Source organism: Arachis hypogaea, chromosome 14 (assembly GCF_003086295.3).
Source record: "Arachis hypogaea cultivar Tifrunner chromosome 14, arahy.Tifrunner.gnm2.J5K5, whole genome shotgun sequence".
Taxonomy (NCBI): domain Eukaryota; kingdom Viridiplantae; phylum Streptophyta; class Magnoliopsida; order Fabales; family Fabaceae; genus Arachis; species Arachis hypogaea.
Genome location: NC_092049.1, coordinates 4890933 through 5034251, shown reverse-complemented (window position 1 = coordinate 5034251; position 143319 = coordinate 4890933). Strand labels below are relative to the sequence as shown.

The 143319-nt window shown below is 32.6% G+C and overlaps 16 protein-coding genes, 2 non-coding genes and 1 pseudogene across 25 annotated transcripts in view; 10 read left to right on the top strand and 9 right to left on the bottom strand.

Annotated features, from left to right (window-relative positions):
• Window positions 1–1365: 1365 nt before the first annotated feature.
• Window positions 1366–2738, bottom strand: LOC112742127 (uncharacterized). The gene is made up of 2 exons (XM_025791374.1): window positions 1787–2738; window positions 1366–1676 (listed from the first exon to the last, which is right to left on the bottom strand). Exons 1-2 carry the CDS (start codon window positions 2736–2738, stop codon window positions 1366–1368), a joined length of 1263 nt encoding a protein of 420 aa, XP_025647159.1.
• Window positions 2739–7477: 4739 nt separating this feature from the next.
• Window positions 7478–11801, top strand: LOC112741121 (uncharacterized). 2 transcript variants are annotated; one of them, XM_025789967.3, is made up of 8 exons: window positions 7478–7966; window positions 8319–8567; window positions 9032–9438; window positions 9900–10085; window positions 10312–10504; window positions 10678–10754; window positions 10926–11076; window positions 11215–11801. In XM_025789967.3, exons 1-8 carry the CDS (start codon window positions 7700–7702, stop codon window positions 11509–11511), a joined length of 1827 nt encoding a protein of 608 aa, XP_025645752.1. In that variant the 5' UTR covers window positions 7478–7699; the 3' UTR covers window positions 11512–11801. The 2 variants fall into 2 exon arrangements, with proteins under 2 accessions (XP_025645752.1, XP_025645753.1); XM_025789968.3 differs by having other exon boundaries at window positions 7537–7966; window positions 8322–8567.
• A 35-nt stretch (window positions 11802–11836) lies between these two features.
• On the bottom strand, window positions 11837–13229 carry LOC112741122 (probable galacturonosyltransferase-like 4). The gene has a single exon (XM_025789969.3). The coding sequence runs from the start codon at window positions 13115–13117 to the stop codon at window positions 12047–12049; it is 1071 nt and encodes a 356-aa protein (XP_025645754.1). The 5' UTR covers window positions 13118–13229; the 3' UTR covers window positions 11837–12046.
• Window positions 13230–44170: 30941 nt separating this feature from the next.
• Window positions 44171–45670, top strand: LOC112741120 (S-adenosylmethionine decarboxylase proenzyme 4-like). Its single transcript, XM_025789966.3, has one exon. It carries the CDS (start codon window positions 44332–44334, stop codon window positions 45367–45369), a length of 1038 nt encoding a protein of 345 aa, XP_025645751.1. The 5' UTR covers window positions 44171–44331; the 3' UTR covers window positions 45370–45670.
• Window positions 45671–48408: 2738 nt separating this feature from the next.
• Window positions 48409–48491, top strand: TRNAL-UAA (transfer RNA leucine (anticodon UAA)). The gene has a single exon. It is a non-coding gene; the product is annotated as a tRNA-Leu (tRNA).
• A 6220-nt stretch (window positions 48492–54711) lies between these two features.
• LOC112741119 (uncharacterized) lies at window positions 54712–56463 on the bottom strand. The gene is made up of 3 exons (XM_025789963.3): window positions 56068–56463; window positions 55236–55342; window positions 54712–55118 (listed from the first exon to the last, which is right to left on the bottom strand). Exons 1-2 carry the CDS (start codon window positions 56461–56463, stop codon window positions 55250–55252), a joined length of 489 nt encoding a protein of 162 aa, XP_025645748.1. The 3' UTR covers window positions 54712–55118; window positions 55236–55249.
• Window positions 56464–58566: 2103 nt separating this feature from the next.
• LOC112741117 (probable protein phosphatase 2C 35) lies at window positions 58567–62527 on the top strand. 7 transcript variants are annotated; one of them, XR_011871610.1, is made up of 6 exons: window positions 58567–60238; window positions 60534–60665; window positions 61091–61288; window positions 61393–61450; window positions 61705–61917; window positions 62261–62527. XR_011871610.1 is itself a non-coding variant. In XM_025789960.3 (5 exons), exons 1-4 carry the CDS (start codon window positions 59321–59323, stop codon window positions 61401–61403), a joined length of 1263 nt encoding a protein of 420 aa, XP_025645745.1. In that variant the 5' UTR covers window positions 58567–59320; the 3' UTR covers window positions 61404–61450; window positions 61705–61966. The 7 variants fall into 7 exon arrangements, 3 of the variants coding, with proteins under 3 accessions (XP_025645745.1, XP_025645744.1, XP_072071504.1); XR_011871609.1 differs by lacking the exon at window positions 62261–62527 and having other exon boundaries at window positions 61705–61966; XR_011871608.1 differs by lacking the exon at window positions 62261–62527 and having other exon boundaries at window positions 61681–61966.
• A 308-nt stretch (window positions 62528–62835) lies between these two features.
• Window positions 62836–72782, bottom strand: LOC112741118 (SAC3 family protein B). The gene is made up of 16 exons (XM_072215513.1): window positions 72401–72782; window positions 71106–71342; window positions 70305–70436; window positions 69772–69993; window positions 68997–69218; window positions 68646–68899; window positions 67871–67971; window positions 67560–67775; window positions 67031–67258; window positions 66858–66949; window positions 66687–66780; window positions 66305–66397; window positions 65941–66186; window positions 65439–65905; window positions 65204–65318; window positions 62836–64767 (listed from the first exon to the last, which is right to left on the bottom strand). Exons 1-16 carry the CDS (start codon window positions 72550–72552, stop codon window positions 63058–63060), a joined length of 4581 nt encoding a protein of 1526 aa, XP_072071614.1. The 5' UTR covers window positions 72553–72782; the 3' UTR covers window positions 62836–63057.
• Window positions 72783–74976: 2194 nt separating this feature from the next.
• On the bottom strand, window positions 74977–76344 carry LOC140178430 (uncharacterized mitochondrial protein AtMg00810-like). Its single transcript, XM_072215512.1, has 2 exons — window positions 76023–76344; window positions 74977–75839 (listed from the first exon to the last, which is right to left on the bottom strand). The coding sequence occupies exons 1-2, from the start codon at window positions 76342–76344 to the stop codon at window positions 74977–74979; spliced, it is 1185 nt and encodes a 394-aa protein (XP_072071613.1).
• Window positions 76345–86024: 9680 nt separating this feature from the next.
• Window positions 86025–87015, top strand: LOC112741115 (peptide methionine sulfoxide reductase B5). Its single transcript, XM_025789957.3, has 3 exons — window positions 86025–86347; window positions 86552–86708; window positions 86795–87015. Exons 1-3 carry the CDS (start codon window positions 86247–86249, stop codon window positions 86951–86953), a joined length of 417 nt encoding a protein of 138 aa, XP_025645742.1. The 5' UTR covers window positions 86025–86246; the 3' UTR covers window positions 86954–87015.
• A 1195-nt stretch (window positions 87016–88210) lies between these two features.
• Window positions 88211–89470, bottom strand: LOC112741116 (uncharacterized). The gene is made up of 4 exons (XM_025789958.3): window positions 89023–89470; window positions 88782–88934; window positions 88628–88673; window positions 88211–88444 (listed from the first exon to the last, which is right to left on the bottom strand). The coding sequence occupies exons 1-4, from the start codon at window positions 89044–89046 to the stop codon at window positions 88389–88391; spliced, it is 279 nt and encodes a 92-aa protein (XP_025645743.1). The 5' UTR covers window positions 89047–89470; the 3' UTR covers window positions 88211–88388.
• Window positions 89011–89113, bottom strand: LOC112745318 (U6 spliceosomal RNA). The gene has a single exon (XR_003173253.1). It is a non-coding gene; the product is annotated as a U6 spliceosomal RNA (small nuclear RNA).
• A 1433-nt stretch (window positions 89471–90903) lies between the features above and the next one.
• Window positions 90904–94806, top strand: LOC112741114 (putative E3 ubiquitin-protein ligase RF298; annotated as a pseudogene).
• Window positions 94807–96550: 1744 nt separating this feature from the next.
• Window positions 96551–98831, top strand: LOC112741113 (uncharacterized). The gene is made up of 4 exons (XM_025789955.3): window positions 96551–97548; window positions 97638–97845; window positions 97944–98073; window positions 98150–98831. The coding sequence occupies exons 1-4, from the start codon at window positions 96785–96787 to the stop codon at window positions 98437–98439; spliced, it is 1392 nt and encodes a 463-aa protein (XP_025645740.1). The 5' UTR covers window positions 96551–96784; the 3' UTR covers window positions 98440–98831.
• Window positions 98832–100824: 1993 nt separating this feature from the next.
• LOC112741112 (protein DMP2) lies at window positions 100825–101807 on the bottom strand. The gene has a single exon (XM_025789954.3). It carries the CDS (start codon window positions 101633–101635, stop codon window positions 101069–101071), a length of 567 nt encoding a protein of 188 aa, XP_025645739.1. The 5' UTR covers window positions 101636–101807; the 3' UTR covers window positions 100825–101068.
• An 8646-nt stretch (window positions 101808–110453) lies between these two features.
• Window positions 110454–112341, bottom strand: LOC112741111 (uncharacterized). The gene has a single exon (XM_025789953.3). It carries the CDS (start codon window positions 111707–111709, stop codon window positions 111101–111103), a length of 609 nt encoding a protein of 202 aa, XP_025645738.1. The 5' UTR covers window positions 111710–112341; the 3' UTR covers window positions 110454–111100.
• Window positions 112342–123301: 10960 nt separating this feature from the next.
• Window positions 123302–125526, top strand: LOC112742126 (uncharacterized). Its single transcript, XM_025791373.1, has 4 exons — window positions 123302–124712; window positions 124811–125015; window positions 125100–125266; window positions 125378–125526. The coding sequence occupies exons 1-4, from the start codon at window positions 123302–123304 to the stop codon at window positions 125524–125526; spliced, it is 1932 nt and encodes a 643-aa protein (XP_025647158.1).
• Window positions 125527–137110: 11584 nt separating this feature from the next.
• Window positions 137111–139304, top strand: LOC112741110 (uncharacterized protein At4g15545). Its single transcript, XM_025789952.3, has 7 exons — window positions 137111–137844; window positions 137922–137990; window positions 138062–138118; window positions 138489–138561; window positions 138633–138876; window positions 138951–139029; window positions 139114–139304. Exons 1-7 carry the CDS (start codon window positions 137572–137574, stop codon window positions 139204–139206), a joined length of 888 nt encoding a protein of 295 aa, XP_025645737.1. The 5' UTR covers window positions 137111–137571; the 3' UTR covers window positions 139207–139304.
• Window positions 139305–139498: 194 nt separating this feature from the next.
• The window catches only part of LOC112741109 (receptor-like cytosolic serine/threonine-protein kinase RBK2), a 3832-nt gene continuing 11 nt past the window's right edge, over window positions 139499–143319 (top strand). The window contains exons 1-8 of the mRNA XM_025789951.2: window positions 139499–140506; window positions 141050–141174; window positions 141294–141674; window positions 141741–141992; window positions 142067–142221; window positions 142314–142393; window positions 142483–142618; window positions 142764–143319. The exon at window positions 142764–143319 is cut by the window's right edge and continues 11 nt beyond it. Coding sequence (XP_025645736.1) covers window positions 140463–140506; window positions 141050–141174; window positions 141294–141674; window positions 141741–141992; window positions 142067–142221; window positions 142314–142393; window positions 142483–142618; window positions 142764–143111 — 1521 coding nt within the window. The 5' untranslated portion in view covers window positions 139499–140462 and the 3' untranslated portion in view covers window positions 143112–143319. The remainder of the gene's footprint in view (window positions 140507–141049; window positions 141175–141293; window positions 141675–141740; window positions 141993–142066; window positions 142222–142313; window positions 142394–142482; window positions 142619–142763) is intronic.

Below are 143319 nucleotides of genomic sequence, written 5' to 3'. Positions count from 1 at the left end.
AAATCTGTCAACCCACTTCCAGGAGCCATATCTCAACTTCCTTAAGATAAAGGAACGGTTATCCACCTTAAAAGGTGGAACTACTCCAACGGTGATTATTGGTTCACCACTATAAATATACTAACACCCCTCAAGTATCTCCAAGTTCCAATACTCTCTAAACCTGCTTACCCCCTTTGCTAACTTAGGCATCAGAGTATCTTTGTAGGTACCACCCTCCATTCCTTCCCACACACAAGTCGGGCGGCGACTCCCAGATACAATTCAAGTCGGAATCCACCGCCTCTAGACATTAAACCAACCTTGCAAGTCCAATCTATTAAATACATGTTACCCACATAACAGATAGTTATTCTGATAATTTCTTTCACAAATACATATTTTGGTAATTAATAATTTTTTTGCGTTTATTAAAAAAAGTATTTATAGTATTTATGTTTAAAATTTGTTAACGAATTCAGACGGCTAACAAATGTATGGGGAAATATTATATTTATAACAAATTTATGTTTGAATATACCGCTCAATTTTTTTTATGTTAAACATATCAAAATTAATTAAAAATTAACTATTAAATTAATATTTAAAAAATTTTGACCCTGACAAAAATATTTCTAAAAGACTTGAAAACAAAAATTTTTTTAAAAAATATTTTAAAATTTGACAAAAATGATTGAAAATAACAAAATGTGTTCACTCAATGCATTACCTGAAATCAAGGTTGCGAGAACCGGATCGGTCATCGAATCGGTCAAGTGACTGGTTCAATGGTTCAATAGTTCAACCGTAGTTCAACCGGTTTAATTAAATATAGAGTAAAATTATAAAAAATTCAATACATAATTTTGAAAAGTTAAATTCAATAATTTTTAAACTAATAAGATTCAAAATTTAACAATTTCACAAAATGAACAATACATAATTTATCATTAAAAGGTCATAAACAACTTCAAATGACAATATTCAAAACGCACATAAATGACAAATGACAAAGACAATGTTTTGCAACCAAAAGAAACAATATTCAACAAACAATACTTCAATTAAACAAAGACACTAATCATCAGAAGTCATAATCATCATTAAGTGTTCCGATATCTCCATCATAAACAGGTAATCCAAAGCCAGCATCTTCAGAAATACCACCAAAAGAAGTATTTGAGGATTCAATTACAACATCAGGCATATCCACTTCAACTTCCATGTCTCCACCATCTAATAAAATAGAAAGAAAACTCAATAAGAAATCAATGTTAATGACATGTATCTTTATGGATGGAAACAAAGTTTGCTATGTCACTCACCATTAGGATACGAAGTCATAGCATTATCAGTGTATATTAAACTTGCAATGCCTTCTACATCTCAATTAGTAAATTCAGGATCATCCTCATATGTCATTACCCAAAAATCTACTGTGTCAATGCTTTGAATGTCAATTGGATCATAATTCCTCTTCTTTCGATGCAACCTAGATTGAAGGCGTAGGTTATAGGTGACATAAACAATGTGACTTAGCCTTTGTTGCTCTAACCGGTTCCTCCTCTTTGAATGGATTTGTTTAAAAAGGCTCCAGTTCCTCTCACATCCAGATGAAGAAGAGGTTTGATGAAGAAGACGGACTGCCATTTTTTGCAAATTAGGAGCACTCCCACTGTGTAGCCTCCACCATTCACCTACGTAGATATAAAAATCAAATACTTTTTAATGTTTATCAATTATCACCCAACATATTAAACTTTGAAACTAAACTGAACTTGGATATGAAATAAGTCAAATAACTTACTAGGTTCGAGTCTTGATGCCGCTCTCTTAGCACTTTCCTTCCCAAAACTTTCTTTACAATCTCGATACAGTTGTATCTCTTGCATTGCAGCAACTGAGTCATCACAAAGTGTTTCAACATCAAGCAAATCAAGTAAAGATCTCAAAACATTTGCCTTCTCAACAAAATCCTCACTATAGAAAATGCCCGGATTTAAAAAGTACGCTGCCGCATGGAGATCACGCTTCAAATGCTTATCCCACCTCATTTTCAAGATACTCGTATATGGCGTATAAGCAGCTTTCTGATTTCTGAACATGGTCTTGATAGCATTTTTTGCTCTTTGCATGCCTTCATACGCGATTCCCAAAGAGGGTTTTTCATCAGCATCAACAAGCCTCAACAACTTAATAAGAGGACTAACAATTTTCACAGTGGTAAGACAATCTTGCCAAAACTTACTGTCCAAGACAATTGAGCTAACAATCTTTCCATTAGCACTTTTGGATAACTTATGAGAAGTAAAATATTTGTCTACCATCAATGACTGCAAATATTCCTTGTGATCATATATACTTTTCAAAGTAATGAAAACAGTGGCAAAACGTGTGACTCTTGGTCGAACAATTTCTGTCCAACTTTTTCTTTTTCTAAGCCAAGACAATAAGATCATATGATTGTAGACAAACACAGTTACTTTTGAAGCACGAGAAGCAAGGTCAGCTATATGAGGAATACTTGCAATATCTTTCAAAATAAGATTGACACAATGGGCAGCACAAGGATACCAAAATATATTTGGGTATTTTTCATGAATAAGTTTTCCAGCAGATACATAATTAGCAGCATTATCAGTGACCACATGCACAATGTTACTAGGCCCAACCCACTCAATAACATCAGCAAACAAATTAAACAATGCATTGGCAGTTTTTATCACATCAGAAGCATCAACAGTCTTAACAAATGACATACCAGCAGGACAATAAACTAGAAAGTTAATTAAAGTTTGTTGCCTTTGATCAGTCCACCCAATCTGCCATCAGTGTACAACCGGTGCTTTTTCATGAGCTCCTATACTTTTCAACCAGCAACTGACACTCTCTCTTAAGATCAACCAGCAAATGAACTCTCATTTCATCATATGACGTTCCCTTAAAACCAGGTCCAATTGCAGTAACACCATCCAATGCAGGTTGAAAGTAAGGTGATTGAATTGCATTGAAAGGAATACGTGCATCAACAATCCATTTGGCAAGTCCCAACTTAGCCTTGTGCACAATTTCTTTACTAGCCAAAACACTTTTCAAAGTCGGTTGAGATCCTGGAGTAGTTCTTTCTTTAAAGTAACTTCCAATTTGTGTAGCTACTACAACTCTTCTCTTTCCTTTGTCTCCCGTTGTTGTAGGAACAGCAGCTTGTATAGGGTTAGGCGATTCAGTCTCTTGTGCAGGTGCTTCCCCACCATAAGCCTCCTCCTCAAATTTTCTTTTCTCCATCTTATTTTTTTGTTTTCCATCATAATCCTTTTGAATTGAAGTTCAACTTCTTCAGTTACTTTGCTACATACTTTGATTTGTCCAGAAATTTTCGCAAGATGATATTTCATCCTATATATCCCCCTCCATTATAAGTATTCAAACAAAAGATACACGTATATTGTGCCTTATGATTTTTATCATATTTCATAGTGAAATATTCTCAAGCCGGGTCAGATTTTCCTCGAGAGGAAGCTGTGTGAGATTCTTGTCCACTATTATGTTGTTGTTGATCATTTTGTGACTGTTCCATCTAAATTCAGAATGCCACCAATCCAGAATCCAGACCAATATATCAATTCATAGTTCATAGTTCATACAATTCATATGATATTCAACAGAGCAGAATTGAAGAAATAAAAAAATTGAACATTGCCGAATTGAAAAGATAAAAAAAATTGAAGAACAGAGCAGAGCAGAATTCTCAAATTCAACATACATCAAATTTATTCTCAAATTCAACATACAATAAATTTATTCACATTTGATTAATCATATAAAAAAACAAAATTAAAAAATTAAAAAAATTAAAAAAAGAAGAACAGAAGAACTGAAGTATGAAGAACACAGGGCCAAAACAAAAAATGAAAACAATGCTAGAAACCCAGAACTTACCCGCGACGGTGAGTAACCCGCGACGTTGAGTGACCGCGACGGTGAGTGGCCAGCGACGGTGAGTGGCCCGCGACGGTGAGTGGCCCGCGACATTGAGTGGCCCGCGACGGTGAGTGGCCCGCGACGTTGAGTGACCCGCGACGGTGAGTGACCCTAGCTCCGGCGTCGGTTTCGATTCAGGTCAGTTGTCCTTCGACGGGGAGTGGGAGTGTTCTTGGATTAGCAGAGTAGGGATTAAGGTATGGTAAAGTGGCTGGCTGAATTCATCAATTCAACACGCGTTTTTCACCTTAAAAAAAAAAAAAGCAAAACGGCGCCATTTCATTATCAGGAGAGAAAATCGGTACCTGCAAGAACCGGCCCGGTTCGCCCGATTCACCAGTTAACTACCGATTCAGCCGATTTTTAAATCGGTTTTTTGCAGGACGGTTCTGTTGGTGGACCGGATCGACTAGGTGACCGGTTTTCGGTTAATCCGGTTGAACTGACCAATCCGGTCCATTTTTCAGAACATTGCCTAAAGTTGTTATTTTTTAAATTAAATTAACAACCTGAAAAATTATTTTTTTCCAATTTAACTTCTTGAGATGAACCCTAATTTAATTGATGTGATGCGAACTCAATACTGCCTTCAATGGCTTCTCCACAATGGGACCCTCTAAACCATCTGGATTCTCCTTCTTTAATTGAAAAAGGAAGGTGGTACTAGTTCTTATGTCATTACATTGAATAATTCATATGCATATACTCATCAGTGCCGTGCTACCATATATAGGTGCAACCACCATGTTAGGGTGATGACTACATTTTCAGCTCTCATGAGTCATGCATTTATCTAAACATGAACACTTAGGTTAGGGCTAATAGACAATCGTCAAAATGAAGAAGACGAATGTAATTAAGAATAGTCCAAAATTAGCTACTTATTCAATTAGTAGTAGATTCCTTAGGCATACCACCAATATGTAAAAATCACTGAACTTGTTTAATCATCTTTGACCATCCATGCATGTTTTAATTTATAGTCTATAGATTCAGGATCTTTTTCATTATTTAAGGCTTAATTTGGTAAAAACTATGATGCATGAATACCGTACAGACACAGGACACAGGACACGATACGAGATGAGTTATATATTATCGATACATAAGTTTTAAAATTTTTTAAGATACGGAACACGCATATATATAAAATATAAAATATTTTTTAGATAAATCGTAATGATATTTTAATATTTTATTGATATTAAAATATAAATTAATTTTTTAATTATTTTTAATGTTTTATTTTAATTATATAAAGTATTTAAAATATTTTTTTATTTTAATAAATAATAATATATATTATTTCTAAATTTATTTTAAGAATATATGCTAAGAATAAGGCTGGACAGATTGACACGTGATGATATTTAGGTGTATCAAAGCGTGTTCGGAGAAGAACTTTTTATTTTTTATTAAGATACGGTTGGACACCGCGTGTCAGACGAGTGTCGTGTTCGAAATGTGTCCGATACGCGAACACGGCAACTCACCGAAGTGTCCATATTTTACAGGGTAAAATTTTTACTTTTTAAAAGTAACTAATTTTTAAAAGTTGCAGCATCTATATTTAGTAAATTAAATTAAAAATGACTTTTAATAAGCATAAGCAACAACAAATGTATTTGATAAAATAATTTTTAAAATTTAAAAATACTATAATAGACATTAATATAAGAATTAAATTTAAATATTAATTAATATACAAAATTATATTAGACTTTTTAATTTTGATAAGCATAAGTCAATTTTAAAAGATCCCTCTTAAATATTTTCAAAAATATCATTAACTTTTAAAAACTAAAAACACAATCCTATAAATTTTTTAATTTACTAAATACAAAATAAAGTATTTATATTTTTAGAAAATACAAACACCTCTTTAAACAATTTTACTAAACTAAACCTAGGCTCCGTTTAGTAACAAAGACACAGAGTAATGGACAGAGACATAAAGACATAACAATACATAGATATAGATATATACAAATTTTTTATTGTGTTTGGTAAAAATATACACAACAATACACTAATTTACATTCATATCAACATACCAAATTTACCCTCTGCAGTAACACCATTATCACCACCACTATCGATATCTACAATCACCACCATCATCTATAACCATCATTAATACCAATATCAGATTCATCACCATCATTTACATATAATTAACAAAAAAATTGTGATAAATTTTTTAGCAATAATCATTTATTTATCTCAAAAAATGAGAGAGAGGGGCAAGACAGTAATTACAGTGACAATGAACCAAAATTTAAAAAAAAAATAAAGAGATTGAGAGATTGTGCTGACGACAATAGAAGAACAGAAGAAGACAATAGCGACTGCGAGTAACTGGAAGGCGAATAGGCAAAGCGCTGCGAGTGTTCCTATGTTGGGAGGGGTGGGCGCGCACGGCGTTGCGAGATGCTGGGTCGCGAGAGGTGGACGATGACAGCGCTGCAACGACGCCGCGACTTGCTATCTCGTTACAGCCAGACGGCGACGCCACTGTGATTTTGCTGTTATGTGAGAACTGCATGGCGACGGCGCTGCAACTGTTATAATGGTAGGCGACAGATCTAGATGAGTGACAAAGAGTGGAGGCAGTGGCGGTGGCAGAGGGAGGAGTGATGGAGGAAAAAGGGTAATGACAGAAGAAGATGAAGGAGGGACACAACAATAGAAGAAGGATGAGGATGGAGGAAGAAGAAGGGAAGAGGAAGAAGGTATCTGGATGTTAGAAGGTTTTTGGCTTTCTGAAATTAGAAACTCTGAATGAAGAAGATAATGGAAAAAAAGGGGTTAGGGTCAAATTACATAATTGATATTTCAAAAAAAAGAAAGGAATAGAAATGTAAAATTTTGTGTTTAATCAATTATATCTCAATATCTCTATTCAAGTGAAAGACACTAAAAACATGTATTTTATATACACTTGTGTGTCACCGTATCCATTAAAAATTTGTGTTTTAGCAAACAAACGATAAACATATACCATCATGTCTATATTTTTAGTGTACATAAACACCAACCAAACGCTACTAAGTAGTAAGTACTACAATGACAGTGTCCACCACAGAAAACAATAAATAATCATTGAACATTATTAACAGCTGAAACTTTCACCTTATGAATAGAATCTGAAATTCAATATGCATTCAAGTTATGTAAGAGAAAAACCATTTAATATTTGGCAAATTCTTTGGTGTATTTTAATTTAGTGCCGAATTTACTAAAATTATTTTTTAAAATAAATATTAAATATTAAAAATTATTTATTTTTATATTTGTAAATTAAATATTAATTTTTAATTATTTTTGGTAAACTAAACAACAAAAAATATAATAGAACGAAAATTTAAGATTTAATGAGTTCAAAGTCAAATTACCATTTTAATGTAACAAAAAATTTATCAAATATAGTTCACCATCAACTTAAATTACTATTGATGGTAATAATGGTACTATAATTACATAAACGGAAATGTTGATTTCACATCACATGATATGATGGCATAAATATAGAATACCGAAATTGAAAAAATAAAAATAAAAAAAGAAATAAAATAACTAAAAGAAGACACTAACGATACGCAACTGGTTCTTCAGCTGCACTTGTTCTTCTTCTTCAACCTCTTCACCCACCATTTGGCGGTGATCTCACTTTCCACAACCCCACTTCACAAGTTCCAATTTTGCGACCAACCCAGAATCTGAATTCGAGTTTTGTACGATGAGGGGCCACGATTGGATCAACACGTGTCTCCCCGACGAGCTGGTGGTCGAGATCTTCCGGCGACTCGACTCTAAGCGGAGCAGAGACGCTTGCTCCCTCGTCTGCCGCCGGTGGCTCCGCCTCGAGCGCCTCACCCGAGCCACCATCCGGATCGGCGCCACTGGCTCGCCGGACCTGTTCGTGCACCTTCTCTCCTCCCGCTTCTCCAACGTCACCAATGTCCACATCGACGAGCGACTCTCCATCTCCCTCCCCGTTCACCTCGTGAGTGTTCAAAACCCCAAACTGAAGTTTATCTTTCTAAAGTCTATCGAACGGAATTGATGCGAAAGCTTTGATTTTGGGGGGTAAAAGAACTGAATTTGTATTAAATCATTAAACTACATTAGTCCCTTGAAATAAAACTTGCTGCATAGTTCGTAACAATTACAAATATTTAGTCTCTTTTAAGGCTATGTGTGGTAAGTGTCAACAGAAAATACAAACTACAAAGGATGTGTTTGGTAAGGATTATGTTGAAGACTAACTTATTTGAGTTGGTGATGAAATTAGAAGTTTAAGCTCTATTTTGATGTTTTGGGATTTGGATATGAGCTTGTCTGTGTTTGGTTTTCAGCAGGGGAGAAGAAGGGGGGTGGAGAATTCTTCGGCTTCTTCCCTGAAGCTGAATTATCTGAATGTCAATAATGGGTCCGAGGAGGGTGATCTTGATTCCCTTTGTTTGTCTGATGTTGGCTTGGCTGCTCTTGGGGATGGCTTTCCGAAGCTTGAGAAGTTGAGCTTAATCTGGTGTTCTAATGTAACTAGTGATGGATTAGCATCACTAGCTCAGAAATGCAGTTCTTTGAAGGCCTTGGATTTGCAGGTATTGAACCATTTATTCAATGTAAACCTTGCTCGATACGCATGGTGGCTATATTTATAGTGCAGTCTCAATCAAATTGCAGTGTAAGTCCATGTATTATGAAGAAATCGGTGATGTCCATGATTTACCCATTCGCTGTATTTCATTTCCTTGAGGATAGCCTGTTTTGCCGTTTAGAATTGGCACAGCTGACTTTTATGTGTGCCCATACATATAACATACTAGAAATGAAAACTAAGCTTTGAGGGCCCAAAGGGCTCTCAATCAGTCGTTTATGTCTTCGATTGAACTGCCAGCTGAACATAATATGTTCCATGGACATTAGAACTTAGGGCAACAACACTTATTTTCTCTATCAATACATTCTTTGGCTTGCCACTCTATCTATCTACATCTTCAGTTCTACAACTTAAATGACATAACAATGTATATTTTTAGTTATAATTACTGGAAATTTCCTTTAGGGTTGTTATGTTGGAGATCAAGGACTTTCTGCTGTTGGGCAGTGTTGCAAGCAGCTTGAGGATTTGAATCTTCGTTTCTGTGAAGGCTTGACTGATAAGGGTTTGATTGAATTAGCCTTAGGTGTGGGAAAATCACTAAAATCTCTTGGTGTGGCTGCTTGTGCCAAAATAACTGACTTCTCAATGGAAGCTGTTGGATCACACTGCATATCCCTTGAGACTTTGTCGTTGGATTCCGAGTTCATCCACAATCAGGGGGTGCTTGCTGTGGCTGAAGGATGTCCACAATTGAAAGTTCTAAAGCTGCAATGTATTAATGTTACTGACGATGCCTTGGAAGCTGTAGGTGCTAGTTGTTTGTCTCTGGAGTTGTTGGCCCTATATAGTTTTCAGAGATTTACCGATAAGTGAGCCTGCCCTCTTACAATTGCTTTTTCTATATTTTACTTCATTTGACGACTATGGTTGAATTATCACAAATTCACAATGCTCAATCCTCTTTCTTAGAACATACTATGAGATGCATTATTATTACTACAAATTCTTTTATTTTGTAATGACTTGATCAACATTTTTAGGGTTAATTAATTTAAATGGGGCTGTTCGTCAATTTTTTCCCTATTGACATTTAACATATTATATATGACGTTGATACTGTTTTGATACTGTTGAAGCAGCACATTTAGTGAGATAAGGCTTGGCTATATTGTTTATTTAGTTCCATTTGCATGACCCTTAAGGGCTGCATACATTGGCACAACCTTTCCTCATGTCTCCAATTGTTAAATTTGGATTCTGCCAAGAATTCTATCATTTTTTTCCTGCTTTAGTCAGTAATCTCCTTTCTTTGAATAATGGTTAATTTCAGGGGTTTGTGTGCCATCGGTAATGGATGCAAGAAGTTAAGGAATCTGACACTAAGTGACTGTTATTTCCTAAGTGACAAGGGTTTGGAATCAATTGCTACCGGATGCAAGGAACTTACACATCTTGAAATCAATGGATGCCACAACATTGGAACTTTGGGGATAGAATCTGTTGGAAGATCTTGCCAGTATGTTTCTATCTAAGCTAAATTTTGTAAGGTGCATGGACTGGCATGTATGTGTATGTAAAATAAGAAATGAAATAACCATTCAATAAAGAAGCAACATAAGGAAGCAGGAGACACATGTTTAGCATCTTAATCTTTACATTTGGTCAAGTTTTTTGTTTCATGATGTGTTTGTTTCTCCATATATTTTTCGTCTGTGGTGCTAATCTCGGCTTTCTATTGGCAGACGTCTTACTGAGTTGTCATTACTTTACTGTCAAAGAATTGGCGATGTTGGTCTTCTTCAGGTTGGACAAGGATGCAAGTTCCTGCAAGCTCTTCACCTGGTAGATTGCTCAAACCTTGGGGATGCTGCTATGCGTGGTATAGCTATTGGCTGCAGCAATTTGAAGAAACTTCATATCCGTCGCTGTTATGAGGTACCTCATCTGCATGCCTGTTTGGTTTACCATGTCAAAAGGAGATCTCTGCTAGAAATTATTATACATACGAAGTAAAGTAGTAAATCTACTTTCAAGTGGTCTAATTTGAAGCAGGCTTGTGCATTTCTCTCTTTCTCCTTATTGTTTGTGCTTTCTTTACCCTTTATTAGATTGGGACCAAGGGGATTGTTGCTGTTGGTGAGCACTGTAAGTCACTAACCGATCTTAGCATTCGATTCTGTGACAGGTAAAACCTTATTCACGCCCCCACCTCTCCATTTAAATCATGCGTTACATGCGTTATACATCTTTTCATCTGTAGTTTCTTTTCAAATTGATTAGCATTCTGAAGAATATTTTTATTCGGTATTGTTCGTCACGGATGATGCATAACTTAAACGCTTCATTAAATTACCAGGGTTGGGGATGAGGCCCTTATTGCTATAGCAGACGGATGTTCCCTTCATTATCTGAATGTCAGTGGTTGCCACCAAATTGGAGATGCCGGAGTGATAGCCATTGCAAGGGGTTGCCCTCAACTCTGTTATTTAGACGTCAGCGTACTGCAGGTTCATATTCGGATCTCTCCTTTTAATGACGAAACAGTTTGCAGACTTGAATTGTATATATGAATGAGTTCAAGATTTCATGCATTTAAGGATATCTTTTAAGTGCTGAACTGGTCATCTTTCTTACAATTATTGCAGAATTTAGGTGATTTAGCAATGGCGGAGTTGGGAGAAAACTGTCCATTGCTGAAAGAAATAGTGCTGTCGCACTGCCGTCAAATAACAGATGTCGGTCTTGCCCATCTCGTAAAGAGGTGCACCATGCTGGAGTCATGCCACATGGTTTATTGCTCCGGCATAACCTCGGCTGGAGTAGCCACCGTGGTTTCTAGCTGCCCCAACATAAAAAAGGTACTGGTTGAGAAGTGGAAGGTTAGCCAGCGGACCAAGCGGCGAGCCGGCTCCATCATTTCCTACTTGTGTGTAGACCTTTAAGACCAGCTCTCCTCGCCTTGCCTCGCCTTCCGTATATACCCGTACCCCAAGCTGTGCAAACTTATTTTCGGTTGGTCTGTGAATGTAGATATAGGTGCTGCATTTGAAAATTTGAGCAATAGTATAGTGTGCATGGTTGTATATGTTTCAAGTTTAATTAAGCTGAACTTTTGTTTTCTTAGAAGATGGATTTTTATTCTTTCTGGGAACAAATTCTCAATAACTTGACTTATATAGATGCATATAGTTTAAGATATACTATGAATAAAATTCCAAGTTTGATAATATTATATCATCTTGTGCGGTTTAAATTAGATCAGATCAATCAATTTAAATTATACGTAATTCATTTGATTTGTTGAAAATATAGAATTTAGTCTAATTTGCTGTGATTGAAACACATACATGCATGATGCATCATAGCACCCCTATCCTCTTCTAGAGAAAAAAGAAAAACACAAAACTCTTGAGTATTGTCTCTGGCTTGCTCTCTAAGACTAAGGAATGAAAGATGAAGATTGAAAGAAATGAAATGTCATTCGTCAAAGAAGTGTTTGGTAGATGAATACAAGTCATAAGGAGCCCAAAGGTGGTCAATGGAGCATGGCTTCCTAGAATCCAACCTCAACCATGGCTTCCCCTTGCCACTCCAATGCAGCAAGCTAATGCGACCAGGGTGCAAGGTCCTGCATTTTCCTTCAAAGTTGTCACCACCTAACCCATGTTGGTTCCACCTATGATCCACCCCTTTGATGTTCCCTGCCAATACCAACAAAAATGGTGGAAGAGAACCCAAATGGTATATCTTCTTTTGCTGCTTTTGCACCCTCATCCACCCTTCTACCTTCTCTGTGTATCCCTCTCTCCTCCATTTTTCTATGTCCATCACCATCACCCCTGTGTTGAAGTAACATGCCTTCTTCCCTTCAAATGTTTTCGACAACTCCGGATCCTTCCAGAACTCCTCCGTAAAATACGTAGTAAAGTTTGCGTGGCAGTATTCCGGTGCTGCCACCACTTTTTCTTCCATGTCTATGTCCCAAAGCTTGGCTATGTCGTCCACTACAATGAGGTCTGAATCTAGATATATCACGCGCCCAATGTCGTCTGGAAGCGCGTCCGCGAGGTATATACGCGCGTAATTCAACGGTTGGTCCAAGGCTTGTCGAACGGACTTTGATATCTTGTCACTGACTCTCTCCGAATCGAAGAGGTAGATCTTGAAATGGAGGTAAGGGAAGGTGGATTTGATGGCCATCGAAAGTTCTTCAGTGTCGTGCGCTGCAAGGAAGTGGAAATGGACATTCTCCGGGCAGCTAGAGTGCTGTAATATGGAGAATATGGCGGCCATGGTGCCACGTACATAGTTAACATCCAGAGTCATAGATACGTTAATAAGATCGTTTTTATTTGATCCACACTCCTTATCATTCCGAAAGACAGGAGCCTCTCGGAATGGAAGGAGCTTACATGAAGGGAGACGAATAATGCTGCCCAAACGAATAGCTTCTGTTGCGTAAAAGTAATTATTATAGTTAAGAGAAAGAAAAAAGAGGGACAGGATACCTCGGAGTGCATGGGAAGACGTGAAACTCCGAAAGGCCATCCTGTCCTATATTTTTCAGATTTGAATGTGGGTGCTAATGATGTTTTTTGTTTTTTGTTTTTTCTTTCCCCTTTGGTTGAGTTAAGAAAATCTAGTTCTGTTTAGAGAGCTAGAGAGAATATAGGAAAAAGAATGGTGAAGAGAATACAAAGGGAGGTGGTGAAATTGAAGAACATGAGGTTGTGGTGTTAGTAATGGATTTTGGTGTGTTCCCAAATTTTTAAGGAAGAGAGAAACTGTCGGAACTTTTATTAGTTGCTTGTTATGACACAAATTTGGTTACATACATTTTTTAGATTGATAAACTACTTAACTAAATTTCCTTCTATAGCCATGTTTTTTACTTTTTACTTTGTGTGTTTTTAATTACATAACTATATATATTTTTCACAAAAACCGACTTCGCTAACTAAAAATAAATATATAAAGAATTAGTAGCTTAAATTTCGTTTGTAAGTTTGTTAATTATAGGATTCAATAATGAGATGCTTGATTTAATACTTAAATAAGTCATTGATATATAACACAGGTTGAATTTTTTTCGGCATTCATCAGCAAGTTCAACTGAAATTATCAATTAAAGAGGTTTAATTATATATATATATATATATATATAAACCAACTTAGGTTAATTTAATAATTAGCTTACTAGTTTGTTTAAGGAAGTGTCGGAAGTTCCAATCCTATCTTGTGCATGCAATAAATCTTTGACTAGCAACAAACCTTTATGTTTGGTTGGAAAAAAAGAAATAGAGAGAAAGTAAATAGAAAGGAAAAAAAGAAAAGAAAAGAAATTGAGTGAATTTTTATTTCCCTTATGTGTTTAGATGGAAGGGAAATAAGAAGGAAAAAAAATGTTATAAAAAGACAATTTTACTTTTATATTATAAAATATATTAAAAAAAGTGAAGGAATAATATTGGAAGTAGAGAGAGAATTAGTTTTCTCTCTATTTTGCTTTTCAATATTGGAGAGAAAAAAAAATTGGTGATCCCACCAATTATTTTCTGGCCAGTTTTTTGGTGCTTATGAGTTTTTGCCTAAATTTTGTCTAACTTACTTTTTGTAGTAAGTTTTAACTTTTTTAAAAGTATTTATTCTTATATCTTTTAAATTAAATAATAACTTTTAACCCTTTTTAGTAAATAGGCACCACTTTTTAGGCACCATAGCATTCACCTTATTTTTCATCCCTTTTTCTTCCTCTCTAATTTCTCTCTTCAACCAAGTAATGGAAAATAATCATTTTCCTTCTCATTTTCTTTTCTCCCTTTTCTTTCCTTCCATTTTTCCTTCAAACAAACATAGCATTAAATGGAGTTCAAATCTGCAACATATTGATTCTTAACCCGTCGAATTGAAAGATACAGTAAAAAATGAAAAAAAAAATATATTATTATTATTATTATTATTATTATTATTATACGAATTATCTTAGAAGTTAAAAAATCTCAAGTATAGCAAGTAATATTTTATATATGTAAGTGAATAATATTGTTTTATAACAGTTGTAAGAATATATACCATTATTACTAATAATCAATATTCTAATTTAAAAACTAGTTCAATTGGTCCAACCTTTTTCTTGTTCACCTCGTTGTAAGAATGCAACACAACGACAATAATATAAGATATCGATTGTATGTAGCAAACAAGGTGTTATTGGCATGAAATATACTGACACAAGTAGTTAAGTAACGTAGAACACCGTTAAATTAGAAAGGAGAAAAATTGTTAGAAATAAAACTGTAAATTTCTTTAATATATATTTTTTTTGGAACAAATTCAGGAGAAACTAGATGAATTATATTGCCAAAAAAAAACTGCATCATAGATTTACTGTTTATGAGATAATATATTTTGAATTTTAACATTGCATGTGTGTTGCACATGATTCTTTTTTTAATTATTCGAAAATTGACAGGTAACTATATTACAATGCTTTATATGAAAAAGATGCATGAAATGATGAAATCCCTTAAAGCCCAACTATATATTATTAGGTTGTTGTTTTGTTCAAGAGGTAGCCAAGTTCAAATCCAAAAACAATAAAGAGGTAGCCAAGGTGTTTTACTCGAGAAATGGATAACTTAAAGCCCAACTATTATGGCCCTAAAGAAAAAAAGGCATGCACTATATCGGACAAACTATAAAAAAACTAAAAAAAACTAGTTGGATTAGTCTAGTGGTTAGCTCATTAGTTCATTTACACAAGTGTTAGGAGTTCGAATCCCGTCTTATGTATGCAGCAACCCATTAGCCAACAATAAACTCTTAAATAGAGTTCAAATCCGTAATAAATTAGACATTGACCAGTCAGACTAGAGAATATTGTAAAAAAACAAAAAGAATAAACAAATAAAAAAAAATTGCAAACCATGAAAATATATCATACATAATATATCACATTGTCACTTTAATTGCACAAGAAATTAATACATATTTTTACAATGAACTTATCAAACAAGCTTGCAAAGAATATCCTACTTAATATTTGTGGATAATTTATTTTTATTCTGTAAATTAAAGCTATAAAGAGACAAGTACAAAATGTAATTATGGTTCTGAAAAAATTTTGCAAAGTATATGGGATGAAGATTAATATGAAAAAGTCTAAAGCGTTTTGCTCCAAAACGGTCTCTACAACAAAAAAAGAGATATTTACTCACGTGTCCTCCATAAGATTTGTCCAACACTTAGGCAAGTATCTTAGGATTACCCTTAGTCATTCTAGAATGACCCGTTCAATTTTTAATTGTGTCCTGGATAAGATTCAAGATAAGTTAGAAAGCTGAAAAGGAAATTTGTTCAACCGAACAAGTAGACTTTGCTTGGTTAATTCCGTTGTAACCGCTATTTCCACGTACCATATACAGGTTTCTATTTTTTTCTAAAGGGGTCATCAGTAAACTAGAATTTATGATGAGAAATTTTCCTTTAATAGGATAAGCTAATGGAAAATGATTGAATCTTGTTAGTTGAAAAGTGCTAGTTACTCCAAAAAAATATGAAAATTTGGGGATTAAAGATCTTTATTGTGCAAATATTGCTCTTCTTAAAAAGCTACTTTGGACATTTTTTCATCATTCAACTAAGTATTGGGTCCAATTGTTGGATGTCAAATACCGATCATCCCAAGATGACTGTTTTGGTTGTCATAGGAACAAGGACTCTCACATTTAGAAGAATTTTTGCAAGATTTGAAAAGTGTTGAAGGATGTGTTTGTTTGGTGTATTGGGGTTTTGAACTAAACTTTTTTTTATTTTCTAGTTGGAGGAGAGAAGGATAGTTATCTAATGAGATGGATTATGTTCACTTTTCTGATTCGAACCTCCAGATACAAGATATCTGATCAGTTAGTAGGTGGTATTTGGAGACTCTTTATTTTCCTCTATCTCAAAATCTGAAAGGTAACATTCTTTCTTATAATCCAGATGTGCAAACGGATCTGGAATTGGGTTAGTATTGGTATGGGGTTACATCCAAAATCTATGACTCACGCAGTGGTTACTTGTAGTTGTATAAGCAGCTTTTTAGTTGAGATGAGTGGAGAAATTGGCTTTGGCTTTAGCGCCAACTTGTTTCGAAAAAACCCAGACTGGGTCTTAGGGAGATTCTTCCTACTACAAGTATTTGTTTCAGAAGAGTATTTTTGAATTACAACGTATGTTTCTCCCCCTCTATTCTAAGTGATTTTTGGAACCCTCCTTCATCTATAGGTACTTTTAAGATTAATTGTGATGTTAGTTATTCTGGTTCTGATGATAGTATTGGTTTTACTTGTGTTATCAGATATTCTAATGGGTGTTGGTAAAGAGGGTGTTTGGGAATGATTGAGAATAATTGTATTTTTCAAGAAAAATTATTTGCTATTTGGAGAGGTTATCTCTTAATTTGGGATGTGGATCAACGAGATATTATTTAATTTATGAGACGGATTGTATGGAGGCGTTTAATCTTGTTACTAATCATCAAGATGGTTTTGGGTTTATTGATCTGTTGGTGCTCAAAATAAAGAATATCATGCATTAAAATTGACAAGTTGACTTTCGTTTGATTATGAGAGATGCAAATACGGTGGGACACTATAACAAAAATGGCGATAAGATTACAACTCAATCAAGTAGAGCTTCTCTCTCCTTTGAATAAGTTTAAAGGTTGTCTTAAGCGAGACCACTTCTATTTAGCAGCTCCTTATTTTTATTTTTTTTCTTATTTTTTATTTAACTTATTTAAGTAAAAAAAATTGCATCTAATATTACCTCCGACCCTCAAAATTCATAGGCATAAATTCTTTGGTCGTGTTTGTTTACAGAAACATAAAATCGTATTTGACATAGATATAAACAGAAATATTATATTTAGAGATACTAAATTAGTATTTTTTATGTCTATCTTGATAGAAAAGACACATAAATATTAACAAAAAATGTAACTTATTTTTTATTATTTTTGTTAATTTTTTATAATTATATTTTTTATTATTATATTTTTTTTCTTAAATTTTTTTAATAAAAAAAATGAGAATTTATTCTAATTTATTATTAAATAGAATATAAGAACATTAATTTTTATGTTTCTGTCATTTGTGTCATGTTCTATGTGTCTTATCTTTTCATGTTCTCATAAACAAATATAGCCTTTTTATTCCATATATGTGCGATCCTATCCTCTTAATGTGATGCATAAATGCATAATTGTATAAATACAAGTCACATGAGAAACTAGCAAATGATTATTAACTTCAGCTGCTACATTCTGATATGTTGAAACTCAAAATGTATTCAATAATGTTAAATGTAAAGGCTAAACTTTTCTATTTTTATTTTTATTTTTATTTTTAAAAAATGTTAGCTTAGAAAGGAGAGCCTTCTAATCCGGGCTAATGATGGGCAAGAATGTCATTTGAATAGGTTAAATTAGCTGAATAATTTTTATTATCCATATATACCTTCAAATTAAAGGTTTAATTATTCTGTTGGTCCCTATAGTTTTACAAAATTTTTAATTAGGTTTCTATATTTTTTTTTTTTAATTGAGTCCTTGTACAATTTTTTTTAATTGGATCCCTACATTTTTTTTTCCTTTTATTTAGGTCCCTGTAGCAAATTTTTTTTTAATTGGGTCCCTATAAAATTAAGTCAATTATTACTAAGAAGGATTTAATTGAAAAAAAATTTGGTGCAGGGACCTAATTGAAAATTTTACGAAACTATAGGGACCAACAGAGTAATTAAATCCAAATTAAATTAAAACCATTGTTAAAATATAATCCTAAGTGTGTGTGTGTGTGTTTGTGTGAGCCCAGCAAGACACAAGTATAATTTTACTTCACGTTCTGCATATGTAACCTACTCATAACATAACATATCAACATTATGATTATTATTTATTATATATAACATCTCCTAATCTCATCATTAGTACCAATCCTTACAGACATAGCTCTAAACAATTATTATTATTATGTATTGACATTACTAGAAGATTCTTGTCCCCCCACAGATTTACTATTCATCAATTATTCATTAGCCCATTTCATTATTAATTATATTTTATATAGCATAATAATAAAGATTAATTCCTTAACCCTACCTTAAGTTTGAGACACACAGAATCTTAGCATGGAAAAAGGTTCACCAATTAAATTAATTAAGCTCATGGCTTCTAATCTTGCCTTGCATGCATGCATGTTGAGACTTGAGACCGAGGGTTTTAATTAAATGATTAGGAGTTCAATAAATTAAAGGTTTAATTATTCTGTTGATTCTTATCATTTTATTAAAATTTTAATTAGATTTTTATATTTTTTTAATTAGATTCTTAAATTATTTTTAATTTTGTAATTAACTTTTTCTTAGTATAAAAAATATTAGAATTAATTAAATATTTCTTTACAAACTGAAGGTATTCATAATTAAAAAAACTAATTAGATCTTTAAGTGTATGTATTTTGAAAGAAATATTCTATTAATAGCATAGGGATTCAACTAAAAAAAAGAACTTAATTAAAAATTTAATGAAACTATAGCATCAATAAAATAATTAAATCTAAATCAAACAACAAACCAAAATGGAAAAATAAAAAAGAAAGAAATTAAATTAGGGGTCAAGTTATGATTTCAATTTAGGGTGTCTAATTGATATAATGCGCATGCCTAACTATTTAAATTAGCTCCCTTTTTTGAAAACCCAATAGCATAGCTACTTTATTATTATATGAAAATCTTTAGATCTCATCCTAAGTATTCCACTCTTAATAACCATTAATTATTAGATTTTGATCCTCTAAAGTTTGAATTTCACTTTAGAGAGTAAAGTGTGATCTTCTACTTTTGAATAGTTTCTTTTTTATATTTATTCTTGATCCCACCTATGAAATCAATAGTAAAAAATCACACTTTATTCTTTAAAGTAAAATTTAAACTTTAGAGAATATCTTACATTATTTTATCACCCGCATAATTAACATAGTAAACAACTAAAAAACTATATAATAATAGGGATTAAGAGTTCCAAGACATAGATAATGCTACACTTTTAAGATACATGCCCATGAGAAAAGCCTAATGACACTTTATTAGTTTCAATTGCCCTTTGGGAAAAGTAAGAAAATAGATATGGCCTTTTGATTATTATTAATTAGCAATGATCCTAATTTAACTTTTTCAATGTCCGAGAGATTTGCCTTTCTGTAAGCTACAAATTGATGGAGTTGTGGAAAAATAACTTGTGGAGGCATAGTGAGTGTATAGAAGAAATTTTCAAGAATGGTAATAATATTTGCAATTTGCATATAAAAATTTACAAAAATGGTGCACCAAAATCAGTCATTAATATATTTGTGTATAAATATATATATAGTTTAATTTATTTTTAATGTATATTTATATTTTAACATATATTTTATACTGATAGCTAACTTTGATAACTAATTTTAATATACACGTAGCATATATAGTCCAAAAATTTATTAGGTATTATAGATAAAAAGAAATCATTCAACACATTTTTTACTTTTAACTTTTTTTAATTAATGTTCTTAAAAGACTGATGATTAACAAAGTCTTAAAATTAACTTAAGGGTAAAAACAAGTAAATAACAAAAATATTAAAACAAATATATCATAGAAATCTAAAAGTAATAAAATAAGAATTTAATTTTAACGTAATTATAATATAAACACATTTATTCATTTATTCAATCAAATACACGCATTAATGTTTTAAGAACTTTTTAAATAGCGAGTTTAAAAATTAGTTACTTTTGTTAATATCTCAATATATAATTGAATGCATGTAAATTAAATTATAAAGTATTATATTGTACAAAGATTTGGTATTTAAATTCATTTTTCAAGTTTATTTCAATTATCACTAAGAAAGAAATAAGAGAAAAAAAATGTATAAATTAAGGTGAAAACTCAGGTGAATGCGACTTCATGTGAAGTTGATATCTGAGAGCCGTTAAATAAAAATTTAGTCAAATCAGTCAAATTATCTAACGACTCTCAGGTATAAACTTTACGTGAAGTCGACTGCACCTGAGTTCCACCATAAATTAATTATATAATAAGGTTTATGAAGAGAAGGGATATAGTTTGGGAGAGAGGGAACATGATGGTCTTCATGGTGACATGCCTCACTCACAAATTCACATTATCAATTGCTTCATCTACTACCTCTTCAAGTTTCAGAAACACAAAGCATAAAATATTTCTAAAAGACTAACATTATTTTAGTTTATTTACAATAATATATTGATATAAATATTTAACTTGTGAAACTTAATTTTTTGCTGTCTATTTAGTTTTCAATTTATCACTATGCCCTAAAAAGACTATATATTGCTTTTTTCTTATAATTATTTGCATAAAATATAAATAAAATTGCTCCGAAAAATCTTTGTAAGAATCTTAAAGATAGGTTCTACCATTATTTAAAAGCTAAGAGCCTAAGAGGCCCTAACTGAATTATATTGTTTAGATTGGGGTTGTCTGGTGTTACATTTTGCTTTTGCAGGACTATTATTATTATATATATAATATATTGTTCCATTTTTGCTTCCTAGACAGTAGGGGCGGCAAAATGAGTTGAATCCGTCGGACCGGACTAGATTTTAGAATCCGTCAAATTAAAAAAATCCGCCAAACTTGCACCGCTAAATTTGTGAATTTTGGCGGGGCGGGACGGGCCGGGCCACCGGGCCAATGATTTTTTTATTTTTTTATTAAATAAAAGAGTGATTACTATTACAAAATTAATAATTATATAATTTTTAAACATTTTTTTCATTTTTATTCTTCTTTTAGTTATTAACTTAGTTTTTTTATTTTATTTTACAATTTCGTATATATACTTAAATTATGTGACTTATTTTTTAAAATAAAGATGGTTCTATTGATAAATATTATTTTAAATAATTTTATTGAAGTTAAAAATTTAAAAAAAAGATAGAAAAAAATTATATTATAATTTGACTATTTTTTATTTGTATTTAATTTTTTTATTATTATTTTTAATTAATTTTAATGAATTTTATTTTTAAAAAAAAAAAAGAGTCAAGCGAGCTAAAGCGGGACGGACTAGCATTTTGAACCCACTTTAGTTGACGGGACGGACCAGCCTGTCCCATTTATAGTACGGGCCTATGCAAGACGAGACAGAGTGGCCCGGCTCGCTTTGCCACCTCTACTAGATAATATAATTTTATTTCATTTGTATATATTAAAGAAAAACAGTACAATATTTTATGATGATAACAACACAATAAGTGCACCCGAAATTGAATACGAAAATATTTAATAATAAAAAAATATTAATAAAAAAAGTCAAATTTTATTTTATTTAGTATTTATTGATTATCGTAATAATTAATAAATACTAAACAAAATAAATTTTAGCTGGTTTTTTTTTTTACTATATTGCCGAATTGAATATGCACATACCCATCATAAAATTTCATTCCTAGCACATGTATGTGGAGTAAGAAAACATTGAAATTAAAGTAAATCATAATAATTATGTGCTAACCAATTTTAAGTCCAATGGAAATTAAATGGTTCCTAAGCTATGACACCATGTTTATGTCAGCACTTGCTCAGCAAACCACTAGAGCTGATGGTTAAACAGGTTAATGATTAATATAGAGTTAATAAGGTTTATTTTTAGGGTTCTTAATTTGCTAGGTAGGGGAAGCACATTGTAATTATGTACACCTTGAATGTTTTTAGTTTTACTTTAATTGTAAAATGTAAAATGACATGAAAATGCACTTAGTAGTTGTAGTAGAAATTGGTGGTCCTACAATTTACTGTGACACATTACTTGAGTTGATCATTTTTCAAATTCTTTAATTATACATTGTTGGACAAATGATTCCATCCAACTAAGTTATAAACAACGAACCCAAAGCTTTATATTCAATTCATCAATGGCGTTAATTGGATTGAATCCAAGCTAAAATATAAATCTAAAAGAGCTTGTCATGAAATTTCTTCTGTCTATATATTGCTGTACGATTAATGGAACAATACTAAAATGTCAATAGCTCCTACATGAAACTAAACCTGGATTTTTAAAAAATAAATAAATAAAAAATAATTAGATCTCTAATTTTTTAATTTGAAGACACATAAGTCCTTGACTAATTGAAAATATAAAAACGTTTCTGACCTCTTAAAATACAAAAATTTTAAGTCTTTTCGTCTAAAATATATAAGGACAAATCAGTCTCGCGAAAAGACTTAAATAATGTCTCATATATTAGAAAATAAAAAATATTTTTATATTTTTAATTAATTGAAGACTTATTTATCTTTAAAATAAAAAGACAAAGACTTATTTATGTTTACGCTAAATAATAATAATAATAATAATAATAATAATAATAATAATAATAATAATAATAAAAAGGTGCAAGAGTCACTGTGAATTTGGAAGGCAGGGGAGGAGTTGATATTGTATAATGAATTAATGATATAAGCCAAACCATTTTTTTTGTATTGATTTATATTAAATTGAATAAAGCTATGCACATGAAATTTAGTAAAGGAATATATAGTGGATTTTTTTTAAATAAATAATTTAAATATTTTATTTACTAATATAGATAATTTATAGGATATTTATTAATTTTTATTTTACTTATATATTTTATTTACAATATAAATAAATTAATATTGTTTATATCTCATTTATACTGTAAATAAGATATATGGAATTTGAAAAAATACATATATCTCGTTTATACTATAAACGAGATATGTGTATTTGTAAGTATAAAAATATAATTTTTAAAAATAATAAAAAATATTAATAATTTAATTTGGATCAATTTAAAAAATAAAAATTGATATATTTTATTATTATTTAAATTAATTTTAATTAATTTATATTTTATTTATATTTTAAATTTTAAATTAATAAATTTATTTGTTTGTACTGAACTCTTAGAAATAGAACGTTTCAAATAATAAAAAAGATGAACCTTTTTTAAATAATAAAAAAGATGGGTGGTTTCAAAATAATAGGAGAGATGAATGATTTTAACTCACTGATTAATAGACATCAACATAATTTGAAACTGTTTATCTAAAAATTAATACATTATTTGTCTAGAAGAGAAAGTTTAAGGGGTCAGCACTTTTATTAAAATTTGGCCAGCACTTAGCCAACAAAAAAAAATGAGTAATTCTCTACCATTAAATGTAATCTCACACCATTAAAAATATTATTAATGACTAATTGATGACTACAAATCACAAAATCTGCTGACCCACTAGCACTCCTCTATCTAAAAATTAACCTATTTAAATTAATAATAAAAAAGAATAAAAAACATTAAAAAAAAGTAAGTATGAGCTACCGGATCGCCATCTCGGTCAAACACTATTTCAAAATATGAGAAGGCTAACATGGAATAAAGCCTATGACTCTTTTTTACGTATATACGCACCGAAAATTCATTTATTCCCAAAATACGCATATGTTGAAAACGTTCTCAAAATGCGCAGGGCCATTTCTTGCATGGCGGCCACGAAATGAATTTCAACATCATTTCAAGCAAGGTGCCCACGAAATGGGAGCACCATGTCAGGTACAGCAGGCACGAAATGGAGATCCCATTTCAGGCTTGGCAGCAGCGAAATGGGCAGACGGAATCAGGGACGGCAGACACGAATTGGGGGCACGGTAGAGGTGAGTTGGGGAGCATTTCAGGTTGGGCTCCCACGATATGAACACCCCATATGGATTGTACCGCACACGAAATGAGTGAAATCAGTGTGTACCACACATAAATTGGAACAATGACTAGGCTATAAAAACCCTTCTCTTGAAGAACTGATGCCACAAATCCAATTCTCATTTCTTCTACCCTCCTTTCATCTCCGTGAATTCCATTTCCATAGAAGTTGGTTTCACCAATTTTTGGTGTGGTGATGGCATCTGAACACATTTATGTGGTCATATATCCCAACGGAGAAATTTCGCATATAGCTGAAGGGGTGACATTTATGTGTGACGACCCACTTTGGATAATGATTCTCCCACAATCATCTCTGCAACAACTAAAAAATCTGATTCTGATGAACACTGGGTTGGTTGGGATTTTGGAAAAAAGGAGATCAGTACCCTGATTTACAGGATGTCAGTTGCGGTAGCTAGTTCGTTTGTATATCAGAAAATGTATATTAAATCTGACCAGCACGTGTCGATGATGTTTTCGTATCATCGCAGCATTAGAGGTATCTATTCTATGGAACTTTGTGTGAAGCTCCAAGATGTGGGGGGTAGCTCATCTAGTTCGAACAACATGGAGAAAATACGAAATTTCGGTGCTGGTGAAGCCATTCCGTTTTCGGAGATTGGTAGGGCTCGCAGTCCTTCTTTTAACCAAGGTTTTGAAAACGGGTTCGAACCGGCCGGTCGAACCGCGAATCGATGGAGATAGCGGTTCGAACAGATACCAAAACCGGAGATTTGAAAAATCATCATTAGACCGTCGAACCGGCCAGTCAAACCAAACCGCGACCCGACTGGTTTTCTGAATTTTTTCAAAACGTTGCCATTTGGATTGAGAAACTCCCTAACCATTACCCAACGTCCCACTCCCAACCCTAACTCTCCAAAATGGCCCACTCCCAACCCTGACTCTCCAAAACGGCAAACACGCGCAGCACTCCCATCAGGCCATCACCCTTCCTCTCATCGTCATTGAGCTCCTCCTTCACTTCCGTCTCGCCACCGGCAAGCAACCGCCGCCGTCGCAACTTGGAGCTTTGAAGCCTCTGTCGCAACGTCGTTCTCCTCTATCGCTTCGAAATCACCGTCGCCGGCCTAGCCTCTTATCTCTGTCGCACAGCCACTGTCCCGCCGTCGCCAGTTCTATTCCACTGCGTCAGCCCTTCGGTCATGCCCTGTTCCTTTCTTGCTGTTGTTACTGGGTTGAATAATTGCAGAATAATTGTTGTTAGTTAATCTATGGACTTGTTACTGAATTGAATAATTATTGAATAATTTTCACTGTTGAGACTTGAGATTACTGAGTTGGAGTGAGTTGATGTGGGTTAGTGTGATATTGTAATTGGATTGTATTGTTATTGGATTGCTAGTGATTTTTAAGTATGGATGAGAGTATCAACTAAGAAACACCTAAGGCTATTGGATTGTTGTGATATTGTATTGTTATTGTATTTTTTTTGGTTAATTTTTGAAAAAATATGGTTAATCTTTGTTAAAATTATGCTGAAATTTTGCTAAAATTGTGATTGGCTGAAAATCTTGTTAATCTTTATTAAAATTATGCTGAAAATTTTGTTAAAAGTTTGTCAGAATTTCTATTTGTTCATTATGAGTAGAAGGAGGGGTTGGGGTTTAGAATAGTTCTTCTGCAAGGAGAAAGGGATCATTATCTTTTTTTATTAATAACTTCAAATACACGTTCAGGTAGTTGGCTTATTGGGAGAGAAGAGAGCCATGAGAATGGATGCTTTGTTCAGGTAGTTGGCTTTAGGATCTGCACTTTTTGACTCTGCTGTTTCCATTTCTTCTGTCTCACAATAAGTATGCTTTGTTCCATCGAGCATCGGATGCTACATTTTAAATTTTTAATATCATTGTCTAATAATAATTGATACTTCTACTTTATTTCATACTTATGTCAAATAGCTGGATAGTAGAATTCATTGATTTGGGAGGTGAAATGAGGAGAGATATTTGGCATGGTTTGATAGGTGAAATTATAGCGTTACACAAGTTCACACATGAATATAGACCTTGATTATGACCAATCTTTTGTTATAGAAGAAATAAATTTGTCATCTTTATTTTTAATGAAAAAATAGATGAATTGAATTAACTAGATAAGTAGATGATTGAATATTTATTATTGGTTTGGTTAATTTAATAATTTTTTTGTGATTATCTTAAATTTCATATAATATTATAAATTTTTTATGTATATAAATTTTGACCTTTGATATGTTTTTTTATATTTGACTCATGTATTGTATTTAAATGTGATTATGAAATTTTAATTGGAATTATACTTTTAATTTCTATATATTTAAGATTTAGATCAGAATATATTTACATTTTTGTATATTTATTTAAAATTTGATATGTTATTTTATTATAATTCGGTTATTTCGATTGAACCGGTTGAACCTCTAAACTGATGAACCAGTAGTTCAAGCGGTTTGATGACTGGTTCGGTTTTCAAAATCTTGCTTTTAACACTTTTGTGGCGCCCACCCAGAATGCAGAAAATCCTCACCGACGTCCCTCTCCTACTGTCCATGTTGCATATCTGGAAGGAATAGTCGACGGGTTGGTTGACTCGTCTGAGGAAGACGAGATTGAGGATGATAACGGAGAGGAAGCAGAAGTTATTCCAGAAACCCAACCGCTTGAGGGCGATAGGGTTATCCCAACTCGGGCCGAACTGATAAATGTGATGGGGGTAGGAGGTCTTTCTAGTAGCACCCCCGACCACTATCTGCACCTTAGTCTTGGTCCAATGAACTCGACTACCGCGGAGGACATACCGAGCAACTATTCTTTGACCGGTGAAATAGAGCTAGAGCTTGGTTTGAAATTCCTGAATAAAGAAGCATCTATGCTTGCTGTTAAGAACTACAACATCCATAGAAGTGCAGAATTCAAAGTGGTAGAGTCAGATCATACTCGATTCTTCTTAGATACGGTTCAAGCATCTGCCTCCTAATCTCCATACTTGAATCTGCTTCATCTGAAGTAAAAATGTCGACTAGTGTCCCATGCGGAGTCAACACGCGTGCCGGCTGAAATAGAAAAGCATAAAAAAACAATTATTAAATTTGCAACAATTGTTATTATCATCAACAAATTTTTATTCATTAGTAAAAAAAAACGCACCTTCGCATATAAATGCGCAGAAATATGAAATTCATCCAACCTATTAAGATTTTCTTCCACATTAATTCCACTACCACTCATTTTTATGAATTAAAAAAAATAAATCTCCACCACAAAAAAAACTTTTTTTCCCACCATAAACACAACAACACACTAAACCCCACTACTTCTCTCCTATTTTCTACCCTTCGAATTGGTCCCCTCCCCTTCACCCCCTTTTATATTGCTTCAGCCACAACACTACAATAAATTGCCTCCCAAACTACCCACTGCATGCTAGTATGAGAACTGTCGCTAGTGGGAGTTGCTGCCTTCACTGCCGCGTCAACATTTCGTGCCTGCCATAAGCGAAATGGCCCATTTCGTGTGTGCCTCCACTGAGGTAGCCATTTCGTGTGCGCCATTCCCGAGCTTCCCCATTTCGTGTGTGTCATAGCTGAGGTCTCCCATTTCGTGGCTGATGCACAAGAAATGGCCTATGTCAGATGGCATACCTCATTTCGTGCTCACCATTCTTGAGATGGTTCCTCTACCCATTTCGTGGCTGACCTTTGCGAAATGACTATGCGTATTTGAGGAGGAGTTTCAAATCGTGCGTATAATGGAAATTAAAGATTTTTTCTTGCGCATTTCAGTAAAAAAGCCGACGAGGAGTGTACTAATTTAAAATTTTATATGTTTTTAATTTTTGTGAGCATTAATTTAAATATTTTGGCTTTTAGAAAAATAATGTATTGATTTTAAATTGGCAGTTTTAAATTAAGTGATACGCTTAGTCATTCACTAGTTAGTGAGTTAATATCGCTTATCTCTCCTATTATTTTGAAACCAGGCACTGGATTCGATGGTTCCAGAACATTTAAACTATTAAATGATGCTATAACAAAACATATTTTTTAAGTTTTTTTATAACTGTTAAATAGTCCTTATTTAATTTTAATTACAAATTAATCCCTTATATATTATTTAATTATAAAATCTATTTTTTATTTTATAAATAATTATTTTATCATTCATTTATTATAATAAAAAATAAAAATAATAACGAATTAGATCTTCGATTAATCGTAATAAATTTTTGGTAATTCTAATCGATTAAAATTTTATCTTTGATCCATTACATTAGTATAGGGTTGTGAAATTGTGTTTCTTATAAAATCAATCGATTGGATTAATAAAATAATCGATTGAATTTCAGATTTTTCATAATTCAATCAATTGGAATTCAGGTTTCCACACAACAATCGATTGGATGTTGGATGATAGTATAGTTTTCTAAAAAATCAATCGATTGTAACTTTTACACAATCGATTGAACGATGATTAGAATGTGGGTTTTGTCTAATTCAATCGATTGTTCATGTTACCCAATCGATTGAAGGCTTCAAAGCAATATGAGGTCTCACAATTCAATCGATTGATTGTGTTATCCAATCGATTAAATTGTGAACTACGTTATATGTTACGCCGTTCTCAATTTTCCTACTTGTGTTTATAAATTATTATTTTATTATGCATCTATCTTATCTTTAAAATTCTATCTTCAATTTTTAAATTTTTATTTTGATTTAGATACTCTTTTATAAATTGGTGAATGCAGAATTTTTACCCTCAACCTTAGCTCTTTGTGCATTTTTAGTTCGGGTCATTTTGGGGATATTGGTTCGGTGGATTTTGTAGGGATTTGGATGAGGATTAATAATATGTATGTAATTTTGAGTGAATGTGGATGAAATTGGAGAAGAAGAAGAGTGAAGTTTTAGAGAGAGAAAAGAGGTTATGCAGAAATGGAGTTGTAAAATTTAAAAAAGGGAGGGAGACTGAACACGGATGGTTATCAGGCTTAATATATAGCACATATCAAAATTTAATTGATTGTATTATCATACCAATCGATTGAATTAGAAAATACCATTGGTCGCGTACAAACTTCAATCAATTGTATTATTATACCAATTAATTAAACTTTCTACCATTTTTTATAAATATATATAAATTGTAGAACTCTTCTCATCGTTTGTGAAGACGAAAATGTGTGTATAAAATGTGGAATTCTTTTTTCGGTTTATGAATAACGAAGATTTATATATGAACCGTGAAACTCCTTCCACGATTTATGAGAAATTAGGCAAATACATAATCTGCGAGATTGAATGACGAATTGCATTGTTGGGTATTAGAGCAGTTAGAAACTTGGAATTAAGAGGATTTGAGAGAAAATCCGACAGCAGTGATACTTTGGCATAGGGATGTCAATGGGACGGGGAGCAAGGGCCTCCCTGCTCCCCGTCCCCGCCCCCAGAATTAATCCCCGTTTTTCGCATTTTCCGCGGGCCCCATTCCCCATCTCCTTATGTTTAACATTCATATGGAAATTATAATAAAAAATATCAAAAAAACCAAAAAACAAACTACAAAATATTATTACAAACACACAAACAGATCTTATCCAAGATTATAAGTCCATAAATATAACATAGCAACTTATAGTCTATAAAATAAAATCTTGAACAATAGGATTAGGATTTTTCAATGAGTAAAATTACTAAAAACATCCCTATATTAGAAATAAAGTAAGGGTTATTAAGTAAGTTCAAAAATTCGGGGAATTATCGGGGATGGGTCGGGGATCCCCGCTCAGGTCCCGCGCCTGTCTCGGGAGAATTTCGCTCCCCATCACCATCCCCACAGGAAAAATTCCCCACCATTGGGGCCCTATTCGGAGCGGTCCCCGTGGGGATCCCCACCTCCTGGGAATTTTTGACACCCCTACTCTGGCATGGTGGAATCATAAAAAATCAAAATCGTTTATACCGATTGAACAGCGTTGCTTACGTGACTGGAAGTATCAACGAAAATGTTAGTTCTTTATATGTTTGTTTTTTTAGGTGTTAGTTATTTTTTGTTCCGTTTATATTCTATGTGACTTTGATGTGTGGTTAGGGTATATTTATACATAATTTAAAGATGTTGATGAGCTATATGTTAAAATTTGATTGGTAACATGTTATTTTTTTGTTAACTTATTTATTAGTCTTTTTTCTATAAAATTTTTTAATTTATAAAAAATTAAATAGGCATTAGCTAATTTATATGTTAAAATTTTATTAGTACTGAATTAATTTTTCGTTAATTTATGTGTTACAATATTATTTGTGCTTTGTTTAATTTATAAATAATTTATAGTGTAATGATTTGTATGTTAAAATTTGATTAGCATCGAATTAATTTTTTCATTAATTAATGCATTAGAATTTTATCTGTCAATTATTTAATTTATAAATAATTTAGAGTTTGGTGATTTATCTATTAAAATTTGATTAGAACCGAATTAATTTTTTTTGTTAACGTATATATTAGACTTTTATCTATGACTTTTTTAATTTATAAATAATTTATATGATAGAGATTTGTATGTTAAAATTTGATTAGTTTCGAATTAATTTTTGATGGTACTACTGTGTTAGACTTTTATCTGTCAGTTATTTAATTTATAAATAATAAATAATTTACTAATTTATCTGTTAACATTTGATTAGAACCATATTATTTTGTTTTACATGATGCAGCCGACTAAGTGTATTTATAGTGTTAAGAGACAACAGAATATGTCTCTACATAATCGGATCAGGCCTTATTTGAAAACTGCGGGCTTGTATCACTTGGTTAGACTGAACAGTCATTAGTTTTGAGTGGATGAGCCTCTGCTGAGCGCACTCATTGAAAGGTGGTTCCATGAGATGCACTCCTTCCACATGCCGTTCAGAGAATGCACCATCACGTTGTAAGACGTGGCATATCAGATGGGGTTGCCCGTTGATGGGGAGGCCGTTAGTGGGTGCCTCACTAACTTTGATCAGTCCATTCCCGATAGAAAACCAGCGTCGGAGTGGTTTTAGAAATTATTCAGCAAGCTACCGCCACCAAACAGATGACAGTCTACTTCACATGGTTTCATGAGAGGTTTCAGGTGCTCTCAACCGATGTGAGTGAAGAGACAGTTTGTATATATGCACGTGCTTACATTATGATATTAATGTCTACTCAACTTTTCGGTGACAAGAATGGAAACCGAGTTCATCTTCGGTGGTTACCGTTTACGGCGAGGTTTGACGAGTTGGGAAAATATAACTGGGGGTTCAGCTGCACTGGCCTGGTTGTATAGATGCATGTGTCAGGTGGCCAACAGAAATGTCATTAGCTTGGCCTGACCACTTCAGCTACTACAGTCTTAAATTTTCTGACAGTTCTCCATGCTGAGTCCGAGTGGTTTTGACACATTTGAATTTTCGCAGGCCTCCAAGTATCAATTACAGTTTTGTGCGTGATACATGTTTATTTTAATGTACTCTTCTTTTTTATGCAATGCTTACAACGAAGATTGTAGGTGGGTGACATATCTACCGACTTCCGATGCCAGGGAGCAAAAAAGAGGGGTATCGACACGTCTTTCTTTGGACAGATTGCGTGATCGATACATAAGTTGTTTAGTTGTTACTTAGCTTTTTGTTGGATTTGTAGTTGACATCATGCATCTTTTTATGGTGTTATCTAAGTTTAGCTTGTCCTCTACACCAGTTTTCAATTGTTATATTTAAATAAATATTTATTCTAATTATTTTATTTAAATAAATTATCCTTTAATTTTTTATAATTTATATTTATTTTTCACATAAAATCGTCGCCTTATTTAATATTTTGCATTGGCACACAAATAAATGAATAAAATTAAATATACAAAGTGATATGCATGATACTATTTGACTGATGAAAATCACATTAAAATCTAATATACACTCAAATATATAAATAGTATTGAAACAATATAGGAAAATTATATATATATGAGTAAAATAAATGATCAATAAATATTATTATTTTTTATTAATATTAGTTAATAATAATTTATATTTATATTTATAGATATTTTAAACATAAAAAATATATAATTTATATTTATATTTATTAAAATTTTATATAGATAAATTAATATAATTTATATTCATATTTTTTTAAAATTTGTATATATAAATTAATAAAATTTATTTATTAAAAAATTTAATATTTATACTGATTAAATAATAATAAAAATTATTAAAAATTATTCGCCCCAAAATTTTCTTATATATATATTCCCCTCGAGATAGATTTTGCCTTTGCCATTGGCAGGGCTCGAGGTCTTACACACATTAACCATTACTATAGTAGAACTAAAATAATCCGATTTATTTGTGTCTCAATTATATTTTCAATCTTTTTTTGTGGGGGATTATATAGGGGGGACTTTCCAAGAGATTGACCAGTTAAAAGCTTAGAACATGCATGTCTTGTTTGTCTAAAAAAAAAATCTCATCACACCTATAAAAGAATGATTCTTGTGGGTAACCATCCTTTTGTAGTTCTAGATTACCATGCCATCTTTAATAATTTCATTTTTCTTTGAAAAAAAATTAACTACTAATTATTCTTTGTAAAATTTATGTCTTTTTTTGTTATTATTAAGAAAACTAATCCAGTTTAGTATAAAAATATTAAGTCATCAGAATTTATTATTTTTAATTATTAATCTAATTATTAATTTAGTAATTTAATAATATATTTTAACTCATACTTTTAAATATTAATAATTAATTAATAACAAAAAATAATAAACTTTGATAATTATCTAATATTTTTTGTTTAATATACCTAGCTAGTCTCTTATGATTTTTTAATTAAATTTGCATATTTCTTTAATTATCCTATAAGATTTAATTTCCTTAGCATGCATTTTTATATAATCATAGAGATTCTATAATTGATAACAATTGTTATATGCTAGTCCTATACTCAAGTAACACCTGGGTGGGGGCACAATGAAATAAAAGATTGGAACAAATGCAAAAGGGATTATTGTTTAAATGTTTTTTGGATAATTTATTTAATTTAATTTCCTCCAATCGCCGATAACGCTGAGTGCACGAGATTAAAGTACTGTTAATTGTTAAACATCTTTGCACTGACGGACATGATGTTTTTAGTAAAGGATTATAAGAAACTGTCTAAAAGAAAAAAGAAAAAACAAAAAAGAATAATAATAATAATTAAGAAGCATCTATATATCAAACGTGATTAAGCTGTAACCATAAGCTACTCAATTAATGAAAGCCTATAGACACTAAAAAGTAGGGTTGCACCTGCACTACGCAAATTAGCGACTGATTTAGCGACCGATTTATTCAGAGATCGATTTAGCGACAGAAAATTTAGTCATAATTTAGCGACCAATTTTGTTAGCGACTGATAATTTTTGGTGAGAGTTTGGTAGCCTTGTTAACAAATCGGTCGCTAAAATCGATCGCTAACGTTTAGCGACCGAAGTTGTCGCTATTTTTTAATTAGCGACCATAATTTTAGCGATCACCTAAATCAATCGCTAAATCGGTCGCTATTCTGATAATTTTTTGTAGTGCTAGTAAGTGATTATTAAAATCGTTTTAAACTTCAAGATGTTAGAATATAAAATACGAAACAATATATAAGAAAATAAATAAAATAATATATCTTTGTTCCACTGTTTCTGATCTAGTATTTTAGTCGACAAAAATTTGATAAATTTGGTATTAAATAAAGATATTTTTGTATTTTATAATACTTTAATATTTTTGTCAAAAACAATAATTAAATGGATAAGAGTATAATGAGTTTATACTCTTTTTTTATTATTCTCAAAGAAAAAAAAAATTTAATCAAACATATGTGAATTTAATCGTAATTTTTTAATAAGAATAAAAAATCTTTTTCAATCAATTTTTTTTTGTCCCATTCCATTCTTAGAAAATTAAAAAAAAAAAATTTAATCAAATTTGAATTTGTTCGTTTCGAATAGAAACTTTTCTACTGTATTTTGCTTATTTAAGGAGGTCTAATAATTGAGTTTAGAAGTTAAGATTACATGCATGGAGGAGATTTATATAATGTTTTATGTATGTATCAATTCATTAATTATTGTAAATATTTAAATAGAATTCAAATATATAATAGAATAGTCTTTATTTTATCATATTCAAAAATACTGCAGAAAAAAAAATAATAAATAAAATTTAAAAAAACTTTAATTTCATATGCATGTATTTTTTTCAAAAGAGAAAAAAAAAAGAAAGATAGAAAATGAAATGATGGATCCAACCAGTTTTTCATGGCTTCTTTGATAGTGTTCATGGGGCATGCACTAAATCAAAATCTTTCCAAATTTTGAGTTGCAGCGTAGTGGGCTCCTCTTGAAGCAATTTGCCAAATTGTGTATGGTACAGTCTCACTTCTATGAGAACCTCATTCATTAGTACACTGCACACTTCAAATTAATACTCTAGCTACCACGTAATAATTATTCAAAATCTTTTTTCATATACTCCAAAATATATGAGGAAGTAGAGAGTCGATAGAATATTTGTACAATGTGTACAATGAAGATTTAGGAATGTCCGATTCAGTATTAGAGATATATCCATTAGTATTATCTTTTTCTATCAATTGAAGTTTTTGAAATGAGTGGTATCATGACATGGTAATAGAATTCTAGATCCGAAAAGTCAAGAATTCGATTTTTGGTGAATCCAAAATCTATAGATGATGTTTATTTTTTAACTCAATAACCTATTGTACACATTGTATAAATATTCCATTGGCTCTCTACCAGGACTCAAAATATATTTACTTAATTCAAATTTATTATTTATACCCTCACTCTCATAATTTATACAAAAATATTATGAAAATATATAAAATTAGTTACTAAATTAACTATTATATATATACATACACACACATAATTTATGCAAAAATATTAATTTATATTTCATACAATTTTTATGTGTATTTTATATTCCAATATTTAATTTATATGAGATTATTTTAATAATTAATTTTTAATATACACATAATAATATAATTGTAATATATATATATATTACTCCAAAGTAAATAACTTAAAATGTTTTTAAAATACACACTGTATATATATGTACAATGTACTTATACTTACCATAATATATATATGAATTGGTATTGTTTATATAAAAATGTTCTTGCATGAAAATGATAATTAAAATAAATAAGCTAATGAAATATATGAGAACTAGGGGTGTACATGGCTCGGCCCGGCTCGAAGACTCGGTCCAGTCCCAAACACTTTAGGGGTTAATTTAGTGTGATTTTATCGGGTTTAGGGTTGGGTAAGGGTCTCAAAGATAGACCCGGTCATTATTTTGGGTCGGGTCCGGGCCATAGCTCGGGTCACCCGAATTCGGCCCGGTGGCCCGATCATCATACACGATTAATATTTTGTGTTATTAGTAATGGATGATGGCTATTCTTATATAGAATTTAAATATTGTAAACCTTAATATTTTGTGTTATTAGTCATTTATAAGATTATAAGTTAATGTTTTATGTTTAAAATGCATAAGACTTTAGACAAATGTATAATATTGTGTTATTTGTATTGATTTAAATATTTGGTGTTAGACAATATTAGTATTGATTATGGTTACGCTATAATTTTAGAGAATGGTTGGTTCTTGTTATATTTTTTTAAGTGAATTTTACTATGTGAATTGTGAAATAAAGGTTGGAGATCAGGTGATTTTTACATGCTAAAGACCCGATTTTCACCCGATTTTTACCCGGTCCGAAGGTGCATAGGTTTTATCGGGTCTAGGATCGGATTATGGTCCAAAAATGAGACCCGATCTATATTTCGGATCGGATCTGGGTTAAGTCAAATCCGGTATGGCCCGGCCATATACACCCCTAATGAGAACCTTTTAAAGTGTTAATTTTACATAAAAGATTTGGATTGGACGTGATATGAGTAATTGACTAGTGTGAAGGGAATGTATGCGCATGCAAAGAAGTGAGTATGGCGGCTAAGGGGGCTTGGTCCTTCCTTAAGGTAAGGGGGTGAGTGGGGACTCAATGTTCCTCAAATCAAATAAATCTCATTCATTACCACTTGAAACAAAGATGGGGTCCCTTTTGTGCCATCAACTTGGGACACATTTAGTGGGACCAATCATGGCTTTTTGGCCTTTCCATTATTATTACTACTTCTACTATCAATTGAGCCTTGCCTTGGTTGGAGAATGATATCAAAAAAGTTAGCCTTGCCTTCTACAGAGTTTAGAAAGGTGATGCTACTTTTAGTGGGGCAGTCATATAACTTTAGGATTAATTAAGGTGAACGTCTCAATTAATATTAAGTTTAATTATTTGTTTGGTTTTTATAATTTTATTAGGGGTAAAGTATATTTTTTGTCTTAAAATTTGGCAAAATTTTTAAAAATACCCATAAGTTTTATTTTGTTTCAATTTTGTCCTAAAAATTTTTTATTTGCATCAAATATACTCTCGACGGCTAAATTTTCAAAAAAATTTAAGACCAATCAAACAATAATGCATGAAAATTATGCTTAATTTGCTTGTATTGAAGGTTGTTCTTATGAAATTGTTGTTGAATTGGTCTTACATTTTTTGAAAAATTAGCCGTCAGGGGTATATTTGATGCAAATCGAAAATTTTTGAGACAAAATTGAAACAAAATAAAACTTAGTGGTATTTTTAAAATTTTTGTCAAACTTCAGGGACAAAAAATATACTTTACCTTTTTATTAAATTTATAATTATATTTTTATATTTTTTAATTGAGTCTTTATATTATTTTTTATAAAATAAAGTATAAGGGAATAACGTTTTTTTCTAAACAACGTAAATAATATAAAAAAAAAAAAGAAAGTTGTTTTTTATTTTAAAATTCAAATTTTGAATTAATTAGGTTTATTCGTGTTTAGTGGACTCAGGAGTTCGAATTCCGTCTTGTGCACTTAAGCTGATTTTGGGGTTCATCAAAGATCGAACTCTTGACCTTTCGAATCTAGAGCTCTAATACTATGTCATAAAACCACTCATCCCAAAAGTTTAAGCTGATAGAAAAAGGTAACACTAATAGTTATATCTCTAATACTGAATCGGACATCTCTAAACCTCTATTGTACACATTGTACAGATATTCCATTGGCTCTCTATACTTCCTCATTCTTAAATGGAGTTCAGTATCATCGGCGGATTAGTTTTTGGCCTACCAATGAGTTGGGAAATACCATGAGAAACCAAAATGTTTCGTGAACTTAGGATGTAGCCCATTGTTTACATTATTCACAATCTCCAATATCTACTACCTAATGGAATTGTTTTTATAATTAGATAATTTCTAGCGTAAAAAATATTAGAATTAACTGAATATCTTTTTATAAATTAAAAGTATTCATAATTAAAAATCTAATTAAATTTACTGCGTATATTTTGGAAAAAATATTTTATTAATTTAAATATTTTTGATATAAAAATGATCTCATTATAAAATTAAAAATAATATAAAAATTTAATTAAAAATTTAATAAAAGTATAAAAATTAATAGAGTAATTAAACTATAATATTATTATTACTACTTGAATATTTCAAATGTTTAACATATTTTTTCAAACATATATTGATTTTGTCTCTTGAAATTGTATCGAAGATGGGTAGTTTTATTGAATGAGACATTTGAAGCAAAGTAGGTTGACCAATATGTATATTATTTTGATGGATATTAATTAATAGTGACTGTATATTGCAATGAGAATATATATTTTTGTGTGTGGTTGAAGAATAAATTGCAATGCTTGCGTGTTGAAGAGCGAAGAAGAGAGTGAGTTTGGTGGGTGCGCGTGCATGATAATGGTGGATGCCAGCCACAACAATAACATTTATTGATGACGCCATACCATTTTGCATCAAACTGCAAAATCTTCATTCTGAACTCACATTTTTTCATCATTGCATTCATTTCTTCCTTCCATTATTATTTACCATTTACTTTTTTACTATATATGTCCCAGCCACCCAGTTTTTTTCTATTTCTTTATATGAGTTTAATTTTGGTCTAGTGATAATATAAAACGTTTTACATAGTTATCGTATAATTACATCTATTTTTTTAAATGATTATTTATGTAGTTAATGTAAAATATATTTATTTTTATTTATGTGATGTTATATAATTAAATGTACATATAAAATAATTTTATATTCACAATGCATCAAAATTATTTTTTTATATTTAAAGAAATTTATATATATTACCATCTTAACCAATGTATCCCTATTTTTAAAATTTATTACTAAAATATTATTTTTAAATTATTTATCTAGATGTCACATTTTTTTTTCTCTAAAATTAGGAGTGAGATTTGAATTCGTGACCTTCAATAAGTATAAGAAAATTATACTATTTGAATTATTCATGGGCTAAATGCCTAAATGTGACCATTTTACTGTAATGACATCTATTAATTTTATTTCGTTTTGTTAGATAAACAATGACTTTCGTAAATAATATAAATAATAAATTTTAAAATTGGTCCAATAAAATAAAAAACACACTATACCCCTACACAAATCACGAAAATCACAAATAAAAAAAAAGTTACCATATACGTAATTGCATTGTTTATTAAATTCATTATCTAACTATATTTTTCAATTTTATTTTGTGTGCTGATTAGGAGGTACTTATGCGGTGTGCGTTCCTCATTAGGAAAACGCTAAAATAAAAAGAATTGACGTAGTTCTATCATCCACATGCAACAAATTATTATGATATATTCGAAAATCAACTAAAAATAACTGTCAAATCAATTACTATTTTAATTTGTATATATTTACAATCGATTTTCACATATTTTTACTATATATTTTATATAAATAACTAATTTTGTGTGTATAATATATAATATGATTAATTAATATTTTTTGTACATATATATGTATGTGCCTGTATGCCTTCTTATACTAATTGAGAGAGGAATTGAAGCTAAGCATGTGTAAGTGTAATGTTGATTATATAATATATATTAATTATTATGGTGAGTTATTGATATAATGTTGAGAATACTGGTAAATTGAAAGTGAAGGAGAGCAACAATATGATGAAGGAGTTAGTTTAAGATGTCGGCATAGACTTGCTACCAAAACTTGCTCTAAAAGACCATGAAACCACTAATTACTCCCTTTTACTTCAAAGTTACTGTTACTTCTATATGAAACATACATTATCATCCAAATCTACTTTATGTCCCACAATGTACTAGTTACTACCTAGAAATTAAAATTACATAATCAACCATAATTATTATTTATACATATAATAAATATTATTGAACAACTTGATGGGTAGCATAATGAATGATATTGAAATTAATTTTAATATACTGATAATATAATATTATACAATTATTTAATTAAACTAGTACATTTAAATATTTTTTTAAATAATAATTTTTTTTATTGATGTGATTAACAATATATACAAGATGGAAAAGTATATGGAACCAACTTTAAATAAGACAAAAATAGAATAACTTAATTAATTATAAATATGATTAGATTAATACCAAAAAAAAAACAACAAGAATTAGTGAACAATAGTAAAATAATTTCTTCATAGTGATATTTTTTATAGAGATAGGAGAAAAAATTCACATGGATATAGTAAATCTTGCTTGGGCTGCTTTAATGGTAGTTTTCACATTTTTCCTTTCTCTTGTAGTATGGGAAAGAAGTGGACTTTAAAGGTACGACTAATTGGGGTGGGGATCCAACTGTATCAATTGTTTTCTAGCTGGGTTATTAAATTTTTCTATTGAATATTTTTTATTTCACTTCCTTTTAATTAATACCATACCAATTCCTTTAATTCAAATATATCCTTATAATATAAAAGGATTAATCGTAGAAATTAGTCGTATAAATAGAATAAATAAATAGAATAGTATTGAATAGTATTCAATTTGAGAAGAGAATTTTTATAGAGGATTTCGAATAGATTCGAAATTTAATAGATTAATAAAATCTATAAATCTGAATATATTACTCCTATTGAATATTCAAATTCATTTTTCTATTACTATCTTTTTTATTTTGTGATTTTATTCTATAAATTTAATTATATTAAATTGATAAATTTTGAAAGTTGAATTCAATTTCTATTTTGTATTTTCCTGCTTTTATTCTATCTATTTCATTTCAATATCTGTTCTATAACTATTCTATAACTATATATCTATATAGTTAGACTTCTATTTAGTTATACTTATATACTAATATATACTTATATTATATATTATATAATTTCTCGACCTCTTTTAGTATTTAGGATTTTGTTCTTCTTTCTCTGTGAATAGGATTTTCTTGTTTATAGATTTTTTATATCTGATTTTTCATTTGGAAAGTTGGAAATTGTTTTATTTATTTATGATTTAAATTGTAACGTGAATCACGGAAACTGATAAATATAGTAATTAGTAATTAATAATTAGTTTTAATTAGTAATATAGTAATTAGTAATTAATAATTAATTATAAATATAGTAATTAGTAATTAGTTTTATTTATTTATTTATTCACACTCCTTCTCTTTCTAAATATCTAAAACATGATAAATCATAAAACAAATCTAGAACCATCTAATTTACAAAGAAAAGAAACATTTTAATATCTAACATAACCACCATTCACATAAAAATTTTGAATTTACCCAAAGACATTTGGCTAGTTTTTGGCTGGAACCATCTTAGTTCTCTAGCATTATTGATACAAGATTAGTTATTTGTATAAATTCTTTTATATGAACAATACATACAAATTAAATTTTAATTTATCATAACCCCAAGCTTTTCAAGACTAATCACTACTTGGAAGAGAAAGAAAATCCTTTTTTCTTTTATTTTTAAATTTGGATGCTGACATGGTTAGCATACAAGTCCATGCATGCTTTGAGATAAATACATGAAACAATTTGGTAAAATAATGATAATGCCACCTTAATACATGAAACTGCATGAAGAATAAAAATGATTTGTAGTGCTTTTCATTTCACGTACGGGCCTCAGCTCCCTCATTCCAGGATATTCTCATTATTTTTCTGCCACGCCTGATTTTATTTTATTTTATTTCAATTTTAATTTTAATTTTAATTTCCTCTTGTAGCATTAAATTGTTCTTCAACATGCCCATCAATATTTAATTGTTTTTTCTTTCCTCTTATTTTCAATTATGATTTAGCCCTTGTTCTCTTAGAAATAGACAAAGATGTCTCCATCAATAGAGGTGTTTTTCACTTTTCCATTATGCAGTGACCATTATCAAACAAGTCCCAAGTGATTGGGCTTTTTATTATTTCTAATTTTACTTTTTGGCTACTAATTGCTTTGCTAACCTCTCTAGCTAGATAATTTTTATATTGTAATAATGAAAATTTAATAAATTACTCATCAGATTAGAGAAGTACATAAATAACTCAGTATATTAATAAATTTATTAAACCACTATTTCACCTAAGAAGTCTCACGACTCACAAATTGTTGCTTTGGAAAATACAAGAAGAAAATGAAAAAGTGAGTTCACATATGAGTGCTGAAATAATTTTTGAGACGGAGATAATATTAAAGTTGAAATGAGGTAAATAAAGAACATCATCAAAAACTAAAGATGGTGAAAATTGAACAAAGCCTTTATAAGAAACAGTAGTTTGAGAACCATTTGGTAAATAAACAATAATAGAAAAAATTTGTGTGTAAAAAATAAACCAAGACAAATTTGATGTAATGTGATATGTGACACCAGAATCAATGATCCAAGTATTCAAGAGTAAATCTCTATTTGAAAAATTGTTAATAATAAAAAAAAGTATTGAAAGAACAAAGATAATGAGTAGTTGGATTTGAACAAAAGCTCAAGTGGATTCGAAAGACGAGTTTTTTCATTGGAAGGAAGTGACATGAAAAAAAAGTGTTGGGTTGACGAAAGATTCAAAAGATGCTCCTCATGAAGTTGCTCGTGTGCCCTTTTTCCTTGACCTAGAACAAAGTAGGGAGGTTGATTATTCATAGTAAAAGGTGAAGTTGAAGGGATTTTCAGTAGAGTTTAAGAGGAACTCTGATACCATAATGAAACGGAAAAAGTACATAAAAAGTATGTAAGGATAATAAAATTGTGAAAGAATAAGGATAAATAAAGATAAGATAAAAATAAGATAATAATAAAGACTAAAATTATAATTGAATTTGTGTATTCTGTTGAACTGAATTTGTGGACCATAAGACTTCTTTATTATTGTCATGGACTAAAGTAAAAAAGCGGTTTAATAAAATTTAACTATTATTTAAATGAAAAAATATTAATTTTTTTTATAATTTATCAAATTATTGTCGATAATATATAATACAATATAATCAATTATATTATTTATAAGATCGACAATAACTTACTTTTTTTTTAAGACATTTTAGACGAGGAATATTATATATATTATTTTTGTGCATATATATATATACTTTGGTATTAAAAATAATTTTAAAAATTAGAAAAAATAAAAAATTTATTTTATATCATAATAAAAAGAGGTGTGTACATAATTTCTCATCTTAAACCTAGTAATGTAGTAGCTCTAATTAAAATGGCTTTATATATTACCTCTACACAAAGCTCAAAATAATTGATGTCTTGCAAAAACAACAATAAGACACGTATATCTAGCTAGTTAGCTCGAGTTTATGATTATGTTTCTATTTTTTTTTAGAATTATCATTCAAAGATATTCTAATACGTTGAATAATTTGACTCATGAAATCAAATTTCTTGGAATGAACAAGGCACACTCAACGGTGACCAAATCTTAATTTTCTTTGTGATTGTGAAAAGAAGTGAATGATATGGTTTGAAGTTTGGACACAATTATGTTTAGCATTTCCCATCATCAATTCAACCAATTATTCTTCTAGTCAAATTAGCCCCACACACCCTTCAAACTTCGATTCAATTTAATTAGTTAATCTACTTTAAGCTAAAATCCTTATTATTAATAGCAAAACACAACAGCATATAGTAAAAACTCTTAGTTAGTAGCTAAAACTAACCTTGTCTAAAATATTTATATGGTCCCCGCCCTCAAACCTTTAATATGTATGGATTATTATTATATAAGGTAAACTCTAATAATAGTCTTTTGCTTGTGAATATCAATTAATGTTCTAAGTAAGTATGTCCTCTTTCAATAATCTCATTTGGGTAAATAAAAATACGGAAAAAGCTAACTCACTGTTCTTATTCTTATTCTTAATGTAGTAATATGAAGATGCTAGGTATTTCTGTGACAAAGCAACAATGTCCATTAATTTCTGTTTGCTGTTCCTATCATTGAATTCCGGATTTATTCGTAAAAAAAATACTGCTAAGGAGTCAATGGTCTAAGCATACAATGTGTACAATGAGTTAAATCTTTAGGGTTCACCAAGAATCGAACTCTTAACCTTTCGGATCTAGAACTCTAATACCATATCATGAAACCACTCATCCCAAAAGCGTAACTTGACAGGACAATGTAATACTAATAGTCATATCTCTAATACTTCCTAAACCTCCATTGTACGACTTAGGCCATTGGCTCCCTATGTTTATTCATAAAAAAAATTACAAATTGACAAGAAATGTTGTAATTATGGAATATTGAATGAAGTTTATTGAAAGAAAATAATATTGGTGCATATAATTCAGTTGATTTTGGCTACAATGATGATTCTTGGTTCCAACACCCGCATGCTCTCTTGTATTCTAAACACCCCTTCACTTCTTCCTACACTCACTCTAATTCTTTTTTTTCACCTATAAATCCCAACCACCCCTTAATCCATTCTCTCACTTAGCTTCAATTCCACCTCAACACTCAAAAACAAACACCATTATGGCACTGTCTGGCTTTGAAGGCTTTGAGAAACGCTTGGAGCTCCATTTCTTCACAACAACAACAACCTTCCATTATTTGGGTCTAAGAACCCTTGACTTTGATCAATGCATAAACCAAACCCTCCAAGCCGTGCAATGCACGGTGGTTTCCGCCGTCGGTAACTCCTTCTTCGACGCCTATGTCCTCTCGGAATCAAGCCTCTTCGTGTACCCAACGAAGATCATAATCAAAACATGCGGCACCACACAGCTGCTGAAATCGATTCAACCATTGATTTTCTATGCTGACACCCAACTTGGGTTCACCCTGAGGTCGTGCCGTTACACGAGGGGAAGCTTCATATTCCCAAGCTCACAACCTTTCCCTCACACAAGCTTTAAGGACGAGGTGTCCTACTTGGAGGACACCCTCCCTCCAACGCTTCATAACCGTAAAGCCTCCATAATGCCCTCTAAGTCCTCCTCACATGCGTGGCACGTGTTCACTGCCACTTATTACCAACAACCGCACAAGCCCTACACCTTGGAGATCTGCATGACGGATCTTGACCCGAATTCGGCCCGAAAATTCTTCCGTCCTAGTAATGACGGAAAAACCGGTGACTCCGCCGGAAGAGAAATGACGGAGTTCACCGGGATCGATCAGATCAACCAGGAGGCGCTCATTTGCGACTTCGCGTTCGATCCGTGCGGTTACTCCATGAACGCCATGCATGGGGAGTGGTACTCTACCATCCACGTCACTCCTGAAGACGGTTACAGCTACGCGAGTTTCGAGTGCGTGGGGTCCACCAATAACGGAATGGAGATAGACGTGGCTCACGTTTTCAGGAAGGTCATTCAGATTTTCCGACCGGGTACTATGTCCGTTTCGATAACCTCCGCTGGCGGCGATTTGCGGAGGAGGGTGGTGAGTGCGGTGGAGGCTATGGGGTTCAAACGCAGAAGTTGCGCCACGGATGAGTTCCCTGAAGCAGGTAGCGTTGTCTTTCAAACTTTCACGGCGATTCGCCGGAAAAAGAAAGAGGTTAATTAATTTAGAGCTTAATTAGTTGAAAGAAAAATAGGGGTGGTGACGTGGCCTAATGATCGGTTATTATGGATGATGAATATTATTGCGTTGACTTGTTTAGGAAGCTTTTTCTTTTTTTTAGGATAAATTCCTAGGTGTTAATTAGAACAAGAAAAGAAAACTAAGGTGGTGGTGTTATATTTTATTTATATTTAATTTCTAACTCTGGGCTGAGGTTTGTGGATTTTGTTACTTGTTTTTTTCAATGTAATAAGTGACACGTTTAAATATGAATGAAGGATAACATCGTCACTATTATTATTAATCTCCTTAATATTTTTTTCCTTCATTTATTAGAGAGATATGGTATGAAAAAAAAAAAGAATTAAAGGGGTAGCTTAGTGAGGTTAGAGTGGAGGAGGTTGAGGAATTGAATGATATTCATCATCATAATGCACCCCACTTAGGGTTGTCACGCCTAAGATTTTTGAAGATGTGTGTGTAGTAGTGAGTGAGTGGGTGTAAAAGTGCTCTCGTCTTATTCATTCTTGCATTACTTGATGAGGTTTATATATATATCTGAAAATTATTAATAAAGTTATTTAATGTAAGTGATATAAATTAATTGAAGAGAGTAAACATCTAATAATTCCTCATATATATATATATATATTGAACTTTTCGTTCATGCTTCTCTTTCTTTTTAAGAAATACCGACTAAAGAATAAGAATGTATGAATTCTTTTTTGCATGGCTATTCTCAGTCTGATTATGGATATATAGGGTTAAGTAAATTCGAATAGCTAATAAGAAAAACATTATTCATGGTCGTTATACATATAATTTACTTCACGAATAATTATAATTAACAATGCTATTATTTTCCTGCGATGCCGTGTCATCGCATTTGGATTTCATAAAAGCATTACTTTATAAGCTAAGTTGCACATGCATTATATATACATATTTATTTATATAGTAATTAGAGAAAAGGACAAATAGGTTCCTGATTTTTTGTCCCACGGATATTTTTGTTCCTGACTATTGAAAAATACTTTTAAGTTCCTGACTTTTACAAAACTTGGACGGATCAGTCCCTCCGTCCAAATGCCTCCGTGACTGATCCGTCCAAATTTTATGAAGGTCAGGAACTTAAAAGTATTTTTTAATGGTCAGGGACAAAAATATCCGTAAGGCAAAAGATCAGTGACCTATTTGTCCTTTTCTCTAATAATTAAGAAGAGCTGGTGGGGTGGTGGCACATTTTAGAAATATATCAACCTCCAAAAGTGGACTATTTAATTTATGGATATTATATCCAATATAATAGTGAAAAATAAAAATTAATATAAAAATGCAGAATATACCACACAAAAACCCACAAATTATAATAATAATAATTATTTTAAGTGTTAAAAAACGAATAATTTTTATAACTTGATAGCGATTAAGAAACTTAAAGTGCACGTGGCCATAATTGAATTTGGGTGACACGCCATATACAACCATATTAGAAGGGGGAAGTAGAAGACAAAAGTAGGAGACAGGTTAGAGAAGCAATAATAATGTTCCAAATTCCAAGCTGCTTTTTGGTAATTAATAAACTAGGAGATCTTCCAAAAAGGTTCATAATTAGTATACCTGTTTGTCAATAATACAAGCTACATATTATTTATATATAACCCGGGCCTATAATACAAATATATACATAATGATTTGTTGGGTGACATTAGTGTGCCTTTGTTTATTGACTCGTGAAATTAAAGGATAGTATGTACGGTTGGTATATATGTCAATGTAATAAGGATATTCTTCTTTTTCATATCTTCTTTGTGTACTGTTAATTATAGTTATTATTTCCTTAATAATTACTTATTAAGAGACGTGAATAACTCAATATGGGGTTTTCTTTTTTATATTTAATTTAAACATAATTTTGAAAATAATAATACTATTTATATACCAAAAACTTATTAATTATATGTATCTAAATTATTTTTTATTTGACAAAACAAGGAAACTGTAGTGTTGATTATTAAAAATATACTAATATCAAAATAACTAGTGTATATTTAGAGTTAGTTTGGATTGACTTTAAAAAAAAATATTTATTATTTTTTAAAAGATTTTTTTTAACTGACAAAAATTATTTTATATTTGGATAGACATTTTAAAAAAATTTTTCAAATATTAAAAATATCTTTTGTTTATGTTTTTTTTTTAAAAGGGACATATTGTTAGCTTTTAGAAAAATAAATAATTTATTTTTTAATAAAAATATTTTTTATAAAAGACGTATTTAAGTAAATTTTAAATTAAATAAAAATACTTTATTTTTTAAAAAAAGTAATTTTTTAACTCAAAAAACCAATCCAAATTAGTACTTATTATAAAAAATATACACATAGCTTAAAAAAAAACTTTCCGAACATGTATTTTTTTTTACATGTGAATATATATCGCTCAAATTATCAACAATATATATATATATATATATATATATATATATATATATATATATATATATATATATATATATATATATATTATCCTAAAAAATTCTCTCAACTAAACGAGTCAAATAGCATTATTCTCAATTAAGAGGCAACTCATTTGAAGGTTCATTTATATATTATTTTGTAAGGTAGAAATAGGGAGTTAGTTAGTGAAGTTAAGAAATAGTTCGTTAAACATTCTGTTTTGTTCTTTTAATTATTTTTTTTTTTTTTCAGAATTGAACGCTTATTACTAGTAGAACAAAAATGAGTTATAAAAACTTGTAATATTAATTCAAGCAATATAGAAGTTTTATTATTCAAAATCCATTTATCCCATTATTAGCATGTATTGAATTCCGATTTAACTCCAATCTTAATTCTTACCTATACCATATCATAGTAAGATGATTGATTACATAACAGTTGTCATGACTACTTTTCTGATTTCTGATCTCAATCACTTAACCTCAAGCTTTGCGGGTGACAAATTAAGCTTTTGGAATATTATTGCTCTGATTATAAATTTTGATACTTTAATATTATGAGGAGTTCTTTTCAGCAAGTAGCTGGTTTGCCCGAGAGGTTAAGGGGGAAGACTTAAGATCTTCTGCACATAAGTGCGCGTGGGTTCGAACCCCACAGCCAGCACTTTTGGCTTTTTGGTCTTAGCATATTTTTCGGATAATTTTTGGTTTTGTTGGGCTTCTCCATACTTGTATTTGGGCCATGTCAAAAATTGTTTGGCATCTTAAGCGGGCTTTATTAATAAAAACCTTGTTCTCCGTTTAGGAATTAAATTGTCTTAATGTACAAGACCAAAAACACAATGTTAATGTGGTTTACCCAAAAAAAATAATTGTGTTAATATCAATGTGTATTTTTCTTTTTCATATATGCGTTTATATAAGCAGGTGGAACATAAAAACTCAATTACTTAGGTGATAACCATAAATAAAATGGTGCAAGAAATTAAACAAATATTCGGTTTTGACAAGTCTAGACTACATTCAAAAGTTTTTTTTTTTATTGTTAACAGTATCTTTTAATTCAATAGGTTAGAAATTAATTCATTGTAAATCTAAATTTTATTTAAGAGTTTATTGTTGATTAATAGATTATTGTATGTATAAGACAAAATTTAAATTTCTACACTTACTTAAACGAATAAGTGAGTTAATTACTTGACCAATTCTAGTTAGTTTTCATTCAAAAGTTAGTAAATGAAATATGCAATGTAAGTAACTTGATAAGAATAAGATACCAAAAAGACCAAATGTTAGAGGGGGAAAAAATAAGGAGGGTTGGGTGATGATGCACTTTCAGGTTCCAGTGGCAATATGAGAAAGTCATATGGTGTGTTAGTTGGATGTAGGAAAGAAAATAGAAAAAAAGATGAAAAGAAAGAAAATAGAAAAAAAAAAGTTTTTTTTGTGCGTTATTTGGATATAGAGAAAATAGATAAAAAAAAAAAGTAGAGAGATTTTTTTTTGTTTAGATGAAAAAAAATGGTAAAAAAAAATATAAAAACATAAAATTATATTAATATCCTTATTTATATTATATATAAATTATAATTTATCAATAATAAAAGGTAAATATGTAATTTTATTAATGTTTGTATATTTTTCTCCATTTTCATCTCATTTTTAGATAAAAATATTTTAGTGAATTTCACACTATTTTTTTCTTTTTATTCTATTTTTTTTTCATCTAAACAATAAAAAATTTATTTTTTTTCTTTATCTATTTTTTCTCTTCCTATTTTTTTCCTTCAAATTCTCTCTATACAAACAATGTATTAGTGCTCTATGCACTGACTTCATTGTACTATTTATTATTTTAAGGCTGAAAATTGTTATTATTCAAGAGTTATTAGATTGAATAATATTATATATTTAAATTTTTTTATAAATTAAGTTTAATTAAATTAAATAATAAAATTTAAAATAATACTAATCAAAATTAATTTTTATTATGTTAGATTAATTTATTTAAATTTAGTTAACAAAAAAATTTAAATATATAATATTATTCTTATAATTTTCACTTCGCTTCCCCAAATAAAAGTGTCAACTAATTAAACTGCATCTGGAGATTAAATAATTATACATCAACCTTTTGTCTTATTATTAATCATATTTGTCACTTTTTTTTTCCCTATTAGTAATTTGACTAATCTTACTTAAGAAACTTGTCTATCTCTTTCACTATATATATATAAAAGTATAAAACTAACAAGAAAGCAACTTTGCCTATCTTAGCTTCCAACCAATCCGATATTATTTAAAGGAAGGTCTGAGTAAGATTTTCCTATTATAAGTAGAACTTTATAATTTTATTTTATTAAAAAAAATACCATTGAGGCAGTGTAATTTAGAAAAAATTACTAAAAATATTTATGAAGTTTACGAACGCCGATAAAAATACTTATAAACTAAGAAAATTAAAGCTGTATTTATAAAAGATGAATTTCGTACGACAAAAGTATCAAAAATTTAATTTTTTGTTGATTTTTTAATAAAATTTTTAAACTACCCCATCCTCAACATCAACTCACTTTTTCAACCTTTCATAACTCAACCTGCATCTTTAAAATTCTTGTTTTGGAGTCTGAAACTACTCCTACAAAAGATCAAGCTGAAATCAATGGTGGTGGAGGATCGGATCTCAACTGGTTCAGTCATAAGTTTACAACCCATACCCAAACTAAATCAATCAAACACCAAAAAATACTCAAAACATAAAAATTTTCAAATTTATTCATCCAATTTCAATTCACTTTAGCAAAACTAGAAGCAGAAACATCCATCAACCATAAAAATTCAACAAATTCCATTCATCCACTTTAAAATTTATTTTAGGAAAATTCAGAAGTAGAAGTAGCCATCAACCGAATCTTCTGTAAATCAATCTTAGCCTTTATAAAAAATAGAAACAGATTTAAAAAAATTAGAACGAAACAGACTTAAAAAAAATTAGAACAATATCTTTTTAGTAGTAACTAAATCAATTTTTGAAAAGAAGAAAAATAAAATAAAAAATATTTTAAAAAATACCTTTTTCTTCGTCGATTGACTGTAACATCGTCGACGGCAAAACCTCCATCAGCAGCACCGTCTCTCTTTCTTCTCCTATTTCTCTTACTGAACCCTCTTTCTACATGCAGCAGCACCACGACCCCTCTCTCTTCTCAGACGACGTTATTCTCAGCTGGGTCAGGCGCGCCACGACGGCGTTCTCCTCGGTTGGGACAGGCGCGCCACGACGACGTTCTCCTTAGGTTGGGTCATAGGCGCGCGACGAAGGTATTGTAGTCACTTTGAGAATGAGAGGGGGAAGCAATGAGAGGGGAGATTGGCGGTGACGGGTAGGTGGGTGGCGGACAGTAGTGAGGAGGTAGGAGGAAAATTCACTGAAAATTTTTGAAAGAGGGAGAAGTGAGGAGAGAAGAAGAAGTGAGAAAAAAGAAAGTGATCGTAAAATGGGGTTAGGGTGAGGTAGTTTAAAAATTTTATTAAAAAATTAATAAAAAATTAGAATTTGAATATTTTTGTCATACAAAATTCATCTTTCATAAATACAACATTAATTATTAAATTTCATGGATACTTTTTATAATTTTTCTATAATTTAAATGTAATAGTATTCCCGTGGTTAAAAAAGAAAACAATAAAATACCACTAAAGTCTAACCTACTTAGAAGATATAAAAGTTTAAATTTCGTCCCTGAACCCTATAGAAGGAACTTTCCTATTTTTGGAATCATAGAGTTAATAATAATAATAATAATAATAATAATAATGCGCCAATGAGTAATAGCTCAAATGGCATAGTCTTCCCATACTCAATTAAGAGGTTGCGGGTTCGAATCTCATATCTTTGGTAAAATAATAATAATAATAATGCCAATGAGTTATAACTCAAATGACATAGTTTTAATAATAATAATAATAATAATAATAATAATAATAATAATATAGGTATTAATTAAGATAGGTAGTCCTTTATCTAAACAAAATTTGGAACTGTGTATTGTTCCAAAATCTCTTCCTAGCTATGGCCTTCTAGCTTGTTAATGTATCAGGTACCTTATTATATTTGCTTAGATACAAAATTATTCTTAAAGTTCCTTATACACCAAGTATATATCCAAACATTTTGATTTTATTTTCTATAAAAAAATATTTTTTAAATATAATCCTGTAAAATTTAAATTTGTTATTTTAGTTCTCGTGATAAAATGTTGATGTGACATGTTTAACAATGTAATGTTTATATAAGCATTTAATAGAATAAATGTTTAATTACTCTGTTAGTCCCTATAGTTTCGTAAAATTTTTAATTAGTTCTTTATATTTTTTTTCTTTTTAGTTGAGTCCTTGTACCAATTTTTTTTAATTGGGTCTCTACACTTTTTTTTCCTTTTATTTAGGTTTCTATATCAATTCTTTTTTTTTAGTTGGTCCCTATAAAATTAAGCCAATTACTACTAAGAGGGACTTAATTAAAAAAAAAAATTAGTACAGGGACCCAATTAAAAAGAAAAAAAGTATAGGGACCTAATTGAAAATTTTACGAAATTATAGGAACCAACAAAATAATTAAATCTAGAATAAATTAACGATGAGAACTAAAATAGACAATTTATATATATTATATGATACTAAAATCAAAAGAAAAATTTTATAAATCAAAAGCCAAAAACATATATTTCAGAGAGGACAAAAATTTATTTAAGCCTTCATTTGATTATCAAAATTTATGATTCCTTAGCTTGAAATCCAAATGCAGTTATTCAATCATTGCATCAACTATATTTATAATTTTTAAGCTTTCAAAAATGTTGTACTCAACGTTTCAATTTCACTCGTCTATTTACGTTTCTAATTATAGTAGTGTTGAGATAATTTTTAATTTTGGAATATGAATAATAATTTATTTTAAATTTGTTTTTTAATATTAATTAGACGAAATATATATTCATCATAAAATATTTAGTGATCTCATAAAAATGAAAAGGAGGGCCACTTAGATAAAGATGTTAAAAACGTTTTTTTTTTAAATATTTTTAAAAAAATTAAAATTTAACATATATAATTAATTAAACTATGTTATTTTTATTAAAATTAGACTGGACAAATTAATTTAACTAAAAAAGTAATAAATTAAATTTTAAATTTGTCTAAATTAATATTTTTTTATAAAAAATGACTATAATATCCCTAATTAAAATATCCATATATATATATATATATATATATATATATATATATATATATATATATATATATATATTGAAAACTCTAAATCCTAATTCTATGACGACGGAAGAAAAAAAGGGATAGAATTTAGAATTTTCAAAGTTAATATATATAATAAGAGTATTTTAGTTATTTTCTATAATAGGGGTATTGTAATCATTTTTTATGAAAATAATATTAATTTAGACCGATTCAAAATTTGATTAACCATATTTTGGTCAAATTAATTTATTTACTTAATTTTGACAAAAAATAACACGATTTAATCAATTATATATATTAAATTTTAATTATTAAAAAACATCTTAAAAAAAAGACGTTTTAAACGTTTTTACTGGCGTCCAAATGAAAACCAATAACAAACTATAAAAGAAATTATTCATTTAAAAAATGCAAAACTTTTTAATGGGACAATAATCTCTCGTATGAACATACACAAATTTCATATTTGACATGTTTTTGGGTCATTAAATATAAACAAGTCAACAGCATAAATTGTTTTGAACATGTTACGTGTGAATTTGCGAATCAATGACAATGATGGAGGAGGAATTCAATACCAATATTCAATGCTACATCTTCAAATCTTTTGAACCAATTAATAATTGGAGACCACTTTGATAAAGATACTAAATATGTCTTTTTTTAAAGATGTTTACATTTTTCATAATATTATTGGTCATCTTTATAAAATCGATTAATAATTTATTTCTTAATAAACCATAACAAAATCGGTTTATTATAGTAATAATAATAAACCCAGTTGTTTGCATTATAATTATTAGACCCGATTAATCCGATCGATTTATACAATCTAAACCGAATTATGTTTAAATTTTTTGATATAAAGACAAATATATCCCTAACTTTTATTTTGTGAATATTTAAATCCCTATAAATATAAAAATACAATTAGGTCCCTGAAAAAAAACCTAACTCTAGCCCCTTGTCCTTGCCCAAGTCCAAACCCAAACCCAAGTCCAACCTCTCAATAATCTCTCAAGCTAACCAAACAAACCTAGCCCTATCGTCTCCTTCCTCTCCCTTTCTCACGGAAGCTCGAACTCCTCATCTCTTTGCTCACTGGCTTCGCTCATCTCTTTGCTCACTGGCTTCGCAATCGCAAGCTCTCTCCCTCTCTCGTCTCCAGTCTCGAACCCAAGGTCCTCGTCACTTCCGTTCTTCAGTCGTCACCGTCTCGCATTCAGCCGCGCTCGCACGCCTTCCCTGAACTCGTCGTCGTCGGCGTCAGAAGTAGCCGGTCTCGAGACTGATCCTGCAAAACCTGATCTCCTTCAAATGCATGAGTGACATTTCAGATCTGGGCTTCATCGCTACATCTGGATAATTGGAATGATTTATGCTTACTTTGTTCCGAATGTAATCTCATATGCTGGTTTATTTGATGATATCCAGCTATTTTAAATTTAGAATAATTTACTGTCTCAGGTTATAACATAATTTCATATACCAAATGAAAAAAAAATCATAATTTAAGCTTAGTACTGGAAAAGAAAATGCAGAGCATGTTATAACTTTAACCTATTTTAGCATGTTTGGTATCATTAAATACAAGTTTCACAGTTAATTGTATGAATGATTAAAAATCGGAGAATATAAACCTTTATATTGAGAATACTGTTTAGGCCCACAAACAATTCATGTACAACAATGTACAAATTACTCAACCTGATATAATCTGAGAAACATCATATACAACTACCTAATTTGATCACTACCGACTTCTGACATAAGAGTGAAAACGGTGCATGCCATCCAATTCAGTTACAGGGAGGGACTTCACAGGAATGTTGCTGGACCTTCAAGAAGAAATGCTGTTTCCATGGCTTGTAAGATCAATGCAGTATTAAATTTGAAATTCCTGAAGCTCCTGCCAGGCCCTACTATATCAAGATTTTTAGATTCATTTTCAGGCTTTGTGGGCTGGCTATCCATGAATGTTGAGCTACTCCCTGTAGAACTGTGCTTTGCTTTCCATACGCAAATTCCTTAACTAGTGTAAAAGGCTTGTCAGCAATCATCTAAGCAACTCACTTTTCAATTCTCAACAAAATCCCAAATAAAATACAATGCAGTGCAACGAATTGAACCATGTGTGTAACCAACTTACCTTTAAGGGGCAAATCAGGCCTTGGAGCCATAGGAGGTGGATGTGATGAAATCAATGATTTCAATGATCTGCATAAAGACACCAGTCTTCATAAATTTCAATAACTCCTGGGACAATGACCAAAACTATCAAAAATTACGTGCCGCTGTACTCACGCCAAAAAAGGGGACACCATATAAAGCTTGGGGCAGTGATTCCACGACATATCACTTCATCACTTGCTGGTTGAAGGTCATCAAGCCGGTGCCACATATAGATTCATATAAATAGAAGAACACCAGTACTCAAATACGAAACCAGGGACAAAATAGCAAATGCATTATAATGAATACACATGACACTATTAGAAAATGATCCAACCAGATAGAAAACAAAACTTAAAAGTAACATGAGAAAGCGTCACATACACTGATCTCCTTTTTGGTTTGTGGGGCAAATGCAGTATCATGTTTCACACCAGCAATAATGTAAAATTAGCTATATCTCAAAATCTCCATGCATAGATTCCTTTACATCATTGTTAGTTATTCGTGCCACTACTTATTTCAAAGTCCATTTTAATTTCAGTTACTAATTTTTTACATAACCCCTTTAATTCTGTTTGATCCCAATTATACAATTATTAACAAAATACTAAAAATTCCCAATTTTGGCTTCAATCATCGATAAAGTTCATGTTTTTATGAATATCCATGTGCCCATATTAGTGATCTTCACTCAATGTGATTATTTTCAGCAACAAAGAGAATAATTAATTGATATTTTCAGCCAAAAAATCAAAGATAGCAACAAAACAGAAAAGGGAAGAACAGGAAAATTTGTTGGAACTCACCAAATTAGGACTAGGTTGTGCGAAGGAAGCCGAGGAGTTGCTGAAGGCGAGGAGGAAGTTCGGGGACCTGCTGCTTCTGTCTCCGGCGACGAAGGGCGCAACGACGGCGCGAGACTGACTGCGAGGCGGTGACAAGACAGGGAGCGACGACGACATCCAGTCCCGGGAGCTGCTGCTACTGCCACCAGCGACGATGAGGGTAGGGAAGGCGCGCAAGACCGGAGACCGTAGGAAAGCGACGACGAGCTTGTCAGAGACAGTGAGAGAGACCGATGCCGATAGAGGGAGAGGACTTGAGTTCGCGTCAATGAGGCAGAGAGGCAGAGTGAAAGATGAGAGAGCTGCAGTGACAGTAATGTCGAGGGGGAAGAAGACTGTGAAACGACATAGTTTCATAGATCTAAGGAAAAAAAAAAAAGACCCGAACTGGTTTATGTAAACCGGATGGGTCGAACCGGGTTTAAAACATCTGGTTTGGAGATAAATTTTATTAACCGGTTTTTAATAAACAATCAATCACAGAATGACACGTCAACAACTTAAAAAAAAGTTGTTTTGGACCTCTTTATGGGAGTATCCCCTTTAATAATTAACTTTCGTGTTCCTAACTTTCGAGAGGAGTAATGATATAATACCAAACTTTTAGTATTCTTCTTACTTTGTTAAGTGAGTGCTTAAATGGTGGCAGTATTTAATAACGAATTTAGTTAAGGATTTATCTCTACTTTTACTTTGTGCTCAAATATATATGTTAAGATTATAAAATATTTTTTTATTCAAAATACAAAAAAAAAATCAAATTTTTAATATATTTATTAAAAAATTAAAAAAATTATTAATAATAATCTTATTGTATGCGCTAAAAATATATATTAATTAAACTTTTTAGTTAAAATATACTTTAAAGATACGTTGAAATATATTTTAAAGACATAGTTAAAAATAGTAAAATACAGTGTAAATTTTTTAAGTTTTTTAATCTATTTAATGTATTAAAAATATAAAAAATAATTTTTAAAAAAATTTTATTTAAACTTTTTTACTCTTATAATGTATCCTAAAAAATATATTAGCAATATTCTTGTATAAATTATTGTATAAAAAATTGAAGCTTCTAGGATATTTATTGTACATTTTTTTGAAAAACTTTTATCGTTTTTACAAATGTTTTTAACCAAACTCATTTTTTTAAATCTAAAAATATTGATTATTTTCAATATCTAGTAATTAGGAGAATTATTAGAATGGTGTAAATTATTAAAGGTTGAAAATCATTTTAACAAAGAAAAAAACAAGAGAATCTGGGTGGGACACGTCTTGGACCAGGTGGAAGTTATAACCCTGTCATGCAATTGGCCCAACCTCAAAATAAAAAAAAAATGCATGAAAATAGAATTTACTGAATTTGATATTTGATTTATCTAAAACACATAAATCTATCTATCTATCTATCTAAATCATATAAAAATTAATGATTTTTGTTATAGTGTTTAAAAGATATTATCTAATTGTTAAAATAGGTTAAATAATTAATTTTAAATTTAAAAGTATAAAATTAAAAAAGTTTAAATATTTTAAAATTACTATAAAAGATAATTTAGACAAAATTAAACACTAAACAAAAGACATCATAAAATTAGCCAAAATTAATATCAACATATAATAAAATAAATTTATGCCATATTACTTTTTGTATCTATACTACATTAATAAGTTTACATACATGACATCAACTTTATATTTTTACAATATAAAAATAATTAAATTTTTATATAGTATTAATATATCATTTATTATCAACTGTTATAAATTTTAAATTAATTTTGATATACCATTAATTAAATTTTTTAATTAATTAACTTAAATACATATCATTACTCAATTAAATTTAAAAACAACAGTTAAACACAATAATAACTATTATATATTTTTTTGTTAAATAATTATATTGAATGATATATAAATTACTAAATGAATATGCGTACAATAATTTTTTTACAAATTAACTTTTAAATTTATCATGAATTTGTATATTAGCTATTAAACTATTCTTCCACCTTATCCTATGACAATAATAAAAAAGTCTCGTGACCCACAAATTCAGCCCAACAGAATACATAAATTTAATTATAATTTTAGTCTTTATTATCTTATCTTTTCTTTTCTTTATCTTATCTTTAGTTGTTTTTATCTTTCATAGGACAATGCTTTATATATATTTAATTTTACCTTCATAATTTACAATTCAATTCAATCAATCAACAATTAGTAAAAATTCGCATTCTTTTCTTTTCTTATTCTTTCACAATTTTATCATTATCTAATCTACTTTTAAATAATATAAGATTTTAATTTTTTACTATATAGTATTATTGATGGATCTTAATCTAATGTCATTAGATTTGATAAAAGTTGTATTATTAAAGCTTGAAGCATGAAAAGATTTGAGTAGGTTTTGACCTCTATTTGCTGAGTGAGTTACAAGTGTAGTGTGTTGTTGTTGTTGCCTTGGTCTTTGTTTCTTTCTTTCTGCGAAGACACAAACCCAGCCATGCACTCATAGAATAGAATCTCTCAAATCCTTGTCCCTCTCTTAATCTCTCTCTCTCTCTCTCTCTCTCTCTCTCTCTCGTGTTTTTTGTGTGCGTCTCCTTCATTCTCTCTCTTGTGAAGTGTGAACCCCATTTGGACTCTTTCTTCCTACCACGGCTTTCCCTTTGATCCTTTCTCTCTCTCTGCAACCCAACGAAAAGTACAATTCTTTCTTTCATTTTCTACAACCCCACTACACACGCCTTCTGCTTCTCTTTCTCTCTTATTTTTCCTTCCATCAAACGCCAGAAAAAATGCCTCACCCTTTTGCTTCCTTTGTGGGCTTCCTCTCCTTCTCTCTCTAGGGTTCTGCTTTTTTCCATTCTTTCTCAGCTTTCTTCTGTAGCCTCCTTCAAAATCATTCTCTGTCCCAATTCAACAACTACCCTTTTGTTTTTCTCAACCTCTGATCACAGTTCACACCTCAAAATCCTATCTTTCCTCCCCCTTGCTTATTTTGCCCCTCCCTAGGGTTTTTGTTCATTTTCCTCCCAGAATAAACAGCTGAAGGATCAAGCTTGGAACCACAATGTGGATTTTCAGAAGCTCGTAGCCTGCAGCTTCCACCCTGAATTGCCTAATTTAGCTTTTAGTTTGTGCTTTTTGCTTTTTGAGCTCTGTGTTTCTTGCTTTTTTTAGCTGCACACCTTCTGTTTGAAGAATGGGCTGTGTCAATGGCAAGTGTTGTAACCGGTACCCTACACCGTCAGAGGGTGGCTCCAGAGACTACAGAGAACTTGGCCCTTACCGTGCACAAAGGAAGCACATACTCACTCAGAGACCATTGGAGGTAGCTACTGTTCCTTCACATAACTTCACTTTGGAGTATTCTGTTCTAACCCAGAGAGGATACTACCCTGATTCACCTGAAAAGGAAAACCAAGATAGTTTCTGCATTAGGAATCAGATTCAAGGTAACCCCAGTGTCCATTTCTTTGGTGTGTATGATGGTCATGGTCAATTTGGTGGACAGTGTGCAAACTTTGTTAAGGATAGGTTAGTAGAAACATTGTCTAGTGACCCTGCATTGTTGGAGGACCCTGTTAAGGCTTACACTTCTGCATTCTTAACAACGAATTACGAACTGCATAACAGTGATGTTGATGATTCAATGAGTGGTACCACTGCAATTACAGTGCTTGTTATTGGTGATACCCTTTATGTAGCTAATGTTGGTGACTCAAGAGCAGTGCTAGCTGTTAAGGACGGGAATAGAATTATTGCTGAGGACTTGTCCTCGGATCAGACACCGTTCCGGAGAGATGAATATGAGAGAGTGAAGCTTTCTGGGGCAAGGGTGTTGAGTGTTGATCAGGTAGAAGGGCTTAAGGATCCAAATATCCAAACTTGGGGTGACGAAGAGAGTCAGGGTGGCGATCCTCCAAGGTTGTGGGTTCAAAATGGAATGTATCCTGGAACTGCTTTTACAAGGAGTGTTGGGGATAATTTGGCAGAGACTATCGGTGTCATTGCTGTTCCTGAGGTGTCAACAGTCCAGCTTACACCGAATCATCTATTCTTTGTTGTTGCAAGTGATGGGATATTTGAGTTCCTATCAAGCCAAACTGTTGTTGACATGGTATGACATGCTACCTATTTCTTCTTTAATTCTATATCTTTCCTTCCAAATGTCCATTTTTTTTTAGTATTGTTATTCAGATGGTGTCTAAATTTTTCTTCTCAATCCATTCTAATGTTCAATGTTGTTTTTAAACTAAATAGCAAAGGCTTCAATTCTGTGACCCTGAATTGGAAATAGTTCACAAGGCAAACCTAGCAATGCTATTGCTAATAATTCTTTATTGTTATTTTACTTCAGGAAATGTTATGACTCAGTGTCTTGATGAATTCTATGATTTTTTGTAATGGTGCAGGCAGCAAGCTATTCAGATCCCCGTGATGCATGTGCCGCCATTGCTGGAGAGTCATATAAACTATGGTTGGAACATGAGAACCGAACAGATGATATAACAATTATCATTGTTCAGATCAAAGGCCTGTCAAATGTATGAATTACTTGAATATTATACCCTTCTCATTTGTATTTTATGCTTTCTAAATTTAGCCCTGCATAAAGATTTCAAATTTGTAGTGTCCCATCATATTCTTACCCCCTTGCCTGTGCCGCCATCCTTCCAAAATTTGATTGTGCTGTTTTGTTAATGTGCTGCTCACTTGAAGTTATCTTAGGCCAATTCTATTCAGATAATTGTTTGTTAAAGGTTTCCTACTGTATTTAGTATTATCTGGATCTGGGGTTTTGATTGGGTTGATAAGCACGGCAACATTTTACACATTTGTTTCTCATACATTCTTCTTGCAAGCATTTTATACAGAGCTAAAAATTCTATTGGTGGTTCAATCATTTGATTCTCTCCTATCATTTGATTATTGGCTTGTTTATCTAATCTTTAAATTTTTGTGTAGTTAGGTTCATCTCAAGTTGGATCAGGTGACATCAATGCCAGTATGTTAACAAGGTCCAAGAGGGGAAACGGAATATCAGAGACATCCACTACTACTGTGTCGGAAGTTTCTCGTTCTGTGAGGAGTGGAATCTCCGATTTACAGACATGTCAGCATGCAGTCTCAATGAGAAGTCCAGCTATAGTCGCTCCCTCACCAACTGGTCAAAGACCAATATGATTGCTACAAACTCACTAGCATCATTTCATATTAATGGTTTATTAGTTTCTGCAAAGACTTCTCAGATTTATCCTTTTCCATCAACAGTGTTCAAATAGAGGCTTCATGGAACAAGACCAAGTATCTTTGTTATTTCTCCTATGTGGTACATATCTATCTAATATTTATTTTCTATTCTTCGTGTCATCTACATTATCATCGTAAATTACTACAATGCCACTATGTTCATCGAGTCAAAATGCTGGCTCAATTTCATTGGAAAACATTAGCTTAAGTTATACCAGTGTAATTTCATCCTAGTTCTATGTATATATGTATATTCCATCTATTCTCAATATTCCAATTCTGGTTACATATCATCATTTAACCATGCAGAACCACTTGAACTTGTCTTCTCAGATGACGCGACAACCTCGACTCTCCAGATTTATGCATTGGAAGAGTATTCATAAATTACTTGAGTTGATGGAGAGAGGATGATGCAGGAAGAATGGCTGGTGACTGACTCATTCGTATTGAATTATTGTAAATTGGTCAGCTTTGAAGGGCAAAGCAAGATGCTGTTGAGAATGTAAATTCATTATCCTCGCTCATGCTGATGCTGAGTCCAGTGTAATATAACTGTTTCCTTCCTCCTTGAATATGAAATTGCATTTCAAAACGACTTTCATGTTTTAAATTATTGGGAGTCTTCAATTCCGGGGGTCTGGAGAAAATTGCAATAGAATTTTCCCAATCTTCCCTTCCCGAATCAAAATTAAGGAGGGGGGGGGGAGGGATCATAATTTTGAATTTGGTAGGTGTTAAAGTTAATTTTTTTCACTTTATTCCTTTTTTGCAAATTATAATATGCCATTTCATCACAATAGAAAGTTGTAAAACTCTTTAAAATCCAGCAAATTAAAATTGTCTGATTATTTATAGGTTCTGTTTTTTTTGTGGTCTTGATTTATAGGTTCATTGAATGCAACAAAATATAAGGCCCCTTTTCCAACTCAGCATGTTGTGGATTCATGGACCATAATAAGCATATGCTTAAGTTTCATTGTCCACAATCTCATCATGTCTCCAAAGTTTCAACATTTTGAATCCTGTAGGCTTTACAAATTGTTTGATTAGTGATGGGTCTCACATTAACCAATCAATCTCCTTAAAAAACAGTACCAAATTGTCTGTTATATGAAAAGATATCCTACTATTTCTAATGCTCACGTTCAGGCAATATGTTCAGTAATCTTACACCACATTTTACATAGGTTTGTCATATCAATTCCCTTTTGGTGAAACCAAACAAGAAATAGGAAACTATGGATAGATTTTAGCTTCTATAATTGTATACCTTAAATAGAGAAACTATCTGCCGAAGTATGAATTATACACTTTAAGAAAGAGAATCTGCTTGCTAGACAAGAGATGCTATATAATCTTTTAATATTATTCGAAACTTTGATATGAAAAAATAATGCTTGCATAAGGATATATGCCAACATTCTTTTAGTATTCTTAAAGTTAATTGGACAATAGTTAACATACACAATTAAATTTTCTGCCAATTTTATTGCTAAATAGTGTGTTAAACTTTACTACATTTTTACACAATTAACAGTTAAAAAACTTTTCTGTTCACTGTATCAATTCCTTTCCAATGTGTGAACTCAAGGAAACCAAATAAATATAGAAAAGAATTCATCATACAAAATTTCCTAATCAACATCACCTTAGAAAAACTAAGTATACAAAAAGTCAAGCCACTCAGAAGTATATAGAGAGCTTCTTAGCTATGCCATCCTGCAACAAGTTACACTGTTCCAACAACTTGCTTAACTGATCAGCTTCTTTGGTTGAATTTTCTTTCATTAATGCTTCACTGCTAACATTGTTCAAACCAAAAGTATAAGCTGTATTTATGCTTGCATCAACATGGAAAGTGGTTTCAGCATTCCTCTCGTTATGAAATACATCATTTGAGTCTTTCTGAGGAATTTGTTGAATTGCTTTTGGCTCTGGATGACCATTCACAGGAAGAGGAGTGTCAAAATTAACACTGATTAATTCATCTAAAGTAGGGTTAAGATTATAAGATGAAGTGAAACTTGCATCAAATCCCATATCCAGATCCGAACTTGGAAAACCAACATCATGAGATTCTGAGATATAAGCCATGGAGATATCCCCACAACATAAACTCATCAATCGCCAGTTGAAAATCCGACGAAAAATCATGCCCCAGTGAGGAACTACACGATAGCCTGAGCCATGCAGCTCCAGTCTAGAACAGGTTTGAATTGTGACACGTGCCTCTTTCGTTGCCAATGGGGTTCCCATCATCTTACAAGTATGAGTCAGATACAGGATCAAGCAATTTTCGAGCTGTATCCTCTGGTTCTCAATTTCATGTCTAGCTTTACATCCTCCGGCCAACCAGGATAAATTATCAGGAAACGTAGGGAGCTTACAGTTTTGCAGAGCACAAATTACTGGTTCAATTTTTGCTTTCGAGCTCCATCCTAAAGTCGGCAAGTACCTTTTAACCACCCTATCTTCATCACATGACTTGTCAAGTAAGCCAATCTCCGGACATGGCCAACCAGCAGGATTTGAATTGGCAGCTAGAATAATTTCCTGCAATGAGCAATCTAAGGCTTCATTGAACAATGAGATACAGTCATTCGGACCCAACTTGTAGTTACTGCTGATGTCCTGAGCCCCTGATAAGGAACTAAGATGCCTATGAACAAGTTCTCGTACTTTCACACAACGAAGGGAAGGATGTAAAGGTGATTCACCTGCCAGCCATTCCAGACCCTCTCTCAGTCGTTGATCACTGAAAAATCCACTTAAGTGTTCCACCTGCTGGTTTTCAATAAGGAAAACAATCCGGAAGCAACTAACCCGTAATTTATCAATGTCCTGAAGGTGCAGTTCATGCATTATAATAGAAGAGAACCCTTTGTCATATCTACCACATAAGATCAATAGTGGTAGGCAAGCTCCAGAGGGAATTGTGTTCAGAAGATTATGGAGATGAATTCTCTGAAGTTCCCATGAAAGGCTCTCAGAAACAAGAAACACAACTGCGTTCGCCCCAGATGCTGCCTCATCTAATCTACCAAGTGCTGTATCCCTAATTACAGAGATGCAGCAAGTAGGATCAGTGCCGAGTTGGCTAGAAAACCACTTCCTCCATATTGCTAAGCCAGGAGATGACAAAATCACATCTTTGTCGTTAGAAGGCATGAGCTTGGAGGCCAACCACCAGCCTGCTGACCCCATTTCATATCCACTGTTCGTCTGAGAACATAGAATAATTTTCCAGCACAAGCATTTAGCTTCTTTGTTTCTTCTGTCTAGTGTATTGGCAACTATTTCCGAGACATTAAGTCTTGCTTGTGACTTTTCCTGCTTTTCACATCTCTCCCTCATAGCTATATCGATGTCAAACTTGTCAAAGCTACCAGGTTGCTTTATTGTAAAGGAAAACATCATAGTCAATACAATAATCAATTCATGGTTTTATTACTCTTACTGAAAATAAAAATTGCTAAATGGAAAAACGAAAAAGAAAATGCTAAATGGGTCATTTTCATGCATACTGTTCCAAGTTTGATTATGGAAAAATAGATTTCACAATTTCAGTAATAATTTTAAAGCATAACTGGAAGAGTTCAGCAGGAAGTCAATAGCACAGAAGTCCAATAAGCATTTAAAATGATGAATTCACAAAAGGTTTCAATCTTATATTCAGCAGCAAGAACTGCCTTTACTTTAAGAGGAAGTACTCATCTTCAATTCACTTAACAATAAAAACTGTCTTCAGTGGTTCAGCTCATTTAACGATGAAAAACAAAAAATATAAGAGCAGTTTAGTGAGAAAATCACAAAACCATGCCAATCTTACATTTGTATATTGTCGAATTGGAGGACCCAATGGCAATGACTCTAATGCAGCATTTGTTGCTAATTGCCTCTGCTCACGTAACGTCCTTAATTTTGACACTCGTCTCCTCCATAACCTGGCAAAGCAGAGGGAACAATAAATTAGATTACAGAATTTAATGATTCCAAAAAAACAGGCAAATTCATATTCTAAAAACTGAACATGCTAAATGAAATCAGGCACAAAAAAGTGAAACCTTAAGAACAACTTCAGCTTGGCGTCAGCAATTTCTTTATCTTGAAAGTCTTCACTGTTATCATCCACTTGATCCTCATTTTCTTCCTGGCGGATAACAAGAGACTGATCCTTGGATACATCATGGGCCACAGGAAGTGGCACAAAAATACTACTAACTAATGAACTTTCAGATGAAGCTGGTTTTGGTGCAACCTCCAATGGTCTCACATCAACATTAAAGTTCAAGTTTCTCCTAGGACTAGGAGAGCCTCTCATATTTAAATCAGAATGCGCACTAGTAACTTGTGGCTCAGGCATTTTATTAGGGAATTGGAAGTTGACCGGTGATGGTTTAGGGGTAGCCATATTATGATATTTTCCACTGTCTTGACGACCAAGTAGCTCTTCCTTATTTTGTATCCAGGGGATAGCCTTTCCTGCTTTGCTATCTTTTGGGGACAACGTAACTTGTGAGTCGGGCATTTCCTCATCAAGCTTCTGTCTAGATACATTCCATCAACTATTGAGGTCTTCTTGTTTTGCTTTCTTGTCTCTATCTTAGTTACCGCAGGTGGTACTTCAGCTTGACTCAAGGGTGATACATCCTCAATTATTGTTTCAGACTTTTTCTTGTGCACAAGTTTCGAACGTTTTGTGGGATAGTCAGTATCACCATTGAGAAATGGGCCTTCCTTCACCATGTATGGTTCTTCAAATGACTTTATCAAGAATCCATGGTACTCCAAGAGGTCTTCTATAACTTCATCCTAATTTTGATGACAAAAAGGTGAATGTAAGAGGAAGTTGGAAAGTCCTGCCTCACTGTAGACAAAAAAGAAAGGAAACAAGAGAACCATTCATCCACATCTGTCCATGAAAAAATACCTCCATGGCAAGCCAGTTAGCAACATGAGAAACAGGGAGACCTTGGTTATTCTGCAGACCAGAATGTAAAGAAGCAAGTGCCTGGGTACGCAACTGGTGAAAGTGGCATATGATATAAAGGGGTCAGTAAACAAATCACGCCGTTTAGCATGAAAAACATTGTTGTACATTAAGTTATTGAATTAGAATTACATATAAAATATAATCATTTTAGGGAAACAGCTACAACAGTTTACCTCCTAGCAACTTAAACAATGTTACAGATTACCTACAATGATTGTTTAAGTGAATGATGTCTATACATGGAAGACCTAACCTTAATAAGGAAAAGCTCAATTATAGTGTTTTTATGAGCACTTCAAAATACAAGGTGGTCTCATACCTTTGCAAAGTGCGCATGCATTAGACATGCCTGAAGATAGGTAGCTTTTCTTGCAAGTCGAAAGAAGGCAATAAAATTACCAGTTCTGCAAGCTCTGTAAAGCAAACAAAAGGGGATGATCACAATGCATGGCAACAAAAAAGTAGCTAACTTCCATTTGAAATTACAAACCTTGCTACATTGCGGGCAAATAGAACTTCTGGAGTCTGCCTTATCTCTGGAGTCATCTTAGCGAGATCGAGGGATAGCTCTGCAGGTTCAACCTAGGATAACTTGCTTATTTTCTTAGGTTTTTCTATTGCCAATGAAACGTTAAAGATCAGAGCACAACAAGGACAACTTACTTTATAGCCAGGGTGCTTATCCAATTTAAGGAGAGCATAATAACCTCGAAACTCTTTTTCAGTAGGCACAAGTATTCCTTTCTTTCTGTGATCATCATACATCTGAAACAATTCAACCGAAGTTTTGTTCATCTGTTCAATATTGAGGTGAGCATCAAAGCCCTCAGAAAATCCCTCTCCTTTTGTGTATTCACATAATTCATGCATTGCAATGATGTGTAATTTGATCTGAAACCACAGAATTCAACAGCCTCATGAGTTTTAAACTTTTAATCATCACCAGATGTTGCTCTTACAAACATCACCAAGCAGATGCAGGTTCTTGATAAAAGACACCAGGACCTTCAGAAAATTATTTTAACAAATAAATATGAAACTAATGTATCTATAAGTATCCACAATATATATTTGTATTGAGCCTGAATCAATATAGCATACAAAGAACTTGCAGAAAAAATAGATATCATTTTCACTTAAATTAAGAGAAAAATCAGGTTTTATTATACTTTTGTTAAAAATAAAAAAGTACCATCTGTTCAAGCATAGTAATAGCCCCTTGATTGAAAATGTGCTGCATTCTCAGGTCCATTCGAATTGCTCTCATCCTATCCCACAAGAAGTTATATGCACCAAGAAACCTCTCATCATAGGGCTGATCTAGCAGAGAAAGTAGATAATCAATTGTCTTCTGCAGTATGGGCATAGGTCGAATCAAGCTTGCTTCCCTCTCTGCTGTCCTAGTATACTGCCATGAATCATGATGTGTTACTAATGAGAAGTGATAACAGTATTTATGAAAAAAAAAAAAGTGAAGTTTAGTATTAGTAATATGACAATCACCTTCTTAACTGCAAGAAGTCTGCTGGTTACATTTCTATCTCCATCCAAGCGTTCATACTGATCAAGGTCCCCTTTCCTTTCACGCTCTCCCCTCTCAGACTCTAAAATACAGATCCAATCAAAATTAGAATGAAGCTAGATGCTTATACTACCTATTAAGTTGAAGAATTCCCTTAAAGCTCTAGGACTTCTTTATTTATATATGCAGAAGAAGAAATTTAATAGAGAGAAGAGAAGAGTGAGGATGAGGCATCCTTAACCCCATTGTATATAAGATCAGAAAAAATGACACGGCATAAAACAAACCAAGAGTAGAGCACCAAAGGAAAGTAAAAATAGTATCCCTATCCGAAATAAAGTTTATACTTTATATTTGAAAAAAAGATACACTAGAAAAATTAAAACAAGGAAAATGCTAGAGCTTTTCTTTTCTTTCTTTTTTTTTTTTTTTTTTTTTGCCAAAATTCTGCTCATAATAAGTTGTCATGATTTTCGATCTTGGGCTAGATAAGAAACAATCAAGGACTCTGGGTGAATTATGTCCAAGATTTTGACTAAATTTTTCAGGCTGTGTAGCATTAATCTTAAAAGAAATTTCAAAATGAAGCAAAGATGGAAGTCCTCTCAAACTGGATATTTTGGACCCAGGAACAAATATGGAATTATGCATACTTGGAAAAAATCTCAAAAATCTCAAAAATGGAATTGTGATCAAACAAAAGATTTTAAAAAATGGCACATGTTCACTTGTAGATATAAAATCTCAAAAACCTACCAGGACACATATCTGGACATAAGCCAATAATTACTTTGGATGTTTCAAGGCCTTCATGATCAGAAACAGCATGGCCATTAGCGAAGTTTCCAGCTGAATCCATCGCATGCCCCCCAACATATCTCTGCTCCAATGCAGACTGTTCATGTCTATTTGCAGAAGCCTTCTGGCCAGCAACATCAGCACTATTCTGTTCAGATTTGCTTAATTCTACCTTGAAGCGAGCTAAACGCTTTGCCTTGGCTAGCGTTTCACTGAACAGCACATAAGAATAAAGATCCTTAAAACAATTATAGATAAAGCAAAACAATAATGAGTGAAAAAACAAAGGATTTTCACTTGACATCATACCGTTCAGGGCTGTCTTCTATGGAGATGGAGTTGCCTTCAACAGTTTCATTGACCGGAAATGATGAAGGAGGAGACCTTCCTCTCTTAGTTGCAGTGGAGCTGATGGGCCCACTATCAGTGGCTTCAGAAACAACAGATGTTAAGGATCTTTGATTCATTTGAGGAGGCCCAGTCCTTAGAACATTTGGCGTATTTGTCATTCTAGGTGGAGATATAGAAGGCCTACAAGAAGAAAAGTAAAACAGGCTCAACAAATGCACATTCTGTTTCATCGTGTTTATAACTCAGATATACTACAGAAAACAAAGAAAGTAGGATGTTTGCATACATATTATTCATCACAAGCAAATTGCTAAACTATAGGCAGAGGAAAGAGAGAATCGATGAGATTCTTCTGCATCATCTCTACTCAGACAATCAGCAGAATCCTCCTCCAAAGATGTTGGTCACCTTTTAATTAGCCTTCTAAAGTGCTTTTAAATCATAAAACCCCTTTTGCTTTTCACATTTACTAAAAATACTTAGGTTAAGATGTCTGCAAACAGGAAGTGATCCAAAGTCTAGAAATTATTTCAATTTGCTGGTAACTAATTATATGTTTAAGCCATGTTTAATCAACTGTTTCCTACAAACAACAAATCATTCTTCTCAAGATTTCATTGAGCTAGATGAAATGAAAATCAAATATACTGCTTAAATAACTGTATACACTAAGCTGCATCAAATAATAGCATCATTAAGTACAGGAAAAAAATATAAAATGCCCCGACAATACCTTCTAAATTCTTTATGAACAACTTCCTGTCTGATGGCAGAAGAAGGAGGTGACCTAGTCCTCTTTGACCCTTGACTGTTAAGTTCTTTTGTAACATTATTCTGGAGATTCTGAGAACCAATATATGGAGGGCCTGGGGAAAGGTTTTGATGGTTCGAAGGGTTAGCATAACTGGCTGATAAACTGGCTTGGCCATTCCATGCTCTGGGAGCTAAAGCTTGCCTGTATAAAAAGAATACCTTGATCTATGACAAATACCATTTAGAATATTGAGATGGAATCAGATGGTGACTCCTTATCCCACCATGCTAGGATGGATAAGCTAAAAAAGACAAGTCATGTATAATAAGATGTCGATGAAACACTGGAATAATTACTCAGACCAAGATGCAGCATTTCATAATCTAACCTACATTAAAAACAACAAAACATGTTTCATGTTTCAGATTATAATGTTTGTATGCACATGGGGAATTCCAGAGAAAATGAATTGGGCGGCGAGATAAAGAGAGAGAGTTGAACCTAAAACTTACTGCTGGACAGAAGTTGAGGGACTTTGAGAATTCCAAACAGAGTGATGATTTGAAGGTAATGAAGGAGCTGATTGTGGTGGTGATTTTAAATGAAGTAAATGACCGCGACCATCAACTGGTGAACTTGACTGGCTACAGAAATCAGCAGCAAAGCGAGACTTCAAATAAATGAGTAACGTGAAAGTAATGACCCATTGGGCATGACACGTCATGGTAAATATTAAGAGTTTAAAGGATGTGATGAGAAGAATGCCAAAACTAAATTGGCTTTCACGGGCCAGAAAATAAAAAATGAATCTGTCATCCCCTTAGATTTAAGCCAACATATATAGAATATGGGTATTAAAATTTTGAACAACAAACACACTTACATTAGAGATGAAACTTCATAATTTTCTTTCAAGTCAAGAAGAATGATGCGATTCATACATTATTAGCGCTTAAAATCTAAATTTACATATAACAAAATATGATCTGATTTTTCTAACATAAGAAGACACCAAAAAGGGTTAGACAAACCACCCTATTTATCCATTACAGTAGTCTTTATTGATATGATGTAAACCTTGAATCCAACAAAATGAGTTTTCATGGAATACGTTGGTTCCCTGATAAAGTTCAATGCAGAAGCCAACACAGATAACAAAAGTTAAGTACTGGACTGACATATTTCAGCCTTATGCAAATAACATTTTGACACTTGCACCTAAAAAAAAGTTGCTAATGCTCAAATCCTGATACATAATACAAAATACATAATAAATTCAAAGGTATGTGCTATTGTAGATTAAATTATCTTACTTATTTCTTTGGACTGTTTGGTCAGGGTCTCTCAAATCATCAAGATCTTCATAGGACACAGGGGGAGATCTGGTCCGTTCTGGGTTTGGAAATCTAGAAATTCTGGCTGTAACACCATTTGTGGAATCGCGTGAAGCAATAAATGTTGTGACAGGAGTGGATCTTACAGGAGTATGAGTTTCTAAATCTCTATAGAAAGGTCTCTGAACATTACTCCAACCAGAAGATTCAATGGATCTGAAAGAAAAATATAAACTGTCAATAATGCACCATGCAATGAAACATCTTGAAGATAACTACATCCAAACTTTTTCTCAACAAGGGACAAACCATGGTTCTTTTCAATGAGTTTCTCTATAGGAATGTTTACAGAGATAAACTCACTCACTGAAGTTGCTAAATAGAGATTAACATAAATGTCCACAAACTCACATAAGCAACAACAGCGAACAGAAAAGCTTTAGCACCCGTATATAGAGTAGGCTACATGGATACCATTCAGCTCAATTGTAAACCAAATCCAATAGGAGTACCTTCTTAATGTCCCAAGGTTTTCTTCAATTTTCCTTTACCCTTCTTAATTTGACTATATTCCTTTTGAACCATTTTTTGTATGGGTCCATATTAGTCACCTTAAGGTCAGCTTCATTCATATCCTAATCAATGACAGCACAAACTTTCTGCCAAATACATCCACTCCTAATCTTTTATTTTATTGCATTTACTCAGCCACGTTGAACTGTTGATAGAATTTAAATTACATAGTGGACTCTGAGTCTGGCATTCTACTACCCAACATTCACTATCACAGTCCATAGACCTAAAGCATATATCCATGACATCCATATTCCATCTTGAATCCTAGGCGTTAAAGCCCTAGTCCCTACCCCACAAAATCAATCTCTCAATCACTATGCAGTTTGTGAGTTGATCCAAGTGCAACTACAAAAATTGTGCTCTGGTATCCTCCCCCAATTTCTCCCACCTTAAAGTAATGGTGAACTTGCACAACACCACCTGCTGAGATCCTACTTCACCAGAAAACCATATATGCAATAAAACCCATATGAACCTTTTTGTTTTTCAAAAAAAGTAAGCAAATAAGCAAAGCAACCCCATTGCCACTGAAAACTCTCTGTTCCTTGTCCAATAAAGACTACCCCACATCTAAAAGATCAAATCTTGCACATATCAACACATACTTAGAATCCAAGTATAACTTCCTAGAGCAACATAAGACCCACACTGATTCAAATCTCATAAAAGAATGATTTTGAATAATAAAATAGGCGTACCTGGGTCTAGGAGGGGTTGGGAGAGAAGAAGAAGGAGGAGGAGAAGGAGGAGAAGGAGAAGGACGAGGAAAAGAGTTGTTGAAGCCGAAAGGGGGTTGGGATTTGGGAGGTGCGGAGGGTCCAGAACCCTTCCCAAATCCCGTATACGACATTCTTCTATCTCTTCTTTTTCTATGGCATTTATCGCTGCGATGATTGGTTACGGGAAAGGAATTGAATAGAAGGATTGTGTTTGAAAGCTTCCTCCTATTGGAGCTGTGAGTTGGAGTTGGGAGGGTTCAGAATCAGAGTAACGAAACTGAAAGACCCTCCTCCTCAATGGAGCTTTGCTCCTTTGTCTTTGTGTTACTCAATAAGTAAGTCATCCATCCGGTAATGATACAAGGATTAGGCTTGATTAGATGCCATTAAATTGTTGATTTTTTTTTATTTTTTAATACGTTTGATAAATTCTTAATAACAAAAACAAAAATATTTAAAAATAAAAATAGTTTTTATATAATAAATAAATAAATTGATAATATTTTTATATTATTATACTCAAATATAATTAATAAATAAAAATATAAAATTATTTTTTAAATAACTCAAAAATTCTTTTTTAGGAATTTATTTAAACAAGTTCTTAATTTATCATCTTAATTATTAAATTATAATGAATAAAATTTAGTTAATTATATATATTAATTTTAAAATATTAAAAATAAAAAAATTAAACTTTTTATTTTAAAAGTAAGAATTAATTATAACGATAATTTAGAATTTCTAGCCAATTTTCTAACTTATAAACCCTTTTAAAGATTATTTGCCTATGGACTAATTTCTAGCCAATGAGTTATAGATAAATATAGTAAGTATATAAAATAGAGAGTTATGTTAGTTTAATAATATATTTTAATGGTCAGATTTTGCATGATATACATAAAGGTGTGAATTTTTTGTTAGAGAATTCATGTGTTATTGTTGTTCCTCTTTCAATAACATATGAATGACTTAAGAGTATACTTTGTCAGAATGTAGATCATCAAGACCTGAAGGGAGTGACAAATATGATGTACAGATGGTCTGTACTAATATTTGGTGGTTTCATTCAACTTCAAATAATGCATGTGACTGATGAAGCTGATATGCAAAGAATGTTTTTGACCTACCATCTAATTAAAAGACGAGTCTCACTTATCAAGTTATACGTTGAGTTTGAAAACATCAAAGATGTTAATTTTCCAAAAATTAACCTATAGTCTTTAAATGATAATAAGGCTAATATATTTTAATCAAATTTTAACCCAAAAACTTAAATCACTAAAAAATTATACACTAACAAATATTAAATAAATAATTCTTTTTTTGAAATCAATGATTTAAAATAAAACTAAAATTACTAAATAATTATATTTTTTTAATATCTAAAATATAACTAAAATTACTAAAAAGGTATGTTTTACAAAAAAAAAAAAAACTAAAATTACTAAAACCGGCTGTTTTTCAACAAAATTATATAAAATAAAACTAAAATTAATAAAATTTTTGTTGTTTAAAAAAATTAATTAAACTAAAACTAAAATTAAAAAAAGATATACTAACATCCAATTAATATTATACACTAACAACAATTTACTAACACTAACAACTAATACTACTATTATAATTATAACAAAGAAAATATATTCTCTAACTACTCCTAATTAACTAACAACTAATTTATTTATCTACTAAACAAAAAAATAATTAAAAAATTATATACAGTTTGTTTCTAAAATTTTTAACTCAAAAAATTAGGATTAACTTTAATTAACTACTAATAAAACATATAAAATATGTACCTATTTCTATGTATAAGGTTGTCATTTTCTTTGTTGTTGAGTGAGGGAAAGCCAACTTTTAACTTTTAGATTTGTTTTTTAAAATGGATGGAGCAATAGAGATAGGAATGTGGACGAAAGAAGAAAGAATGAACGAAGAAGAGGAGGGTTGGCTTTTTGGTTACCGTGTGGGATGAGAGAAGAAGTTACCACGTTGAAGATATTAGTGCTTTATGCACACAGAATATAGAGAACAGAACTGAGCTTAGTAGAGGAGCATGATAAAGATGGAGAGAAGGGATGAGAATGAGATTTGAGAGAAGAATGGGGAGTTCTGTTATTGAGCAAAGTGAAAGTTAATCAGAAAAGTGTGAATTACAAGTAGACTTTAGCTATTTATAGCTGAGAGATAACACAACTGAATTGATAACTAACTGAAGCTTCTGGAAGCTAGTAACTAACTAACTGAAACTTGCAACTGAAGCTTGTGACTGATTCTAACTGGATTGAATTCACAGCAGTGCACATGCTTCTCAAATGATTTGATTACAGTGCTTAATACACTCATCATCATCTCTAGTTTTATTCTTCCTTGTTTTTCACAGCAACTGTATCTTGTTTCTGGGACACGACTGTAGCTTCAACAATACTTAACCGATCTCTAAAGTGCAGAAAGCCTCTGATTCTGAAGGGATTGCCTTAGTTAAGATGTCAGCCACTTGCACTGATCCTGGAATGTGACTACTGCCATGTCCCTGCTGTTAACATGATCTCTTACAAAGTGAAGATCGATCTCAAAGTGCTTGGATTTGGAGTGTAAGATGGGATTTGCAGCCAGAAACACTGCACTTTGGTTGTCGCAGACTCGCAGTAGAGCAGGGGAGGCTCCTTTGGTGGAAATTGGAGCTCACAAAGTAGGTTCTTCACCCAAATCAGCTTAGCAACAACGTCTGCCATGCTTCTATATTCTGCCTCAGTACTATACCTTGCCACTGCAGTTTGCTTCCTTGAAGCCCAGGACACTAGATTTGATCCTAGGAAGACGCAGTAGCTACTGGTGGATTTTCTGTCATCAGGATCCCCAGCCCAATCTAAATCACTATAGGCATTCATCGTCATCGAGCCTTCCTTCTTTAGATGCAGCCCATGGTTAGAAGTTCCATTCAAGTACCTAAGCACCCTTTTTACCATTTTCCAATGAGACTCTAGTGGGGATTGAACAAATTGTGCTAGTTTATGTACACTATATGATATTTCAGGTCTTGTCACAGTCAGGTACTGGAGACTGCCAATTATGGACCTGTGAAGTGTAGAGTCATGAAATTTGGCACCACCACAAGTTGATAGTTTGACTGTAGATGCCAGGGGAGTGTGGCACGAGGTGCAGCCCACCATGTTGGCCTTCTTCATCAGTTTCTTTATGTATTTTTTCTGGGTGAGAATCAAACCACTATTGCTTGTATTTGTCACTTGAATTCCAAGAAAGTAGCATAGGCTTCCCATGTCCTTTAGAGCGAATTTTGCATTCAACTGCTCGATGACTTGCTTCATTGTATCTTCAGACTCACCAGTGACTAATATGTCATCTACATAAACCAGCACAAACGTTTTTGCTCCATTAAGATCACTTTGGAAAACTGACACATCAGATTTTGTTTGCTTGAAACCAATGTCATTTAGACCGTTAGCTAGCTTGCAATACCATTCCCTTAGTACTTGTTTTAGGCCATAGAGAGCCTTTGCTAATTTGCAAACTAGTGATGAATCTCCCTATTCGAACCCTTGAGGCTGCTTCATATACACTTCCTCCATCAGGTCACCATGAAGGAAGGCATTGTTGACATCAAGTTGCCTTATTGGCCATGAGTTTGCCAAGGCAATAGACAGTATTATCCTTATGGAGGTGGGTTTTACTACAGGGCTGTAGGTTTCTGTGAAATCGAATTCTGGTCTTTGTGCATAGCCTTGAGCAACTAGCCTTGCCTTGTATTTTTTAAGAGACCCATCTGAGTTGTACTTGACTCTGAACACCCATCTACTCCCTATAGCACTTCTGTTTGGAGGCAGCTTCACTAGCTCCCATGTGTTGTTTTTCATTAAGGCATCATACTCCAAGTCCATAGCTGCTTTCCATTCAGGCATGTCGAGGGCCTGTTTCACACTCCTTGGATCTAAGCTTGCCTAAAACGCCTTAGGCTTTACTATCCCTGTCTTACTTCTGGTTGTCATAGGGTGCACATTTGTAACTATTGTGCGAGGTGGTTTAGAAATTGGAAGCATAATCTCTAAGTCATTAATTGGAACTGGTGTTGGGATTTAGGACACTGCTACTGGCCTTTGAGAGTTGCTGGCTGATTGAGGCTGTTGTTGAATTGAAGCTGGCATTGTTACTTGTTGAGTACTCAAGAGTTGCTGTGATGATGTTTGAAGAAGATTATCTCTTATTTGCTGAGAAAGGACTCTTGAAGGGTTATTTGTTGTGGCTGGACTTGAATGAGGTATTGGAGGTGAAGGTTCTGGTGTTGGTGTTGAGATTAAACTTGAGTGATTTTGAGCTATTGAGATTGGGAGTTTAGGAATAGTTGGCACTTGTGATGTTGTTTGATCAACTACTGCTACTGAGGACTGGTTTTGCTTGTTGAGTTCCTTGAAGGGGAATTTGGTTTCAACAAATACCACATCTCTGGTAATTATTATATTTCCATCTTGAGTGAGACATTTGTATCCCTTGTGAGCTGTGCTATAGCCAATGAACGTGCAGGGTGAAGATCTAAGGTCCAGCTTATGTTTGTTATAAGGCCTTTGATGAGGGAAGCTGTAACACCCTAATTAGCCCAAGCTTTACCTCGCGTCGTAAAGCAAAGGTTAATCAGAGATTACGACAGTTCTAAGCTCATATATATATATATATATATAAAGAATAGTATAATCTAGAAACCCGATGAAGGATATAGCTCAAAATCAGGATTTAAAAAGCGCAAAACGTATTAACGAAGCTACTAACTTAAAGCACAAGATACAAATAAGATATATCAAAATATAATAGTATAATATCATAAGAATCTAGCCACGGCTTGCGGAGTCTAAGCCGGCTAGCCATATACAGACCAAAAAGAACCAGACAGTGAAAACAACTTATCAAATTTTGTTCTCTCAAATACATGCCTCTAAGCAAAACAAAATACAAGTGTGAGAGACATATACAAAATAAGCCAAAAAGACTCAAAAAGATATCTGGATCCTACGCTTCTGTCACCAACCAGACAACTCATCGAGGTGGGTTGCGACTTGCATCTGAAAAACACAACAGAAATATGGTATGAGAACCAGAGGTTCTCAGTATGGTAACAGTGCCCAGTGATGTAGGATATAAGACCCCAAGACGCCAAAGGCAATCCTAAGCTCCATATCCATCACAATATTCAAACTTAAGGCATACTAAAACAGATAGGCATAAATATATAAACCTTAGCATAAATAAACCGGGTAATCTATCTTAGGGGATTTCTACTCTAACCAAACACCGCTGTCCCACAGCTAGGCATGGCAAAAATCCCTGGCGGGGCGGGTATCCGCGGGGATTTACCCGCCGGGGGCAGGTATGGGGAGTGATTTATACCCGCGGGGACGGGGACGGGCCCCGTATAATAAACGGGGCGGGGGCGGGGGGAGAGGTCTCCGCCCCATGGAGACCCGTTAAATCCCCGTTTAAATGAAATGACGGAAATGCCCTTATATATATAATATGTGACTGAGCCATTGGACAGCAACCCTAGCCGCACATATGCTTCCCTGAATCCCTGCTTCAGAGACAGAGTGAGAGTCTCGTGATCTCGTCTCCTCTCCTCTCCACTCCTCCTCAAAGCTCAAACCATTAGTCCCTCTCCTTCTCAAACACCGCTGACCGCCGCCTCCCACCTTCTAGGTCCCTCAGTGTCGCAGTCTCGTCTCGTCTCCTCTCCACTCCTCCTCAAAGTTCAAACCCTCAGCCCCTTCTGTCTCCTTCCCAAACACTGCCGACCGCCGCCTCCCACGACCCAGCGCCGCCTCCTGAGTGGCTCGGTCTCTCACTGGTGGTCCTGAGCTCACCGTCGCCAGTCGTCATCTTCTCCTCTTCACGTTTGTCTGCCAAATCGCCGGTCTTTGCTGTGGTTTCTGTGTCGGGTAAGTTGATTTCTGAATTTCTGAACTTCTGATTCTGATTTGTGATTAAGGTAATTAGATTTTGAATTTCTGAATTAGGGTAATTAGATTTTGATTTCTGAACTTCTGATTCTGATTTGTGATTATGGTAATTAGATTCTGAATTTCTAAATTAGGGTAATTAGATTTTGATTTCTGAATTTATGAACTTCTGATTCTGATTTGTGATTAGAGTAATTAGATTCTAAATGGTGTTCAAGCATTAGCTGAGATGCCTGTTTTCGCTATGATTTAATGGGTGTTTTCTTTTCATTTGTTCTAAATTAATTTCATTTTTACATTGCACATGACTCCAACAATGCTACCATATATCCTAAATGAAGACAAGCAAACACATTTATGCAGCATTTTCTTATAGTTAAATTATAATTTTCAATATGTAGGGGTTCCAAGGACTGAAGAGGAACAAAATATTTTTACTTGGATTACAAAAGTTGGGCAAAGGTGATTGGCGTGGAATTGCAAGGAACTATGTTATATCAAGGACCCCTACTCAAGTGGCCAGTCACGCTCAAAAGTATTTCATCACGCAAAACAATGTGTCTAAATGAAAAAGACGCTCCAGCTTGTTTGACATTGTTGTAGATGAAGTTTTTACTCTTGTCTGCAATTACTATCCATGAAATAATTCTTTTTTAATTTTATTTTGCATCAAATGAACATTTTTGCCACGTAATATACTCATGTTCATTGATAAAATTATCCAATTGTTTTTATTTCTTTAATGTTGTTAATATCTTTGTTGTTGTTAATGTTGTTAATGTCTTTGGAGATAAGGAACATGTTGTTGATGTCTTTGTTGTTAATGCTTTGGAGACAATTGGAACATGATGATTGATATAGTTTTTTCATTTTTTTTCCCAATTTTTTCCAATTTTTTTTTTAATTTTGTAAAAATCCGTGGATATCCGTGGAGTCCCCGATCCCCGGCGGATACGGGGTCCCCGTTACCCGTGGTGGGGACGGGGCGGGGACGGGGACTGGATATGGAGGCGGGGGGCGGGGGGCATGTCCCCGCCCCCGTGGGTACCCGTTGCCATGCCTACCCACAGCCTTCACCAACCGATCCTCCAAGCGATCCCATCGCCACCGCCTTCCGAACCTCCTCAATCCCAGTAGAAAACACAGGTAATATACAATGCAAGTAAAACACAAGTAGAAGCATATAAGACAAATAATTCAAATAGCAAATAGGCATGTTATACAAATATGCAAGCCATTTCAAGTAGTCAAAGCATACAAACAGATAGATAATGCATATGATAAATGCCTGCCCTATTGACTGTGATATCACATTGTCGGTTCAACTGCCAACCCGACACATCTCCATGGAGATGTCGCCCTTCGGAATCATCAATGGGAACCCCCGAGATATAGTGCTCGGATCACTGTCCAGGGTTTTGCGCCTGCATGCTCTATAGATCCAAAGGGATGCGAGCGGGATACTCTTGCCACAGACCTCACATCTCAACGTAAGCGGGATCAGACCACCGTCCTTACGCCGCCGCCGCTACCTCGACAGGCGGGATCCAACCGCCATCCCTGCCGGGTGCATAGCGTCTCATAATCTCAATACAAAATAATAGTGCAGTGTTTTTTCAGAAAACAGTTTCAATACATCAATGATTCCTCATCACACATTCGAGTCCTTGACTCATCTCAACCACTGTCAATTCACATGTTTATTCCGAACTCAACAGTTCCTCAATTCTCATCTTATACATCAACCATTCATCACATAGCGTCACACCATCCTCAGCACGCCAGAAACATAGGCTTCCGTTTTCTAAGTTTCCCAAATAATATCATCTAAAGCCATTAAATTCTTTCCCAATGTTATAAATATCCAAAACTAGGCCCAAGAGTTCTAAAATGGTGTTAGAGAAGCTTACAACCTTGTTGGGAAGGTAGAATAGTTGAAAATAAAGTAAAATTTGAGAAACAGGGCATGAGCAGCCGCACAGGGGTGTGCGTGCGCACGCCCAGGAAGATTTTAAAAGTGTACATACGCATAGAGGTGTGCGTACGCACAGGTGTCAAAACTTTCAATGTCTGTTCGCTTGCACAACCTGTGTCAGCGCCTCTAACAGACTAGCCTTCCTAACGTGTGCGTGCGCACATGTTGCATTTTCTCTTTGGTGTGTGCGCGCATGCTGTTCTAGCGCTGCAAGCAGACTGCCTTCCTCTGCGTGTGCGTACGCATAGGTTTGTGTGTGCGCACAGGACAAGATTTTCGCAGAGGTGTGCGTCCGCACATACCAGAAAACACAAAATTCTGCAACTCTGTAGAATTTCAGATTTTCAACACCAACTTTGAATGATCATAACTTCCTCTACAAAATTCAAAATCTTTCAAACTTTATATCGTTTCGAAGAGTTTTCAATAAACTTTAATTCTAAACTAATTTCAACCAATTTTGAAAATCGAGGCAAAAGTTATAATCAGACAAAGTTCACAAAAAATCCACTTTTACCAAACTTCACAATTTCCACAATTTCTTATAAAACACAACAAAAACCATACCAAATCATTCCAAACTTTCATTTCTAGTACACTCTACCCTTTTAAATCACAATTCACCATTCTCAATCATCAAATACCACATATATGATACTAAAGTCAATTCTCCACCAACATCTTCACCAATCATTAGTTTGTTCCCATCACTTATCATCATCAATTCCATTCATACTTTATATCCACATCCAACAACACACAATCATTCAAGTCATCAAACATCATGCTTCAACATCATTATTTCTCAACATAACATTACCAATTCAACATGCATTTTGAAATAAACCATCATCAACAACCACATAATTCCAACCTATCCTATAGGTCACTAGCCTAAGTGTCCATGAATATTATATACTACATAGAGGAAACCAAAACCATACCTTGGCCGATTTCTAATATGTCAAAAAACTCAAAATTGAGCACCAAATGAGCTTTCCACCACAATCAAGCTTCCACTTCCACTCCAACAAGCACCAATATGTTCCAATAGCTCCCAAACTCACAATAATCAAGCTATATACATACAAATCACCACAAATCAACCCAGGATTCAACATAAATATAATCTCACAAGGATTTAATGTCTCTTACCTTTTCCAACAGTTTTGATAGCCAAAATCCAATGCTAAGCAATGATTAGAGTGAACCTAAACATCCAAAATCACAAAAACTCACTTAACCATAAGCCCTAAATACCCAAAATTTTGAGGAGAAGAACTGAAGGGATTTTGAGCTTTACTTACCAGTTTCTTATATGGGTTTTGTAGAGCTCTTCACAAGGAACGCGTAACTGCAAACGGTGCGGCGATCGGAGCTCTGTAGCTCAAGATATAAGCTTGAGAAGATTGAAGTGAATAATGCTCAATCTCTTCTCCTCTCCCTCTTTCAATTCTGATGTGTGTGTGTTTTTGAAAGGGTAGGGTTCATTAAATGAACCTTATATATGTTGGGCTTGGGCCCGGTCCAACCCGTTAGCGTTTTTAACCCGTTTGGCCTAACTTCGGGTCAAACCTTTAAAATTAACGCCCGATTTTCAACTTCTAATATTTTTTTAAGGTTTTTGACGGTTTTCACTTTTTCTCGTGCGGTACTGGGAAGACTTGAACCGGTTCAACCGCCAGTTCACAGTTTTTCACGGTTTTTCGCAGAAAATACATTTTCTGACTCAGAAAAACCTACTGAATCTAAAACTCACTTTTAAATCCTCACATTCTCACTCTAACTTTTCAGAACGTAATTTGGGCAATATAATCACTTAATTAACCGGTTGATTAGTTACAGTTCTTACAGAAGAAAAGACATCCAAAAACTCTGAGACTTGAGTAAGAAGGCTCTTTTCCAAACAGTTTCTCTATAGGGGACACTCCATCTAGCACTGGAGTTGGCAGGACATTAATCAATTTTACAGTTGTGGTGAATACTTCTCCCCAAAACTTAGTTGGCATAGAGGCACCAGCCAAGAGTATGAGGCCCATTTCCACTATGTGCCTGTGCTTTCTCTTTGCAGATCCATTTTGTTGATGGATGTGATGACATGAGAACTTGTGCTGCACTCCTCTGTCATTTAGAATTTTTTATAAGCTAACATATTCAGCAGCGTTGTCAGATTGTAACATTTTTAATTTTGTGTTTCATTAAAATTCAACCATTTGTTGGAAGTGATTAAAAACTGATTTTAGTTGAGCTCTAGATTTAATAAGGTAAAGCTAAGTGAATTTTGAAAAAGTATCAATAAAATGCACATAATACCAGTTTCCACTGTTATCAACCTGGGGTGCAGGTCCCCAAATATCTGAGTAGACAAGATCTAAAGGTGAATTGTATATAGTTTGTGAAAGAGAGAAGGGTAGCTGATGTGATTTTCCAACACACCAGGCTTCACAAGTTTCTTTATTAGGTGAAATAGAAAGATTACAAGTTTTGAGTACTTTTGACACTACATTATGATTCGGATGCCCTAATCTTGCATGCCAAATCAGAAAGGAATTAGACTGTGCTAATGAGGATGTGTAAGCAAAAGGTGTGTGTGCAGCAGTGATGTCCCCAAATCTATATAGGCCTTTGTCAACACTTCCTTGGAGTAATAGTTCTCTAGTTCCTTGTGATTTGATGCAGCATTTATCACAATAAAATTCAAAGAAAACTCTATTATCACAACAGAATTGATGCACACTCATTAGATTCTTTGTGATTTCAGGCATATGAAGCAACTTAGTTAAGGTAAGTAATTTTGAGCTCAAATTAATTTTAAAACACATTTTACCAACATGATGAATATGCAAACATGAACCATCTCCTATGACAACTTGTTCATCTCTAGTGTATGCCTCTTTCTCCATGAGATTATGTGCATCATGAGTCATATGGTGTGTGGCTCCAGAGTCAGGATACCAGTTCGGATCTTGAACAGTGGAGGGAGTTGCTAAGACATTACTGTAGTTTGCCTTTGGCTGAGTGATTCCATTTATGTCTTTATATTGCTCCTTATCATATCTATACCAACAGAATTTTGCTGTATGTCCAACCCTATCACAGACTTGGCATTGTGGCCTTCCACCTTGCATCATTCTTCCTCGACCATACTGTGCTCTACCATAATCACCATCTTGTGTGAATCTTCCTGCATCTTGAGTCATTCGCTCTGCATCATGTGCACCTCTGCTGCTTCCCCTAAATATTCTTCCAGGTCTGCCACGAAAGTTGCCTCTATAGTTTTCTCTTGCTGTTGAACTTTGAGAATAAAATTGATTTTGTTGAATTTGTGAATGTTGTGAATGCTGAGCTACATTTGCTTGTAAAAAAGATTCAGATTTTCTGAATCTTGCTAGCATGCTTTCATTAGCGAGTAATAGTGCTTCTAATTCTCCCAGTGTTATGCTGGTTGATCTTGCCAAGACTGAGGTCATCACATTTCCATATTCTTCAGTTAGACTGTGTAGTATTGCATTGACATGATCGCTTTCTTTCATTGATTCACCTACTGATGCTAGTGCATCCATAGTGCTCTTTATTGACAAGACATATACAGTGACCGAATTGCCTATCTAAATTGTGCTTAATTTGTTCTTCAGCTGCATTACCTTGGCCTTAATTTTGGATGAGAAGTGATCCTCCAGCCTTTTCCAGATTTGATGAGTAAGCGTACAACCAACCATTCTTGTGGTGAAGGGATTCGACATTGAAGCTTAGCAACCATGATTTCAGAAGAGCGTCTTGCCTTTTCCACTTCTGAAACTTTGGATTTACTGCTCCGTTTGGAAGAAGAATCTGAGGAATTTCCTCTCCAGTGAGATGATTCAGCATATCATTTCCTTTGATTGTTGATTCTGCTTGATCCTTCCATTATAGGTAATTGTTTTCATCTAGTTTCAAGGAAATGGGAGTTGCAACGAAATTCTGAGCCATGGTTCTTGATCGATCTTCAGCCAAAGATCCAGATTTGATTGTTTGCGAAAGCTATGGTACCAAAAAGCTCTGATACCATGAAGGTATCAGTGCCTTAGGCACACAGAAGATAGAGAATAGAACTGAGCTTAGTAGAGGAGCATGATGAAGATGGAAAGAAGGGATGAGAATCAGAACAGTGTGAATTACAAGCAGACTTTAGCTATTTATAGTCGAGAGATAACACAACTGAATTGATAACTAACTGAAGCTTCTGGAAGCTAGTAACTAACTAACTGAAACTTGCAACTGAAGCTTGTAACTGATTCTAACTGGATTGACTTCATAGCAGTGCACATGCTTCTCAACTGATTTGATCACAGTGCTTAATACACTCATCACACGCATTGGCCATGCAAGGCAAAATGTTGGTGACGTTTTGCACAAAAGTCAGTGCTGTTTTCTACTTAACAACATCGACGTTTTTGTCGCTAACACTGATGACTCCCACAGTATCATTAATCTCACTTGCTGGGCTATTTTGGTGGCTAACATTGCTCTTGGCTTAATATTAAAAAAAAGTCCATTTATAAGATGAGATGATATTAAATTAGATACGATTAAATAATTGGCCATACATATGTTTGTAAATATATTTTACACAGTCTCTTCATAAAAAAATCTACAACAAATAAATTATATGCTAATTTTTAATTTGCTAATAATATGAACACCAAAAAATATTAGCTAATAATATAAACTTTTATATTTATTAGTACAATGAAGTAGGTAGTTTTATTTTTATAACTGTTTTAGTTTGAGAGTCTTACGTTTGATATTGATTCTCTTCTCTAAATGTTTTTATGAAATAATTTTAAATTTTACTATATTTGTTAGGAAAATTCATTTTCTGGGGTTAAAACTAGTGCTGCACACGGATCGGATCGGATTGGATATAGCCTAAAATTCTATTTGATCTGCACTATATTCATCGGATCGGATCGGATACGATATTCGCATTTTTTTCAGGCCAGATCCGATCCGCATACTTGCGGATCGGATCGGATCAGATATCGGGTATATCCGCATAATTAAAAAAAAAACTATTTTAAGATTCTATTTGGCTATTTTTACAAAAAAATATCCATAAAATTCATTTTTTACCTGTTTGAGTATATTTACTCCTAAAATATTATCAATAAAAGTTTTCTTAAATAACAAAAAAAAAATAACACAAGATTTAAGTTTAATTATTCTAAGTTGAAGTACAACATAAGAAATTAAAAACAAGATATCATAAAATTCATAAACAACACACTAAAATTCATATCACATTAGGGTTTACTTTCTTAAACTATACTATTTATATGAGATGTGCAGATATGCGGATCGGATCCGCAGATATCATTGCTAAATCCGCAATCCGATCCTACCATAGTGCGGATCGGATCTGATCCGCTCCGATGGCTCTGCGGATCGGATAATATCCACAAAATTCGGTTCGGATGCGGATAATTACCGCGAATATGCGGATATTATCCGATCCATGTGCAGCCTAGTCTGCCTAGTCAACACTGAAATTTTTTTTTTTTTTTTTGTCCTTTTGAGGTATTATTGGGCTGATCTGCAGGAAGCTAATTACGGGTGTTACCCATCGGTGACACAAGCTTTGAGAAAGCAACTATATTAATATGCCACGTGTCCTGCCTTCGTCAACGCCCCCAGTTTCTGCCATGCCCCAATTTTCCGTCCAAGTTCATTTTTTTTACCCGGGAAAATCCCAGTGAAGTCAAAGTTTATCAAGTGATTGCCCTAATTTCCCAGATTATTTATCCAAATGGGGTTCCATCATTATTATTATTATAAATAATAAACGGCTTGCGTGCAATTTCAGCGTGAGAAAGCAGAAAGCTTTTTGAGGAAGAGTGAATATTGAATGGCAGGGTCAACAGGGTTTCAGGTTCAGAAATCAGAGGAGGAATGGAGGGCCATTCTCTCCCCTGAGCAGTTCAGGATCCTACGCCAGAAAGGAACTGAGTATGAATTCAATTCCCCAACCTTTTCTGTTCTCATTGTTTTGAGTTATTTTAGTGCCATTTCTTAAAATCATTGGTAGCTTTTAGCAAATATATATATGGGTTTAAACACAATCTAAGAAGTTCCTTTTAAGACATGAAATTGGTTATGAAGTGAGTTGAGTTGAGATTTAAGAATATGTGACTGCAATGGGAACTTGTGCAGATTGAAGGGTACTGGAGAATATAACAAGTTCTATGAAGAAGGGATCTACAACTGTGCTGGGTGTGCAACTCCTCTTTACAAGTCTTCCACTAAATTTGACTCTGGTTGTGGTTGGCCTGCTTTCTTTGAGGGTTTACCTGGTGCCATCAATCGCTCAGTGAGTTCTTTTTCTTGTTCAATATTTGGATATTCATCTCTCTCTTTTTTTCCTTTGCCAACATTGATTGAATAAACCACTTTCAGCCGGACCCAGATGGGAGGAGGACTGAGATAACTTGTGCAGCATGTGGTGGCCATTTGGGTCATGTTTTCAAAGGAGAGGGGTTCAAGACACCCACTGATGAACGCCATTGTGTTAATAGTGTTTCCGTTAAGTTTATTCCATCTAATTCTACTGCTTAACCATTATGGCCTGTGTTGAAAATTGAGGCACTAATAAAATCCCTTTCTCTTTCTTTGCAAAATCTATTTATATCCCTTTCTGTTTGTAGCATAAATATGGATTTCTGCAAGACACTGCCATATGATCCAAATAAATTAAGAATGGGTTTCGCCAATAAAATCATTTTAGAATAAACTGCAAAGAAAGGATAGTCTATCAATTTCCTTTGTTTGGTGGTGTGCCAATGCAATAGTTTGTTTTTTTTTTTGAATCAAAATAAGCTCAACACACTAATGTGGAGCAAACGAAAGAAACCATAAACAATTCATAAAAGCCATAAACCCCCCCTAGCTTCCGGCAACGCCATCAACCACCAAACAAATCACTCTCGGTCCATTCGTTGTAGCTCAGAACCGTCTTCCTTATAACAATCTCCACACTTGTTTCCTGATTATTAAAAATCCTAGCATTGCGTTGCACCCAAATGTTCCAAATAACTGCAAAGAACCCCGGCAACCATTTCTTCTGATCTTGTTTCCGCTTATACCTACCGGTCCACCGCTCAAATAATTCCCTTATGGTACCAGGAATAGGCCACACCTCCCCAATCGACCTCAACCAATGCAATAGTTTGTTTTCTTGGTGTGGGACAGGACTTGATTGAAAGACAATGTTTTTTAATCATCTTAACCTTGCACCCACCCCATATTGATGCCTATTCCATTACTTTAAGATCTTATTGTATAATGTTTATGTGGCCTTCAACTTTGACACCTACACCTAAACTACTTTATTTGACCTCTGATCTTGTATGGTGTCTTATAAACACTCCACTTTCAGATGCAAATTTATGATGAATACAAAATATCAACACGGTTCCCTTGTGTTTGGCCCCTCAACAATTTCTTCAAAACATAGTTACAATTATATCAAATCACCTAAGAACAGCAGAGCAACCAGAATAAAAGCATAATCCTAAGCACTAAATCTAAATCAATAATGCCAAAATGGTTTCTTCTAAATAATCTTTCTGTTATCTTCAAATTAGAATCAACCTTTATAAAGGGATATCATATGGAGTCCCATTTCCACAATTTCTTCAAAGCATAGTTACAATTTTATCAAATCACCTAAGAACAGCAGAGCAACCAGAATAAAAGCATAATCCTAAGCACTAAATCTAAATCAATAATGCCAAAATGGTTTCTTCTTAATGATCTTTCTGTTATCTTCAAATTAGAATCAACCTTTATAAAGGGATATCATATGGAGTGCCATTTCCACAAGTTCAATCTCAACCAGTTTCAATTGAAATATTGAATCATTCGTACAAACAAATTCAATTCTTTTCCCGTGTGCACCAGTGTCTATACAACATCAAAGTGGTGCCATGAAGAGTAGAAAAAGGAAGTACATTACATGAATGACCTTCATTATTGCCAGCTCAAAATTCTCTTACTTGCCTTTGTTTATCTTCTTCTTCTCAAAACATTCCTTCAGAGCTTGAACTTCTGTATGTCAAAAACTCAACAATTTACTTACAAGCATTGATTTGCAATAAAGAGCTTCTAAAGAAAACAAAATTAAGTAACATTCAACAGAATAACAATGATCTTCGTTTTTGGAAAAAAAAAAAAGAGCCTCGTGAAAAAGAATCAAATCATCGAGAAGTGATTGAAATTGAAGAAACATACCTGGTTGGCATTCTTTCCAATTCCTGTTTGTTCGAACAACGCAATCCTGAAATATAATAGACAAAAAACAAGTCGAACGAGTGCGATGGATTCCAATTCGAAGATTGAAGGGTTTAGGGTTTAAGGAAGCTGAGAGTAACACAAGAATTTTCACCTGCATTAAAAGGTAGAGAGCAGAACACTCGTCGAGCTGCTTAACGTTCTCATCGTCGTCGTCGGCGTCACTTTTGTGAAGCGGAGGCGCCGCCGCAGCCACCGGTTTCGCTCCGCTCGGGTTTAACTGTTGGTGATCCATTCGCGTTTGAAGCTGCAAAAATAAATTAACCCTAATTACTTAATTTCCAAATCCGCATGAGAATGGCTTTGCAAGGGAGGGGAGGGAAAAAAATTTGGACCATTTCTCGATTTGTGCGTGTCATCCTTGCGCAGGGGCCATGCTAATCTTCTCTGTATCGTTCCAATTTTATCGGATGTCCCCGAAGGGACGAGCCTTTGTTGCTCCCTTTGATATATATTCTGTCAAAGTAATGAAACACTAAACGATGTGCGACTTTACCGAGTAAAGTGAGAAAGAGAAACTGAACATGAAAATGAAGCATGATTAACATCTCCATCGCAGTTTGCATGAGCTCATAAGTCATAATTCAGTTCTTTAACTCAGTTCAGAGAGGGAGCTGGGACTAAATAGTAAACAATTTTTGTATTTAGTAAATAATTTTTGCATTTTATCCTAAGAAAAAGCTAAGAAATGCAAGCCTAATATAGGGAGCTTTGAGAATCTACTAATATATGCTTTGAAGAGTCAATAACTAATTGGGAATTGACTATACTGGCATATTTCTCAAATTTGCATGACAGAGTAGTGATAGTACATATGTGTCAATCATTTGATATTTTTATAATTTTATTTTGTTTTTTTTCTTTTAATTTAAATGTGAGACTGAATCTAAGACTTTTAGATGAAGATGAAAAGACCATATTATTTGAGCTATAATCTCGTTGGTTAAATTTATTTTGTTCTTGGTCTTTTTTTAATGTTCTTATAATCATGTCGTTAAAATATTTAACAATTTATAAAATTTTAAGGTTTAGATAAAATTTTATTCTTTTATTTTGATTCAATAAAATCTATAAGATTTTTATTTCAATTTCGCTCTTTAATGCTTTAAATGCTGGTGTGATCTTAAAATTCTTTGAGAACAAACTAACACTATTTTCGATAAGTAATAAAATCAACAGTTTTTAAATTTTATTTGACCACAGTTAAATGAAAAACAAAACCTTTAAAGAAATTAAAAAATAATATTTATAAAAAAAAATTTATCTTAGCAAAATTGCAATTATATCTGAGAGCTAAAATTACATTTAAAATCTATTTATGATATTGATATAAAATTATAAAGTATCGTGCTATAACTTAATTATTATAAAAAAAAAATATACATTCAACCACCGTTTCAATAAAAATAAGAGTAAATAATAAATAATAGGGGTGTTCAAGTCCAAACCGATCTCAATTAAACCATTCATTCAATTCAATCCAAATCGAAAATCGATTAAAACGACGTTAATTCGAATTTGATTGGATTCTATTTTTTACAAACCGCTCCAAACTGCACAATATTCTATAATATTATTATTTTATTATTATATTTACAATTATACTTATAACATGTTTAATTTTTTATAAATTTTTATATTATTCATGTATTATTATTATTTAATAAATATTTATGTTCAAAATATTATTTATTTATTTATTTTAACTAATCTATAATTTTATTTTTATTGTTATGTTATCGTTAGCTTTTTAAGATATTATTGAGACTTGTTATCTCATTGTTGATTATTTAAAATTTGATGTTAAGACTTGTTATATGTATTTAATTTTTTTAATTTATAAACCGCAAATCCAATTCAATCCAAACCGCTTGAGATTGGATCGGATCGGATCGAATTTTTTTTAAAGCATCCAATTCAAACCGTACCGCAAGTAAAATTAATGTTCGAATTGAATGAGTTTTTGACTCAAAACCGATCTAAACCGCACCGCAAACACTCCTAATAAATAAGTTCAAATTTTTTATTTCGAAAATAAATAAATTTTTTAATACGTGACACATTTAAATTTTTTTAAAAGATTAATTTATTTTTATATTTTTAATTAATCTAAATTTATGTATTTTCGAATTAAAAAATATTAACCACCTATTTATCTTTTTCTCAAAAAATAAAGCAGAAAAAATATATTTTTATATATAAAAAATACAAAGGATTGTTTTTCCATTCTGATTCTCCAATGTTCGAAGATTGATCTTACTTACCTTGGTTGTTGGAAAGACTTGCTTTGTATTAGGTATGTCTCTCGATCATCGAATTCTAATCCTTGATATGCTTCTTCCCCAGTTCCCACATGTATTGGGATCCTTCTGAGTAATATCAGTGACCATATTCGATACTAGTATTTTTGGAACACTTCTTCTTCAATTTCTTTTATCGTTTTTCTGATCACTGCTTGAATCTCAAGTATTGCTACGCGACTCAATTTATCTGGGTACTTCAAATTTTCGACCTTTTTCAACTGGGGATGCTTAGTTTAACTCTGAGATTGATGAATCAATGTTTCTGAGAAGTGCCTTTTTATTAATTTACTATAAATTAATAATATACATATGAATTCACGTTTTTTTTATCTATCTTAATGTTTCAGGAAGTTACACTTACACATCACAGGTTGCAGGTAGTAATTTTTTCTGTTATTGAATACATGCAATGCATTATAATCCTCTTGTTTTCGTTTTAACTTCTAACTATGAATTGCTGCAAAGCGTTATAATCCAATGTTGTGAACTTAGTAACTTACTACTCTGAATTTTCCTTGTCAATCTTAATTTTTGCATTAAATTTTGAGTGTAACTTTTTGTTAATGTTCAGTTTTTGGTTCCTTTGATTGGTTTGCAGCTAAATGGCATCATTGGTTGCCAGTCAAATGTCTCCTTCGGTTTCTGTCAAAGAGAAGGGAAGTAGGAATAAGAGAAAGTTCAGAACTGATCCACCTTTAGGGGAACCAAATAACATTGTTCCTTCGCCTCAACATGAAAGCATTAGTTATGAATTCTCTGCCGAAAAATTCGAAACAACAGCAGGTCATGAGGAATCCTCAGTTTTTGACCCGTGCAGTGTTAATCAAGATCATTCTAATGCGTTGAAGCTTGAACTTGGATTGTCTAGTCCTGTGGTTTCTTCAGAGGTTGGGATTAGCCAACCCAAGGAGGAGCATGAGGTGGATGAATTGAGTGATGCTGATTGGAGTGATCTCACAGAAGTGCAATTGGAAGAACTTCTCTTGAGCAATTTGGACACCATTTTTAAGAGCGCAATAAAAAAGATTGTTGCAAGTGGCTACACCGAAGAAGTTGCTACAAAATCCATCTTAAGGTCTGGAATCTGTTATGGATGTAAAGATATTGTATCGAATATAGTTGACAATACGTTATCATTGCTAAGAAATGGACAAGAGATGGATCCTTCACAAGAGCACGGTTTTGAGGATTTAGTCCAGCTAGAGAAGTACATGTTGGCTGAATTAATTTGTGTGCTTCGGGAGGTTCGACCATTCTTTAGTACCGGGGATGCAATGTGGTGCCTGTTAATTTGTGACATGAATGTTTCACATGCTTGTGCAATGGACACCGACCCTTTAGGTAGTGATAGCATGGTTGATGGTTGTTCTTCTGTTCAACCTGAATCGCAATCAAATATAGAAGCAAAAGGTGCTGAATTGACCCTTCCAAGTCCTTGTAAATCTGCTTCCTCAACTGAGAAATCGCATGTGACTGGAGATTCTGTCGCAAACAACTCAAAGAATTCTCAAATTCTTGGTGAACTCTTGGAGAAAGAGAGCGCTGATGCTGAATGTAGTAATGTTGGAACATCTCAGTCCCCCCTATTAGAAGAAAAGTGTGGTAGTGTTAGGAATGTAAATTCCACTGGTTCCAAGAGGGATTACATTCTTCGACAGAAGTCATTCCATGTTGAAAAAAGTTGTCGGACACATGGATCTAAAGGGTCTTCAAGAGGAGGAAAGGGAAGTGGTTTGAGTAGTTTAATCTTGGAGAGAAAACTTAAATCCATTTCAGAAGCTACTGCAATAAGCTTAAAGAGTGCATCCTTAAAGATAAGTAAGGCAATGGGAGTTGATGTGACCCAAGACAATCTTAATCCTAACCCATCACAGTGAGCTCTGATTCTACTGATACTGTTTCTTGGTCAACGGATACTTTGTCTCTAATACCTGCAGCAGATACTATACCTACAGTCACTGTCCCAACTGCATTATCTGCCACAGATACCGACCTTTCTCTTTCATTGTGCTCCCAAAGCAAGTCTTCTACAACGCCATTATGTTGCAATAATGAGACTCCTAACGATAGTTGTACAGGGATACTATTTGACAAGTCCCTGGGGCAATGGATACCGCAAGATAGAAAGGATGAGATGATTATGAAGTTGATTCCGAGGGTACAAGAGCTACAAAATCAGCTTCAAGAATGGACTGAATGGGCGAATCAGAAGGTTATGCAGGCTGCTCGTCGGCTGAGTAAGGACAAGGCTGAGCTCAAGACACTAAGGCAAGAGAAAGACGAAGTTGAACTTCTAAAAAAAGAGAAGCAAACTCTTGAGGAAAACACCATGAAGAAGCTTTCTGAGATGGAAAATGCCTTGCGCAAAGCAAGCAGGCAGGTAGAACGAGCTAATGCTGCTGTCCGGAAGCTTGAGGTGGAGAATGCTATGCTGAGGCGAGAGATGGAGGCTGCTAAGTTACGTGCGGCAGAATCGGCCACAAGCTGTCAAGAGATCTCAAGGAGGGAAAAGAAGACTCAAATAAAGTTTCAGTCACGGGAGAAGCAGAAATCTTTATTTCAGGAAGAGCTAACGACGGTAAAGCGCAAATTAGCCCAACTACAGCAGGTTTTGGAGCAAGCTAAAGTACAACAAGAGCAAGCTGAGGTATATACTATTTCGAAATTGTTGTTACTGAGTTGCTTAAGGAGGTAGAAATGGTTTGACACACACTGAATGTTAGTTATCAAGGTTTGATGTGGCAATGAAATTTGATGACCTTGAATCTAAAGAAATGCATAGCCTCCACCATGGTATGAATGTTCATATGATGAACTGTGATAGCAGAGAAAAAGACTTACAATAACTCCTGATGAATCATTTTCTGCCCCTTGCATCTTTCTTGTTTCATTTAAATTTTGAGGGTTCCATTTCAATACTCTCTCTGCCCTTTTCATAAGAACATTGATACTATAACTGATGTTAAAATGAATTGAATTGTGAGAGTACTTTTGCACTACTTGCATTGTTACTTGGCTGCTTCTCATTATAATGGAAAAATACCACAGGCTAGATGGGAGCAGGCAGCAAAGGCAAAAGATGAACTTCTCATGCAGGCAAGTTCTATAAGAAAGGAAAGAGAGCAAATTGAAGAGTCCACAAAATCCAAGGAAGAGATGATCAAATCAAAAGCAGAAATAGATTTGCAAAGGAACAGTGATGATATCCAAAAGCTCGAAAAAGAAATCGCGCAAATGAGGCTAAAGACTGACTCTTTCAAAATTGCTGCACTGAGAAAGGGAATCGATGGAAGCCACAACGGCGGCTATACAGACATGGAAAACAGCACTTATATGGAAGAATCAAAGAGTTCTTGTATCTCAGAACTGGTTACTAGTTTAAGTGACTACTCCTTGATGGTTGGTGTGAAACGAGAGAGGGAATGTGTGATGTGCCTTTCCGAGGAGATGTCGGTCGTGTTCCTCCCCTGTGCTCATCAGGTGGTTTGCACTACATGCAATGAACTGCATGAGAAACAGGGTATGCAAGATTGCCCTTCTTGCCGGAGTCCCATTCACCGGCGAATTTCTGTTCGTTATGCTCATACTTAATTTATTTGCTTAAGTGGGTTGAGAGTTTTAAATAATGTCAGTGAGACTCACTTGCATAGAATAATGCATTTGAATCATGCAGATTTGTTTGATGTATACATTAATTTGTTTTTATTGTCAATGTTGATTCATAGAGGTAAGTAACACTCTTGTAATATTTTCCAAGCCATAATTTTGGAATTACAGTAAGCCAAAATACACCATTTTTCTTTTTGTAAACAAAAATCACAATTTTATATTTTACACACCAGACACCACCAAACAACAGTACATATGAATTGAGACTGCAAAAGGAATTTCCATAGTTCTTCATAATTTGTTTTCAATACTGATATTATATGCTAAAAAGTACTAGACAAGAGGAACAAGAGATTAATTTTCATGGAGCTGTGAACTGGTTTTGACTAGGTAAATGAACTAAAATCCCCAACTTTTTGGAATTCTAATTGATTACCAAATCTTGGAGGTTGTTTGTGCTGTTTTGATGTTGGGGGTGGAAAGATCTTTTTCTTGTTAAGCTGGTTATGCTTTTGAAAACCAACTAGGTTAGTTTTCAAAGTAGTTACAATGATATAACCAAAGAAGAGTCTTATATTATAGTTAGGAGAGAGAATTTACTTGAATTTATGTAAACAAAACTGAACATGAGTGATTATGATATTCCTAAAACATATATCAAGTGTATTTTAGTAACATATAACTATTTCTCATACCTCATACAAAATCCACAAAAAGTAAAAGAAAGATACCAGTACAAATTCAAACTAAAGTACTAAAGTTCTAACTACTCTAACTTATCCACTTAATTGAATAATAGTAATGTGGAGTTTCTGAATGTTGATTTTCATCAATGTAAATGAATTTCCTACCCTTAAGAATAGCCTTAGTAAGGAACCATTATTATTTATTAGGTGAAATGTATCATGAATGTTACTACTGTAACCACCATCAATGACAAGGATTTGAGGTTAAAACCTCTTTTATTTTACTGCTCTTGTACAGTTGTACTATCAAACTCATATTATATTTTTATTATTTGTGATTGTTAAAGGGCTGGCCATGGTTTCTGACACTATTTTTTCTTTGTATGCATTGCAACTTGTATATATTTTATTATATGTTATTATCAATATATCATTTGTAAAGTGTTTTATTAAGTTTTCCTGTTAAAACAGCTAATTGAATTATGATTTTGTCTAACTGTCACTCACTTTCTTTACCTATATTATTGACTTGATCTTGTTCAGTGAAAATGAATCTCAGATTCATGAACTTTCTTTGAGTTGGATAGAGTAACTAAATCCAAATAAAATATAGCACAGCACACTGCATATGCAAATTTATAAGAGACAGGCAAAGATGGTTCAACAATATGGTAAGGAATAATTTCATATATTGTAAAAAAATAAAGTTGATAGTTGAAAACTGTTAGATGATAATTTAGTCAAATATGTCAAATCATCTAACGGTTTTCAACTATCAACTTCACATGAAGACAACTGCATGTGAGTCTCAACTTTATGTTAGTAGTTGAAATATGAACACCTTTGTAAATCTTCAAAAATATTAGAAAAAGATGTATAATCTAAAGCTTTATTTGTTTAAAAAATTATAAGCGGGATCCAATGATTACATAATAACTCAGATACCATGTAAAGAAGAAAGTGTGATTTTATTCCAAGACTAAAATAGAAGAATCATTACAACTAAACTATAGCTTTCTATAGGGAGCAAGATCTCAGCTCTCAACATATTTAAATCAGAATCAATCAGGCTATGGAGTCAGAAATGACTGCAAATCACGGGATACAACACAAACACCAAGAAGAAACAATGATGATTAAGAATCCATTAGTTGACCCTACTTAAAAAGAAGTCTTATTTATTTTACTAACAATTTTATGATTGATTGTGTAATTATTAATATAACAACTGGAGTTTTGTTTGCCACTGCCAATCGTAGCAGTTGGATTTTGTTGTCTTGTGTTGAAAAAAAGGAAGCTCAACAACATGGCTGCCATTGTCAACTCTTCTGACTTTTATCCACCATATCCCTCGTGGAGTAGTTAGAAGCTAGGACCTACTTTTGTCTCCATTTATTCCAATATATTGAAGTGTGTTTAGCATGAAACCAAATACTTATGCAGATTGCAGCATTCTTTTTTAGCAATTAACTAAGGAACTAGTTTTCTTGTGTTGCAAGATGCTGAGTGTGATTCGAGGAAAACTCGGCCGGCTTTGTTCCAAGATATGGTGGACTCTATGGAAGCGTCCGAGGTCTAAAGTTGTTATCAGAAGATTCAGGAAACTGAGCTGCAAGAGTCAATCAAGAGCAGAACTTTGGAAGTGTGACAAGAAAGCTACAATACACTCAAATGGTGGTGAAGCTGGAAGGCCGATTCGTGTGGCGACATTCAATGTTGCCATGTTTTCTCTTGCTCCTGCAGTCTCAGAATTGGATCATGGACAAGGAGGATCCAACAGGAAGAATTCCAAAATGGTTGAATTTCCAAAGAGTATACTAAAGCAATCTCCATTGCATTGTGATAGCAAGATTGTTCCAAGATCAAACTTGAAGGTTTCAATTAATCTTCCTGATAATGAGATCTCATTGGCAAACAGTAGATTGCTTGCATCAATGAGGGAAAAAGAAGGGACAAGCGTTCCTGCTCGCTCCCCGGTGTGCTTTCCTTTCCTTATGAATCAGTATGAGGGAATTGACAAGTTGACAAGCAGCAGAAGCATTCTAGAAGTTCTCCGGGAGATCGACGCGGATGTGGTGGCACTGCAGGATGTGAAGGCTGAGGAAGAGAAAGGGATGAGGCCTCTCTCTGATTTGGCAGGTGCCTTGGGGATGAAGTATGTGTTTGCTGAGAGTTGGGCACCAGAATTTGGAAATGCCATCTTATCCAAATGGCCTATTAAGAGGTGCAGAGTTCAGAAGATTGCTGATGATGAAGATTTCAGGTTCTCTTTTCTTCCCTTTTAAGTTTTAACCTCATACTCCTAAATCTTCTATCATTCTTTCCTTTGTTTATTGATTTTCAATTGGTTAGGAATGTGTTGAAGGCCACAATTGATGTGCCATGGGCAGGGGAAATCAATTTCCACTCTACTCAACTTGATCATTTGGATGAGAGTTGGAGAATGAAGCAAGTTAATGCCATAATCCATTCCAATGACCCTCCTCACATCTTGGCAGGAGGTCTCAATTCTCTTTGTGGAGCTGATTACTCGTCTCAGCGATGGAATGATATTGTTAAGGTAAGCTGTTAGGCAGAGACACATGACGAAATCATTGAAATACTTGCTTTCTGTATCTAATACTTCTCCTCAAGCAAGAGCCTCTTTTTCTGATGCAGTACTATGAGAAGCTAGGAAAGCCAAGACCAAAGACAGATGTGATGAACTTGATGAACTCAAAAGACTATGTTGATTCAAAGGACTATGCAGGCGAATTCGAACCAATCGTCATCATCGCCAAAGGCCAAAGTACTACTAATCTACTCTAAGTTATGATTCTCAAAATTCTAGACAAAAAAAAAGTTGAATGGTTTTTTTGACACAGATGTGCAGGGGACATGTAAGTATGGAACAAGGGTGGATTACATTTTGGCTTCGCCTAATTCGCCATACAAATATGTTCCAGGTTCATACTCAGTGATTTCTTCAAAGGGAACTTCTGATCACCACATTGTGAAGGTGGACATTGTGAAAATGAACACTTTTGCTCACAGACAATGCAGGAAGCTAAAGAATAAGGTTGTGAGAATAAGAACACCACCTTGTTCTGCTTCTGCAACTGCTGTATGCAAATCAACACCATCATACTTGATTGAAACCAAGCCACAAATTTGATATAACATTATTCTGCTATGGGATGCTTACTATAATTTTAAATTAAAGCAGTATCTTGTAACCATATATAACCATATTTACAATTCAAACCAATACATGGCATCAGTATGAAAATATTTTCATGTAAATATGGTAGTTATATGTGTTTGATAATTTGACATGTTTAATATAAGTTGAAAATTCACGTGCAGTTAACTTGATGTGAAGTTGATAGTCAAGAATCGTTAAATGATAATTTAATCAAATCTGTTAAATCATCTAATAATTTTTAATTATCAACTTCACATGAAGACAACTGTATGTGAATCTTCACTTTAACATAATGTGTCAATATCTTAACTATTATTATCACGTAAAAGTATTTTTATATGAATAATTATTTTTAAATAAAACGTGTATATACGTTGACAAATCATTGCAAAAGGTAGTTCAAAAGAAAAGAATCATCAAGTATTTCTAAAAGGCGATGTTAATGTTTGAATTGGTGGCAATGATGCACTTATCTTTGTTGCTTCAACAATCATCCCACAAACCTAATTCTTGAAGGGACTTCTCTCTTACATGGAGAAGCTACGTAATCCAATCATGACTGCTGGTAAATTATTGAAATGAATAAAATGATGCAATAAATATTAGCACTAAAATTCAATTTAAATATACAAATTTGTAGTTATGTGTGTTATTCTATCTTAAAAGTAATATGACTATGAAGTCAATAATTAATCAACTGTTGATAGAAATCAACCAATATTAAACTTTTCTCTTATTTAAGTATGTGCGTGAAATATTGTGTCTATATATTAGGGTAGTATTTTATAGCTCTAATATGTACTTATGTAGTTTATAATTCAATTTTTAATAATTAATTTCACACTGTTTAAAAATTTGTAATCAAATTTCTATGTTATGAATTGTTTTCAATCAAATCCATGTTTAAAAATTTCTAATCAAATTCTTATACTTTACAAATAAGTTTTATTTAGATTATTTTTTTTTAAATGAATTAGCTGTTACGTCATAAATCCCCCAAAAAAAAAAAAGATCCGCACAATGTAGCAATTTAAATTAGTAACAAATTTTTTTAAAATAAAGTTAATTAGAGATATGATTGAATTTTTTTATGTATTGCGTGCAAAGACTTGATTACTAAAATTTAAAGTATAAAACATATCTAATTAAAACTTGAATAACATAGAATAATAATAGTTTAATTATTCTATTAGTTTTTATAGTTTTATTAAATTTACAATTAAATTTCTGTATTTTTTTTAATTGTATTCTTATATTACTTTTAATTTTATAATTAGATTTTTTTATGTTAAAAACGTCAAAATTAATAGAATATTTCTTCCAAAAAATATGTGGTAAAAAATTTAATGAGATTTTTAATTGTGGATACTTTTAATTTATAGATAAATATTTTGTTAATTCTAATATTTTTTATACTACGAAGAACTTAATTACAAAATTAAAAATAATGTAAGTACCCAATTAATTGTAAATTTAGTAAAAATAAAGATCTAATTATAAATTTAATAAAACTATAGGAGCAACAAAATAATTAAATCAATAATAATTAAACCACATAAATAGTTTGGTCAAGACTTATATTCAATTGTTTTTATATAAAGTTGATAATTAAAAATTATTAGATAACAATTTAGCCAAAAATATGTCAAATCATTTTAAAAAAAAATTGTGATAGTGATATGATCAATAAGAAAATGAGGCTCAGAGCAATTAGAGAAAAAGTTTCATTTCTCACGATATGCAAAAAACAGAAAAATAAAGGAAGCTACTTACAATTGCAACTACCTATTTATAACACTACCTAATTAATTCATAATTTATTTTAACTAATTTAGAGTACTAACGATGTGCTGACTCACCATAGTTAATTGTAACAAAATTCTATCTAAAAAATAATGACCAAATAATATATATATCATTAGCTATTAGTTAAAACTTGCTTAACAACTCAATTCTATGTCCATTATTTTTTCTCAAATTGTAGCTAATTACTACAAAATCTTCATTATCTTCACTTAGAACTACTTTAATTACCACATCTCTTAAGGCAATTACATCTGAGTTTTTTCAAATAATTTAGAATATTTATATCGACAAACTCGTACTAGGTACTTATTCCTTCACACCTAAATCTGTAGAAATAATGTAGTTAAGAATACTTAAGATGTCACAATTGATGTGTTATTGCAGATAGAAAGTCCCTATTTATTTGAATAGAAAAAGATAAATATTGTCTCATCGATCTTAACTAAGAGACATATGTTTAAGAAGTAGATTCGGATACTATTATTTTCTAACTCATTGTACACATTGTATAAATAGTCCATTGTCTCCCTAGCGGTATCCATACGAAAATACAAACATCTCAATCCTCTACTTTATACGATGTACATATGTATAGATTAAACAATGAATACGAATTAGATCGTCCAACATATACATACATGCAAACGACGATGAATCAACCATAACAAAGCAACCTAATACATCAATAATTAACCAATTAAAGAAATAACTCTAAAATTCGTTAACTGAAGATAAGTTTATATTTGAATAATAATTACCCTAAACATAACATAAATATCTTATTAATTATTAATTAGGCCTTGGAATTTTTATCAGTAACGTCATTAGGGTCCTCGCTGGTAGGGTACCCTATACCGTGGCGGTTATCAGGGAACATAACAAACACAGCACTCGTAACCGCTCCAATCACCGGCGGCAGAACCTGCACCAGAACCTTCTCCGACGACTCAAAGCCAGGGTAGAAACAACGCACCGTGTTGGTATCAAGCAAACCCAAGATGGCGAAAATAATCAGCGACGAAAAAGCGTGGACGAAATCACCGACCCTAAGCTTGTATTTTGACATGTCAACGGCGTCGGAGGCCGGAGAAGGCCAGAGACCTTTGGGCGTGACGAGAGCGTAGTGGCGAAGACCGTCGGAGCCGGCGTAGCTGTCGGTGAAAGAAGCAAAGACGCAGTTGAAGGCGCAGATTACGAGGAGAGTGGCGGTGAGGTACTTATTGAGCGTGGTGCAATGGCCGCTGTTAGTTACGATGGGGATCAAGAACTGGAACATGAACACCGTCCCTGTTGGCAGCAGCTTTATCAGGTTTCCAAGACTATTCAATGCCTTGGTTGACATGCTGCTGTTATTACTCATGCTTTTTCTAAGTCTGTTAGAGTCAGTTACAACTTACAACCACTTCCTTGGAGATTGTGATGATTCTGTTTCGGTGATTTATAGAACGTTATTAGGGATGAAGAGAGTGTTAATTAGTTGCTTCTACGCATAATTTGATGCTAGAGTGGAGCGTTTATGTTATCTTCCCTTGCTTCTACTCGAGGCTCTTAAATTTGAAGTTGATTTAGTTTTTAATTTAATAATTTAACAATATATTTTATCTCATACTTTTAAATAATAATACCTAATTAATAACTAAAACTAATAAATTATGATAATTTTTTAATTTTTTTCAAAAAACTATATACGTATGTACCAAACCGATTCATGCGTAGTTGACAAAACAAGAATGAGATCATAAGATATGTAGTAGGAACTAATTGTAGTATTATACAGTGATTAGCAGGTTGATCACGCTATTTCTTTCCTAGTTCAATGATGATAAACTAACTAACTCGTTAAACATTAACTAGTAGTATGTAATTCTTTGTTTGTTTTGAGCAGCCCTAATTAATAATAGATGAAAACTCAGTTACAGCCAACTTCACGTGAAGTTGATATTTGAGAATCGTTTGATGAAAATTTAGCCAAATCAGTTAAATCATCTAACGGCTCTCATCTATCAACTTCACATGAAGTTGACTGCACCTGAGTTTCCACCTTATAATAGTTGTTTATGGAGAAATACGAATAGGGAAGTGCTAAGGGAACAATAAAAATTTTGAACAACATGAACAACCACTAATCAAATGAAAATACACTACACCCTAATTTAGTGCTACTAATTAAATTTACTCTTTTAACCCTATTAATTTACATTATTTACACATTGTTCAAAAATCTTGTTTGTTACCTATACTTTTCCATACGAATAATATTCTTAATTGTTTATTGTTTATGGTAGGCGTGCTTTGTATATATATATATATATATATATATATATATATATATATATATATATAGACACACATGCATGAAGCGTATGCATTATGCATATATACGAATACGATCGATTTTTATTTATTTATTACTTTGGGGAGTTTTCATTTGCCTTTGGTTATACTTTCATGAAATTACATATATAACAATATTCTGTGTCATTTGAATATACCAATATTAATAGTCGAGAGTGATATTTATTTTGGATAAAGTATTGTTTGAATATTTAATATTTGCGTTAAACAATTAAAAAATTCTTAAGTTTTTTTTTTAAAATAATCTCTAATATTTTTAAAATGTTTCTATTTTTTATTTTCAATAACATCTTCATCGTTCGCTTATAATTTTATACATTTTCTTTACTACTTTTCTTTTTCGGTGAGCAAATTAAACATGGTGCTAAAGAACGAAGAAAAGTATATATAGTATTGATCCAAAAAAGTTGCTTTTCTAATTTTATACATTAAAATCCGAATCAGCATTCAGATATACATACATATCCTTTTAAAGATCATATGATCCAATGTTTAGTACCAGTTAAGGAAATTAAATTTAATATCTAATGTTTTGTTGTCTAATCTTGTTATTTTCATGCTTACGTTTGATAATGATTATCTAAAATTTACAAAGCCAATTATATATATACCACGGATATATAATATGATTGATTTTATTTGTTTTTGTTTCTTGTGAGAGGGGTTTTAGTTGTTTTTGGAAAGATAAGTTCCGGCTTAAATTGAACAAGAAATTAAAACATATCTTAGGTCATTTATTAATTGCTTGACGCTATATGATATACACGCCCAATAAGATGATGTATCATCATTTCAATTATGAATACAAGGCTAGGTTTGTTTACAAAAATATGACACTGAGAATCTGAGATAGAAGTATAAAAACACAAAATTATATTTAATAGAAAAAATATAAATAGAAATAATATATTTAGAAATATTAAATTAATGTATTTTGTATCTATATTAATAAATATAAAAATATTAATAAAAAATATAATTTATTTATTATTTATTTATAATTATATTTTTTGTTATTATATTTTTTATCTTAAATTTTTTGAAAGAAGAAAAATAAATTAAATTTTTATAATTTATTTTAATTTATTATCAAATAAAATATAAAAATATAAAATTTTATATCTTTATCTTTTATATTTTAATTTTAATATTTTGTCTGTCTGATGTATATCTGGTTCTATCAATGTATGTTATTATTATTATATTATTATATTATATAATAGTGCGGTTGGTGTGTTTGCTTCTTTTGTATATCTTTCCAAGGCTTCGAGGCTTTTATATATATATATATATATATATATATATTGTATGGACAGAAAGTTTGATGCTTTAAGAAATATTTCTTAGGAATATATATGTGTCCTTTGAAGAAGAATTGGAAATTGATCTATATGTTCCCTTTACTGTGTATGAAATTTATTATTTTATATTTATTACGATAATACTTGCTTATTAGTTGGTGATTAGATTAGATAATCAAAATCAAGTTACAAAGTTCTCTCTCTCATTTAATTTTTTTTTTAGAAAAAATCTTCATTAAGTATATATAAACTATGTTGAGTATAGGGATGGCAAAATTCCCTGAGACGCGGGGATCCCTGCGGGGATTGCCCCGAATGGGGATCCAATTATGGGGAATTTTTTCCGTGGGGATGGGGATGGGGGACAAAATTCCCCCGAAGCAGGCGCGGAGACCCGAGCGGGGATCCCCGCCCCGTCTCCGCTCTTCCCCGAAATTAAGAATTCCTTGAATTATCCTTAATAGTTTATTTCTCATATATGTTTTTTAGTCATTTCTCACACACACATATATATATAGAAACCCAAAACTCCTAATCTTTATTTGCATAATCCTTCTTCAATTCAGAGATCCCTAAGGCTGTCCATACTTCATCCAACCTCTCTACAGCCACCCCCTCGTCACCCTTCTCACCGCATTGTCACACCTCACCGTGCCATCACCTTACTGCGTCGTAATTTTTATTTGCGGCGTTCCTTTTCGTAACTCTGTCGTCGTGTCCATTCTCCTCTCTGTTGCCGCATCTCCCACCTCGTCCACTACTTTTTCCTTTGGCTCGTCGTTGCATCCCCCCATTGCGTTATTTCGAAAGAAGTCACCATCGTGTCATTTAGACTTTTTATATAAAATTTTACAGTTTTTGTATAAGATAGATACTTGTAACTCTATTTATATGGAAATTAATAATTAGTTAGAACTATTATGTAGATGGGGAATGGGATATCCGCGAGGAATGGGGCCCCGTGGAGAATGGGGATGGGGAGCAATATTCCCCCACGGCGGGGAATGGGGGCGGGGATGGGGAGCAAATCTGAGGGCGGGGATGGGGAGCAGGGAGGCATCCCCCACCCCCGCCCTACCCATTGACATCCCTAGTTGAGTATATATTAAAATCAACTATAAATATAAAATATATGTTAAATTAAAAATAAATAAAAATAATATATATTTATATACAAATATATAATTAATAATTATTTTAGTAACTAATTTTAGTATATATATAATATTTTTTTTGTTATATATACAAAATTATTTAATTTCTTTTTACTATTAATATAAAAAAATTTTATGCAGACAAATAATTATATTATCACATTAATAAAAATAACTAATTCTTAAATTATTATTTAAAAAATCATCTAATAAACACATAAATATAATTAGATGATCATTATATTATCAGTGTATTAAAATCAAATTCGTATATAATGAATGAACTAAAAATTATTAAATTGACCTATATACCTAATTAAAATAATGTCATTATTAATCGTTGTTAAAATAATGCATGTCACGTGCCACCTATTTGGGTTTTAAACGAAAATTGCCAAAGGTAAAAAATTTTCCCACTTTCGTTATGGTTTTTGTGCCTTGGTCCATCAAGAAATAAGATCATTATTATTATTATTGTTATTATTATTATTATTATTATTATTATTTTCCCCATTGAAAGATAATATTTGAAGCGAGGATTGAAGTCCTTTCATGATTTGCAACGATGTGAATATGAGAGTAATTATAGTTATACACTTATACTAAAGTGTTAAATAGTAGAAAAAACAAGAATGACCCATGAGTTTCTGCTGTTGAATATTAAGGCCCAACCTCCATAAACAATTTAATTAAGTTTTTTTTTGAAAAAATAAAAATAATTTTAAATTATTTTGTATTTAAATTTTTAGTTCTAAAAATATTTATTTTTTAAAAAAAATGTGATAAAAAGTTTTTTTATTATAAGAGAAGTCATTTTTTTAACTTCTCTATAAACTCTTAAATAGCTTCTTAAAAAGTTATAATTTAATTTTAAAAATTACACCAAACATTAATACTACTACTTTTTATAAGTTAAAAATTTAAAAAAAATTATTTTTAAAACTTTTTAAACGGACCTAAATAGACAAAATTTGAGGAGCATCTACCAATATTTCACATAGCATAGCCATATAGATAATACATATAAGAGAAAGTTTATGGATCAGTATTTTTATTAAAATCTGATCAACATTTAACCAACAAAAAAAAAGTGAATAATCTTATATTATTGGATATAATCCAACACCATTAAAAATGGATAAAAAATCCAAATAAGCCAGGCTGAGAAACATATTACCCAAATCAGCCAAAATGAAAATTTTTTCAGCATTTAACCGAAGATCACTTCACGCTGTGTCGCTGTCCCATATAGTGATATACCTTCCATTAGTTTGAATAATAAAACTTATTTTGAACAAAATAATAATAATAATAATAATAATAATAATAATAATAATAATAATAATAATAATAATAATAATAATAATAATAATAATAATAATGACGAGATTTTTTTAAAATATTAATGAGTTATCAATTTGAATTCCATACAATACACTTTTGTCCATTTTTAATAGCTCATAAATATTTTTTAATAAGCACAAGTACTATAAGTGTGTTTGGTAAAACAGCTTTTAAAAATTAAAAAAATATAATAAACATATTTATAACGAAGAATAATATTTTTTTTTCAAATTTTAGAGACCAATAGTTTAAATATTTATTTGATTTACTCTCTATATTAATATAAATAGAGTTATCATTAGTCAATAATAAAACTTGTACTGATACGTTTATTACCCATTTATATATATTGACTCACTTATACAAATCACAAAAAATGAGACACATATCTTAAGTAAAATTATATGAAGGTTGTGTTAGAAATTGTGAAGGTTAGGTTGAGAAATTAGAAATATATGAGGATTCCAATGGCAACATAATAACAGGAAATATGTGTAAAAAAATAAATGAAATATATTTTTAATTGTTTTGTATGGAATAAAATATTTTTTAATTTCTAAATTATTAATGACTGTGTAGAGTACTTTATTTAAAATTTGAGTACCTAAGTCATTAGAACATTACAAATTTTTATAGTACTCCTAACATTTTTTAAGCCATTTTTTAAAATTGTTTTGCATAGAATAAAATATTTTTTGTAGTATAATTTAAATAAATTTATTAAAAAAATTTATTAAAAAATATTTATGAGTTATTAAAATTGGACAAAAGTGTATTGTATGGAATTCGAATTGATAATCCATTAATATTTTAAAGAAGTTTCGTCATTATTATTATTATTATTATTATTATTATTATTATTATTATTATTATTCAAACTAATGGAAGGTATATCAGTATATGGGATAGGGACACAGCGTTGGGCTATCCATGTTAGCAACTATAAGAAAAAGACTTTAAGGTTTGATTTATTTTTCTTACTAATTCGAATCGACATATATCGAATTATGTTTAACTCGTTTTTTCCTACTAATTCGAATCGATTTGATTCGAATTATGCTATTGTAATTCGAGAGAACTTGATTCGAATTACATGCAAATTTCTATGCTCTTAATTCGAATCTAGTTGATTCGAATTATTTGCAATTGTAGTTCGAAGTATATTAATTCGAATTACATTAAAGTGATCTTTGGTTGAATGCTGAAAAAATTTTCATTTTGGCTGATTTGGGTAATATGTTTCTCAACCTGGCTTATATAGATTTTTTACCCTTAATAATAACTAATTGATAACTACAAATCACAGAATTTGCTACCCCTAACACTCCCCTCTACATACAATACATTACTACTATATGTTCATTGTCACATGATATACTTCCTTGCATTTCTTTTGGATGAAGTGCATAAATTTAAAATTTTAAAATATATTTTAACAGTGTTATAACTTATAAAAAATTCTGGCATGAAAAGAAAGGATCAATAACAATAATATTAATATTGATTAAACATAATTTGGAATGGATTGAAAATAGAAAATTGCTCTCTCTTTCTCTCTCTCTCTATATATATATATATATATAAAAAGTAAAGTATTGTTTTTGTCCCAACGTTTGAAGTAAATCTTATTTATGTCCCTAACATTTAAATCGTCCTATTTGTATCCCTAATGTTTGTAAAAGTGATTCAATGTTATCCTGCCGTCAATTACACATCATGAGCGCTTTAGTTTGAGTTTTAAAAATCTCTTCTTGGAGTTAGAATACAAATGTCTGTGATAGAATCAATGATCTACTCCGAAAAATAGTTCGTCAAATGTTGAAACTAATTCCTACAACATTTACATAATTCACTTTTCTAGGGACATAATTGAATCTAAACACAAATAGTGGGCATAATATTAAAATCGAACACATCCAAGTGAGACCTAATTGAGAATGAATACATCCAAGTGAGAATAATTGAAAAATATAATCTGATTTGTTAGTATAATTGATAGTAGGATAACATTGAATCACTTTTACAAACGTTAAGGATACAAATAGGACGATTTAAACGTTAGGGACATAAATATGACTTACCCCAAACGTTGGGACAAAAACGATACTTTACTCTATATATTTTATAGTATCTTTCAACCCGACAGATCAAAGATTAATCCGCCGGGGTACTGAGTTTCGCCATGGTACTGAGCTCCATTTAAGGGTTTACGAGACGGAATTTGAATCTCCTACTTAAGCGAACTAGTGAACTAACCACTAGACCAATCCAATTTGTTTGTTTTTTTTTTAATTAGATATTAATCATATTATTGAGCCGACTGAGCCGAAGGAGTCTTTCAGGCCCATAAAATGGAACTGGGGACAACTGGACTGACAAAAACATAGTTCCTCTAGCCTTTTTGTTACGTCAATTTCAATTTAAAAAAAATACCAAAAAAACCATGACAACCAAAAACCAAAGAAAAACATCGTGTATAGAGCAAAGAGAATTGTAAAATAATAAAATAAATATTAAGAATTATTAAATTTATAATTTTTTATTGTGTGTGAATATTATGATTTTAATTTTAAAATAATTAAATTTTAATTTTTTTTATTTTATTAATTTTTTTATTTTATAACAACTTGATCTTTCAAATCAAACTCTTCTAACTTCTAAAAAGAACTAACTACCATTGAATTAGTATGTGTTTTGTGATACACAATTTCTTTTATGAAATATATTATATAGGATAAATTAAATTCTAATTTTTATATGAAACGTTTTTTTAATATAAAATATTATGTACATATAAAAAATAATTATCAAATCAATTATTATTTAAATATAAATATATATTATCTAACTCATTTTTAATATTAACTGATATTTTTAATGTATATATTATATAATTGGTCACGAATTAACGTATTTAGAGAAATTGTCGCTAATAATTGACCTTGATAATTTATTTATTTTGATTAAAATAACCTATTTCAGGGGAAAATGATTTCCAGGTGAGGAGAATAGAAATATAAGAACTTTTTAATTTTAATATGGAGAGAAAGTTGGTGTGGTGTATAGCAGAATTACGAAAGTATATGATGTTTTATCAGGTATAAGGATTGTGCAAGACAAATCGAACCGTTTGATTGGAGGTACTGAAAACCTGGATTAGATTTATGTATTGGCAGAAGATTCTGGGTCCCATTTATGTATCCATTCTCTCTTTGCAATAAAATTGGACAGTCCGATTCCTTTCTACTAAAACAAAAAATTAAATCAGACGGTCTGATTCCTTCCCACTAAAACAAAAAATTAAATGACATCGCAATCGTGTATATTTTCTCAATACTCCATAACTCAGCATACTCACATATCAACCACATATAAAAAAAATTAGCCGAGATATGAAGCATGGGAACCATAACTAACAACCCACACGCGTATGTCTCCTATTGGCTAATGCAATACCCCCACACAAATTTACGGTTTATTACTATTTTTGCCTCTTCATCATTCTTCACAGAATCACAGTTCACAACCACCCCCGTATGGAAACCCGAACACCAATTTCCCCCTTTTTTTTTCTAATAAATTAAATCCCCGATTATTCTGTGGATAGTTTTTTCTTTAATATTTTAGTTTATATTAAATTACAGTCTTAGATTCATGGAATTAAATATGTAACTTTTTTTAACAAAAAAAAAAGGTGAATCCTGGGCAAAAATGCTTATAGCCTTATACTGTGTCCCATTACCAATCTTTCACCAAACTTGATTTGAGGCACCAAGCTCACGGCTCACCTAAGAAGTCTCAACTCTCAAGTCTCAACAATGACCAGAATTTTTGACTTTTCAGTTTTCAGTAAACTACTCGTCTTTGAATAATTAAAATCTTTAATCATGCTTCATGCTCAATGGTTTTTTATTTAATTTTTTAACTCTTCTTCCTCCAATCTATTTGCAGCATGCTTAATGAATCATGATCAATAATAAAACACAAAATAAAGGAGAAAAAAAAAAATCAAAGTCCAGGAAAATATTACCAAACCTTTGAATTTGAATTTTTCCTATTTAATCATTTTTCTTACTTTACAGTACAAAAGGTTACACAGAGCAGCTCATCAAATTCACATACACTTTAGTAGTTATACTTACATCCCATACAATTTCCAGGTTTTACAAATCAACCCCTCCCACATCCCCTCCCACTCTATCTTCTACATCTCTTTTTCTTTTTTTTTTCTTTTTCCTCCCTCAAATATATCCAAATTTATTTAATTATTTTCCCACACTAACCTGAAAGATAGATAGATTATAATCTAAAAAGTTAAAAACAAATTCGCCCTTCTTAACAACAAGGAACCCAACCCACAAACAAATCTCGTAGTGTCTTAAATTCATAAACTACCCACAAACTTCTCTTTTTTACCATTTCGCCCCTAAACTTTTCCAGTTATTTAATCAAACCCCATATTTCAGATCTACCCTTCCGTTTAAAAAAATCACGGTGCGGGCAAATACTAGAAACAGGGAGCGAGGCGTAAAAACACTAAAAAGGAGAAATATTTAATAAGAAGATTCTAGAAGGGTTTCTGAAGAGACCGAGAGAGATAGAGAGAGAAGAGAAGAGAGAGAAGGTGAATAGTCATCGGATCCGAAACCCGGAAACCGACCCGATTCCAGCTCATTCGAGCCGGAGAAGGCGCCTCAGATCCCTCGTGGCGGAGTCATCGACGGCCACCGCAACCGCCGGCGACGGCCGCTGCAGCTGCTTCTTCCCGAACGATGGCAAAGGAAGTGCGCTCGGAGACGGTGACACGGAGAACGCCGATCCGGCGTAAACATCGGCAGCCAGATCGGCGATCCGGATCCGCCTCGGAACCATGTTCGGGTCGGGTCCAAGCCTCTGGGTCCCAACGACGACCAAATCTCCACCTTCCTTCCTAAGCGCCTCGCTCCGAATATTCGAATCGAGCGACTCGCCGCGACGGAGGATCTTAACAGTACCGTTTCCCCTCGCCGGCGGCACCCTGGAATCATCGGAGCTAGGTGGCCTTCTCTCGACCCGTTTCTTCTGTTCAGATCTCTCGGGTCGGATCACCGGTTTCCTGGTAGATCTGCCTGTGCTAATAGCCTGAAAATTATTGTTATAGCTACTATTGTTGGTGGTGTTGTTATTAGGATAATAATTATAATAATTGAAGTTCCTCCGCCGTGAAAACACCGCAGGCGACGGCGGACCTCGGATCCTTTGGATGAGGCAGTCCTGTGGCCGCAAAACCTCCGTACCCATTATAAGTGAGGGACAGAAAAAAAGAGAAGGAAGGGACGAATTAACAAACGAACAAAGAGGAGCTACGAAAAATCGAAACTTGAGAAATGGGTAGGAGCGTTTTAGATCTAAAACTGATCTAGAAACCAAGAATCTCTGGGTTGGTTTTTTTTTTTTTTTGAATTTTTTTTGTATTTTCTCTCTCCTCAACCCAGAAGAAAAGAGAGGAGAGTGAAATAATGGAGGATGGGTGGGTTTGTGGGGGGTGGGTGGTGAAGGAAGGGGTGATATATAGAAGAAGGAGAGGGGAAAGGGGTTTCCAACCACTTTCGGCAATGGAGGAGAGAGAAACAGAAAGAGATAATTGGGGACAGGTGGAAGCGAGCTGACCTGACCGGGTCTTAGTTACTGTTAAGGTAGGGCCAAAACGTGTCATAACGGTTAACGTTAGTGTTTGTTTAGGTTCGGAGTTTCGCTGAACAATTGAACATGTCGTTGTTGTTGGTTCGGTTTAGGGTAAGCTGAGGTAAGGGTAACGGAGCCGTGTAAGAAGAGTTAGTTGTCACAAGTGACCCCGGTTTCGGGGAAATTATTATTTTGGTGGGGCCCATGTAAGGTTCCACCTTACCCTATTCATAATGCAACTTCAATTTTCATTAGTTTAGTTGTTGTTTTCTTACAGTAGTTGTTTATTAAAAAATTACTTACTAGTAGTAATTGAATTAATCTTAATGCAACTTCAATTAGTTTTCCATTTTTGTTAATTGTTAAAAAAATTACTGGTAACTCCAATCTTAATTTCTTGATTCCTAACAAACCATGAGATAAATAAAGTGAGATAGGAGTAGTATTTTGTCTTAACTTTTAACAGTAGAATGTGAAGTGTGTGTATTGATGTCTAAAAATAACAATAAGAAATGGTCATATTAAAATCAAAATTTAAGATGTATTTATTGGATAACTATTTATACCTCATATAGAATCTAAAGTAGTAAAATGTTCTCAAAATAGTCACTTGTGGGAGTTAAACCCCAAATGGTCTCTAAGGCGTCGTGTACTAAAATCGTCTCTGAGATTCTAATTGCACCAATTACATTCCTGAGATTGAAAAAAATGCACCATATTAATCCCTGACCTATTTTCTATTAACGATGTGATGACATGGCATGATGACGTGGACTGTAAGTGACACGTGTCACTTCATGATTTGGCCACGTATAATGGTATGATGATGTAGTGACCAGTGACACGTGGCATGCTGACGTGGATGGTTGTGCCATGTGTCACGATGTTATTTGGCCACGTGTTGCAACAGTACTCATCCACGTGTCATCTATTATGTCATCGTTGTATATGCACCAAATTAGTCCTTCACTTTGCATTAAATGACTCATTTTAGTTCCTGAAATTGAATGTCGTGCACCAAACTAGTCCCTCGTTCTTAAGTTTTACTACTTCTTATTAAAAAAATAGTTTTAAACTATTAAAATTTAAAAAGAGTTTATTTAAATATTAATTTTTATTTAATGACGTGTCAAGTGAAATGTTTATTTAGGACAATTTTTTATTAGTTTTTTTAATTGAATTTTCTCTAAAAAAAACATATTCAAATATTCAAGGAATATTGTAATTTGTAATATTTGTTGTTCTAATTATAATTTTTTTTTACAATTTCACTGCTTATGATATTCTATTTTTTTACAATTATAACTTTTTTACCTATTTTTTGTCATCCTAATAACAAACTTAAAAATAATTAATATAAATAACATTATATAATTTTATACTAAAATTTTTTGTTCCCGCAATAATTTTGTTTAAGCTCCGCCGCATCTTCAAATGATAATCTTGTTTTGATGTAATGCATCATTTTTTTCATAAGTGATATTGTGATAGACAACTATTGATGCATTTGATACAATTTTCGTCGAAACATTTAAAAAATTATTTAAAAGATCACATAAAAAACTAAGAAAAATTTTGACCATTAGATTTTTTTAAAAAAAACTTTGTCATTCACATAAAATAAAATAAAAACGTAAAAATAAAAATTCACTTAGTGTAAATCATCAAATTTAGAAGATAAAAATATCTCATTCACTTTTAACAAATTGTAAAAAATCGTGTTCAAGTTTTATGTTTTTAAAATTTTTAATAAATTTTGTTAAACTAATATTATTTTTAGAGGATCAAAATATCATATTTTTTTTCTTTTAAAACCCATTTTATCAAAAATCAAATGTTTACAAGAGCCAAATAGTATTGTTTACTCCACATTATTGTTGTAATAAACATCTAAAAAGCAAAATTATTAATCTCGTGTTTGTTTGATGATGTATCCAAAAATAATTATATATTAAGTAATGCCTAAATCCAGGACTACTCTAGTAGTTGAGGACTACAAATAGTTATATATTAAATAATAGTGAAAATAATTCTGAGTTTGTAGATATTGAAAGTTAATTTTTTTTGGTGACTAAATAGAAAAGAAAGAAAAAAAAGAGACAAAACCAAATTAATTGGCTAGGGTCATATCTAAATCTATTAGATGTTGAAGCTCACTCCATGGTTGGCTTCAATTCGAGTGAATGTCCGCCACAGAAGCAGCTGCTTTAGCCATACAATCTGCAACACTATTTGCAGTCCTCTGAATTAAAAGAATAGAGACTCTCCAATTCCAATTCATAACCTCCTGCATATGCTTTGCCAAATCCCATTCCGGAATATCCTTACCAAGCATTCTTTGGTTTACCAAGAAAAGAGCTTCTAAACAGTCTGTTTCACAAATAACCTCACGAAATCCACTCTCCCAAGCAAGAAGTAAGCCTCTCCAAATTGCATACAATTCAGCAAAAAGAACACTGCACACTTCGACTTTCCCAGTGCAACCTTTCAACCAACATCCATCAGGATTGCGAATGATACAACCAAAACCAGCATAGCCAGAAGGAGGAAACCAACTAGCATCACAGTTCAATTTAACAGAATAAACTGGAGGTGGAACCCAATGCAAACAAAGTGAAGGAGGAGACAGAGATTGATGCATAGCAAAAATAGTATGAAACTCCCTTACTGAACTACGAATCAAACTCACCACTTTACTAGCACTCCATGAATCATCTATATTAAATAAGTCATGATTCCTGCTTCTCCAAATCCACCAGATGGTCGAAAAGAAAAGAAAAATATTTTCACTCCTTGCACCTCTATAGAGCCAATCATGTAAATTCGAGTTATCTGAATACATGCCTAAAAGGTTCCAGACCTCCTTGGCACTAGGGCACTCCTGAAGACAATGAAGAATTGATTCAGAACCATTCTGACATCGATGACAGGTGTTAGATAAAGCTAAACCACGACCAAAACGAAACTTTGCCGTAGGAATAGCATTATGAAGACTGAGCCAAATCAAGAACTTGTACTTCTCAGGAATATGCAGTCGCCATACCCACAACCAATTATCATGCTCATTCCAGTCAAACTTTCTTTTGGCTAGCCAACTGTACCCACTCCTAGCTGAGTAAAGTCTAGAAGATGCCACACCCCACGACCAACCCGAACTCTCTCCAGCATTTAAATCCGGATTATAAGCATTCAAACGCTGTTTGACATCTTCTGGAATGATAGAGAAAATACCATGGAGATTCCATTGACCATCTTTCCAAACGTCTCTAATAGTTAAATCAGAGTCAGATATATGTACAAAAGGGACATCTTGAGCAATTGGACCCTCAATACTCCAATTGTCAAACCAAAAAAATTGATCAAGTGACCCAACGCACCAAGAGAAGGCATCCTTATATTGAAAGTTAATTTAATTTGTTATGTTATTATCCGTTTAACCAAAATAACAAGTTTTTGAAGATTAGGCTAGAAGATAGTATAAAACTATCTAATCTTTGTTAATAACTAGCTATAACAATTAGTTAGCTACTTTTCTAGTTAATTTGTGGATTTGTTGTGATGATAGGTTATATATATATATATATATATATATATATATATATATATATATATATATATATATATATATATATATATATATATATATATATATATATATATATCAAAACTAACTAGCTTTTTCTTTTTCTTCTTCTTTTTTTTTTTTTGTTTAAAAAAAAAAGTGTCACTTTCCTCCTTTGACAGATATTGAAAATACATTATCATATTTTCTATTTATAAAATAGACACTCCATCATCTCCAATTTTTTTTTTTTAATTCTCAAAAATTTCAGCAGGGAAAGATGTGGAAGAGAGGCATAGGTGATCAGGTGGCTCTAGCATAATTGCTAAACCCTAACGCAAAATTGTGTTTTATCTAAGGATATAATTGTAAATTAAAATGTTTATGTCATTTTTCTTTTTTCCGATAATTATTTTCTTATAAGTAAAAAATAAATCCAATAACAAGTGAACTTTTTAATTTTAACATGGAGAGAGGGTTAGTGTATTGCAGAGTTACGAAGGTATATGGTGTTTTACCAGGGTATGAGGAGAGGGTATAAGGAGATACTGAAAATCCTAGGTTCGATTTGTGTATTGGCAAAAAATCTTTAATCCGATTTGTGTAAATCCTGGATCCGATTTGTGTACTGAAAGAAAACTTTGGATCCAATCTGTGTACTGGCAGAAAATCTTGGGTCTGATTTCTTCTCACTAAAGCAAAAATTTAAAAGCAGTCACAATCGTGTATATCTCTCCAATACTCCATAACTCAACATAACCCACATATCAATCTCATATAAAAAAAATTAGCCATTGAAATTCGATGTTGATCGTAATAAAAAGGGGAAATTGATGAAATTTGATTGAGTTAGTTTCATGGAAGCAATGCAACTAGCTTTTTGCAAAAGTTGGATGCTGTGCATGTAGGTTCCTTTTCGAAGTTACTTTAATTTATTTTGTGGATTCGAAAGTAACTTGGATTTGGATGGTAATAGAGACTCATCGCTAAGACCAAACTTGTCTGAGTTAGAGAGCACTATGTATATATATGCGACTTAAAGTAATTAGTTTAATTTAATTTGTCGTTATCGATTAAAAGAGAAGAAGATATTAGAGATATAATTATTCATATAATTTTTTTATTAGTTTAAATTTGTAATAGAACGAGTAATTTTATATGTTGTCAGAATTTTATGTTCGAAAAAAAAATGTCTATACAAAAATTAAATAAACTTAAAAAAGATTCTTTTTAAAAAAGAGTAGTGTTAATAATATAACTGTTCATATATAATCTTTTATATTATCATTTTAAAATTTTAAAATATGTAGTTTCATGACAATAAATATTTTTTCTCAGAGATAATTATATATATTAGTTTAACATATATAGTAGGGTCTAGTTTAATATATATAAAAACAAAATAGTAAAATGAAAGGAACTATCACACAATAAATTTCAAATAGTAATTTTTATGACAAATAATATACTAATATTTGAAGAATGTATACTTTATTTAAGATTGATAAGTATTTAACGTTTATTATTTGTGAACTGTACCTCTAAGATTTTGGATAAAATCGAGTCATACCTCGGCACAATGGCTTTATCCCAATAGAACGCTCTCCACAATTTTAAAAAGAGATCAGTCACCATAATTTCGGAAGGAGATCATCAGTTATCACAATCTCAGAAGAAACTGACTATTGAACTACACACCGAGCTATAAAACGAGCTGCGGCGTCAATGATAAACAACACAAGAAAAATACTTTGTCTCCAAACCAACACACTTCGAAACTATATCTGCAATCATATATATCCTCTTTATTTAGTTTATTTTTCTACTAACTTGGGCGTCGGAGTCCTTTTTACAGGTACCACGCTCGGGTACAAATTCACGAGAATATCATCAATCCGACTAAAGCTATCAGCCATATCAAGGTCAACGGAGAGTCGACGTATAACTCGGATAGAGTATCCTTGCAAGAATAATTTGTATTATATATATAATTAAAATGTATGAAATTTATTTAATTTTAATTATAGTAGAATTAATGTAATTTTTGTTATTGAAATTCAAAATTTTCACGAAAATTTTGTTAGATTATATATTTTCGTAGTAATAGAGATAGATAGAAGAGAAATGTTAGAGAACTATGACAATGTATTATTTTTAGTCATTAATATAATATTTAAAGTATGGGATAAAATATATATTGTTAATTAGATTATTAAATCAAAATAATTAAATTAAAAAAATTGAGTTAATAATTAAATGATGGCTAAAATTAATAAAGTTTAATGATTTTTTAATATTTATTATAAAAAAGAATTTTCTATCATAAAATATAAGGATGAGAATAAGCAAAAGCTTATTTCATCTCTACTTCCTTATATTGTCATCCCTCAAACGAAACCTAATAATGTTTATAATCATACTCCACAGCACATTGTTGTATTAGTTAATTAATATTTAATACGATAAGAATAGTATAATCCAAGAAATCAAAGGCAATCTAATAATATGTGTAGAAAGAAAGGATTCAAAGGACATTTTGCATGTGTGGGGTAGGTGTGTGAGTATTTGAATAATGTAGCATGTATTATATTATTCATGCATATCGCAGACCATAATCTCAACAATCTTATAATGTGGTATTATAATATAATATGCTTTGATTTAGTCATGCATTATTCCATTGCTTACTGAAACCGAAACACTTGTACCAGCTTCTGGCTATGAATTATTTTTGTTACAGGGAAAAAAAATAGCATGAAACCCTTCCAAGACGACAACACGAACCTTCAACTATTTTTACACTTTTATTTATTTATTTATTTGGGTAGCCGACTAACTGCTGATGCACCAGCACACCAGCAAGAATTTATTTATTTATTTTTCTCCTTAATTATATATTTATTATTGCTATCATCGCTATTTTAAAAATCAAGAATATTATTTAATTTATATATTAAAATTAGTTATTAAAATTAGTCACTAATATTATATTTGTATATAAATGTATGTGTAATTTAATTTATTTTTAATATATATATATATTTTTATATTTTAATATATATTTTATACAAATAACTTATTTTAGTAACTGATTTTAAGTACACATAACATGGTTGTTTAAAAATTCTCATTTTAGAGTTTTGTTAGGTAGATAATAACTTTTATGAATAATGTGAACAATAGATTCTAAAATTGACCCAATAAAATAAAAAGACACTCCACTCTCAAATTATCTCCTAAACTCTAACATTAAAATAACTATCTACACACCTAATAAATTAAACATCCAACATATTCATTGTTCACATTATTTAATATTTTTATTATCTATTTATACTTTTCCTTTTTAAATTTAGTGACATCTTGTAAAAAAAGGTTTAATTTACTGTCTACACACATTTTGAGTGTATGTGTCATCTTTTTTCTTTTTTATTTCAAGGTTTTGTTTACTCGATGACTTGAACTAATTTTTAAACAAATACACGCTTAAGTTGGTTAATTAAACTACGAATATGATTAAGTATCCGTTTGAGAAACTTTAAAATAATTTGAGTTTTTGACTTATAAAAAATAGTAGTATTAATATTTGGTACGATTTTTAAAATCAAAATGCAGCTTTTTAAGAAATTATTTAGGAGTTTATAGAGAAATTAAAAAAAATAATTTCTCTCGTAATACTACTACTTTTGATCATATTTTTATAAAATAAGTACTTTTAGAACTAAAAATCCAAATACAAATAACTTATTTATAAGCTACTTTTAATATAGTCATTTATTGTTTAAACTATTTTTTCAAAAAAAAATTAATTAAGCTGTTTACCCAAACTAGACCTAAATAGCAGCTAGAAGTATCTCGCCTTGTAACGTGTAATGCATGGAAGAAAAAAAATTAACAGAATTTATTATTTTTAAGGTAGAGTATATTTTTTATCTTTAAAAATAAAATTTTAAAAATATTTTTAAGTTTTATTTTATTTTAATTTTGTCCCAGAAATTTTTAAATTACATAAAATATATTTTTGATGACTAATTTTTTAAAAAATTTAATACTAATTTAATAATAATTTCACAAGAACAACTTTTAATACAAATAAACCAGACATAGCTGTTAATTTATCATATATTTTTACTGTATTAGTCCTAAACTTTCTAAGAATTTAATTGTCAGGAGTATATTTAATTTGATATAAATAAAAAATTTCAAAGACAAAATTAAAATAAAATAAAACTTAGGAATATTCTAAAAAATTTTGATAAATTCAAAAATAAAAAATATACTTTATCCTATTTTTTATCATTAATATTAGATATCAATCTAATTATTTTAATTTAATAATATGCTTTTAATTTATTTTTTAAATATTAATAATTTATTACTAATAAAAAATAATAAATTTATTGATGCTCTAACATTTTTATATTAAAATATAAAAATTTCAAATCACACTTTTTTAGAGAAAAATAGAATAGTCAGTCATGTATATTTGTTTGTGTAAATTAATTACATGGTGTAAAAAACCGTTGGATATATTCTTAATAATAATAATAAGAGAATTAATATTTTTAATTAATTTTTAAATTTTAAATATTAAATTTTAAATTATTAAAAAAATATTATAATAAAAGTTAACAAATTTTAACTAATTAGTTAAAAATTGACTATACATATAGTAATAAAAAGGAATAACATCAGCACTACAGCAGCGACAACGACCAGGACATATATATATACAATATTTGTTATTATATAAGAAATTTAGTGCACACATTTTTTTCCTATTTTAAGACTCAAATCGAAGAACTTTTAGTTAAAATTTATTTTATTTATTGACTAACTTCACGTTATGATTCTGACTCAGATTTAATTTAAGTTGCTGCCTAATAATAATAATAAGTTTTTTTTTTTGAACAAACGAGCTCAACACAATAAAATGGAGTGATAGAAATAAAAGACTCAGACAACAAAGCAACAAAAGCATCCCAAATATTACTTTTAGCATTGACATCAACAACAAAAGGAATTCACACTATTTCACTCTCTATAATTAGTTAAAGATTTGTGAAACACCTCTTGTGCACCGGCTTTCTTGTTATTAAATATCCGCCCGTTTCTTTCAAGCTATATATTCCATATAACTGCAAAAAAAATCTATAAGCCACTTGTTTCGTTTCTCTTTCTTGCTAATGACGCATGTTCAACTCTTGAAGTGTTCTTTCAGTGAACCCGGAACAGACCACGGCCTCCCAAATTCAAAAAGCCATTTACATCACACCTGTCAGGTAAATTCACAACCAAGAAACAAGTGGTGAATATGTTCAACATCTTTTTTACATAGAACACACATGTTATTACCGTGGCTAATAATGTGTAGTCTATACAATATTTCTTTTGTATTTACTCTTCCTATCAAAGCAAACCAGATAAATAACTTTACTTGTGGTGGAACCAAACCTTTCCGTATGGTTCTGGTGAAACTGTAGCTGGTAATATCCTCCGGAATCGTTTCTGACTGCAACACCTGCACAAAAGAGTTAGTTGAAAAAATGTCTTCATTGTCAAACTTCTATACAACTTTATCTTGCATATCACGTGCTATTTTTACAGGCCTTAAAGTCTCATGCAAATGATCCACTAATTCCAACTTCCATTGGAATAGTTCTCGCCTCTACTGAAAGTTCCAAATCCACTCTAATCCATTCCAAAACCCACAATCCCCTATAACAGATCCTGTTTGGGTTGAAATAGATAAGAGTCTCGAAAAACTCGTCTTAAGCGGACCACTTTACAATCAAATATCTTCCCAGAATCGAATTCTCCTTCCATCACCCACCTCCATAGATAGCCCAGCAATCATCTTATCTCTCACAATATAGTCCCTGAACTGCAGCTGACAGATATCTTTCCATAAACCTCCTCTACTAAGCAATGTCTGAGCTGACAATATCACATTAGAGTTCAAATTATGACAAAAAACATATGACCTTCTTCTATAATGGACACTCCTCTAATAATTTCGCAAACAGAACTATTTTACCAATAGTTGTAAAAACTGGTGAACCGGACCCCTAACCGATCCGGTTGAGTGATATGACCGAATAAGGAAGAGAACCGTTAAAAATTGAGTTGAACCGGTCAGTTTTGATGAAAATCGGAAAACCGGCGATTTTTGGTCAACCGACTGGTTCGGAAGCTTTTTTTTTACTTCATTTTCCAAAACGACGTCGTTTTGGTTTATTAAAAAAAAGAAAAAAAGAAAAGTGCTCTCGTATACAGTACCCCCCAAACCCCAATCCCAGTTTCCAGTTTCCACTTTTCCCTAACCCTAATCCCCTAACGGCTAACCCTCCCGTCACCACCTCACCTCACTCCGTCACAGTATCACTCACCCAGCCACCGCCGCCAGCCGCCCGCCGTCGTCTTCTTCATCTCATTGCTGGACACCGATTCTAAACTTTGAAGTCTGAAGGAACAGAACAGAGTACAGATCCGCGGCTCTGCTTCGTCCCTGTCTCTCATCGCCGTCGCCGTTGGCTCGCCGTTGCCGCGCCGTCGCCCTCGCCGTTGCCTCACTCTTATGCTCTGTCAAATATGTTAGTTGAATATGTTGTTCTCCAGTTCTTCTCTATTCGGCAGTTCTACAGTTCTGCTCTATGCTTGTTGAAAACTTATGAATAATGAATAATGTTGTTCTGCACTTCTGTTACGACTTATGCTTGTTCTATTCTGTTGTGAAAACTTGAAAGGATATATTCTGTACTTCCTTGACTGATGCATCAATATTTTCTGTTGTTCTGGAGTTGAAAGGATATGTTCTTTTCTAGAGTTGTTATATTCTGTTGCGAAAACTTGTTCTCACAATATTTTCTGTTGTTCTATTATGCACTTCCTTGACTGATGCATCAGGAGTTGTTCTATTCTGTTGTGAAAACTTGAAATTTCTGGGATGAATATGCTTGTTGAAAGCTTGAAAGTATGAATAATGTTGTTATGTTGATTTGTTCTGTGTTGAATATGCTTGTTGAAAAATTTATGAATATGAAGCTATTATGACTAATGTTTTTATGTTGTCTGTTCTGTTATGAATATGCTTGTGGCCTTGTGCTGTGAATTTAACTATTTAAGGTTGCTGTGAATTTAACTATTTAAGCCTTTAAGGTTGCTGTCTTGCTGAATAGGAATAGAAATTAGGGAATTTAAGATTGCTATTGTTTTATACTTTTGCTACTTCATATTCTTTTAGAATGGCTTCTGCGAATACACCATCAGAAACACCATCTTCGCAAGAACAAGGATCAACTCTTGATGCATCAATCGGAACCCAAAAAAACAATAGTAGAGCAAAAAAGATCCTACATGGGGTCATTGTAAACAGGTTGTGGAATCTGGAAAAACTATTCTACTATGCATATATTTTTGAGAAGCTTATTAGGGGTGGAGGAATTCATCGGTTTAAGCTTCATTTGGTTGAAAAAAGAGGAGATATTGAGTCATGTCGAAAGGTGCCAGCTGCAGTGAGACACCAATTTCATCAAAGCATTGAAGAGTTTCGAAGCAAGAAAAGAAAAACTCAAGAATAATATGCAGAAAGTTATAATGCTTGTGATGAAATTGAAAGAGAATTTGACGAGATCGAACGTAATGAGATGCAACAACAACAAAAATCTAGAGTTCGAGCACCTAGCTCTAGAAAAGGAAAACAAGTCAAAGGTTTACAATCCTATTTTCCATCGGCAATAACACCCAGAGCTCAACCAACTATCAAAAGCGTTCTTCAAAGCAAAGAAATTGTGGAGAAGTGTGATATTGCTATTGCGAAATGGATGATGGATGCCTCTGTTCCATTTAATGCGGTTAATTCAGCTTATTATCAGCCAATGATTGATGCTATTGCAAGCATGGGTGCAGGGTATAAAGGGCCAAATTATCCAAGAGTCCGTGGGTATTTGTTGAGTAAATTAGTTGAGGATGTGAGGAAAATGATTGATGGTTATCGTGAGATTTGGAAACAATCTAGATGCACTATTATGGCCGATGGATGGACTGATCGTTGTAGGTGTACTTTGATTAATTTTTTAGCTTATTGTCCTAAAGGAACTATTTTTCTAAAGTCAGTTGATGCTTCTAATGTCTCAAAAACTGCTGATGCTTTGTTTAAGTTGTTTAAGGATGTTGTATTGTTTGTTTGTCCTGAGAATGTTGTGTATATTGTAATGGACAATGCTGCAAACTATGTTGCTGTGGGAAGAAAGTTGGAGGCTGAGTTTCCTAAATTGTATTGGTCTCCTTGTGCAGCTCATTGTGTTAATCTTATGTTTCAAGATATTGGGAAGTTACAAGAAGTGAGTGAAACTGTGTCACAAGCTTCAATGATCACCAAGTATATCTATAATAATTGCTATCCACTGCTCTTGATGAGAAAGTTTACAGGTGGGCGGGAAATACTTCGTCCAGCTCCAACTCGGTTTGCCACTAATTTCATTGCTTTACAAAGTATTTTAGCTCAAAAGGATCCTTTGAGAGCTATGGTGACCTCTAAAGAATGGACAAGCTCAGCTTACTCCAAAGAAGCCAAAGCTAAGAAATTTGTGGATCAAGTCTTGGATTCTAAATTTTGGAGTCAATGCACTGATATTGTTAAGCTTACTGAGTCACTTGTTCGTGTTTTACGTATTGTGGATAGTGAAGACAGAGCTGCCATGAATTTTCTTTATCAAGCTATTTATAAGGCTAGAGAAGAAATGGTGAAGATGTTTCAGAAAAGAAAGAAGGTTGTTGATCCTTATTTGAAGATTTTAGATACCCGTTGGGATGCACAACTTAAGAAAAATCTTCATGCCGCTGGTTATTGGTTAAATCCAGCTTTTCGATTTAATGCTAGAGAATTTGAAAAGCATAAACAAACGACTTCTGGCTTGTTGGATGTCATTGAGAAATATATTTATGATGATCCTGTATTGAATTCTAAGCTAACAAGTGAGAAGAGGACCTTTAAAAATGCTGAACAAGATTTTGTAAGACCATCTGCAATACGTGAACGAACCACTGTTATGCCAGGTGAATTTCTTCATAAATTTGGTCTTTTACGATTGTGATGTATTTATTTTGTGATATTTATGATTGCGATAAATTATTTTTCTGTTTTTTATGTTAAGATCAATGGTTGGAGTCTTATGGTTATGGAGCACCAAATTTGCAAAAGTTGGCTATTCGTGTTTTAAGCCAAACTTGTAGCTCTTCATGTTGTGAGCGTAACTGGAGTATTTTTGAACACATTCACTCAAAGAAGAGGAATCGGTTAGAGCATAAAAAACTTAATGATCTTGTTTATGTTCATTACAACTTAAAGTTACAACAAAGGTACTTTCTTGATTGTTTTAAGTTGAAAGCATTATTTTAAAATCTTAATCATCACAAGAGTAACGAAGTATATTGATAACATAGGAACCAAATGAGAAAGCAAGTCTATGATTCAATTTGTCTTGATGCATTTGAGGATCATTCGGAATGGATACTGGAATATTCACCACCATTTTTAACTCCTGAAGAAGTTGATGCTTTACGAAATGATCTTGCAAATATGTCTCTTCAATCACCGTCAAATGATTTAGGTATACTTTTATTTATTTATGAATTATGATCAACTATGATTTTTGTATGCCTTATAACATGTTTTATATTATTTTTTATCTTGATTTCTGAAACATTATCTATAATGCTAGATCAATTGGATTTGGAAGATGATCGGGATGATGATGGAGCTAATAATTCTGTAAAAAATGCAAATAAAAATGAAACCAATCAGGATGTAGCTCCACATTTGTCAGATGAAGAGCAATTTTCCGACTTCGAAATCACTCCTTGGATTTAGTTTATGAATTGTTATATCCTTATTGTGTTTAATTAAGATACTATTATACTAGTACTAACTAATTTCATGTTTATCTTTGTATTAGTTATATTTAGACTTTAAAACTTGATTGTTTTTAAAATGTTAGTGAAAAACTAAAAATATGTATTTTAAATTTTTTAATAATATGATTACTTTTAATATTTTTTATTTTTTATTTACGTAAAATCAATTTCACCAGTTCAATTAACGATTTATCGATTAAACCAATAAATCAGTAAATCAATAATTTGACCGGTTTAATTACCGGTTCAGTTCTTACGACTATAATTTTACCAACACATTCTACAAAATCAAAGAAGAAAAACATATTCCTTAGACACTGGTAGAGAAATATAAACAAATCATAAGCTATACTGCACATATAAAAATATAAAAACATATCCATTCTTTGCATAGTATTAGTATACGTATATACTCTTAAAAGTGATCATATATGATTTCCCTTATATAAAAATATATTATTTCCACTAGTATTCCCTAGTCCCCACTCCCCTGCTTCAATAATTTTCCACTATAAAAAAGAAGGGGAGCAGTGGGAACAAATTACTAAATAACTTTTGATGAGGCGTGGGGTCATGAAAATATGCCTTTCATTAAATAATAAATTATAAAGAATATGCTCTCTCACCCTGCTGTCTCCTCTTTTTTGATGTAAAATAAAAAGTTTAGAAGGCACATTGCATATATAGAATGCTGATCCTTTTTTGACACTTGCAATTATATATGTGAGCTGCCCTTTTTTGACATTTCATGTTTAATACACTTGTTCTTGCTTTTTTATGTAGTATTAACGTCTTTAATAACCATACATAATAATTAGTTGTTATAATTATTATTCTTAAAAGAATAAATTTCACTCTTCATTCTTTGATAGAGAATATTAGCAATCTCCTATATATATTGTTCCTGTGTAATAAGCCGAATTTGAGATATAGTTCATTTTGTACAGGAATTGAACTTTTATTTATCTAAAGTAGAAAAAATATACGTCAATTTTAAGAAAAACAGTGATAATAGACATTTACAAAGATATTCTTACACTTAAATTAGTAAGAGTAGAAGTTTTGAATGAGTAGCGTACCTTTTACATATTTAAGGTTTGATATTTATAAAATAAAATTCTCTTCAAAGAGGTTGAGATATTGGCCTAATTTTTCAGCCATCATTTGAGTTTGTTGCTGAATGGGTTGTTATAAGCGAGATTTTCTCTAACTGAAAATTAGCCAGGTTTGTTATTGAGTTTGGATTCTGATTTATAGACATAGCTGGACTGGGTTATAACCACCAGATCACAACCTTCAAACTTGACCTGTGGTATTTTTTAATACGACGGGTTGAACTTTTTTGTGGATCTATAAATCGGAATGGTGATAATATAGCTCAGAATAGTGATTGTAATCATAGTTCGAAATAGTGATTGTAATTTGGAATTTGCAATTTGGAATGGTAATTGTAATTTGGAATTGTAATAGTAATACTAGTACCCCCAAACTCAACTTGTTGTATGTTGAAAAATGATAGTCATGTTTGGAAATGGCTTTTGGTGAATAATAAAGTAGCTTGAGAATGATTAGGAATAATGGTTAGCTAATAAGGATAAGCCCCAAGTTTGATATAATAGTATGGAGAATAGAATATTTCTTTGGAAGAGAAGGGTGTTGGTATATAACGGCTTGGTTTTTGACCGGTCCGACTTATAGATGCAAATTTGGTTGCGGTTATGCTGACGTATACGCATCCGGTTGCTTAGAATGAGTCTGGCGTATAAATGAAAATTTTGACTGGAGTTATTCTAATGTATTACCGTCGGGTTGTTTGAATTGAATCAGACTTATAAATGAAAGTGTGATTGGATTTGTTCCGATGTATAAGTGTCGGGTTGTTCAGATTAAATCTGACTTATAGTTGCCGGTTTAATTCAAATAAATGGAATAAATAATAATCGGTATGAAGTAAATAAAATAGAATCATATTTAATACAGATAGTAAATGGGGTGATAGAAGTAATGACCTGTAGTTATTTTCTCGTTTACAGATGATATAATAACCAGTATGGAAGTGGAATTTGAATGAATGGTGCTGATGGGATCTGAAGATGAAGAGTTTGTAATCATCATCGTTGATTGTTTAACTATAATAAAGAATAGGTAGAATGTGGGTTAGGGTTTTTTTTGGAAAAAAAAAGGGACACATTCAGTATGTGAAGTTTTTGTTTGAGCCCTGTTGATTCGAGGATGGAAAATAGAGGTTAGTCTATTTTATTGTTCTTACTTTGTCTTCGTCTGTATCACGTGTGGACTTTGTATAATAGCCTCTGAATTAAAGAGATGTGAATGATAAATGAGAATGATAAAAGGGAAGAAGAAAGATAATGAAGATATTATAATTGAAAAAGAATTTGTATAGGATGTGAATGACCCGTTTGGTTGGGTGTCTGATTTGGTTAAGAAGCATTGTTTAGTTTTTTATGATAATGATAGTGTTGCTCAGTTGGACACAACTTGTTGGGTTAGGGAAGGATTAGATATAAAGGTTGAATTTTTGCCATGCATGGCCGTTGATCGTGTGTTTCACAGCGGAGAGGGTTTTGAGTTCTTCTTCATGTATTCATGTGTCTTAATTGAATTGAATGTGAATTTTTCCTTCATCGAGTTTGAGCATGGTGTGCTTACTCAGTTGAGATGCGTCCCGTTCCAATTACACCCAAATTTATGGACATTTGTTCTGAAGGGTTGAGATTCTGATGGAGTTCTTGAAAGTAGAATTTTCACTGAAGGTGTTTTTTGCTCTATTTCAGTCAAAAAGAGTGAAAAGGAGGGAGGGGTTTGGGTCACTCTTAGTGGGAGTCCTAGCCGAGCAATGTTTTGTACCTTTAAATCCTCATTCAAAGTATTCAAGAAAATATTTTTGAAGGTTAGGTCAGCGGAGGAAAGTTTTTCCTTATGTAGATGAGATGTTCATTGAAAGATTTCCATTAGACTGGGATCCGGGATCAAGGCAGATCCTGGGAATGGATTATATGGATAGTAAGAAAGGGATGATTGTGACTGGTTGAAGGAGTGTCCTCTCATATATTGTTATCTGTTGCTGAATTATTGGAATATGAATCTGATACGGAAGCTTTAGTTGATTATATAGGTAAATTTGTGTTTGTATAATGCTAATATGATATGAATTCTGCTATTAAGCATTTGTGTTTGCATGTGAAAAAGCCCTAAAAGTTACTCCGGGTAGTTTGTGTGCCTTTTTCAAGACAAGAAATACGAAAAAATTAAAGGGTCATTTAACACTGCTAGGATTGAGGGTGGTACTGAAATGGAGCAACCACGGAAAAAGGTGGTTAGTGTCAAGAAAAAAAAAGCTGGTATTGGAGGTAGCAAGCAAGATATGGTAGATCTTGTTGGTGGTGGGCAGTTGGTGAAAAAGCCCATGGTGAACGAGGTTGAGAATTTTATTGCTAATCAAAAAGAGTTGCATACCTTCAAAGGATTTGAGGATACGAGCTCGCTTTGGAATGATCATTATCTATTTGCCAAGTTGTCTGAGGAGCATGCACAAACTCCTTCTAAATTGAAGTTTGTAAATAATATGGGTGATGTGGTGCTAAATCAGTACTTACAGGTATATAGATAGTTTGATTGTATTTGTGTGATTGAATAGTGTATTTGCTAATTTGGCTTTTGTTGTAATATAGGTCATAGGGGCTCGACTTATGTGTATAGGTCGGACCCCTAAGTTGAAACATAGGAGTGTTGCAGTGGACAGAGAGGAGCTGAACAAACTTGTCCAGGATAAAATTGAAAAGGAAAAGGAGTTGCAGAAGCTCGTAAGGAGCTTATTTTGAAAGACGGGGAGTTGAAAAGCATGAAAGATACAGTCGGAGTTTTGGAAGAAAGAGAGAAAACTCTTTGAAACCAAGAAATTGAGCTGGAGGTTAGGATTGCTGAACTGACTGTAGAAAAGAAAATCGCCGAAGATAGTAAAGATAGCTATGGTTATGAGTTGTTGGCTGAAGGATTTGACAGAGCCTCTGAGCTGGCCAAGTTTATTGCACCAACAGTTGATTTTTCTATAATGGACCCATGTAAGGTGGTTCTTAATAGAAAACTTGTTGATGATGATGTCGAGCAGGAAAGCAGGGATGATAACATGGCCACCCCATAGTATTTTGAAAGGATTAGAATTGTATGTGTTGAACAATGTTTGTAGGTTTATGTTTGGATTTAGTTTTGTTGGTAATTGTTTGTGCTTTTGATGAACTAGTACTCAACGTTGTTCGGTGAACTAGTTTTTTATATATGTGATGTTGTTGCTTTGATATGTTTATAGATGCCTTGCAGATGATGTTTGAGTATTTTGAGATTATTATTTTGATATGTAGATTGATAGGGGTAGCATGATTTACATGATAGTCATCTGATGCTTTTGGAATAGTTTTATCAAAGAACTGTCTTTGGCTTGTAAGAGGTAGAAATATAAAGAAGAAAACATTGATCTGGTTTGGTGAATGTCTATAGATAACTATATAAATTGTACAAAGATAGGTTAATTGATATTGGTATTCTTGAAATTGTAAGATTGACTAAGCGTGGCTAGTAGTAATCGATGAAGATTGTTGTTGATAGATCAAATCGCTTGTGTTTGTTGCTGCTGAGTTGTTTGGCAAATTGGTGAATCGACATAATAGGTCAGTTTGAAATTGGACATAGTGGAAATGATGTCAAAATGCGTAATAGTTGTACCATCTTATAGATCGGTTTGTTTGAAATTATTCCGACTTATAGATATTGGATTGTTGGAAACGAGTCCGACTTATAGACGTCGCTTTGTTTGAAATGATAGATAGCTTAGTAGCTTGTGCATTTAAAAATCGAAGTATAGCTCGGTTTTAATTAGTTGATTAAGCCGCTTGTTGCAGTTTGAATATTGTTACTAATTGATCACTGGATTAGTAGTAATTTGTTTTAGATTATTAGAATTTTTGTTTGTCAATAGTATCTGAAATTTCTTATCAGATAATAGATTAGTAAGAGTCGCGATTTGATTCAAAACCAAATTATAATTTGGTAAGAAGAATTGAGTTTTGAGTATTGAATTAGGATATCTTTTGGATAAGTCTGAGCAGTTTGACTGAGTATTGATTGATTTGTAGTTTGTTTTTGGGATTTGACCGTTTGAATTGTAAGTCTGTTCCAGTACTAGAAAAATTGGTTGCGGATAATTTTGTAACTGTAACCACCCTACCCCCATGAAGTTTGAGATTTCTCATTCCTCATGACGTTCATCGACACGCATAGGTTTAAATATATATGCGACATAGGGAGTAAGTTAAAATTATAACCCGTGGCGCTAAAATTTTTTAGCTTTTCCAAATGATAAGTTTTGGGTAATTAATTAAATTATCATTATAATAAAATTTTCTTTATTTTATTAATTTATTAAGTTCACTGAATAATAAATTAGCAGAAGAACAATCCTAGATGCATCATCAATCAACAATTGGTACATGATCACAATTTCTATTCTTAACCCAAAATACTCTTGCCATAGGATAAATCAAACTAATGCTTTAGTCATTCTTATGAAAAACCCTAAGATCAACTAAACCATTAGTTCACCTAAGCCAATTATAATTTAACCATGATTAGAAACAACAATGTCACTCCTTTCTTTTCCATTATTGCCACGGACAACACCTCTCCCCCTTTTCAAACCATGATTTCATCTCATGGTTAACTAACCTAGTGGATGCTTAGTCATTAAACTCAAGTACATGTGTTGCCTTATTCACCAACATCAGCCATGAAACACACATGCAAGCTTACACCCGTTGTTCACTACATTATCCTCACTCCACTTATTCATTTGCTCACGCACAATCTGCAAAAAGAAAGAGAGAAAGAGTGAAGACCGAAGTGACCCAGCAAACACGGTTGACTTGCCATCTTCCTCTTCCCTTCAATTTCGGTAGGAGCTTGAAGAATGTAGCCCTCCTCTTCCTCCATCAACCCTTGTAGCATTGAAATTCTTTACTGGGTAAGCTAGCCTTGGCTCCCCCTCTCTTCTATCTAATTCGGTTTCACCATTATTGAACAATCCAGCCTTGCTTTTTCTTTTAGTTTGTGAAGCTCAAGGGAAGTTCCTTTAGTCTCTCTATTCCACTAAGCCATTCGGTCAGAGAAGGTGAGAGTTGCATCTCCTCTTTTCTGGTGGTCAGGGTTCGGCCCTAAGGCCCTAATGATAATGATGAATGAAATTAAATTATGATGCATTAGGTGTTGTAGCTGAAAAAGTGAGCTTAGGAGCAAAGCATATCAATTTTCGACATCACCAAGTAAGGGTTAGGATAATTAGATTGTTAATTTTATGGTTGTGTCTGTGATGAGAATTGATGAAGTATTATATGCTTGACTGATGATAAATATGATTCTAGTATGTGTTTGAATGATGGATAAGGTATATGAATTGATATGTTTGGTATAATGCTGAAAGGTGAAAACTTGACTTTGTTTAGGTACTTGAAATTGTGAAAATTGTCGAGTTTGGATTTTTTGGGTTATGTTGACTGTGAAAGTAACCCTAGATAACTGAAGGAAAGTCGGAAATGTGATTTTGGAAGGGATATAAGTTCAAATGTGAGTTATGGTATGTAAGGTTGTTGAAAAGGTCCAAGGCAAAATTTTCTGCATAATTGACAGTGGAATAAACCAGTTTCTGGGAGCCGACCAGACTCTATTGTTGAATGAAACTATTTTCCATGAAACTCTAATGTGTTATGAGCGTCTCATAAAAAATTCAGAATTTATTGATGAGTGGTTTGGAAGAAACGAATTTTTAAAGATTGATGGATTTTGTAGGAAATTATGTTTCTCTACTACAGAAGCACCAACTTCCAACCCACTGAATTTACAATTTTGAAGAGTTTTTGAGCTGAAACCAATGGAAGTTTCAAGCCTTATGTGTCCAAATTCTTCAATTTAAATTTCGTGTCAAAACTCTTTTTAACCAATTAGATATGTAGCAAAAAGTGAGTTGCTCGCTGGATTTTGAAAACAGATTTTTAAAAGGCAGGGTTGTATTTCTAACCTCATAACTTTTTCATGTGGTATGATAATGATCTGAAATTTGATATTTTGAAAAACTGGAAGAGCCTTGCTTAAGGTTATAAATTTTGAAAAGGATTGGGTGAAAATTGAATTTTTAGTGAATTTAACAAATTTATTGCCCCTACTGTTTTTCTGCACTTTCTTAAAACAATGATAGCATCTTTTTTAATAGAGATAGTACAAGTTAAACTATGACCAAATTAGCTCAATACCAAGCCTTAGGTTCTAAAATAGTAGTATTATGACAACCAAGGAAGATTTAAGGTTAATGGGTGATGTGGAGGTATGTATAATTAGGCGGTAGTGCGGAGGTATGTATAGTTAGGCAGTGATGCAGATGTATGTTTTATAGTGTTGGTGATGTGGAGGCATAATAAAGAGAAAGAAAATGAGAAACCATGTACGAAAGAGATAATTGAAACGAATAATAAATTATGAAAAGTGTATGTTGAATGGGCCTTGTGCCAAACTGTTAATGCGAAAGTGTCCGCCTAACGGATAGCCTGAGATTGCTAATGCGGGAATGTTCGCCTAACTGATAGCACTGTAATGCACATTAAAATGTTATTATGATGAGGCCTAACTGACATAGTAAAGGAACCATATTCGGGGTTCACTCCGAGTAACGTTGGGTTGCGGGTAGACAACCGACGCATGAGTTTATGACCTGCGCTAGGAACAGGCATGCATCATCTTGTTTGCACATATGAACTTCCTATGAATTGTTTATTGCCATTTCCTAATTGTTTGTACTATCTACTTGTTGAATGTATATTTATACCTTGTATCTCTATGTTTGTTCTTTTTCTGTTTCACGACAACTTAGAGACAAAGACCCTAAGTTTTCCGTTTACCTTGCTGAGAACTCTAGGTTCTCACCCCACGGATCCTCTTCTCTTTCTTTCTCCCCCTCCCCAGATGGGATCGGCAGAGGAGTCCGTTGAGTTTCGGGTTTCGGTATATCGCCCACGTTTCGAACCCGGCAGACCGTACGTGTTCACTCTAGCTGAAGACCATTCCGGAGATTAACCTAGCTCACTTTTTACTCCTTTTGACGATTAATAGTATTACTTTTCCCTCGCTTTTGTAGTACTTTTAGAGGGGTAGGACCTCTTAGTAGTTGGTTCCAGTTTAGGAAACCCGTGTGAGGGTTGGGACTGACTTCCTCTTTTGTATCTGTATATAAAACTTGGAGTAGTACTCGGCTTTTGATAGATGACATGTATCTCTAAACTTAACTCATGTGTATATTTGTATATATGTATATATGTTATTTTCTGTTACCATGTATTTATCTGTGACATGGCTTCAAGAACTAACCTTGCGAGCAACTAAATGATATTTCACGATTAATGGTTTATTCACGCTAAGCCGATAAAGGCTTTTATTAATATTTGTTTACAAAATCTGAGCCTAGAGCTAAGTAGATCCTTATGACGAGTAACACCTGAACGTTTGGCATTGGTCATGACGAGTCAAAGGTTGGGGTGTTACAGTAACATGAACGTTTTAATGAATAAATATATCTCAGTCGAAGATTTTGGTGAATTGAATGTATGTAATTTTGAAGATTCGTGGCAGAGTGACTTTGGTTGATTGTATATGAGATATTTGTAGATCAATTAAGGATAATGATAAGTCGATAACTGAAACTTAATACGAAAGATTGAAAGTAGGAGAATAAAGATTATTGATAAAAGAAGAGATCGTTACCATGTTTTAACTTATAGGCTTATTTGTAATGCCATTTTAGGCTAGTTTGATACATGGATTTTGGAGTTGAACTATTAGAAGGTGAAATTGTCTGAGTTATAGTCTGTATGGCGGTATTGTTACTGGGGTTATTTTTATGAGATGATCTATAGTACTGCCTGACTTATTTTTGGTCGGCGTGACTATATTACATTGTATATGAAACTTGGCCCAGCAATATATGATAGAAATAATAGTGTTAGATATACTCAACTAAGGCCAATCGAAAATGAAATACAGACTGATAATTTAGTATAAAATGTAGCTTGTACATGGTTGATATATGAAATAGTAAGATTCATAAAAGTAAAGCTATATAGATTGATGTATGCCTTACAAGAGGTCGTATTATATTGAAAATAGAAGAAGTATATAAGCAACTTAGGTCATGCTTACAGATTGTTTTTCCGTAGTAACGGACTTGTCAATTTGATATGTTGATTTTATTTGCCTCATAATTGCCTTTCGAGTTAATTTTAGGTTTTTTGTTTTTGTATCATAAACAAATGTTTTAAACTTGTCGGTTAAAGCTAAGACTGAATCCCCTTATTCCAGAAGCAGAATAATTGAAAAAAAAAGGAAGAGCTTGAATAAAATGACATGGATTAACACCGAGTAATCAGAGCAGGATAGTTAATTATAGCAATAATAATAAAAATGAGAGAAATTCATTGCAAGTTGGCTTAGATTGTTTGGATTGTATATAATCGGGATCAATAAAATTAATTTATTTGATCACATGCTTGCATAGTTGTGCTAATTCAAAATTTTCAATGAAAATATGAGAACTGAAAAAAACTTTATATATAGCTCTAAAATTGTGTATCATTAGATAATGTTACCAGAGTATTTGGTAGAATTTATTTTTCTTGTTGATGGGTTTGGAGTGACTATTACGAGGGCCGTTATTTTCAAGGTGTGGTCATCACTGCTGTCATTGTTATACTAGAATTTCTCTACTCCTCTGTATCACTTTATTTGTTTTGGTTCAAGAACTTGATTAACTTTTGATTTTCTGCTTTCGGTGATTCTTTGGTCACCAATAGTTAGGCTACAGTAGGGGATTGAGGAGAATTGCTTTTCTGTTATTGATTAAAACCTGCAAAAGAGGCTAAATAATGGAATAGGAAAGATGATAGTGGAGTTAAGTAAATTCGGTCCTACGGTGAGCGCTAAATGTTCCTGTGTAGTAAGTTGGACTTGAGGTATAGCTCATCCTTTTTAGGGATTGGGCTCTCATTCGCTTGAAGTGGGAGAAGTATACGTCGACTTCAAGAGAAATGGCAGCGGCCGACACCTTCAAAGACACTCCGACACTTAAGTTAGTAATAGTAGAAGATGAGTATAATATTACTCAAAATGAATAGTATACCTTTTACATGTTTAGGGTTTGATTTTTATAGAATAAAATCTTCTTTAAAGATGTTGAGATATTAGCTTGATCTTTCAGCCATTATTTAAGTTTGGCCATTAATATTTAAGTTTGTTGTTGAGTGGGTTCCATTATTTAAGTTTCTTGTTGAGTAAATTGTTATCAGTTTCTCTCTAACCGAAGATTAGCCACGTTTATTATTGAATTTAGATTTCAATTTATAGACATAATTCAACTGTGTTATAACCACTAGATCACATATGTTTGGAAAAGATGGCACAGTAGTTAAGTTTACCAAATGGTAAAATGTTAGTGTTCCAATAATGATCAATATTTAGGGGTGATAACGGGGCGGGTAGGGACAGGTTTTTGTTCTACCCAATCTCACCTCTCTCTACAATAACCCGTATAGAATTTGTCCCGCTCTTATTTGTGAGTAGTAGAAAGTTGAATCTTAACCCGCCCCGTCTCTATCCGCTCTTATAATTATTAAAATTCAATAAATAAAATTAAATTTTAAAATTTATATAACTATCATCACATACATAGCATAAATTAAAATAAAATTTAAATATGATACAATATTATTAATCATTTTATTAATTATTTTACATATATTACACATTTAAAATTATATGTATTATATATATATATCGAGACAAGTGTTACTTAAATCCGATCTCGTCCTATCCCAACCAAAAATCCATCTCGATAAAACCCATCCCAGTGCAAGACGGATAATTATTTGCTGAATAGAAGTGAAGTGAATATTTGTAAATTTGAGTGGTGTTGTCATCTTTATCAATACTCCGTTTAGGTATGGAATTCCAAGGATAGATGACTTAAAATAGCGGTCAATTATTATATAAACATCAAATTGTGAATGAATAACCCAAGTAAAAAATAAATAAATCAAAGCTTAATGTGAAAAAAGAGAGTAATTCGTAGAAGAAAATGTAGTCATCATGATGCATCATTCTACAATAGTAGGAAAGGATGATGACGGAAAACTTATGAGCATGGAGAGCAGTCGATGAGCTATATATATTATAATTATTAGAATATTTTTTTTTTGTTTATGATAATTTTTATTCTACTAGATTAAGAATTAATTTATTATAAACTAAAATTTTATTTAAAAGTTTGTTATTGATGAATAGATAAAATTCAAATCCTTAATATTTATTTATGCAGATTAATTCAAGTTAATTATTATATTGAAAGGAAAAGTTTAGGGATTAGCAATTTTATTAAATTCTGATAAGTATGTAATCAGTAAAAAAAAAATAAGTAATCTACACGGATGGAATCTTACACCATTAAAAATATCATTGATAATTACTTAATAACTATAAATCACAAAACTTATTGCTTCTTATTGGAATATGTGATGCAATAGTAATGGATTAATGGGCCAGTTATTTTACCTCAAGGTTCTTTCTCCATCTTGTGAAGCTAGGGTGAATTTGTTTGTGATGATAATTGCGAGTCACTCACACCATAATCACTGGTCCCTTGTTCTACCTTTGTCTTTTCTTCAAAACCCTATCCATTCTCAACCCATATCACACCACATACAATGGTTTCAAAAATGGAAAATTATAACTCTTATCTATATTTTCTACCTTTTGCATGCTACCCTCTCAAACAAAACAACTACTGAATCACAATTCACACTTCACATAATTCCAAAAATTAAATTAAATATATAATTCCAACCACAGTAGTATTCCAATATAATAATAATAATAAAACAAGAAAAAAGAACGAAACATGTTGGTGAGTGGTGGAGGTGGTGGAGAATCCAGTGTTGATGCTGCTCCTCCTGAGGCGGAGCTACCAGAAGAGCTTGTGCGAGTTCTGCCGTTGGATCCATTCGAGCAGCTCGATTTGGCCCGCAAGATCACCTCCATTGCTCTCTCCACGCGCATCCACGCGCTACAGTCGGAGTCCTCCAACCTACGCGCCGAGCTCGCCGAGAGAGATACCCTCATCGCCGAATTGCAGTCTCAGGTGGACTCGCTGGCACACGCCGAACAAGATAAGGTTCGAATGGCTACTGAACCCGGTTCAATTCAATCTAACCATGCTTGGTTTTTCTAATTTTATTTTATTATATACAGGAGAGGTTGGTGAAAGAGAATGCTTCTCTTTCCAACACTGTGAGGAAGCTGAGCAGAGATGTCTCCAAGGTAAGAATTCTTCAAGTATATGTAATGTAGTGTGGGTGCTTCATGGACTAATTGCATGCTTATTCATGCAGTTGGAAGTTTTCAGAAGACGACTCATGCAATCCCTTCAAGAGGATGAAGAAAATTCTGTAGGTTACATTCTTCCTTCTACTTATTATTATAAGATGAAAACTTAGGTGCAGTCTACTTACTTCACATGAAGTTGATAGTTGAGAATCAGATAAAAATTTAGTCAAATCAGTCAAATTATCTAACCGCTTTCAATTATCAACTTTACATGAAGTCGACTGCACTTGAATTTCCACCTTATTATTATAAAAAATATTCAATAACTAAAAAGAACTAGCTAAAATTTATCTATAATAATTAATAAATATTAAATAAGACAAGTTATGACTATTTTTTATCTCCTTAGTAAAAATAAACTTATATAGTTGACTTTGACACATAAATAGTACTAGTAGCATCTTACTAAAAAATAGCATTCATGATATGTAGGGAGAAGGAGGTGCAGACATCGTTGGCAAATTGCACAGCCAAGCAAGTATGACTTCCACAACACAACCTGGAGGTAGGCCATTTAGAATTTTATTTTATAAAAGTTCGAATATAAATGATTATATCTCTAACTCCACGATACAGATGATGATAGTTCATCGATGGGACCTTCAAGAACATCTTCAATGAGAGTTGCAGAGGATGGCGTGTTAATATTAGGATCTGAAGCGAACACACCACACATAAGTCCGCCAGGTTCACCAAGTGCAAGAAGAACATCCTCAAAACCTGTGTCTCCGAGCAGCAGGCGCCAAGCCATGTCGTTCTCCACCTCACAACAAACAGGGAGAACAAGGGTGGATGGAAAGGAGTTCTTTCGCCAAGTCAGGTGATCATCACATCATGAATATTGCTGCATACTCTTGTTTTTTACTCATTAGCTTCTTTATGTTATAATGTTAGGAGCCGTTTGTCTTATGAGCAATTTGGTGCATTTTTATCAAATGTTAAGGAACTCAATTCTCATAAACAAACAAAAGAGGTAATTAACAACCAACCCTACTACCTTCATTTTCTATGTATTGCAAATTTGCAATGTATATAATAGTTAACTCACGTGTTGCAGGAGACATTGCAGAAAGCTGATGAGATATTTGGGCCTCAAAACAAGGACCTGTATGCTATCTTTGAGGGCTTGATCTCTCGCAATGTCCATTAACATATTATTCTTCTTTAATTTCATTTCCTCTAAGTTACAACATTTTGCCCTTGTAAATTACATTATTATTTTTCAATAATAAATTCAAATCTCCTCTATGTCGTTTAGTTTGATTTATAGTTATGCATGCTTAATTACTTTATTTAATGTTGTGTGTAGTTCAAATTATTTTACAAAATAGTGCTTAAATTTTGAAGGCCAAGTTTGTATTTGGCTCGATTTGATTGTATTAATAATAGACAAATACACATTGAAAATAAATTAACAATCATGTTTGTCCCCAACGTTTGGGGTAAGTTTTATTTGTATCCCTAATGTTTAAATTGTTCTATTTGTATCCTTAACGTTTATAAAAGTGATTCAATGTTATCCTACTATTATTTATACTAACAAATCAGATTATATTTTTCAATTATTCTCACTTGGATGTATTCATTCTCAATTAGGTCTCACTTAGATGTGTTCGATTTTAATATTATACCCACTATTTGTGTTTATATTCAATTATGTTCCTAAAAAAGTGAATTATGTAAATGTTGTAGGAATTAGTTTCAACATTTGATGAACTATTTTTCGGAGTAAATCATCGATTCTATCCCAAACATTTGTATTCTTACTTCAAGAAGAGATTTTTAAAACTCAAACTAAAGCGTTCATGATGTGTAATTGACGGTAGGATAACATTGAATAACTTTTACAAACGTTAGGGATACAAATATGACGATTTAAACGTTAGGGACACAAATAGGATTTACCCCAAACGTTGAGGACAAAAACGATACTTTACTCATTAAACCACACATGTATTTATACAAATTTTAGCCTTTTAATTTCCTCGCTAATATTAATTAAGCATGTTCCAAAATCCACACAGCTAACTATTAAACTAGACCATTTTTTGTACAAACTTGTTTTTATTTATTTTACTGAAATTTTTATTATGTCAATGCAAGTGAATTATTATTACTATTTTGTTGTTGAAAAACTAGAAAAAGAACAACGAATTTTGCTTGCGATAAGATGAGAGAAGAGAACGACGAACAACCATACACAAAAAATGGGGCGACATTTTGGGAACAAAAATAGGCGATGTTTTTAGTAATTAGGATTAACGTGTATGATGGATGACTTAGACAAGAAAATGTGTTTGGAATCCATTTCTCTTTTGTTTTCATTTTCATCTCTGTCTCTTATCTCTGTATTTTGTCCTTAATACCCCTGGCTTCTGCTCCTCCTCCTCCTCCTCGGCCGCCACCATGACTCTGAGCCATGAGCGGCGGGAATCACATCCTTCGCCGAGGTATCATCATCCTCATTTTGTTTTTGTTATTGTTCCCTTGCATGCATGCATGCATCTATTGCCACACATTTCTCATCTCATGCATCAACTTCATATGTTTGTGATATCATATAATTATTAGGGTAAAAACTCAGGTGAAGTCGAATTCACGTGAAGTTGATATCTGAGAACCGTTAGATGAAAATTTAGTCAAATCAGTCAAATCATCTAACGACTCTCAGGTGTCAACTTCACGTGAAGTCGAGTGCACCTGAGTTTCCACCAATTATTAGATAATTTAACATATTTAATTTGAGATAAATCTAGATTTTAACTATCATTTTTATATTAAAACGTGACATAATTTAACAAAATTTGTACTATATTAATGCATCTAATTCCAAGTTTTCAACCACATGTTATAATGTCTCATTGATATTTTATCATATACGGTTCATTAAACTTTGTTTGTTGCAAGCATCATAGCTTAGAGTTGTTTGTCCATTGTGTCACATTTATTTGTTCTTGTTTGAATGCTGACAAAGAAGATCATGTTTTGCATAGCAATGGCATCCACAGCCACAACAGCAATGGCAGTTTCGAGAAAAAGCCAACATTTGCAAAGCATTCTATTTCAATAAGATCAAGAAGACATAAACCCGGTTTCTCTGATTCCTTTTCAAGCATTGGTAAAAAAAAAAGAAACACTTGTGTATATTTTTCTTTCTTTTTTATGTTCTTCTTGGTTATGACATGATAATGGTTTCTTTCCTTTGCTACTACTATTGTGGTAATGGTGATAAACCAGACTTGAATGGATTAGACACTGAAGAAGGTGGTGGTGGAGGATGTTTAACAGATTACTCTACAAGCAGTGTAGGATCAAGAACACCTTCATCTTCAAGAGCAAGCACTTCTGATTCTGAGGCTCTACCAGGTAGTGGTGGTTCCAATGCTAACAACCAATGGCGTGGTTTCTTCAAGCTTCTCAAGAAAGGCTCACAGATGCCATTTCAACCATTTCACCCTCTTAAGAAGAATGTTCCTAAGTTAACTAGAAGGAAGAGTAAGAGGGTTAGAGAGGATCTCATTCCTTCTTCTTTTGACTCTGAGTTTGCCAACTTCAAATCTTCATGGAAGAATTTCACTCTCTCTGAACTCCAGGCTGCAACTGATGACTTCAGCCATGGTATGATTGTCTTATTTTTCATGCTAGTTTACTCGTTAAATCGGAAATGATTGTTGTTATTGGCAGATAATGTGATTGGGGAGGGAGGGTATGCAGAGGTATACTTAGGAAAATTGGAAGATGGAAACTTTGTTGCCATAAAGAAGCTTACAAGAGGGAACCAAGAAGAAATGACTGCAGATTTTTTGTCTGAGCTTGGAATCATAGTTCATGTGGACCATCCAAACATTGCTAGATTGATTGGATATGGTGTTGAAGGTGGAATGTTCCTTGTTCTTCAGCTCTCTCCACATGGCAGCTTATCATCCATACTTTATGGTATGCACTATATATGCATCTTTATTTATTACAACTTAACATTTTTGGTTTCTTACTACTTTGTTCATCATCAGGGCCTAGAGAGAAGCTCAATTGGAGTCTCAGATTTAAGATTATTTTGGGAACTGCCGAGGGACTTTGCTATCTTCATGAGGGATGTCAAAGAAGGATCATTCACAAGGATATCAAGGCTTCTAATATTCTTCTCTCTGAGACTTTTGAGCCTCAGGTCGAACATCAAAAATCATCACTATGTATTTGTGTATAAATATATGCGTGTGTTTTTAACTTGAGAATTTCTTCCTCTGATTCAATCTCCAGATATCTGATTTTGGCCTAGCAAAGTGGTTACCTGACCAATGGACTCACCATACTGTTTCCAAAGTAGAAGGCACATTCGGGTCTATACATTTATAACAAGTTTCTTAGTATATTCTTTGTAGATAGTACTGTACTTAACCCTTTGATTCTGATTTGTTGTCACTAACAGGTACCTTCCCCCTGAATTCTTCATGCATGGAATAGTAGATGAGAAAACTGATGTATATGCTTATGGTGTGCTATTATTGGAGCTAATCACTGGAAGACAAGCTTTGGATAGCTCACAAAAAAGTCTTATCATGTGGGTATGTAATTGTCCAAATAAGTGATTATAACATTGAAAACTAGCATAGTCTTGTGCTAAGTGAAAACTCGTGCAGTTAAATGATTTGACTAAATTGTCATCTAAGGTATGAAGTTCACATGACTCTTGTGCTAATAATGTTGCAGGCAAAGCCTTTGTTAATTGCAAACAACATCAAAGAGCTTGTTGATCCAGTTCTTGAAGACAATTATGATGAAGAGCAGATGGACCTTGTGATCTTAACAGCTTCTCAGTGTGTAGAACAATCCTCGGCTCAACGGCCTCTTATGAGCGAGGTGCTACAAATATTAAGAGGTGATGAAGAGAGCTTGAAGTGCATCAAAGAAAGACAAAAGTCAAAAATTCAAAGAACATACTCTGAAGAACTCTTGGATGCAGATGAATACAATTCTAAGCAAAAGAGCCAAAGAGCACGCCATATGGAGTTTATTCTAAGCAGTAACTCACCCACACAAGAAACGGAACAAAATTGATTATATAGTTTAGAGAAAAGTTTATGTTAGCCACTATTGTTGTGAATTCAAACGTGCCTTTATTAATCCTTCTTAATGTAAACCATTAATTAGTAGTGTAATTATTTTTATAATTCTGTATGATGAAAATATGTTGCCTTGAATCATACATTGTGCAATTTATTATGTATTTTGTTTTTATTCTTGAATTAGTAAGATAAACTTTTAA

Excerpts from the sequence above, each read along its gene's own strand:
- LOC112741112 (XM_025789954.3), bottom strand. The coding sequence starts at position 101,635 with ATGAGTAATAACAGCAGCATGTCAACCAAGGCATTGAATAGTCTTGGA.
- LOC140178430 (XM_072215512.1), bottom strand. The coding sequence starts at position 76,344 with ATGCCTGAATGGAAAGCAGCTATGGACTTGGAGTATGATGCCTTAATG. Across the intron at positions 75,840-76,022 it reads CAACAATGCCTTCCTTCATG|TTTTCCAAAGTGATCTTAAT; the intron begins GTGACCTGATGG and ends CTGATGTGTCAG.
- LOC112741117 (XM_025789960.3), top strand. The coding sequence starts at position 59,321 with ATGGGCTGTGTCAATGGCAAGTGTTGTAACCGGTACCCTACACCGTCA. Across the intron at positions 60,239-60,533 it reads GCCAAACTGTTGTTGACATG|GCAGCAAGCTATTCAGATCC; the intron begins GTATGACATGCT and ends GTAATGGTGCAG. Across the intron at positions 60,666-61,086 it reads AGATCAAAGGCCTGTCAAAT|TTAGGTTCATCTCAAGTTGG; the intron begins GTATGAATTACT and ends ATTTTTGTGTAG.
- LOC112741122 (XM_025789969.3), bottom strand. The coding sequence starts at position 13,117 with ATGGCCTTTCGGAGTTTCACGTCTTCCCATGCACTCCGAGGTATCCTG.
- LOC112741113 (XM_025789955.3), top strand. The coding sequence starts at position 96,785 with ATGCTGAGTGTGATTCGAGGAAAACTCGGCCGGCTTTGTTCCAAGATA. Across the intron at positions 97,549-97,637 it reads GCTGATGATGAAGATTTCAG|GAATGTGTTGAAGGCCACAA; the intron begins GTTCTCTTTTCT and ends TCAATTGGTTAG. Across the intron at positions 97,846-97,943 it reads GATGGAATGATATTGTTAAG|TACTATGAGAAGCTAGGAAA; the intron begins GTAAGCTGTTAG and ends TTTCTGATGCAG.
- LOC112741115 (XM_025789957.3), top strand. The coding sequence starts at position 86,247 with ATGGCAGGGTCAACAGGGTTTCAGGTTCAGAAATCAGAGGAGGAATGG. Across the intron at positions 86,348-86,551 it reads CTACGCCAGAAAGGAACTGA|ATTGAAGGGTACTGGAGAAT; the intron begins GTATGAATTCAA and ends GAACTTGTGCAG. Across the intron at positions 86,709-86,794 it reads CTGGTGCCATCAATCGCTCA|CCGGACCCAGATGGGAGGAG; the intron begins GTGAGTTCTTTT and ends AACCACTTTCAG.
- LOC112741120 (XM_025789966.3), top strand. The coding sequence starts at position 44,332 with ATGGCACTGTCTGGCTTTGAAGGCTTTGAGAAACGCTTGGAGCTCCAT.
- LOC112741118 (XM_072215513.1), bottom strand. The coding sequence starts at position 72,552 with ATGTCGTATACGGGATTTGGGAAGGGTTCTGGACCCTCCGCACCTCCC. Across the intron at positions 71,343-72,400 it reads CCAACCCCTCCTAGACCCAG|ATCCATTGAATCTTCTGGTT; the intron begins GTACGCCTATTT and ends TTTTTCTTTCAG. Across the intron at positions 66,187-66,304 it reads CTAACTGGCTTGCCATGGAG|GATGAAGTTATAGAAGACCT; the intron begins GTATTTTTTCAT and ends CATCAAAATTAG.
- LOC112742127 (XM_025791374.1), bottom strand. The coding sequence starts at position 2,738 with ATGTCATTTGTTAAGACTGTTGATGCTTCTGATGTGATAAAAACTGCC. Across the intron at positions 1,677-1,786 it reads GGCATCAAGACTCGAACCTA|GTGAATGGTGGAGGCTACAC; the intron begins GTAAGTTATTTG and ends ATATCTACGTAG.
- LOC112741110 (XM_025789952.3), top strand. The coding sequence starts at position 137,572 with ATGTTGGTGAGTGGTGGAGGTGGTGGAGAATCCAGTGTTGATGCTGCT. Across the intron at positions 137,991-138,061 it reads TGAGCAGAGATGTCTCCAAG|TTGGAAGTTTTCAGAAGACG; the intron begins GTAAGAATTCTT and ends TTATTCATGCAG. Across the intron at positions 138,877-138,950 it reads GAGTTCTTTCGCCAAGTCAG|GAGCCGTTTGTCTTATGAGC; the intron begins GTGATCATCACA and ends TTATAATGTTAG.
- LOC112742126 (XM_025791373.1), top strand. The coding sequence starts at position 123,302 with ATGCAACAACAACAAAAATCTAGAGTTCGAGCACCTAGCTCTAGAAAA. Across the intron at positions 124,713-124,810 it reads ACGAACCACTGTTATGCCAG|ATCAATGGTTGGAGTCTTAT; the intron begins GTGAATTTCTTC and ends TTTTATGTTAAG. Across the intron at positions 125,016-125,099 it reads AACTTAAAGTTACAACAAAG|GAACCAAATGAGAAAGCAAG; the intron begins GTACTTTCTTGA and ends TTGATAACATAG.
- LOC112741121 (XM_025789967.3), top strand. The coding sequence starts at position 7,700 with ATGAGGGGCCACGATTGGATCAACACGTGTCTCCCCGACGAGCTGGTG. Across the intron at positions 9,439-9,899 it reads TTTCAGAGATTTACCGATAA|GGGTTTGTGTGCCATCGGTA; the intron begins GTGAGCCTGCCC and ends GGTTAATTTCAG. Across the intron at positions 10,086-10,311 it reads TCTGTTGGAAGATCTTGCCA|ACGTCTTACTGAGTTGTCAT; the intron begins GTATGTTTCTAT and ends TTCTATTGGCAG.
- LOC112741116 (XM_025789958.3), bottom strand. The coding sequence starts at position 89,046 with ATGACACGCACAAATCGAGAAATG. Across the intron at positions 88,935-89,022 it reads CACGCACAAATCGAGAAATG|CTTCAAACGCGAATGGATCA; the intron begins GTCCAAATTTTT and ends TTATTTTTGCAG. Across the intron at positions 88,674-88,781 it reads CTCTCTACCTTTTAATGCAG|GATTGCGTTGTTCGAACAAA; the intron begins GTGAAAATTCTT and ends ATTATATTTCAG.
- LOC112741111 (XM_025789953.3), bottom strand. The coding sequence starts at position 111,709 with ATGGGTACGGAGGTTTTGCGGCCACAGGACTGCCTCATCCAAAGGATC.
- LOC112741119 (XM_025789963.3), bottom strand. The coding sequence starts at position 56,463 with ATGAAACTATGTCGTTTCACAGTCTTCTTCCCCCTCGACATTACTGTC. Across the intron at positions 55,343-56,067 it reads CACAACCTAGTCCTAATTTG|GAGTTATTGAAATTTATGAA; the intron begins GTGAGTTCCAAC and ends TCATTGTCCCAG.